The 144179-nt window shown below is 48.8% G+C and overlaps 1 protein-coding gene across 1 annotated transcript; it reads left to right on the top strand.

The window, feature by feature from the left end:
* Nucleotides 1-35528: 35528 nt before the first annotated feature.
* Nucleotides 35529-36504, top strand: LOC125535067 (E3 ubiquitin-protein ligase SINA-like 4). Its single transcript, XM_087520094.1, has 4 exons — nucleotides 35529-35612; nucleotides 35695-35826; nucleotides 35896-36351; nucleotides 36460-36504. The coding sequence occupies exons 1-4, from the start codon at nucleotides 35529-35531 to the stop codon at nucleotides 36502-36504; spliced, it is 717 nt and encodes a 238-aa protein (XP_087376220.1).
* Nucleotides 36505-144179: the final 107675 nt, after the last annotated feature.

Genomic DNA, 144179 nt, shown 5'->3' with positions numbered 1-144179 from the left:
GGGGGATATCATCCAGAACCGGGAAGCGACTGGCCGGATTGCCAAGTGGGCCATAGAGCTTGGGCCGCACGGTTTAAAGTATGTGCCTCGGACGGCGGTTCAGTCTCAAGCACTTGTTTATTTCATCAATGATTGGACGGAACTGCAAGCTCCTGAAGAAAAGCCGGATCACACATATTGGACCATCCATTTTGACGGATCCAGGCAATTGGAAGGCTCGGGGGCTGGAGTCGTATTAACTTCCCCACGAGGTGATAAGTTTTGTTACGTTCTCCGCTTAATGTTCCCTTGTACTAACAATGCAGCTGAGTATGAAGCCTTGCTCCATGGTCTCCGGGTGGCTAAGGAGATGAATCTAAGTCGAGTTAAGTGCTTCGGTGACTCGGACCTCGTGGCTCAACAAGTGTCTGGCACTTGGGACTCCAAGGACCCACTCATGGCAGCATATCGTCGTGAGGTGGATATTGTTGCAGGTCACTTTAAAGGCTATCAGGTGGACCACGTGGACCGACGGAAGAATGAAGCGGCGGATGCTTTAAGCCGGCTGGGCTCTCAACGCAAACCGGTCCCGCCCAACGTTTTTCTGGATGTGCTGCACAACCCGTCGGTCAAGCTCCCTGGTGAAGCGGATTTGGCTATTCCTGATCCGGAGGCTCAATTGGTGGCAACTCTTCATGTCATTCCGCATTGGACACTTCCTTACCTGGCGTATAAGAACCGGGGCGAGTTACCAAAGGATGAGACTCTGGCCCGACAGATAATCCGGCGATCCAAGTCCATGACTATTATCAATGGCGAGTTGCATCATTGCAGTGTGTCAGGGGTGTTTCAACACTGTGTGTCTCCTGAAGAAGGCCGTGAAATTTTGCGTGAGATCCACGAAGGAGATTGTGGTCACCATGCCGGTTCAAAATCTTTGGTGGCTAAAGTGTTTCGCCATGGCTTCCATTGGTTAACTGCTCATGCTGATGCGGAGGAGCTGGTCAGACGATGTGATGGTTGCCAAAAGTTTTCAAGACGTGCTCATGTACCGGCTCAAGAATTGAGAATGATTCAAATTACTTGGCCGTTTGCGACTTGGGGGCTAGATATGGTTGGGCCTTTCAAAAGATCCAAAGATAAGAAGACCCACCTCCTGGTAGCGGCTGACAAATTTACAAAGTGGGTGGAGGCAGAGCCTGTTAGCAAGTGTGATGCAGCCATGATGGTTCAGTTCATCAAAAAAGTGATTTTCCGGTTTGGCTTTCCACACAGTATTATCACAGATAATGGTAACAATTTGTCCAAAGGTGCCATGAAGGAGTTCTGCGAACGGGAGCACATCCGACTCGATGTTCCATCGGTGGCACACCCACAGTCCAATGGTCAAGCAGAAAGGGCTAATCAAGAGATCTTGAGAGGCATCAAGCCCCAGCTTATGGTTCCTTTGCAAAGAACACCGGGTTGTTGGGTAGAAGAGTTACCATCTGTGCTATGGAGCATCAATACTACACCCAACAGATCAACAGGATACACACCGTTCTTCATGGTCTATGGAGCGGAGGCGGTTCTCCCTAGTGATATCCGTCATGACTCACCTCGTGTGGTGGCTTATGTTGAAGCGGACAATGAGACAGCACGACAAGACGCTTTGGACCTGTTGGATGAAGAACGCGACATAGCAGTCGCCCGCTCGGCGATTTACCAACAGGATCTTCGTCATTATCACAGTCGCCGAGTCAGAACCAGAACCTTTCAGGAAGGAGATTTGGTGCTTTGGCTCATCCAAGATCACACTGATATGCATAAGCTATCCCCACCTTGGGAGGGACCTTTCGTGGTCAGCAAGAATCTGCACAACGGGTCATACTATCTGATCGATATTCGAGAGCATAAAGACTCACGTACATCAAAGGAGGAGACCAACAGGCCATAGAACATAGCTCATCTTCGGCCTTACTATACCTGAGCCATTGGCTCTACTTATGTACATATTACGACGATGTATATATTATGATTAAATATAATAAACTGGAACCTCAGCTAAAGCGGGGTATCTGTTCTTGTACATCATGTGTGGTTACACGGAGTTGTTCTAAAGCGGCCTCCGGTTTACCCCTTGAGTTAGCTTTTCAAAAGCATCATGTTATATCACTTGGGGGCTTGGTCGTGTCTGAACCAATGTAATACCTCTTGATAGGCGAGAGCCACCAGATCACTTGGGGACTTGGTCACGTCTGAACCAGTCATGCCTCTTGATCGGCCTAAGGCCACAGAATCACTTGGGGGCTTGGTCGAACCCGAACCATTGCCATGCCACTTGATCGGCATAAATGCCACGGTTTCATTTGGAGACCTGGCTGACTTGAACCATAGCTACACCTATCGGGAGCTTGGTCATGTCCGACCATGGTAACGCCATCTGATCAGCTCAAATAAGCCTCTTTTTGCAAATGATTTTTATCATTGCCTTTGGTTCACAATTTTCTTTGATAGATATTTTATTTCTTTTTTGTTGCGTTTTTTAAACCGACAAAATTTTAAAACCGGTTCACACTGTCAATTGACGGAACACGGTCCATTTTTAATTCGGAGACTATTTGCTCGGTTTGATTTTTTGTTAACATCCTATTACGGAGTAACACGGTGCTTTACAACCCGGCACGGTTTACATGGTAAGTCGGCATTTTATATATACAGGAGCTGCTATCTCCTCCAAACAGTGTGGGTTTATAAACCTCCACTTTAAGATTGGCTAAGCCAACTTCATGTCCAACGGTGGCAGGTATTATGTATCTCAAAGATTTGATCATATGCTTAAATTTCAGATATTTTGATTTTACATATGCAGATATCATGCTCCGCCTGACGGTACAACCGCGGTGGCACTTTAAGATTTTTTATGTTGCAGAAAATACTTTGGACAGTTCATCACCCAAAGGAAGCACAAGTTGCAGTGGTTATGCACGAAGGCATATTAAGATCAAGAGTATCAGCTAGCCTATTACAAGGCAACATGGTGCCCAAAATAAGGTCATTCTTTTTCAAAGGAAAAGCACTTTAAACCGACTTCCGGTTCAAGCTTGGCCACCAGCCTGGCCTGATGGTTGTGGGTCATCCCGCGCCGCTTCAGCTCCAGTTTCTCTACGCAGCGGCTGGAAATCAATAGTTGTCCATTCGATTCCCATTAATGCTCGAAAGACAGCTTCATCATGGATCAGCAACGACGGTTCAATATCGGGAGCATAAGTATGCTTACGGATTGGAGGGATAAGATTTTCCGCTTCATGAATTGGTGCAGCTACTCGCTTGTTTTGATTGTCATAATGGGCTTGATAGTGAGACAAGTCTGCTTCTTCAGCCAATTGACAAGCTAGCGGACGCACCACCCGGTTTATTGCTCGCAGATCCGCTTCACCAAACTCTGACCCGTCTTCCTTCAGGCTGGGATAGCCCTGAGCCGCTTCAATAGGATCAAAATCCGGCACCCAAGCTTTTGCCCGGATTAAGGCGTTGAGCACGCCGGTTCGAGCAGCAGATTTCTTCAGCTCTTCAACCCGGGCAGGAAGCACCGACAGTTTCTGCAGAGTGTCCTGAATCAAAGTGGGCGCCGGCTTGTTGTGGGATGCAGTACAGATGATCCGCTGTGCACCAGTATACAGTTGTTCGATCAACGTATAGGTGGCTTTCAATTTCTTCCGCACATCTGACCCCTGTCGGATTTCGGGTTCCGGCAGACCCTTGAGGTTCGAACACTGGGGTGCGCACGGAGATTTCGCCTCCTACCTACCTGCACCTCTCCGCCTTGCTAGGATCTAAACTATCGAAAGAACAACACAAGAGACACAGGGTTTATACTGGTTCGGGCCACCGTTGTGGTGTAATACCCTACTCCAGTGTGTGGTGTGTGGATTGCTTCTTGGGCTGATGATGATGAACAATACAAGGAAGAACAGCCTTGCGAGGGTCTGTTCTTGGCTGGGGCGATGAACTGCTGGATGCAGTTCAGTCACCTTTCTCTCTCTCTCTCTCTCTCTCTCTCTGTCTCTCTCTCTCTCTGCTTCCAACCAACCAACTGATCGAACCCCCTCTAAGGAGCCTCTTCCTTGCAACCTCCCAACCCCCTTGCTCTGTGGGTGGCTGGTCCTATTTATAGAGGCCCTGGTCCTCTTCCCAAATATCGAGTGGGAAGGGAGCCAACAATGGCGGGCTAATTTGAAGGGGGACAGCAAGTATCAGCTATCCTACCAAAAGTAGTCTTCACCTGCGCAAAGCTCTGGTGATGACGCCGTCTTGGGCTCCACGGTGACCTCCATCTCGTAGTCCTCCTGGTCTTGGTCTCATTGCACCGAAATGGCAACCTTTGCCCGATGCCTCGGTACTCCACGGCTGCGCTTGCCCCCTTTGCACCAAAGAGGAAAGGAGGACGCTGCATGGGCTGGCACCCGCCTGGCGCCCTGAGTCGTCATGGCTTGCGTCACGGGCACCTCGCGAGGTGCCCCGCCTTGATCTCTCCGCCTCCTCGTGAGCCAGCCTGACGAGGCCGTGCCTGAGGAAGCTCTGCATCGTCCGCCCCGCGAGGCTTGGCCCCTCGCGAGGGTCTTGAGTTTGTGTTGGTGAAGATGGGCCGTGCTGGGCCCCCCTTTTGAGCCACGCCGCAGGCCGCAGGCAGGCAAGTCTGGGGACCCCCGTTCCCAGAACGCCGACAATCCCAAATGACCAATGCGTGTCCCTGTAATATCACAAAGGGTTAGCAAACCGGCAGCTCTGTAAGACGGCCGAATCGATACAAAAATCAAACCGGCTTACCAAAGATAGCAATGGTCATGGCATGCACATGCCGCTTTATGCTGGCCAATTCGTCCACCACCGGTTTAAGTGCAGCCTCGGCATCTTCTGCTCGGTTGGCTAAAGCGGATTTTTTAGTGGCCCAATCCGCCCGCTCTTTCTTGAAGCCCTCCTTAAGCTGTTCCATGGCGCTTAAAGCGCTGGTTAATTCCTCTTTTGCTTTTGAGGTTTCAGCTTGTTGGGACTTCAGATTTTCTTGGAGATCGGCGACTTGGTTATCTTTAGTCTTCAGTTCAGCCTGCATAAAGACAGTTATATGATTCAGCAAGCAGTGCAAGAATTGAAGCAGCAACCACATAACAAGTTATGCACTTGGCACTTGGGGGCTATTGCCTATTTGATCTTCATATTTCACTTGATTATAAAGTCCCAAGCTCAATACAAGTATTCAACTTGGCACTTGGGGGCTAATGGCTATTTGTTCAAATAAGTTCTGATGCAGAGATATTAATTGCTTAAGTCCCGGTTTAACTGCACTAAGTTGAACCGGTCCTTGGGGGCTACATCAGCGAATTTGAAGGCTTTAAGATTTATATTAGTAAGTCCCGGTTTGAAAGAAGATTACAAACCGGTCCTTGGGGGCTAGGCGAGTCAGCAAGCATTGAAGCATACAAGCAGGAACGAGCATATGGAAGTTACCTCATATTTATCTTTCATCATGTTAACCAGATCGGCTTCATAGTCACGACTGGTATACAGCCGGTTCAGATAGCCGGAATGGATGTCTTGGGCGTTCAGAGAAGCGTAAGTCGCCATATCAACATTCCACTTGCCCTTACCAAAGGCAGCAAATTCTTCCTTGGTAGTATGTTTAGACAAAGCGACAGGATTGCTTGGCTCTGTATGGCCAATGCCAGTAATAACAACTTCATCATCCTTGGCGTCATCGGTTTGCACGGGGGCCGTTGGCTTATCAGTAGGCTTTGCTGGATTGGTGGATTTCTCAATCCGGATGGGGCTTGTGGGCTGGTTGACAGGACTTGAGGTATCAATAGGCCTCTCTTCAGCAATAGGATCGTCATCCCGCTGCGGTGGATCATTGGGTATATCTTCAGGAATAGCCGTTTCAAAATCTGGCATTTCGCCCGGTTCAGGGACAGCATCTTCTTCAGCCACTTTATCTAGGCGAGCCTTCTTGCTTGGCTTAGGCTTGGCCCTGAAAGGAGTTACAAAGGTCAGTACAGTATATGCTACAAAGTAATACACCAAAAGCTTTATGATAAGTATGGCTTACCCAAGCACCGTTTTGAGCGGCGGCAGCTGTGTAGCTGATGACTCACCAGATGATGAATGGGAAGTGACCTGATAATCAGAGTCAGAAGGATTAAGAGGTTGACGAAGACAGCCCATTTTAGGACAAGCACTGACAGGCAAATTAGAGACCTCTGAATGGCGTTTCCGAACCGGACTATTCGGTAAACCGGCGGAGGTAACTACCTGGCCACTATGCCAGGTTGTGCGGCGAGCTTCATGCTGTTGGGTCTTCATAAGAAATTTGGGATCCAAGTAACAAGAGGATGAGAAAATTTAACCTTCCGATTTGCCTGACGGATTTTTAGTGAAGGCAAAGGATCTGACGGAGGAAAGAATAATTACCTCTGCAATATCAGCATGACTGGCTTCGGCATCATCCTGACAAATATCATCATCAATAAGGCGCATGAAAAATAAGCCAAGTGAATCAAGTTCTACCTCAAGGTCCGGGTACCCACATCGTCACCAGCGGCCGGATCAGAGGATGCAGTGGTTCTTTTCCTGCGGGTAGTCTTCTTCACAGCTTTAGTCTTTTGCCGGGTTGATCGTTCCGGTTTATCTGCTTTTTCTGGCTTCTCCTGTGGAAGTTTCTTGCTCCAAAATGGATCATTACCCTGTTTAAACAGACGTTGGTGTTAAACAGTGACCAGATATACCAATAGCAGGTTCAATAAAAAGAAAGATCAAACTCTTACAGCTGGCGGTTTGTTGGTGGCACAGAAGGGAAGCAGGCCGGTTTGAGCACAGACGTATTCCCGTTCATTCAGCATTTTATTCACAGCCTCTGTGATTTCTTCATCAGTAAGTTGGATGTTAGCATGCCGCAGTGGGTCATCAACACTGCCAGTATATTCGCACATCAAACCGGAGCGCTGACTAAGGCGCAGTATGCTCCACGATATCCAACAGCGAGCGAGATCAACTCCTGTTAAACCATTGGCCATGAAGGCTCTGAGCTTGGACAGTTGAGGAGCGTATTTGCTTCTCTCCTTGGTAGTCAACCTTTGCGGAAAGCGGTGTGTATTGCTAAGCCGCTCCGGACGAAAGCCAGGCAAAGGATTTTCACCAGCAGGGGAGGTGTCTTTGCAATAGAACCATGTTTGATTCCACTCTTTGGGGTGGCTGTGCAGTTTGGCGTGAGGGTATGTCACCTCTTTTCTTTTCTGAATCGCCACACCACCCAATTCTGTGTTGGAACCGTCAGTAAACTCAGTGCGGCGATTTAGATGGAAGCAGTCTCTGAACAGTTCAACGGTGGGGTCCTCTTGAAAGTACGCCTCACAAAGTACTTGGAAATGACACATGTTTGTGACAAAGTTGGGGCCAATGTCTTGTGGGTGGAGTTGAAAATTGGCTAAAACATCCCGGTAAAATTTAGAACCGGGCGGCTTAAAGCCCCGGGCTAAGTGATCTACGAAAACGATGACCTCTCCTTCTTGAGGTGTGGGAGGGCATTCTTCGCCAGGGAACCTCCAATGGATGGCATTTTTGCTGCCTAAAGCACCGATCAGGACTAAGTTGTTCAGTTCAGTCTCTGTGACGCGAGAAGGAACCCAGTTGCACTCATATACTTGCTTGGCCATGATGAAATCTACAAAATAGGTGATTCGGGTTCAAGAATGCATTGATTAAAGTACACTGGCATGTCCAATATTAAAACCGGAAACAGTTCTATATAAACTGGAGTTTATGGAGCAACAGCGTCTCGCGGTTCAACAAGGGGACTAATGGTATATACCAGTTTGGCAATTTTTTCTACAAAGTTAAACCGCCTGGTCTAAACATTGAAGCAGATGAGTAAGTTTACAGAAACAGATTTCACAAGACTTCTCTACAGCGACGGATCTGAAGCAAGTTCAGAAAAGAAGGAAAATATTCAAGGTTCAAAAAAGAACAGTACTGAATCAATGGGTAGAGATACATATAGATCTATGGTCTTGAGGCATGAAACTGAAGGCAAATGCTAAAACCTACCGCTACACAGAGCAAGGATTCACAGATGCATCTAGGAGCTATCGTATGAACACGAGACAGGCGATGAACACTAGAAGAACATGAAACCCTAGAACAGATATGTGTTGAAAAGAACAGAAGACTTACTGGAGATGAGAAAGACGCGGAAGGTTGCCGCGGTGCTCTGGTGCGCCCAGGTTGATGCAGCAGCCAAGGTTGATGCAGAGGTTGACGGTGGCGGTGGAGCTCCGAAGCTGGGCGACGCGAGGAAGACGAAGCAGAAGGGCACGGAGGGAAAATGAAATGACCCTTCGGTCATATTTATAAGGCAAGGGACAAGAGTCAGGCGCGAAAATCAAGGGACCGTGGGCCTGGAAATGAAGATGTCGCCTTAATTGTTGCAGACCTATTAAGGTCCTTTATAATAGGTGACGTCACGCCGGTTTACAACGACCAGAGAAGATGACATCACGGCGGTCCAACAAACTACAAGAAGATATTGAAGATGAAGATTTTTGCTAAAGGATTGACATGAACATGTTCAAATCAATCTGGGGCCTAATGTTGGGGATATCACTACTAGGCGTAAACCGGCCTATCTGGGCCGAGTTAACTTCGTCAGTAGTTAAGTATGTTAAATCCCAAGAAGGCAGAGGAGGGCTCAAGGCCCATGGTCAGTTCAAGGCCTGTAGCCGTAAACCGACATTGGGATTTAACTTGTATTGTAAGTTAGGAATAAGTAGAGACCAAACTGGACACATCTATGAGCCGGTATTGGGACTCTGTGAACCGACGGGCGTCACCCGTGTATATAAGGGGACGACCCGGCGGCGGTTCAAGGACAAGAGACAACAACTCGAGACTTAGGCGAAGCTTGTTTGCTCCCCAGTCATCGAAACCCCATCAATTCCATCACAACTAGACGTAGGCTTTTACCTTCATTGAAGGGGCTGAACTAGTATAAACTCTCTTGCGTCCCTGTGTCCGTAATAACCCCTTCAAGCTAACCCGTCGCGATGGCTCCACGACTAAGTCCTTTCTCTAGGACATCTGCCGTGACAAAACCACGACAGACCCAGCTGTCAGCCTCTCCATGTACAGTACTCTTCCGATGGAAGTCGGTCGTTGACCACATTGACCACGCCGCGCCGAGAGCACCAAGGCGGTGGACGACGGCGAGGCCTAGGAAGGGGACGACACGGAGCCGGGGAAGACGCGGCAGTGGATGCCCACGCGGAGAGGAGTACGAGGGTTCACTGGTTCGGCTGCGGTGTGAGGCTGTCGTCGCCGCAGAACAACAGGGGGTGTGGGTGAGTAGAGGGATACCCTGGGCCAGCGGTGGGAGTAGTAGGGGCGGTGAGACCTCCGCGGCATCACAGCCGGCCACGAGAGGCAGGAGCATGCGGCACGACCGGCGCTGCTTTGGGCGGCTGGAGCAAGAAGATGAGAGATTGAAGAAGAATGCCGGCTGTTAGATGTAAATCCAACGCCTTCTTAGGCTTCGACCTACTGGCCCACATGTTAGCCAGTCCATTTGTTTTTTAGTCCATTTGGTGGGCTGGGTGAAACAATGATGTAGCATCTATGCAGCCCGTTTAAATCCGATTTGCATTTTTCTCGAAATCCGCAGACTTGCTGGGCTGGGTAAAAATATCATGTTGGGCTAGACGGAGAAATGTTATAAAAACATAAACACATGATTGCACGTCAGTAAAATCTTTGCAAGCTTATGTACGCAATCACTAGGAGTTAACGTGCCAAGTTATATATAAACAATTATTATTATTATTTTGTAAGAACTTTCAACTTATGAAATAAAATATCATTTTAATTTGATGAGTTAATAGTACATGGGGTATTATTATTTTTTAGGCTAGACGTGGGACACTTGAGTTGGTTCTAGGGGAAAGTACTGGGAGAAAACTCAGTTTACATCGAAAAAGAAAGTGGGAGAAAATTCAGAGACCTGCTGGGTCCACCTGAGGAGGGGAATATGTTGGGAAGAAGGAGATTCAAAGCACAGTAGCCGAGTGAACTAGTTTTTTTTATGGACAAGTGAACTAGTTTACATACATAAGCAAATAGCCACTAAAAAAGCAATCAGGTTAATGGTTTCTTAAAAGAAATATTTCAGACAAAACAGATAATTACGACACATAGGCTAATGCATGAAACACTTAGATGATAAAGGTGCTTATAAACAGATAAAGTACAACATCTAGACCTTCTTCGCACGCTTGATCATGACGCTGCAGCTGTCCGTGTACTCGTCAGCTACGGGAAGCAGACACGCCCTCATGTCCAAGATCTGCCTGTACATGTCGTAGCATGCGTATGCGTCCTTGGCCGCGTAGGTTATGTAGGCTAGATTCAGAGGTACCTCCCACATGTTCAGGTCGTCTTCTTTCATGTTGGCGTATCAGGGGTCGATGATGGTCTCAGCGAGGTCAACCACGGAGTCCTTCTCCTGCCCATTGCTCATGATCTTGTATTGCTTCTGGATGTCGACAAGCTTGTTGCACCAGATGGCCGAATCGTCGCTTTCTTCCTTCTCTCCACCGTAGCGAAGGTGCAGTCAGCGCTGCCGATGAAATGGGCGAATGCTCCAGAACCTGGTGCAGCCATAGGACTGAGGCGAGGCAGAGCTTCATCGAGTCTGTATCGTTGGCGTACATCACATTCAACTTGGTGCAGCCATAGGACTGAACGGCGAACTCAAAGGGGAACTCCTTGTTGAAGTCCATATCCAGCTGGCTCACCCCTCGGATCGCCATTGGAGTCTCTTCGAGTGAACGAGTGTGTAGGCGGCGGCAGCAGTTCGTTTTTCAGCTCTTGGGGAACTGGATTCAACAGTAAGCTGGGTGTGTACATGCGACAACAGTTACTACCCCTCCCTCGTCCGCTGCACGCCCGGCAGAAGATGCACCCTCGGCCACACGTCGGTTCACGAGCGGGTCTGTATTGGTACTGTAATAACAGGAGTTAGTGGTCACTTTACTTAAATTTAATTAGCTTTAATAGAAATTTATACTTAAAACTGTCGGCGTTCTAGGAACGGGGGTCCCCAGACTTGCCTGCCTGCGGCCTGCGGCGTGGCTCAAAGGGGGCCCAGCATGGCCCATCTTCATCAACACAAGACTCAAGACCCTCGCGAGGGGCCAAGCCTCGCGGGGCGGACGACGTGGAGCTTCCTCAGGCACGGCCTCGTCAGGCTGGCTCGCGAGGAGGCGGAGAGATCAAGGCGGGGTACCTCGCGAGGTGCCCGTGACACAAGCCATGACGACTCAGGGTGCCAGGCGGGTGCCAGCCCACGCAGTGTCCTCCTTTCCTCTTTGGTGTAAAGGGGGCAAGCGTAGCCGCAGAGTACCGAGGCGTCAGGCAAAGGTTGCCATTTCGGTGCAACGAGACCAAGACCAGGAGGACTACGAGACGGAGGTCACCGTGGAGCCCAAGACAGCGTCATCACCAGAGCTTTGCGCAGGCGAAGACTGCTTTTGTCAGGATAGCTGATACTTGTTGTCCCCCTTCAAATTAGCCCGCCATTGTTGGCTCCCTTCCCGCTTGATATTTGGGAAGAGGACCAGGGCCTCTATAAATAGGACCAGCCGCCCACAGAGCAAGGGGGTTGGAAGAAAGGGAGAGGATCAGATCGAAGGCAGAGAGAGAGAGAGAAGGGTGACTGAACTCCCACTAGCAGTTCATCGCCCTAGCCAAGAACAGACCCTCGCAAGGCTGTTCTTCCTTGTATTGTTCATCATCATCAGCCCCAAGAGGCAATCCACCCACCACACACTGGAGTAGGGTATTACACCACAACGGTGGCCCGAACCACTATAACTTTGTGTCCCTTGTGCAGTTCTTTCAGTAGTTTAGATCTTTGCGAGACGGTGTGGTAGAAGGCGTAATCTCCGCGTGCACCCCAGAGTACGAACCTTAAGGGTCTGCCGGAACCCAAAATCCGACATTTGGCACGCCAGGTAGGGGTGCGTCGGAATTCGTCTTCCACCGCTCCGTGCCCCGTCGCATCGTCATCACCATGCCAGGCGACCAGGAGGGCAACCCCGACCCGTGGGCTGCGTGGCCCGCCCCCGCAGAGCCGCTCGCATCGGGCGACCCCGTGCCCCAGGCAGCTCGCGGTCCGCAGGGCGCTGCTGGTCGCGGGCGACACGGACAGAGTTCAACAACTCTTACACCGCGGCAGGCACGGTCGGCAGCAAGGGCCTCCAATCACGCCGCGACCACGACGCCATACACCCGCCGGGAGCAGGCGAACTCGAGGGCCGCGCTCACGGTGGCCCGAGAGCTGCTGCGGTGCAGACTGCTGGAGGGCGGCCACGATGTGCTGCTGGAGCGAGTGGCGGAGCTCCTGGTCTTCGCCGCCTTGGGGGCTCACCCTTTCTCCACCCAGCTCCCATCTCAAGCCCAGGGCGACCCGCGCGGGGGCTCCGCGCGCGCCCGCGGGCTCCAAGGCTACTCCGACGCCAGCGAAGCTGTCAGCACCGGACTGGCGGCGGTGCTGCCCCCGCCCCCGGCCCGCGGAGAAGAAGGACTCAACACGACCCGCGGCACCAGTGGGTGGCCGCACTGCCACCACGCAGTGGGCGTGACAGGAAGGACCGCATGGCATGCGGGGCACCACGGCGTGGCATTCGGGATGATGGCGCCGGAGGAATATGTGCCCCTCATGATAGACCAAGGACACCCTCACGAGAATAGACAAGGCTCGCTCCTCAGCCCAAGCTGGGGGACGAGGCACTAGAAGATGAGCCTTTCCAAGAGCCCCGGAACGCTCCCACTGGCCACGCTGGAGGCAGCGATTATCGGGCACCGCTAATTCTTCAGGAGTAGGTATACGCTAACCATGGATCGCAGGAGGTGCAGGTCACCGCAGCAAACAGCTGCCCCGCTCCCACAGTCTCCTACCCCTCGGGAGGAGGGCGCAGGGGGCTGCAGGAGAGGGGCTGGGATCCGACATCACCACCGCGGCGTTCGGAGCAAGGTGTTCTCAGGAGGTAGGCCCTCTGCTGGGGAGGTGCCTCAGGGCCTGCCCCTGGCGGAGGACCCGTGGTCGTCGGGGGAACCGCTGGCGACCGCTCTACCCCATCGGGCGGCGTCCTAGTTTCCGGTCATTGCTGATGGCACTAGAGTGTGGCGCAAGGCGGGGCCCTCGTCTGGCGATATGAAGCAAGGCCAGTACCTGTGAAGAAGGCCCGGTGCCTGTGAAGCTCGCCGCCCCGTGACACTCTCACGTAATAATGAGTGGGGTTGTACATGCCCCGGAGTCTCAGGGGTGCCGGCCTCAGGCCCTGGGGCTCCCTCCCGCGCCCAGTGGACAGCACTTAGCTCCGCGCTGGTGAGAAGACGTCCAAGACTAGATTAGGTGCCGGACGCGGACTTATGTATGCTTTCATTGCCTTTCCCTTTGGTTGTATCTTTTCCCCCGCTGGATTTAAGTTGGATTCAAATTTGAGATTTGCGTGTGTTCGGGGAAGGGGTGCTTATTCTCGCTCGAGCCATTTCTCGCATTCTGGTTACCGCTTCGCCACAGCTGCCTCCCCTCGCGAGCCCCTCGCGAGTCGGGTCAGGCCTGGCTCATGCGCAGCCCAACTGCCGTTGTTGCTCCCTCTCGGGAGGATTTTTCGGGTGCCTGCGGAGGTTGCCCTGTCAGGAAAAGGCCCAGAGCCTGTGAAGCAAGGCGAGTGCCTGTGAAGCTCTCGCGTTCAGGAAAAGGCCCAGAGCCTGTGAGGCAAGGCGAGTGCCTGTGAAGCTCTCGCGTTCAGGAAAAGGCCCAGAGCCTGTGAAGCAAGGCGAGTGCCTGTGAAGCTCTCGCGTTCAGGAAAAGGCCCAGAGCCTGTGAGGCAAGGCGAGTGCCTGTGAAGCTCTCGCGTTCAGGACAAGGCCGTCGCATTTGGGAAAAGGCCCGGAGCCTGTGAAGAAGGCCAACGTTTGTGAAGCTCCCCGCCAGCGACACTATCATATCCAACGGATTCAACTAAAGAACACCAAAGGCGTCACGCCCTCCCATAGGCTGCTTTGGGGCTTGCGCGAAACAAAGGTAAACCGGCCAACCGCCCGGCGCGGGCGCTCGTGCAATATGACAACTACTAATACGATGAACACAGGTTCTACATGAGGGGCTTCCCCTCCCAAAATGCTCTCACAGCCATCAGGTTAAAAGCCAGAGTTCTATTCATGCAGGGTAAAAAAGACAGGAGCGATACACACTTAGTCGGACCAATCCCCCAATGCGTCCTCGGAAGCACCTCCCGAGCCTTCGCTGGCGTCGCGGAATTCGCCATCGTCGTCTGCGTCGCCGCCAGTGGCGTCAGGGCCGTTCACCGCGCCGCCCTCGTCAGCACTCACGATCGCGTCGTCGTTGTCCGAAGCGAAGGCCCTGACGAGGGCATCCACGTTGTCTTCCACCCAGTGCGCCAGGTCGCCTCGGATGGCCTTGGGAACTGGGGCGATGACAGCATCAAAATCGAAGTGGGAATCCATGTTCAGGAGATGGCTGAAGACACGGGAGAAGGCGCGCCCGAGCAGGGCGCGGCTCCTCTCTTCCACCAACCTGTCAGCCCTGGCCGACCGCGCCTCTAGCTGCGTCACCACGGCAGTGAAGAACTAAAGGTTGACATCATAGTTGGCTGTGTGCGGCTTGCTAACGGCCGCCTCGCAGATGTTGCCCAAGGCTGCGCTAGCTCTCTCCCGGAGCGTGGCGAGCATGGGGCCGTGCACGTGCTCCAGGACCTACCGCTGACATATCTCGTCCGTGTTCTGGCGCGCGACGCCCTCAGCCTCCTCCACCCGCTGGCAAAGACGGAGCATCTCGGCCTGGGAGGCGGCTAACTCCCCTTGCGCTACCTCAAGGGCAGCCCGGGAGGGGTCAGCCAGCCGCGTCGCCTGCTCCCGCTTGGCCCTCAAGGCTGCGGTCCTTCCTTCAGCTTCGGCCCGGATCAACTCTAGCCTCCCATCGAACTCGCGCTCGAGGTCTTGGCGCGCCATCGCCACCCGGCGTCCGACCTCCTCCAGGACACGAGCTTCCCGTGCGGCAACATTGTCCTCCGCCTGCGTCACCAAGCGCTCCCTCGTCTCCAGCCGCTCGTACTCGCGGGTGCGTTCGGCGGCCTCCAGCATCAACGCCTCGTCACGCTTCTGGAGCTCAGCTGGGTCGCCGGAGGCCACCCGCATCGACGCAAGGGCCCACTCGCGCAGCTCCACTTGCTCCTCCAGTGAGTGGCACCGGGCTAGGAGCTCATGAGCCCGCTCCTCCGCCGCCTCTCGCCGTCGGTCAGCTCCCCGGGCCTCCTCGGCAGCCTGGGATCGAGCCACCCGAGAGGCCTCCAGCGACGCCTTCGCCTCTTCATCGTCAAGATCACGCTGACGGCGCGCGAGGGCGATGGCGGCATCCAGCTCGCGCCTCCCTGCAGCCAGGCGCAAGCCCTCGGCCTCCAGGCACGCGTCTTCGTCAGCAAGCTCCTCCCCAAGCAGGTTCACCGCGTCAGTCGCCCTTTGAAGGAACCCTTGGTGGCGAGCGCGGCGCTCCCGGGCGCGCTCGAGCACGTCTTCCACACCATCATCCGCCCCAAGCTAGCGCCGGGGGCCACGAATCATCGTTCCCCCTCGGGGCAGGGGGCTGGGGGCTGGCACCCTCCCGACGGCCGGGCGCACCGCACCAGAAGCCCAGCCTGGAGCCAGCCCGTCTCCAGATGAAGGGCGCAGGGGGCGCTTCAACCAGTCACAGTCCACGACCAGACGAGAAGCCCACGGCAGGCTGGCTATGCCCCGAGAGGGCCCGCGAAGGAAAATCGGGGGGAATGAAGGGCCGCGGTGCACCTCGGGATGATCCACCCCTTCAATCGCCCTCACCACAAGGGCAGAGCTGCTCGGAGCACTTGCGGACGGTAGAGGGGGCGGAGCCAGAGGAGGCGGCACCTCAGCTACTTCCTCGAGCTCGACCGGAAGGGGCCTGCGGAGCAAGGATCAGTGAAGGAAACAAGAGGATCAGAAGCCAAGAAGGGGGAAGACTTACTCGTTAGTGGCGAAGTACTTCCTGCGCTTCAGCACGCGACAAGGGAAGTCATCACCCAGGGCCTCCCTTTTCCTCCGGAGGGCCTCAAAGTCCACGCGGAAGCGGCCCAAGAGAAGAGCGCAAGGGTCAACCTACGATGAAGAGGGAGCATCGGAGCGATCCGGATCAGGGGCGCCTGCCTGGCGCGTGCCGCCAATCAACTCGCCAGAAGACGCGGCTGGGGCTTCCGAGGCCTCAGCCCCGGGTGCTGGGAGCGGCTGCTTGCTGCCCTCAGCCTCAGCGGCATGGGTCTCAGGAGCTGTCCCCTCGAGAGCGTCGTCCGGCGTTGTCACCTCATCGGGAGCCCCTTCGGCCTCCGGCGCCTCCTGCCTCCCTGCTCCGCCACTTGAGGAGGAGTCGCCTTGGCCGATTGGAAGGGCAGTCACCACCACTGGATTCTCACGAGGTCCCTGGAGGCCGGTGGGGCGCGGCCCCCACTCATCAAAGACGGGCATCTGCTTCACGAAGTTGACCCTGCTCTGGCAGAGATACAACAAGGCCCCTCCCTGCCGGACGCTGCCGGGGTTGGGGTCCCCGGCCAAAGTCAAGAGCGCCGACTTCAGCACCTCAGGAGCCAGGTCCTCTTCCTGGAGCCTCATGCTATCCTCGGGCGCACGGAAGGCCCACATCCGGCGAGAGCGTCGTTGAAGGGGAGCAACACGGCACAACAGAAACTCCTTCACCACCTTGGGCGCTGTCACGCCGAGCTTCCTCAGGAGCGCGAAGCGGCTCCAGACGAAGACGAGCCGGGGGCTCTCGAGCGTCCCCTGGCCCCAACCCGAATTGGGGACAGCAGGCGAGGTCGGCTCCGATAGCAGGGGGCTGGGCACCCCTGCGTCCACATACAACCACCGCTCGCGGAACCCAACCGCGGGCAGGGGGAGCTTGAAGTCAATCCCAGAGGCCGCGGTCTCAGGCTCGGCAGCGAAGCTCACGCACGCCCAGCATTGGGTAGGGTCGAAAAGATGCAGCGAGAAGAAGTGGCGCAGCAAGGCAACCGAAGGAGGGATGCCCACCATGGCTTCGCAATGAAGGTGAAGACCGAAAGGAGGGTGATGGACTCAGGACTCAGATGCAGCATGTGGATCTGATAATGGGAGAGCACGGCATTGAAGAAATCAGAAAAGGGGGGAACCAAGCCCGCCCACAGGGCGTCGGTAAAATATGGGACCTCAGTAGCTATCCTGTCGATGGAGAAGTGGGACGCGGGCCAGGCCGTCGTCCTCCCGCACTCATTGAAGATGGTGGCCAGAGCCAAGCTGGCCTTGCCCAGGCACTCTTGATTGAGTATGGTCGACCGGCTGACGGCGGGGGCCACCGATGGCGACACACAAGATGGAGGCATGGGTTTCTTCCCTCTCTCCTCCTTCATCGGAGCCATGGCGACGGGAAGGAGGGGGGATTTGAGATTGGATCGAAGGCAGGAGCTGGCGTTCGAAGGGAGGAAGAACAGGGGACGCCCGGGCAACAGAAAGGGGAGCGGCTGTGTACAACTACAAGTCCGCCTAGCAGGGCGCAGAATAAGGGGGCATGGGGGAACAGTGCCGCCCACGTCCAATCAACCACCACGTGGCGCCCAAGGCCGCAGGCTGTTAGGGCCCGCGGCGCTTCACCCTTGCCCTTTCGCCTCTCAGCACGGCCCAGTCCGGGCGCGCCTTGGGTCCGGGGGCTACTGTCGGTGTTCTGGGAACGGGGGTCCCCAGACTTGCCTACCTGTGGCCTGCGGCGTGGCTCAAAGGGGGCCCAGCACGGCCCATCTTCATCAACACAAGAATCAAGACCCTCGCGAGGGGCCAAGCCTCGCAGAGCGGATGACGTGGAGCTTCCTCAGGCGCGGCCTCGTCAGGCTGGCTCGCAAGGAGGCGGAGAGATCAAGGCGGGGTACCTCGCGAGGTGCCCGTGACGCAAGCCATGACGACTCAGGGTGCCAGGCGGGTGCCAGCCCGCGCAGCGTCCTCCTTTCCTCTTTGGTGTAAAGGGGGCAAGCGCAGTCGCGGAGTACCGAGGCGTCAGGCAAAGGTTGCCATTTCGGTGCAACGAGACCAAGACCAGGAGGACTACGAGAAGGAGGTCACCGTGGAGCCCAAGACGGCGTCATCACCAGAGCTTTGCGCAGGCGAAGACTACTTTTGTCAGGATAGCTGATACTTGTTGTCCACTTCAAATTAGCCCGCCATTGTTGGCTCCCTTCCCGCTCGATATTTGGGAAGAGGCCAGGGCCTCTATAAATAGGACTAGCCGCCCACAGAGCAAGGGGGTTGGAAGAAAGGGAGAGGATCAGATCGAAGGCAGAGAGAGAGAGAGAAGGGTGACTGAACTCCCACTAGTAGTTCATCGCCCCAGCCAAGAACAGACCCTCGCGAGGCTGTTCTTCGTTGTATTGTTCATCATCATCAGCCCCAAGAGGCAATCCACCCACCACACACTGGAGTAGGGTATTACACCACAACGGTGGCCCGAACCAGTATAAACTTTGTGTCCCTTGTGCAGTTCTTTCAGTAGTTTAGATCTTTGCGAGACGGTGCGGTAGAAGGCGTAATCTCCGCGCGCACCCCAGAGTTCGAACCTTAAGGGTCTGCCGGAACCCAAAATCCGACAAAAACAAGCAATGCATTCTCTCGTTCTATCAGTGCCACAGGATCAACATGCACAACAATTAGGATTATTATTCTCAGGACGCACACGATCAGCACATTTGTTGCACTTTCACAAAGATAATACTACCAAGTTTTAACGGTTTGTTATGGTCATTGTCCTCTACATCATCATGTCGTGTTTCCCGGCTTGCAAGATTCAGAACCAACAAATAAGATCCAAATAATAAGTACAACAAAGATGCCTACACATCTCATTGATTCCCAGCTTGCAAGATTCAGAACCAACAAATAAGATCCAAATAATAAGTACAACAAAGATGCCTACACATCTCATTAATTCCCAGCTTGCAAGATTCAGAACCAACAAATAAGATTCAAATAATAAGTACAACAAATATGCCTACACATCTCACTGATTCCCAGCTTGCAAGATTCAGAACCAACCCATTAGAGCCTTTTGATAAAGTGAATATCGGGATTAAATCCATCTTGGCTAGCCATGTCATACAATCGAAGAACTTGGCGAATGCTCTTGACCATCACAACATCTGTAGTTGAGTATTCCTGTTTGCACAACATGTTTGCACAGCACAAACAAGGAGACACGAGAGCATGATTTCGCTTTAATAGCGGCCTCCTTGAACTCAACCTCCAACTCTACTTGGATGAGGTCTGCCTGGAATTCCATGATTCAATTCATGCGCCTTTTCTATAGTTCACCTGAAATGAAGCAAAGATTGCATCATTCAGCTAGCAAGAAGTACTTGGTCTTGTGAGCTGGCAGGTTCTTCTTTAGTAGTTGCACTAAAATTGAGGAACATTAAGATTGGCTGTCCAGCTCATGTAAGGTGCAACTATAATTTTCTTATCCTTTTGTGCAGTTCCACTAAAATAAAGTGCCATTGTGGTGACAGTGACGGCTCCATCTTGCAAAGGCTAATAAAATGTTGCACGAGATTACCAGCAGAACTTGACGGAGATTTTGGAAACTCCAATCACCATTTTGTGCAGTTCCACCAAAATTGAGAGATGTTGCCCACGTGACACTTTAGTTGAACTGCACAAGACACGCATTCCAAAAAAAGTGTTTTGTGCAGTTCACCAAAAGGTCACTGTCGGATTTCAGGTTCCGGCAGACCCTTGAGGTTCGAACACTGGGGTGCGCGCGGAGATTTCGCCTCCTACCAACCTGCACCCCTCCGCCTCGCTAAGATCTAAGCTATGGAAAGAATAACACGAGAGACACAGGGTTTATACTGGTTCGGGCCACCGTTGTGGTGTAATACCCTACTCCAGTGTATGGTGTGGTGGATTGCCTCTTGGGCTGATGATGATGAACAGTACAAGGAAGAACAGCCTCGCGAGGGTCTGTTCTTGGCTGGGGGGATGAACTGCTGGGAGGAGTTCAATCACCCTTCTCTCTCTCTTGGATCTCGATCGTCCCTTCTCTAAACCCTCTTCTAAAAGAACTCTCTTCCAAAACTCTTTTTTTCTCTCTGTGGGTGGCTGGTCCTATTTATAGAGGCCCTGGTCCTCTTCCCAAATATCGAGCGGGAAGGGAGCCAACAATGGCGGGCTAATTTGAAAGGGGACAACTAGTACCAGCTATCCTGACAAAAGTAGTCTTCGCCTGCACAAAGCTCTGGCGGTGACGCCGTCTTGGGCTCCATGATGAACTCCGTCTTGCAGTCCTCCTGGTCTTGGTCTTGTTGCACCGAAATGGCAACCTTTGCCTGATGCCTCGGTACTCCGCGGCTGCGTTTGCCCCCTTTGCACCAAAGAGGAAAGGAGGACGCTGCACGGGCTGGCACCCGCCTGGCACCCTGAGTCGTCATGGCTTACGTCACGGGCACCTCGTGAGGTACCCCGCCTTGATCTCTCCGCCTCCTCGTGAGCCAGCCTGATGAGGCCGTGCCTGAGGAAGCTCCGCGTCGTCCTCCCCGCGAGGCTTGGCCCCTCGCGAGGGTCTTGGGTCTGTGTTGGTGAAGATGGGCCGTGCTGGGCCCCCCTTTGAGCCATGCCGCAAGCCGCAGGCAGGCAAGTCTAGGGACCCCCGTTCCCAGAACGCCGACAGTAGCCCCCGGGCCCAAGGCGCGCCCGGGCTTTGCCGTGCAGGGAGGCGGAAGGGCAAGAGCAAAGCGCCGCGAGCCCTAACAGCCTGCGGCCTTGGGCGCCGTGTGGCGGTTGACTGGACGTGGGCGCCTTAGCAACCGCGCGAGTTGATAAAGGAGTGGCATCTGCCTAGGCCTTGCTTCTTGCTTTCCCTGGTTGCTGCTCAGATCCCCTTTCTTGTGCCTCTCCTTCCTTCCTCCGAAATTTCCAGATCTGCTCCGACCGTGTGACCCAGGAAGCCATGGCGCCTCGTCAGCCCCCGGCCGTAGCTTGGTACTCGTCTGCCCTGGACTCGCCGAACGTGTCGGAGGCGAGCCTTGCCCGGTTGCGCCGGATGGCGACGGCGCGGGGCATCGACGGGGCGAAGGTGTTCAAGGCCGGCTCCGCCACCCCCGAGGGTCAGGGGAGCACCTTCTATCCGTTCTTCGTAAGTGCCATTGCCGCTGGCCTGGTGCCTCCCTTCTCCGAGTTCTTCTTCTCTATCCTCCGCCATTACAAGCTACAGGCTCTGCATCTCCATCCCAACTCCGTCCTTCTCCTGGCAATATTTGCTTATTATTGCGAGGCTCACGTTGGGGTGCAGCCCTCAGTGGCCTTGCTGCACCACTACTTCTACCTCCGGACCTCTCGTGGTCCTGCTTCCGCGTGCGCGAGCTTCATCGCGTACGGTGGCGCCATTGCCATCTCGAACCCTGGGAAAAGGATTGAGGGCTTCAGGAGCAAGTGGGTCTTGGTGGATGCTGGGCGCATCCACCCTCGGTTGATCTTGCCCACGGAGCAGCCCATGAGCTCCAGCGATTGGGGTCGAGCGGAGCTCGCGGACCCCCGCGCGAAGATGGTGTTGGAGAAGATGGACGCGGATCTGAGGCCGGCCAACATGGCGGCGGCGAAGCTGGCCGGTGCGTCGCTGCTCAGAGAATTCCTGGAGCACCAGCTGGCTCCGCTTTGGCAGTACCCACTTCCGATGTGGAGGCCCCATCCGAGCCCCGCGGCCTTGGCCGACGGAGATCTGGCGGCGGTCCTCCAATCTCTGGTCAGGGGTGATGTGGCGAGGTTGGAGGGCGCTCCTATGCCCTTGTTCCTCCGCGACGACTGGGAGCGGGTAGTGAAGTCCATGCCCGTCTTCAACGGGGATGGGCCCGTGCCCACGGAAGCTCCCGAGGAACCGGTGGACGTGCCCTCCGACGACTCCAGCAAAGAGGAGGAAGGAGGGGAGCGGGAAAAAGGGCCTGACTCCGAGGCGACTGACGGGGAGTCGAGGGCTCCCCTCCCCCGGCGCAAGTCCCGCGTTCTCCGCCTTTCTCCGAGCGATGACGACGAGGATGACGACGAGCAGGACGGCGGGAGCTTGCCCCCGATCCCGAAGAGGGACAGGACCGGGCTGATCTCCCGCGGGCCTGCCCCGGCCCCGAGGCGGACCGCAGACGCACCTTCCACTTCCAAGCTTCCCGTGGTTGACCCTTCCAGCCGGCTTTCAGGCTTCAAATTTGGCCGGAGGCCGCTTGAGCTCACTGGCGACGACCCGTAAGCATTTGATCCTTGTCTTTATCTCTTGCTCTACTTCTAAGGCTTGACGTCCGCATCTCTTGGATAGGCTGGCGCCCGCAGCAAAGAAGTCAAAGGGAGCTCCTGAGGTTCCATCCGTGGCAGCGCCTCTGCCCACGAAGGAGGGCGACCGCGACGCACAGGCTTCTCCTGCCCGGTCATCCTCGCGAGGCCTGGCTGAGCCGGCTGGGGCGAGCTCAGCCCCCACGGCCCAAGTGACTTCCGAGGCGTCCTTGCCTGCCGCCGCCACTACAGCCGTTGAGGCGCGGCAGACTCCGTCTCAGGATGTTGTGGCCGCGCTGCCGCCTCCCCCTCCTACTCCACTAGCTGCTGTCTCTCCGGCTCCTTCTGCTGTTCTGGATCGTGTTGTTGCTGAGCTGGACCGGCTGCGGCAGGATCTTCTTGGCGCCGACCCTCGCTTGGTGGTCGGGCGCTTGGAGATGGCTTCCGGATGGGTTCGCTCCGACGCTTCGATTCGGGCGGCGTTGGTCCAGGCCTCGACGGCTTGCGATGAGGAGAAGCAGGCCGTCCTTGAGGCGAAGGCTGCTCGTGATGCAGCCCTGGGGAGGTGGTCGACACCCGTGGTCGCTGCAAGGCGCTGGAGGACGAGCTGCAAGGCTTGTGGGACCAGCTCGCGAAAGAGGTCCGCCTTCGCCAAGAGCAGGAATAAGGCGTGAAGGCTTGCGAGGCGGCTGTCGAGGGCCAGGAGGCCAAGCTCAGGAAGCGCCGCGACCGCCTAGGCGCGCTGGAGCAGGAGCTGGGGGCGAGGAAGGCCGAGCTGGACGACAAGGCCCTGGTTCTTGCCGAGGACCGCGTGGCCTTCATGGAGATGGAGGCGAAGGCTCGCTCCTCGCTGAGGACGCTTTACGACAGCGGCCTGGAGAGCCCGCTGGCTGGCGCCGAGGATGGCCCCGCCAAGCTGCTTCCCTTCCTGGTTCGTGCTCTTGAAGATGTCGCCCTTGGCCTTGGCCTCACGACCGAGGCCGAGGCGCGTGTCCTGTCTTCTGCAGCGCTGACGCGGGTCCTCACCCACATCTACCTTCGCGATCCCGGCATCGACCTCGACAGCCTGCTGGAGCTAGCAAGAGGCGAGCGTGCCACTGCTGCTGCCGAGGCCGTGAAGGGTCGCGCGGAGGCTCTGTTGGGGAAGTTCCGGGCCTTCAGCACCAAGCCGGAGCAAGGCATTGCCGACCCCGCTGCTCCGTGAGGCGAACCCACTCCGCGCTGCTCCACCGCCGACAAGTGACTCCGTCGTGGCTCCTGTCCTGCCTTTAATTCCTGCACATGTATCATGCCTCGGGCAGGTGTTTAAACTTGCGTTTGGTATTGGGATAATAGTGTGGACTATAATATTTGCTTTCGAATTTCTTTGAAATTTGCGCTTTTCCTTCCTACTTGCTTATGTTCTACGCCGGCAGAGCCCGGCCCCAGGCGTACCTCACCCAGCGTTAGTCCCGACCGGAAACCAGGACGGGACCAAGGAGTGAGGGGCTACGTGACAAGTTAGGCTCCTGAGTCGCGATGCTCAGGAGTCCCCCTTGGCGCACGAACAGCAAGTAGGGAGGTATGATGTGGGTGGATCTACCGTTCTACGTCTGCAGAGCCCGGCCCCATGCATACCTCACCCAGCATTAGTCCCGACCGAAAACCAGGACGGGTGTCGGCGTTTTGGGAATGGGGGTCCCCAGACTTGCCTGCCTGCGGCCTGCGGCGTGGCTCAAAGGGGGCCCAGCATGGCCCATCTTCATCAACACAAGACTCAAGACCCTTGTGAGGGGCCAAGCCTCATGGGGCGGACGATGCGGAGCTTCCTCAGGCGCGGCCTCATCAGGCTGGCTCACGAGGAGGCAGAGAGATCAAGGCGGGGTACCTCACGAGGAGCCGGTGACGCAAGCCATGACGACTCAGGGCACCAGGCGGGTGCCAGCCCGCGCAGCGTCCTCCTTTCCTCTTTGGTGCAAAGGGAGCAAGCACAGCCGCGGAGTACCGAGGCATCAGGCAAAGGTTGCCATTTCGGTGCAACGAGACCAAGACCAGGAGGACTACGAGACGGAGGTCACCGTGGAGCCCAAGACGGCGTCATCACCAGAGCTTTACGCAGGCGAAAACTGCTTTTGTCAGATAGCTGATACTTGTTGTCCCCCTTCAAATTAGCCCGCCATTGTTGGCTCCCTTCCCGCTCAATATTTGGGAAGAGGACCAGGGCCTCTATAAATAGGACCAGCCACCCACAGGGTAGGGGGGATCGGATCAAAATCAGAGAGGGGGAGAGAAGGGTGACTGAACTCCTCCTAATAGTTCATCACCCTAGCCAAGAGCAGACCCTCACGAGGCTGTTCTTCCTTGTATTGTTCATCTTCATCAGCCCCAAGAGGCAATCCACCCACCACACACTGGAGTAGGGTATTACACCACAACGGTGGCCCGAACCAGTATAAACCTTGTGTCTCTTGTGCAGTTCTTTCAGTAGTCTAGATCTTTGCGAGACAGAGAGGTAGAAGGCGTAATCTTCGCGCGCACCCCAGAGTTCGAACCTTAAGGGTCTGCCGGAACCCGAAATCCAACATTTGGCGCGCCAGGTAGGGGTGCGCCGGAATTCGTCTTCCACCGCTCCGTGCCCCGTCGCATCGTCATCACCATGCCCGGCGACCAGGAGGGCAACCCCGACCCATGGGCTGCGTGGCCCGCCCGCGCAGATCCGCTCGCCTCGGGCAACCCCGTGCCTCAGGCAGCTCGAGGTCCGTAGGGCGCTGCGGGCCGCGGGCGACGCGAACAGACTTCGACAACTCTTACACCGCGGCAGGCGCGGTCTGCAGCAAGGCCCTCCAATCACGCCGCGACCACGACACCGTACACCCGCCGGGAGCAGGCGAACTCGAGGGCTGCGCTCACGGTGGCCCGAGAGCTGCTGTAGTGCAGACTGCTGGAGGGCGGCCACGACGTGCTGCTGGAGCGAGTGGCGGAGCTCCTGGGCTTCGCCGCCTTGGGGGCTCACCCCTTCTCCACCCAGCTCCCATCTCAAGCCCAGGGCGACCCGCGCGGAGGCTCCGTGCGCGCCCGCGGGCTCCAAGGCTACTCCGACGCCAGCGAAGCTGTCAGCACCGGACCGGCGGCGGCGCTGCCCCTGCCCCCGGCCCGCGAAGAAGAAGGACTCAACGCGACCCGCGGCCTCAGTGGGCGGCCGCGCTGCCACCCCGCAGTAGGCGTGACAGGCAGGACCGCGTGGCATGCGGGGCATTACGGCGTGGCATTCGGGATGACGGCGCCGGAGGAATACGTGCCCCTCATGATAGAACAAGGACACCCTCACGAGAACGGACAAGGCTCGCACCTCAGCCAAGGCTGGGGGTACGAGGCACTAGAAGCTGAGCCTTTGCAGCAGCCCCGGAACGGTCCCACTGGCCATGCTGGAGGCAACGATTATCGGGCACCGCTAATTCTTCAGGAGCAGGTATACGCTAACCATGGATCGCAGGAGGTGCAGGTTGCCGTAGCAAGCAGCTGCCCCGCTCCCGCAGTCTCCTACCCCTCGGGAGGAGGGCGCAGGGGGCTGCAGGAGAGGGGCCGAGATCCGACATCACCACCGCGGCATTCGGAGCAAGGTGTTCTCAGGAGGTAGGCCCTCTGCTGGGGAGGTGCCTCAGGGCCTGCCCCTGGCGGAGGACCCGTGGTCGTCGGGGGAACCGCTGGCGACCGCTCTACCCCATCGGGCGGCGTCCTGGGTTCCGGTCGTTGCTGATGGCACTAGAGTGTGGCGCAAGGCGGGGCCCTCATCTGGCGATATGAAGCAAGGCCAGTACCTGTGAAGAAGGCCCGGTGCCTGTGAAGCTCGCCGCCCCGTTACACTCTCACGTAATAATGAGTGGGGTTGTACACGCCCCGGAGTCCCAGGGGTGCCGGCCTCAGGCCCTGGGGCTCCCTCCCACGCCCAGTGGACAGCACTTAGCTCCGCGCTGGTGAGAAGACGTCCAAGACTAGATTAGGTGCCGGACGCGGCCTTTTGTCTGCTTTCATTGCCTTTCCCTTTGGCTGTATCTTTTCCCCCGCTGGATTTAAGTTGGATTCGAATTTGAGATTTGCGTGTGTTCGGGGAAGGGGTGCTTATTCTTGTTCGAGCCATTTCTCGCGTTCTGGTTACCGCTTCGCCGTAGCTGCCTCCCCTCGCGAGCCCCTCGCGAGTCAGGTCAGGCCTGGCTCGTGCGCAACCCAAACTGCCGCTGTTGTTCCCTCTCCAGAGGATTTTCCGGTGCCTGCGGAGGTTGTCCTGTTGGGAAAAGGCCCAGATCCTGTGAAGAAGGCAAATGCCTGTGAAGCTGTCGCGTTTAGGAAAAGGCCCAGAGCCTGTGAAGAAGGCAAATGCCTGTGAAGCTGTCGCATTTAGGAAAAGGCCCAGAGCCTGTGAAGAAGGCAAATGCCTGTGAAGCTATCGCGTTTAGGAAAAGGCCCAGAGCCTATGAAGAAGGAAAATGCCTGTGAAGCTGTCGCGTTTAGGAAAAGGCCCAGAGCTTGTGAAGAAGGCAAATGCCTGTGAAGCTGTCGCATTCAGGAAAAGGCCCAGAGCCTGTGAAGAAGGCAAATGCCTGTGAAGCTGTCGCGTTCAGGAAAAGGCCCAGATCCTATGAAGAAGGCAAATGCCTGTGAAGCCGTCGCATTTGGGAAAAGGCCCGGAGCCTGTGAAAAAGGCCAACGCCAGTGAAGCTCCCCGCCAGCGACACTCTCATATCCTACGGATTCAACTAAAGAACACCCAAGACGTCACGCCCTCCCACGGGCTGCTTCGGGGCTAGCGCGAAACAAAGGTAAACCAGCCAACCACCAGGCGCGGGCGCTCGTGCAATATGACAACTGCTAATATGATGAACACAGGTTTTACATGAGGGGCTTCCCCTCCCAAAATGCTCTCATGACCATCAGGTCAAAAACCTGAGTTCTATTCATGCAGGGTAAAAAAAGACAGGAGCGATACACACTCAGTCGGACCAATCCCCCAATGCATCCTCGAAGCGCCTCCCGAGCCGTCGCTGGCGTCGCCGAACTCGCCATCGTTGTCTGCGTCGCCACCAGCGGCGTCAGGGCCGTTCACCGCACCGCCCTCGTCAGCAGCCACGATCACGTCATCATCGTCCGAAGCAAAGGCCCTGACAAGGGCATCCACGTTGTCTTCCACCCAGTGTGCCAGGTCGCCTCGGACGGCCTGGGGAACTGGGGCGATGACGGCGTTAAAATCGAAGTATGAATCCATGTTCAGGAGATGGCTGAAGACACGGGAAAAGGCGCGCTCGAGCAGGGCGCGGCTCCTCTCTTCCACCAACCTGTCGGCCCTGGCCGACTGCGCCTCCAGCTGCGTCACCACGGCGGTGAAGAACTGAAGGTTGCTGGCGTAGTTGACTATGTGCGGCTCGCCAACAGCCGCCTCACAGATGTTGCCCAAGGCTGTCCTAGATCTCTCCCGGAGCGTGGCGAGCATGGGGCCGTGCACATGCTCCAGGACCTGCCGCTGACATATCTCATCCGCGTTCTGGCGCGCGACGCCCTCAGCTTCCTCCACCCGCTGGCGAAGACGGAGCATCTCGGCCTGGGAGGCGGCTAACTCCCCTTGCGCTGCCTAAAGGGCGGCCCGGGAGGCGTCGGCCAGCCGTGTCGCCTCCTCCCGCTTGGCCCTGAAGGCTGCGGTCCTCCCTTCAGCTTCGGCCCGGATCAACTCCAGCCTCCCCTCGAACTCGCGCTCGAGGTCTTGGCGCGCCATCGCCACCCGGCGTCCGTCCCCCTCCAGGACACGAGCTTCCCGTGCGGCGACATCGTCCTCCGCCTGCGTCACCAAGCGCTCCCTCATCTCCAGCCACTCGTACTCGCGGGTGCGTTCGGCGGCCTCCAGCATCAACGCTTCCTCACGCTTCTGGAGCTCAGCTGGGTCGCTGGAGGCCACCCGCATCAACGCAAGGGCCAACTCGCGCAGCTCCACTTGCTCCTCCAATGAGTGGCACCGGGCCAGGAGCTCCCGAGCCTGCTCCTCCGCCGCCTCTAGCGACACCTTCGCCTCTTCATCGTCAAGATCACGCTGACAGCGCGCGAGGGTGATGGCGGCATCCAGCTCGCGCCTCCCTGTAGCCAGGCGCAGGCCCTCGGCCTCCAGGCGTGCGTCTTCGTCAGCAAGCTCCTCCCCAAGCAGGTTCACCGCGTCAGTCGCCCTTCGAAGGAACCCTTGGCGGCGAGCGCGGCGCTCCCGGGCGCGCTCAAGCACGTCTTCCACACCATCATCTGCCCCAAGCAAGCACCGGGGGCCACAAATCATCGTCCCCCCTCCGGGCAGGGGACTGGGGGCTGGCACCCTCGCGACGGCCGGGCGCGCCGCACCAGAAGCCCAGCCTGGAGCCAGCCCGTCTCCAGATGAAGGGCGCAGGGGGCGCCTCAACCAGTCGCAGTCCATGACCAGACGAGAAGCCCACGGCAGGCTGGCTATGCCCCGGGAGGGCCCGCGAAGGAAAATCGGGGGGAATGAAGGGCCGCGGTGCACCTCGGGATGGTCCACCCCTTCAATCGCCCTCACCACAAGGGCAGAGCTGCTCGGAGCACTTGAGGACGGTAGAGGGGGCGGAGCCAAAGGAGGCGGCACCTCAGCTACTCCCGCGAGCTCGGCCAGAAGGGGCCTGCGAAGCAAGGATCAGTGAAAGCAACAAGAGGATCAGTAGCCAGGAAGGGAGAAGACTTACTCGTCAGTGGCGAAGTACTTCCTGCGCTTCAGCACGCGACAAGGGAAGTCATCACCCAGGGCCTCCCTTTTCCTCCGGAGGGCCTCAAAGTCCACGCGGAAGCGGCCCAAGCGAAGAGCGTAAGGATCAACCTGCGATGAAGACGGAGCATCAAAGCGATCCGCGTCAGGGGCGCCTGCCTGGCGCGTGCCGCCAATCACCTCGCCAGAAGACGCGGCTGGGGCCTCTGAGACCTCAGCCCCGGGCGCTGGGAGCGGCTTCTTGCCACCCTCAACCTCAGTGGCACGGATCCCAGAAGCTGTCCCCTCGAGAACATCACCCGGCGCTGTCACCTCATCGGGAGCCCCCTCGGCCTCCGGCGCCTCCTGCCTCCCTGCTCCGCCACTTGAGGAGGAGTCGCCTTGGCTGATTGGAAGGGCAGTCACCACCACTGGATTCTCACGAGGTCCCTGGAGGCCGGCGGGGCGCAGCCCCCACTCATCAAAGACGGCATCTGCTTCACGAAGTCGACCCTGCTCTGGTAGAGATACAGCAAGGCCCCTCCCTGCCGGACGCTGCCAGGGTTGGGGTCCCCGACCAAGGTCAAGAGCGCCGTCCTCAGCACCTCAGGAGCCAGGTCCTCTTCCTGGAGCCTCATGCTATCCTCGCGCCCACGGAAGGCCCACATCCGGTGAGAGTGGCGTTGAAGGGGAGCAACACGGCATAACAGAAACTCCTTCACCGCCTTGGGCGCTGTCACGCCAAGCGACCTCAAGAGCGCGAAGCGGCGCCAGACGAAGACGAGCCGGGGGCTCTCGAGCGTCTCCTGGCCCCAACCCGAATTGGGGACAGCAGGCGAAGTCGACTCCGATAGCAGGGGGCTGGGCACCCCTGCATCCACATACAGCCACCGCTCGCGGAACCCAACCGCGGGCAGGGGGAGCTTGAAGTCAATCCCAGAGGCCGCAGTCTCAGGCTCGGCAGCGAAGCTCATGCACGCCCAGCATTGGGTAGGGTCGACAAGATGCAGCGAGAAGAAGTGGCGCGGCAAGGCAACCGAAGGAGGGATGCCCACCATGGCTTCGCAAACGAAGGCGAAGACCGAAAGGAGGGTGATGGACTCAGGACTTAGATGCATCATGTGGATCTGATAATGGGAGAGCACGGCATTGAAGAAATCAGAAAAGGGGGGAACCAAACCCGCCCACAGGGCGTCGGTAAAATATGGGACCTCGGTAGCTATCCTGTCGATGGAGAAGTGGGACGCGGGCCAGGCCGTCATCCTCCCGCACTCATTGAAGATGGTGGCCAGAGCCAAGCTGACCTTTCCCAGGCACTCTTGATTGAGTATGGTCGACCGGCCGACGGCGGGGGCCACCGATGGCGACACACAAGACGGAGGCATGGGTTTCTTCCCTCTCTCCTTCTTCGTCGGAGCCATGGCGATGGGAACGAGGGGGAAGATTCGAGATTGGATTGGAGGCAGGAGCTGGCGTTCGAAGGGAGGAAGAACAGGGGACGCTCGAGCAACAGGAAGGGGAGCGGCTGTGTACAACTACAAGTCCGCCTAGTAGGGCGCAGAATAAGGGGGCGTGGGGGAACAGTGCCGCCCACGTCCAATCAACTGCCACATGGCGCCCAAGGCCGCAAGCTGTTAGGGACCGTGGCGCTTCGCCCTTGCCCTTTCGCCTCTCAGCACGGCCAAGTCCGGGCGCGCCTTGGGCCCGGGGGCTACTGTCGGCATTCTGGGAACGGGGGTCCCCAGACTTGCCTGCCTGCGGCCTGCGGCGTGGCTCAAAGGGGGCCCAGCACGGCCCATCTTCATCAACACAAGACTCAAGACCCTCGCGAGGGGCCAAGCCTCGCGGGGCGGACGACGTGGAGCTTCCTCAGGCGCGGCCTCATCAGGCTGGCTCACGAGGAGGCGGAGAGATCAAGGTGGGGTACCTCACGAGGAGCCCGTGACGCAAGCCATAATGACTCAGGGCACCAGGCGGGTGCTAGCCCGCGCAGCGTCCTCCTTTCCTCTTTGGTGCAAAGGGGGCAAGCGCAGCCGCGGAGTACCGAGGCATCAAGCAAACGTTTCCATTTCGGTGCAACAAGACCAAGACCAGGAGGACTACGAGAAGGAGGTCACCATGGAGCCCAAGACGGCGTCATCACCAGAGCTTTGCGCAGGCGAAGACTGCTTTTGTTAGATAGCTGATACTTGTTGTCCCCCTTCAAATTAGCCGCCATTGTTGGCTCCCTTCCCGCTCGATATTTGGGAAGAGGACCAGGGCCTCTATAAATAGGACCAGCCACCCACAGGGTAGGGGGGATCGGATCGAAATCAGAGAGGGAGAGAGAAGGGTGACTGAACTCCTCCTAACAGTTCATCACCCCAGCCAAGATTAGACCCTCACGAGGCTGTTCTTCCTTGTATTGTTCATCTTCATCAGCCCCAAGAGGCAATCCACCCACCACACACTAGAGTAGGGTATTACACCACAACGGTGGCCCGAACCAGTATAAACCTTGTGTCTCTTGTGCAGTTCTTTCTGTAGTCTAGATCTTTGCGAGAAGGAGAGGTAGAAGGCGTAATCTTCGCGCGCACCCAGAGTTCAAACCTTAAGGGTCTGCCGGAACCCGAAATCCGACAACGGGACCAAGGAGTGAGGAGCCTAACTGGTCACATAGCCCCTCACTCCTTGGTCCCGTTGTCGGATTTCGGGTTCCGGCAGACCCTTAAGGTTCGAACTCTGGGGTGCGCGCGAAGATTACGCCTTCTACCTCTCCTTCTCGCAAAGATCTAGACTACTGAAAGAACTGCACAAGAGACACAAGGTTTATACTGGTTCAGGCCACCGTTGTGGTGTAATACCCTACTCCAGTGTGTGGTGGGTGGATTGCCTCTTGGGGCTGATGAAGATGAACAATACAAGGAAGAACAGCCTCGCGAGGGTCTTCTCTTGGCTGGGGTGATGAACTGTTAGGAGGAGTTCAGTCACCCTTCTCTCTCCCTCTCTGATTTCGATCCGATCCCCCTTACCCTGTGGGTGGCCGGTCCTATTTATAGAGGCCCTGGTCCTCTTCCCAAATATCGAGCGGGAAGGGAGCCAACAATGGCGGGCTAATTTGAAAGGGGACAGCTAGTACCAGCTATCCTGACAAAAGTAGTCTTCGCCTGCACAAAGCTCTGGCGGTGACGCCGTCTTGGGCTCCACGATGACCTCCGTCTTGCAGTCCTCCTGGTCTTGGTTTTGTTGCACCGAAATGGAAACCTTTGCCTGATGCCTCGGTACTCCACGGCTGTGCTTGCCCCCTTTGCACCAAAGAGGAAAGGAGGACGATGCGCGGGCTGGCACCCGCCTGGCGCCCTGAGTCGTCATGGCTTGCATCACGGGCACCTCGTGAGGTACCCCGCCTTGATCTCTCCGCCTCCTCGCGAGCCAGCCTGATGAGGCCGTGCCTGAGGAAGCTCCGCGTCGTCTGCCCTGCGAGGCTTGGCCCCTCACAAGGGTCTTGGATCTGTGTTGGTGAAGATGGGTCGTGCTGGGCCCCCCTTTGAGCCACGCCGCAGGCCGCAGGCAGGCAAGTCTGGGGACCCCCGTTCCCAGAACACCGACAATCACAATAGCAACAAGGTGAAATGGATATCCCTATCTGCACAAAAAGATAGAAACTAAACAGTTGCTGGTCAATAAGAATATACGAAACATATACAAAATGAAAAGAAGCATCTTAGTTATGTTCATGGCAATCACGCAAGGACAGTAGAAATTTTAACACATCAACAATTCTTCATGTTACCAGAAGCATTACGATCAACAATGAGATACCTCAAATATGGGATTACTTTAATGGTGGCATTGCTTGTTTACCAGACACAGTAAATCAACAGCAGCTAAAGAGTTGGTTTAAGGGCATGGGACCGTGGGGACACCAGGACACTCAGCAGCGTAAAGGAGCAACTTACTTATCATACTGGGGAAAACAGTAGGAGTGTCATTTGTAACACAGTTTAATTGCATCTTATCACTGGAGGCATTAGATTAACAATAACACTGGTTAGACATGTCCCTAAGGTAACAGTGTGATCGCTTCATTTTACATGCACCCTTACATTAACAACAGCAAAAGGTTGGTATAAGGACATGCGACAGTGGACGCATTAGCACAATGTACCTACAAGGAGGCATAAAGTGGTGATGCCGAGTTTGTTCATGCTATGTGAGGGCAGAAAACCTAATCCCGGAGACCTTGTACTATGTGAGGGCAGCAAATCTAATCCTGGAGACCTTTTACTATGTGACGGCAGCAAATCTAATACTGAGACCTTTTACTATGTGAGGGCAGCAAATCTAATCCTGAGACCTTTTACTATGTGAGGGCAGCAAATCTAATCCTGGAGACCTTTTACTATGTGATGGCAGCAAATCTAATCCTGGACATACTCTGTTGACTTTCCAGCCGCCACTTTCCATCTTTTTTTCAACCAATAATAGATTTGTTCCTTATCCAGTTTGTACTACATTTTCCCATTATTTCCCTTTTCAACCAAGAGACCGATTGGGTATCCGGTCTCTACTACTTTCACCATATTATTTCCTCTTTGAATCAAGTCCTAGATTCATGCTACAACTTTCCCCCCTTTCTTCATTGTTTCAACAAAGCCCTAGATTCGAATGCATGAAGTAGCTTTACCTCTAATAATACTAAAAAATTAGGTGGCTTTGGAAGACCTGATGGGAGTAGAAAAAGATGCACATGCAGACACGTGGGGAGCTGGGGCAGTAGAGCAAGGCCGCTTTCGAAGAACTTATACCTCAGGGTCGTCGGGATGTCGGCGGCGGCAGGTCGGATCTGTGGACAATACGGCAGGGAGGAAGAAGGGTCAGAGGACCTCCCGAGCCGGCGCTGTGTCGGAGAGAACGGCATGGGCAGAGGATCGGGCCCCTCCGGCAGCTGTGGGTTTCCTCCCTCGGCGGTGATGACCGCGTGAACGATGCCTGCGGTCGCCAGCACCGTCTGGAAACGCTGCACGGTGCGGGGCCGCAGGACGACGCCTTGGATGATTTGGCACAGCCGACTGCCGCTCACGTCCATCGCTTCCATAGGTGCTTGTGGCTTCTGGTCACTTGGTCTTGGATTGGAGTGAGCAGTGTTGCGCAGAGACTTGGGAGTAGATGGATTGGAGTGGTGGGGCTATACTAGCAAGTAGTTGTACGTACTAGTACAATAGTGGGCTCACATAGCAATTTTGTCTCATGCAAGAGCCTGGCTATATGCGTGCTCAAACATTCACAAATGCAACATTCGGTTTGCGCATGGCTCTTTGCCTCTTCGAGAAGACGAACAATGATGTTACTACTACTGCTTCTACAGTGTCGAATCCACTGCTGCATGTCTGCCCATCGCGAGCGGGACGGATAGCTTGTTGTAGAAGTACTACTAAGCAAAAGCATGTCCTCATTTGCAAGCAACCGCGCGCATGGGTGTGGGAGAAGGCGTGTAGTAAAATCAAGCTTCTCCTCGTTGTACGAGTTGACGCGACACATCATAGCACTCGCCCCACATGCTTGCCTCTAAACTTGGCTGAAAGACCCGCAGTGTACAATATATTTGCTGCAACCTCTAACATTTACCCACCACAAATTAAAATATATGTGGCCGTATGCATCGTTCTGATGCAGAGGCCGGGGAGTCCCCCCTTTTCAAAAAAAAATAAATTAACATATATATTCCTGTCTTGACCAGATGAGCGTGCAAACTACAATCACCAGGGTGTCAGGTAGGGCCAGAAGACTATTTTAATTTTTTTTAAACTTCGAGACGGCCATATAGCATGGAGCCGACCCCAATGATTTTAAGCTTACAGGCACGGTACATGCTATCCTAGACTACTCTACACATGAAACTGCCACACGAGCGTCTAGGCTGCGCTTGGCTCTTCGCCTCTTCGGGAAGTCGAACAATGATGGAGTACTACTGCACTGGAGGAGTACTACAGTACGCTTCTGGCCATCTGACACCGATTGAACTGCTGCATGTCCACCGCGTGCGGGAGGGAGAGCGTGTAGCGAAAGCTTCTCCTAGTCTTGCCATCCACCACGCTCATGGGCAAGGGAGGGACGCTTCTGGCTTTGCGTGTATGACAGGTGGGCCCGACAGGTGTGTGGCCAACCTGTCATACAGCCAAAGGCAGGTGCAGTTAAGTCCGCGAGGGAGAGGATAATAAAACTTCTTGTTGATGTACGAGTTGACGCAACACATCAAAGCACTGCACTCGATATATTTCAATAATTTGCGTTTAACGATGCATTAATTACAACGCATGCATGCATGCCGTGACTCTCCTTTTGATACTTGCATATGTTGATTTAATGCACCTTGAAGTAGTATAAAATATGTGATGGTAAAGCTTTGTAATACCCCGGCCCAAGTCGAGAGATGGTTGTGCACGAGGAGGGCGAGATCATGCAGACCGAATACGACCCGACGATGGAGCTCTCTAAGGTCTTGATGGACCTCACCGTGCTCCACTGCCCCTTGTGCCTCCGCCCCTTGACGCCTCCAGTGTATGAGGTTCGAATACACCTCGTCCGTTTGGCTGATTGAGCAAGGTGCAAGTTTCTTGATTGATGCGCTGTTCGATTGATTTCTGCAGTGCAAGGGAGGGCACCTGGCCTGCACGGACTGCAGCGTCGAGAGCCCCGGGAACCAGCGGCAGTGCCAGAAGTGCGAGCGCGGTGGTGGCTTTGACGTGCGGAACACAACGGTGGACTCCGTCCTTTCGTTGGTGAGGGTGGAGTGCCCGCACAAAGGCTATGGGCTCTACGTCACTTACCACAAGCTCACCGATCACTAGAGCGTGTGTCCGCTCGCGCCCTGCAAATGCCCCGTGCCCGTCTGCGCCTACGAAGGCCCGCCGCCGGCGCTCTACCACCACATCAGCACCGCGCATCCCATGCTCGTGCACAGGATCCAGTACGGCAAGGTGCTCCAGCTGCAAGTGCCACTGTCGGAGCCACGGCTCTTGCTGTTCGTGGAGGAGAACCGCCGCATGTTTTTCTTGGTCGGCGGCGTGCTCGACATCGGCGCGCCTATCGCCGTGTCGGTCGTCTGCATCAGAGCGGGGGCGTCCCCACTGCCACACTACGTGGCCAAGCTGTGGGCGAACGGCCCGCCGGAGGAGCCCAAAGGCACGACCTATGCCGTCAAGGTGGAAATGGAGGTGACAAGCAGCAAGGATCCCGGCGACATCGGCGTGCAGGAGCTGACCTTCCTGACAGTTCCGCCCAAGCTGATGGCCGGGGCTAAGATTGTGTCCCTCCACATTCAGATTGACAAGCTCACGTCCTAAATGTTTCTACAGTGCCTTCTGTTTATCTTAGTAATATGTTAATATAGGGATTACCTTGGTCTACTTTAGCTTAAGAAATGGTGGGTTTTGGTGGCGATGCAGCAATTACTTTGACATCAGATCAGTAATTTCCAACAGTCGAACGGATATTTTGTGTCTGTCGGATATAAAGTTCCTTTGGGTAAGAAGTACTACTTGTCATCAAAATGGATAAAAGGAGATGTATGTAGACGTATTTTAGTTCTAGATACGTCCCTTTTTTATCCATTTTGATGACAAGCACTCCCTCCGTTCGACAATACATGCCTTCCATTTGTCAAAATATAGATGTATCTAGACATGTTTTAGTATATAGGTACATCCATGATAGAGCCAATCGGATGGTTGAGAACACTACAATTCGTAGCTACAGATGTGTGTGTGACTCCCAGATGTAGAGGCCGGGGGTCATCATCCTCCTTTTCGAGAAAAAACAGATGCGTGTGTGAGAGGACGAGTGCGTGTGTGCACCTCTTCTCTTCCTATATAACGTACTACTAAACTCAGAGTACAGGTTTTTGTGGGTGGCACGATGGTGCGTGCGAGAAGTCCCGAGAGATAGGTTTAATGCGTCTGAAAAAAGACTAGCCTAGAGCTCACCACGTGGCTATTCCGGTCGAACGCCCCATTAACCATAAGATATGTATACGACGGTGCCAGTTATTGCACGTACACAGCAGTACTCCCTCCTTTCCGGTTTATAGGGCTTAATTCAAAAATCTCACCAACCAAGATGGTGAGTGGTGGAATATTTTTGTAGTTTGCAAAAGCACCTAATTAATGCTCTTGTTTTTCTCAAAAAATTGTGTTTATCAATGCATTAATTGCAATGCATGCATGCATAAAGTACATGCATTGGTCAATTTTCTCTTAATACTTGCATGCAATGATTTAATGCACCTTGGAATCTGAACATGTGTTGGGGAACAACCAAATTGATCCTTATAAAATGGAAAAACTAAAATTTTGAGATAAGCCCTATAAAACCGGAAAGGAGGGAGTAGAAAAAGAAGTACTCCACCGGGAATAGTGCCGCACTTCGAAACTAGAACCGCCAATAAATTTTGAGCTTGCGTCTCATCACATTCCAAATTACTCCATGCTATATTGAATTGCAAACCTGTTCTCACCGATCACAACCTAAATGGTTTCCCACTTAGGAGCGTATTAGTACTCGGTTATAAATACTAGTATGCCAAGATGACTGCACATTCCTCCTCAACTCCTCATCCACAAAAACAAACAAGTCATTCAGCATCCTTCCCTTGCGTCTGCCATGGCCAGCGTGAGTTCTGGGTCGAGAAATTGCCACCAGGGAGAGGCGAGCATGGAAGCGGAAGCACGAGACATGTCCCGCCTCGCTACGAGAGCAGCCGACATGTCCCGCCGCACGGAAGTAGCAGCACAGAGGTCCCGCCGCACCGTCGATGCAGCAGACTGGTCCGGCCGCGCCGCGGAAGCAGCAGAGATGTCCCGCCGCGCCACGAATGCAGCAGAGATGTCCCACCGCACCGCGGCGGCCTGGGAAAATTTCTCGCGGGCAGACAACGACTGTTACAGGCACATGCATGCGATCGTCCATAGCCAGATGGATCAGATCTCCGGCTGGGCGAGGTTGCAGGATGACATGAAAGCCTCGCTTGAACAGGCTACCGGCGTCATCTGGCAACTAAGGGAGGGCAATGAGAGGCTCCGGGCCGAGCGCGACCTTCTAAGGGAGAAGATCGTCCGAAGTGCAGACCAGCATGAGGAGACCAGTGCCTTGTTGAAGAGGACCGGCGTCATTGTCAAGAAACTTATGGACGATAATGACATGCTCCGCAACGAGCGCCAAAGGCTAGTGGAGGAATCCGTGGATGTTCTCAAGCAGCGTCTTGAGGACAGGAAAGAGCTCATCGCCGCTCGCTGCGGAGACTAGTTCCCGCGGCCTGCGGCAACGCATCAAGAAAGTAGAGATCAGCGAGCCAGATCCTTGTCGTCCTTCTTCTTTTTCCCTTGTGTATTTCGAGCGTAGCCGCATGTGGATTTTTTAATTATCTTTCTAATTATGTAAGACAATTAATCGTCCTTATCTTTCTGTGGAAGATCAATGTTGCGAGCCTGGAATGAAGAAAACTCTTGTTGTGGCAACCCTGGCGTTGATGTTCTTCTAGTTGCTGCTGGGCTTCCTTCAATTTCCTTGTTTCTTTTGATGTAATAATTGGTTTAGGATGTGGATTGTGTCATCGGTTGTGAAATGTTTGGTTCTCGCACGGATGTTTGGCCTTTGATGGCCTCTTGGGATGTTGCGATTTCAATCTGGTAGCTATTAGTCCTTCGTGTTAGGCTGGAGTTGTGCTGAACTTCTTGTGAATTGTGGTGGTTTTCAGTAATGAAAATCGGAAGGGGCAAGCCCTTCTTTTATCAAAAAAAATTAATCATCCTTATATATTCATCAGTCTTGCTATAAGTCGCAGTAGATGTTATATAGGTCCATCGGATCTTACATCAAGATCTGTGCTTTTAGATTTTCTTTTTTCTCTCTTAAATCTCAGTCGAGTGAGACATAGCCACGCCATTAAACAGAGGCTCGGGCGCCATTAATGGAGACCTTGGGAGAGAGGTGGATGGCAGATGGAGGTCAAAGGGCTCTCCTCCCAATAAGCACGCGTAGGGGTCTGATCGCATGCCTCTCGTACTCAAATAGCTACCCTGCATGGCGCCTCCTAGCTAATAAAAAATGGGGACGCGTGGTGGCACGTAAATGGTACTAGTAAGTAGAACGCCCATGGTTTCAATAATACTTGTGTTTCTGATTGTAACGTGACAACACTTGTTCCAAAATGACTTTGTTGATTGTTAATGTGTGCGCCTTCGCAAATCGGACTGCAAATTTACCACAGCATGTTGGTGCCATGTCCTGGCACCAAGCCAAGTTTCATTATTTTCATGCGTGTTTTGGATTTACAGGAATTAAAAAACTAAGTTTCTCAATGTTTCCAACCCAGCCATGACGCCCAGAATTTTGAATTGCATTCCCATTTCTTGCATGGAACCTAGAAATTTACCCGAGGACACACATGTGATTTTTCAACCAACTTTGGTGCACTAGAACATGTGCTTGTATTTCAAATTTGAATTATGCACACAAAGGTGACACGTTCCCTCCCAGAACCACGAGCCTTCTTGAGAGAAGCTCCGATTTGCAAGAAGCTTATACCAAAATTTGTTCCTATTCAGCCAATTTTTTTTACCATGGCATGGTACTACCATGACATGACACCATGCCAAGTTTCATAATTTTAAAACCAAGTTTCTCAATGTTCTCGACCGAGCCACGATGCCCAGATGTTTGAATTTTAATCTCAGTTTTTGCATGGGACCTACTCCCTCCTTCCGTCTATATAGGGCCTAATGTGTTTTTCAAGACAGCCTTTGACTATTGACAAGATTAATAGCACATGAGATGTATACTATGAAAATTATATTATTGGAAGATCCTTTGACAAACAAATTTGAAGGTATGCTTTGTGTAAGTTGCATGTCATATATTATTGCTCTAATGTTTGGTCAAAGTTAGCCTCGAAAAACGCATTAGGACCTATATAGATGGAAGGAGGGAGTAGAAATTCACCCGAGGACACAAATGTGATTTTTCAACCAACTTTGGTGCACGGGAGCATGTGCTTGTAGTTCAAATTTGAATTATGCACATTAAATGACCAAAAACTCAATTAATGTGTAAATAAGGCCAAACGAAGCCGGAATAGTTCCAAAATTTAACAGGGCACTCATGTAGTTCTATGTTGCCTTTGTAAATAAACTCATGGGGGACAACGTATATCGTTTCGCACTCAAAGGTGGCATGTTCCCTCTCAGAACCACGAGCCTTCTTGAGGGAAGCTTCGGTTTGCAAGAAGCTTATACCAAAATATGTTCCTATTCGGCCAATTTTTTTAACCCAACATGGTAGTACCATGACATGACATCCATGCCAAGTTTCATGATTTTCAGACGTGTTTTGGATTTACAAGAATTTTAAAACCAAGTTTCTCAATGTTCTCGGCCGAGCCACGATGCCCAGATGTTTTAATTTTATTCTCATTTCTTGCATGGGACCTAGAAATTCACCCGAGGACACAAATGTGAGTTTTCAACCAACTTTGGTGCACGAGAGCATGTGCTTGTAGTTCAAATTTGACTTATATATGCACATTAAATGACTAGAAACTCAATTAATGTATAAAAACAACAAACAAACCCGGAATAATTCCAAAATTTAACAGGGCACTAATGTAGTTCTATGTTGCCTTTGTTAAGAAACTCAAGGGGGGTAGCGTATATCGTTTCACACTCAAAGGTGGCACGTTCCCTCTTAGAACCACGAGCTTCCAAATCGGACCAATTTTTTACCACAACATGTTAGTGCCATGACATGACACCATGCCAAGTTTCATGATTTCCAGGCAAGTTTTGGATTTACATGAATTTAAAATCAAAGTTTCTCGATGTTCTCGGTCGAGTCATGACACCCAGATGTTTGAATTTCATTCTCATTTCTTCCATGGGACCTAGAAATTCAACCAAGGACACACATGTGATTTTTCAACCCACTTTGGTGCACCGGAGCATGTGCATGCAATTCATATTTAGATTATGCACACTAAAAGTCCAGAAACTCAATTAATGTATAGAAAGGCCAAATGAACCCGAAATAATTCCAAAATTTAACGGGGCACTCATATAGTTCTATGTTGCCTCTGTAAATAAAATCAGGGGGGAGGCAGCGTATATCGTTTCGCACACAAAAGTGACACGTTCCCTCTCGGAACCACAAGGCCTGTTGAGAGAATCTCTGGTTTTGCAAGAGGCTTATACCAAAACTTGTCCCAATTCAGCCAAAAATTATACGTATGAAAACAGGGTTTAGATTATCCCAAACATCTCGCTACCTAGACCAATAATGTACTATGATTTGAATTCAACATAAAATGGATACAAATATTTGAATTGGAGAGTGTATGGTACATGTAGTTCATAGTGAAATATGATTACTGCTATATGTATGTTTTTTGTTATCAAGATAATATTTAAATTATTGTATAACTTGACAACAATCGTATTCAAATAAGGAAAATTGATTCAAATTTAGTCCATATGGTAGATGACAATATATATGTCCACATGGTGGAGTAAAATGTTCATATAGGATGGAAGATCAAAATGTACGACTACATCAATTATAAACCGCAAGGTCACCTAACGATATATTCGAATTCAACATAACATGGATTCAAAAATTGAAATTTGAGATCATGGCATCTGTAATCATATAAAAAGGGACATTACTCTTTCTTTGGTGGGAATTGATTTGTTTTTTGTTGTTGTTGAGGGAAGTGCGAATCGATTTGGTACTGTGCAGGGTAATCTTGTTCTCCCGATTTTTTTTACATTTTTCTTGTAGTTTTTTCAATGGCATCTATAGCAATATAGTAAAAGGGGACATGACTCTCTTATGTCTTGTATGAATTGTTTTTTTACACGTTAAGTTTGTTCTGCCGAACAAGGAATCCGCACCTTGTTATCCCGAAATTTTCAAGCTCGAGTATCTTTTGTCTCACCTGCTTTGAAACTCCCGCTTCTTCAACCCGCGCCGCGCCTTGTTATCCCGAAATTTGGACGCGTGCGAGAACTCCCTCCTCATCCAAAATCGCTCCTACAGCCCAGACACACGAAATCCCCCTTCTACCCCTCAGCCAGAAATGAAGCTCCACGTCGCGGTGTCAAAACCGGTGGGGGTACGCTGGTAACTTACCCTACATTTCGGACAAGCGCGTCCCTAAGCTTGGCTCCCCCATCCCCCTTCGCCCCCATTCGTACACCAAGGCTGCCAAAACCCGCGAAACCCCACGCTCCTCCGTCGGCCTCCCGACCGCCGCCCAGCCGGAGACTCTTCCCCGACTATGTCATCCACCGCAACAGCTCGCCGTCCCTCATCCACCGCACCGGATGAGGATCCGTTGTCGATCTCGCCGTCCCGCCGGATCAGCCGCCCCGTCCTCCACCTCCAAGTAGCTGCCCCGACGTTCGCCTTGTCTATCGCGCCACCTCAATCCCCACAGCGCCATCTTGACCTGCCCCACCGGAACCGCAACACCCTCACCAATTCCTCCGATGAAGCCGAGGCCAACTCGGTGCCACCAAGGAGGTTCTGCACTCACTGTTGTATTTTATCTTTTATTCGATCTCACGGGGTTGCCGGTGCTCGATACCGAGCAGACATGGTGTGTCTCCATCGACAGCGCCGTCGCCGCCCACATCATCCATGGCGTCTCTCCCCCATGTCGTTGCTTCCTCGGCGGCGACTTCCACACGGCACTAGCTGCAGCTGCTCCGGCTCTCGCTCGCGCTGCGGCTCTGTTCTTGCTGTCGATCGCGCTGCTGCACTGCTCCTGCTTTCGTTCGTGCTGCTGCTTTGCTCTTGCTCTCGCTTGCGTTGCTGCTGCTGCACGACCTCTGGCAGCTACAGGAGTTGCTGCTTTAGCACTCGCTCGCGGTGCTACTGCATGACTTGCTCTCTGCTAGTGCGTTCCCTGCTCGAGCATCTGCTAATTTAGATCACTGCTTCTCTGCTACTAGTGCTCGAACGCCCTAAACATCTATTGCAATGCTCTGTTACTAGTTCAATCAGTTTTGACAGTAAAATTCAGTTTCGACTGTGAAGTTCATTTTATTCAGTTAAGTTCAGAGTGAACAGTACTTACAGCATATGTTGGAGCGGCCGTGGCACGGCTGATGCGTTTTACATCTAGCACTTTTTGGTGATGTATTTTACGTCATCTATTGCAGATGATATTAGGGTCCCACTTCAGATTAACATTGTCTGTCTTGTCATGCTTCAGCCTCGTTGCCGTACACCTTAGCGGAGCTGCTCCAACGATGGAACCGTCCATCACAGCGGAGCAGTACCCTCTGCGCCATTTCCAGAGGCCTCAGATCTTCTTCCCCGCCTCCGACAGTCACACCAGCATCATCACCATCCTCCACGTCCAACCCAATGATGCTGAGGTCCACAAGGCTATGCCAAAGAGGTTGTACACTCGTCGCATCACTTTGTTTCTCCATTCCTCTGTTCTTCCAATTCTTGTGAGCCAAACACCAAGGTTGACTGAAATCCTATGTTTCCAAATGCTCTGTTTTGCACGTGCATTCCTATCCTATTCCTGTGTTTTTCCTGTCCCTGCGTTTATAGAATCCTCCAATTCTAAGGAGCCCTTACAGATTTACTTCATTTTCAGATAGGCGTCAAAGAAAACTCTGTGTGTTATGCCCTGCTCCTACCGTGCCATCATCCAGCCCACCTGAGGTGCGCCATCGACAGAAGCGCTCACTTCAGCAGAGATCCCCCCTACAGACTTCCTTTCGCCGCCTTAGATCATCTTCCCTGTTGTCGGCAGCCACACCAACTGCATTACCATCATCGACTGAGCAGATGAACCTGAGGACTACACATTTCTGGAAGAGAGGTCGCAGTCTTTCATGTTTGCTTACGTTATACATCGGTTATTATTACCTGCTACTTTATCGTTCAATCTTGAGTTTTGAATTGCCCATGGGTCTCATATCAAGCCAGCAACGAATAGTATCTGTCTACTATCTGGTTCATCTGGGGTCTTCTATGTGGTTCATGTTGGGTGGGCAACAAACAATAGATGATCCATTGTCTATCTTTTTAAACTGAAGCTATAATCTACCTGCTATCATTAGTTTTGGATCCATCCACTCGTTTGCTACCATCAGTCTTGATTTTTGCATGCACCCCTTAGGCCTTACAAAATCTAACTATTTTTTATTATTATGCATGTCAGATATTGTACACAATCGTACTGAACATGTAGAGAAAAAGAGAAGACCGTTGCGTGTGAATATAATGTCATGCAGACGCCGCTCCATGGTGGGCAAAGTGCCCCCCCCCCTTGCATTTCCAGATTGTATTCCAGAGGAAGATAATTGTTCAGATGGAGATTCAGAAGGAGCCGACCACGCCTATTTACTACCTGAGGTGTTTTCTCTAACCTGGCATGCTGATGTTGGTCATATCATGCATATGGCGCCTTGCATTGCTTACATTATACATCTTATATGTCATCAGCTTAGTTTAGATTTGCTTTGTGTGAATGCCACATGTTTGGTTCCTATATCATACTCCCACCATTCCTAAATATTTGTCTTTTTAGAGATTTCAACAAGTGAATACATATGGAACAAAATGAGTGAATCTACACTCTAAAATATGTCTATATACATCTGTATGTGGTAGTCCATTTGAAATCTCTAAAAAGACAAATATTTAGGAACGGAGGGAGTATATGGGAATTATGCAATGCCATCTTCTTTAGCCAGGCATCATATACGTGAATCATGCAATGCCATCCTATTTAGCTAGTCATCATATATGTGAATTGTATCGTGCCATATTTTTTCCATAATGTATTCCATTTGTCAACAATGTTTATACATTCATCTACTCTTCCTGTGCATCAGCCATTTGAGTCGGTCATGGGAAAATCTGGAGTGAAAACAAGGTCTTCTGAGCAGTCAGTGCTACCTGTCGATGCATATTTCTTGCTGGTTACAGATAGCTCCTCACAGAGGTTTCAGAGAAAGATGACCAGTCGTATCCCCCCCCCCCCCCGAGGTGCATGCTCTAACTTGGCTGGGTTATATTGCTCATATCATGCATATGGTGTCTAGCATTGCCATGCCATCTGCTTAGATTAGACATGCTTTGTGTGAATGCCTCCTGAGGGAGTCCTGGATTAGGGGGTATCCGGACAGCCGGACTATAACCTTTGGCTGGACTGTTGAACTATGAAGATACAAGATTGAAGACTTCGTCCCGTGTCCGGATGGGACTCTCCTTGGTGTGGAAGGCAAGCTTGGCAATACAGATATGTAGATCTCCTTCCTTGTAACCGACTCTGTGTAACCCTAACCCTCTCCGGTGTCTATATAAACCGGAGGGTTTTAGTCTGTAGGACAACAACAATCATACCATAGGCTAGCTTCTAGGGTTTAGCCTCTCTGATCTCGTGGTAGATCTACTCTTGTACTACCCATATCATCAATATTAATCAAGCAGGACGTAGGGTTTTACCTCCATCAAGAGGGCCCAAACCTAGGTAAAACACCGTGTTCCCTGCCTCCTGTTACCATCCATCTTAGACGCACAGTTCGGGACCCCCTACCCGAGATCCGCCTGTTTTGACACCGGCATTGGTGCTTTCAATAAGAGTTCCTCTGTGTCGTCGTCGTTAGGCTTGATGGCTCCTTCTATCATCGATAGCGATGCAGTCCAAGGTGAGATTTTTCTCCCCGGACAGATCTTTGTGTTCGGCGGCTTCGCACTGCGGGCCAACTCGCTTGGCCATCTGATACATCTCCGTCGTATCTATAATTTTTTATTGTTCCATGCCAATATTATTCAACTTTCATATACTTTTTGGCAACTTTTTATATTATTTTTGGGACTAACATATTGATCCAGTGCCCAATGCCGGTTCCTGTCTGTTGCATGTTTTTGGTTTCGCAGAATATCCATATCAAACGGAGTCCAAACGGGATAAAAACGGACGGAGCTTATTTTTGGAAAATATGGAAAATTCGGAAGGAAAATCAACGCGAACCAGTGCCCGAGGTGGTCACGAGGCAGGGGGCGCCCCCCCCTTAGGGCGCGCCCCCTACCCTCATGAGCCCATCGTAAGGCGGTTGACGCTCTTCTTTTGCCGCAAGAAAGCTAATATTCGGAAAAAAAATCACGGTGAAGGTTTCAGGCCAATCGGAGTTACGGATCTCCATATATATACGAAACGGTGAAACAGAGCCAACACAGAACACAGAACCAGAGAGAAACAAAGAGATAGATCCAATCTCGGAGGGGCTCTCGCCCCTCCCATGCCATGGAGGCCAAGGACCAGAGGGGAAACCCTTCTCCCATCTAGGGAGGAGGTCAAGGAAGAAGAGGAAGAAGGGGGCCCCTCTCCCCCTCTCCTCCGGTGGCGCCGGAATGCCGCCGTGGCCATCATCATCACCACCGCGATCTTCACCAACACCTCCGCCATCTTCACCAACATCTCCATCACCTTCCCCCCTCTATCTACAGCGGTCCACTCTCCCGCAACCCGCTGTACCCTCTACTTGAACATGGTGCTTTATGCTTCATATTATTATCCAATGATGTGTTGCCATCCTATGATGTATCAGTAGATTTTCGTTGTCCTATTGGTGGTTGATGAATTGCTATGATTGATTTAATTTGCTTGTGGTTATGTTGTTGTCCTTTGGTGCCCATCATATGAGCGCGCACGTGGATCACCATAGGGTTAGTTGTATGTTGATAGGACTATGTATTGGAGGGCAAGAGTGACAAAAGCTTCAACCTAGCATAGAAATTGATGCATACGGGATTGAAGGGGGACCAATATATCTTAATGCTATGGTTGGGTTTTTACCTTAATGAACATTAGTAGTTGCGGATGCTTGTTAATAGTTCCAATCATAAGTGCATAGAATTCCAAGTAAGGGATGACATGCTAGCAGTGGCCTCTCCCACATAATACTTGCTATCGGTCTAGTAAAGTAGTCAATTGCTTAAGGGGAAATTTCACAACTCCTACCACCGCTATTTCACACTCACTGTATTTAATTTAGTTGCTTCTTTACCTTAACAGCCCCTAGTTTTGTTTTCGTGCTCTTTACTTTCTTGCAAGCCTTTCCGAAAACACCTACAAAGTACTTCTAGTTTCATACTTGTTCTAGGTAAAGCGAACGTCAAGCGTGCGTAGAGTTGTATCGGTGGTCAATAGAACTTGAGGGAATATTTGTTCTACCTTTAGCTCCTCGTTGGGTTCGACACTCTTACTTATCGAAAACTGTTGCGATCCCCTATACTTGTGGGTTATCAAGACCTTTTTCTGGCACCGTTGTCTGGGAGCAATAGCATGGGGTGAATATTCTCGTGTGTGCTTGTTTGCTTTATCACTAAGTAATTTTTATTTGCTGTTCTTAGTTGTTCTTTATCTTTAGTTTTGGATATGGAACACGAAATACAAAAAAATTAGGTGTACTTTCTGCTCATGGAGATGGGGAACCTCCTAAAACCCTCGATGCTCAATATGTGAAAAATATTATGTACCACTTTGATAATCCTGAGAAAACCTCGTTCAATTTGGTAATGGGAGTAACGTTGGATCAACGTGAATACTTTAGGGTTTATCGCTTGACACAAAAAGGGAAACTATTATGGGATCAGATTTATATATTGAAGTGGTATGCTAGACAACTATGCTCGGAATATGATTACACTTGTTGCTCTAGGATGAATTCTCCACACCTCCCCTTTACATGAAAATTTAATGATAATGAAACCTTGGCTTCTTATGCTAGAGGTATATATGATTACTATGATGTGGAACAAATAGAAGAATTTGTTGCTTTTATGGGTGCTTATGAAATTGAATCTATGTTTAAAGAGTTTGATGATATTGATGATGCTTGTTATAGATCTGAAAATTTAGCTATCCTCAAATATTTCTATGAGAATTATGAATACAATTATGAAATTAATGCACTTATTAAGAAAGTCTCCGCTGTCCAAGAAGAGACTAATATTTTGCAGGAATCTATGGAAGAAGAAGTTAATGACACTGTGAGCTCATTGGATGAAAAAGATGAGGAGGAGAGTGAAGAACAAAAGGAGGAAGAGCGGATTGATCACCCGTGCCCACCTTCTAATGAGAGTAACTCTTCAACTCATACATTGTTTAATTCCCCTTCGTGCTTACCGAAGGATGATTGCTATGATGACTGTTATGATCACTATGATTCTTTTGAAATATCCCTTTTTGATGATGCTTGCTATGCTTATGGCCAAGATGCCAATATGAATTATACTTATGGATATGAACTTGCTATAGTTCCTTATGTTAAACATGAAATTGTTGCTATTGCACCCACGCATGATAGTCCTATTATCTTTTTGAATTCTCCCGATTATACTATATCAGAGAAGTTTGCACTTATTAAGGATTATATTGATGGGTTGCCTTTTACCGTTGCACATGATGATTTCAATAAATATAATATGCATGTGCTTGCTGCTCCTACTTGCAATTCTTATGAGAGAGGAACTATATCTCCACCTCTCTATGTTTCCAACATGATAAAATTGCAAGAAATTGTTTATACTATGCATTGGCCTTTACTAGGTGTGCATGAATTGTTCTTTTATGACATGCCGATGCATAGTAAGAGAGTTAGACTTCGTCATTGCTTGATATATGTTGCTTTGTGCTCACTACTAAATTACAAATCATTGTTAATTAAAATTGGCTTTGATATACCTTGGGATCCGGGTGGATTCACTAGTTGAGCACTATATGCCTAGCTTAATGGCTTTAAAGAAAGCGCTGCCAGGGAGACAACCCGGAAGTTTTAGAGAGTCATTTATTTCTGTTGAGTGCTTTCATATAGTTTAAAAACAACAAAAATAAAGAGGGGAACCCAAAACTTTTCAAAAAGGAAAGTGAAAGTGAGAAAGACAAGCACTGTTGAAGTGGGAGAGCTCCTTGAACTTTGTTCATGCTCACGGCAACTTTGTGAATCTTGATTACAGAAACTTTTCAACAAAAATAATTATCCCCTTGTAAAATTCCATTGTATTATAAAAATAATGTGCCAAGGTTTGCCTTTAGGATGTTTACGATGCTTGTTGGTTTGTGCGGTGCAGGACAGAAACTTTGGCTGTAGTGCATGAATTTTAGTTTTTTACTGGAACACCAAATGGTTATGATTCTTTTTGCACTGTATTTCTGTACAAATTTTTTATTTTTACTAATTTTTTCATAATTTTTCAAGTATCAGAAGTATGGTGAATGTTCAGATTGCTACAGACTGTTCTGTTTTAGATAGATTCTGTTTTTGATGCATAGTTTGCTTGTTTTGATGAAACTATTAATTTATATCAGTGGACTAAGCCATACTACAGTAGACACAATGCAAAAACAAAATATGAATTGGTTTGCAACAGTACTTATAGTGGTGATTTGCTTTATTATACTAACGGATCTTACCGAGTTTTCTGTTGAAGTTTTGCGTGGATGAAGTGTTCGATGATCGAGAAGGTCTCGATGTGAGAAGAAGGAAGAGAGGCAAGAGCTCAAGATTGGGGATGCCCGAGGCACCCCAAGTAAATATTCAAGGAGACTCAAGCGTCTAAGCTTGGGGATGTTGGGGAGGCATCCCCTCTTTCTTCAACAAGTATCGGTATGTTTTCGGATTCGTTTCATTCATGCGATATGTGCAATCTTGGAGCGTCTTTGCTTTAGTTTTCATGTTTCTTTTTTGCACCATGCTGGTATGAGATAGTCCTTGGTTGATTTATAGAATGCTCTTTGCACTTCACTTATATTCTTTGAGTATGGCTTTATAGAATGCTTCATGTGCTTCACTTATATCATTTGAAGTTTGGATTGCCTGTTTCTCTTCACTTAGACAACCGCCATTTGTAGAATTCTCTTTTGATTCACCTATATTTGTTAGAGTGTGGGCACATCTTTTGTATAAAGAATTAAACTCTCTTGCTTCACTTATATCTATTTAGAGAGATGACAGGAACTGGTAATTCACATGGTTAGTCATAAAATCCTACATAAACTTGTAGATCGCTGAATATGATATGTTTGATTCCTTGTAATAGTTTTGCGATATAAAGGTGGTGATATTAGAGTCGTGCTAGTTGAGTAATTGTGAAATTGAGAAATACTTGTGTTGAGGTTTGCAAGTCCCGTATCATGCACGTATGGTGAACCGTTATGTAACAAAGTCGGAGCATGAGGTGTTTATTGATTGTCTTCCTTATGAGTGGCGGTCGGGGACGAGCGATGGTCTTTTCCTACCAATCTATCCCCCTAGGAGCATGCGCGTAGTACTTTATTTCGATGACTAATAGATTTTTGCAATAAGTATGTGAGTTCTTTATGACTAATGTTGAGTCCATGGATTATACGCACTCTCACCCTTCCATCATTGCTAGCCTCTTCGGTACCACGCATTGCCCTTTCTCACCTCGAGAGTTGGTGCAATTTCGCTGGTGCATCCAAACCCCGTGATACGATACGCTCTGTCACACATAAGCCTCATTATATCTTCTTCAAAACAGCCACCATACCTACCTATTATGGCATTTCCATAGCCATTCCAAGATATATTGCCATGCAACTTCCATCATCATCATATACATGACTTGAGCATTTATTGTCATATTGCTTTGCATGATCGTAAGATAGCTAGCATGATGTTTTCATGGCTTGTCCATTTTTTGATGTCATTGCTACGCTAGATCATTGCACATCCCGGTACACCGCCGGAGGCATTCATATATAGTCATATCTTTGTTCTAGATATCGAGTTGTAATATTGAGTTGTAAGTAAATAAAAGTGTGATGATCATCATTATTAGAGCATTGCCCCAGTGAGGAAAGGATGATGGAGACTATGATTCCCCCATAGAGTCGGGATGAGACTCCGGACTTTACAAAAAAATAAAAGAGGCCAAAGAAGCCCAAATAAAAAAAAGAGGCCAAAGAAGCCCACCAAAAAAATAAATAAATAAATAAATAAAGAGAAAAAATGAGAGAAAAAGAGAGAACGGGCAATGTTACTATCCTTTTACCACACTTGTGCTTCAGAGTAGCACCATGTTCTTCATAGAGAGAGTACCCTATGCTTTCACTTTCATATATTAGTGGGAATTTTCATTATAGAACTTGGCTTGTATATTCCGATGATGGGCTTCCTCAAACGCCCGAGGTCTTCATGAGCAAGCAAGTTGGATGCACACCCACTTAGTTTCCAGTTTGAGCTTTCATACACTTATAGCTCTTAGTGCATCCGTTGCATGGCAATCCCTACTCCTCACATTGATATCTATTAATGGGCATCTCCATAGCCCGTTGATACGCCTAGTTGATGTGAGACTTTCTCCTTTTTTGTCTTCTCCACATAACCCCCACCATCATATTCTATTCCACCTAAAGTGCTATGTCCATGGCTCACGCTCATGTATTGCGTGAAAGTTGAAAAGGTTTGAGAACGCAAAAGTATGAAACAATTGCTTGGCTTCTCATCGGGGTTGTGCATGATGTAAATATTTTGTGTGGTGAAGATGGAGCATAGCCAGACTATATGATTTTGTAGGGATAGCTTTCTTTGGCTATGTTATTTCAATAAGACATAATTGCTTGGTTGGTATGCTTGAAATATTATTGTCTTTATGTCAAAAGATAGATTATTGCTTTGAATCACTCGTGTCTTAATATTCATGCCATGATTAGACATATGATCAAGATTATGCTAGGTAGCATTCCACATCAAAAATTATCTTTTTTATCATTTACCTACTCGAGGATGAGCAGGAATTAAGCTTGGGGATGCTGATACGTCTCCGTCGTATCTATAATTTTTGATTGTTCCATGCCAATATTATTCAACTTTCATATACTTTTTGGCAACTTTTTATATTATTTTTGGGACTAACATATTGATCCAGTGCCCAGTGCCAGTTCCTGTCTGTTGCATGTTTTTGGTTTCGCAGAATATCCATATCAAACGGAGTCCAAACGGGATAAAAATGGACGGAGCTTATTTTTGGAAAATATGGAAAATTCGGAAGGAAAATCAACGCGAACCAGTGCCCGAGGTGGTCACGAGGCAGGGGGCGCCCCCCCCCTAGGGCGCGCCCCCTACCCTCGTCAGCCCACCGTAAGGCGGTTGACGCTCTTCTTTTGCCGCAAGAAAGCTAATATTCGGAAAAAATCACGGCGAAGGTTTCAGGCCAATCGGAGTTACGGATCTCCATATATATACGAAATGGTGAAACAGAGCCAACGCAGAACCAGAGAGAAATAGAGAGATAGATCCAATATCGGAGGGGCTCTCGACCCTCCCATGCCATGGAGGCCAAGGACCAGAGGGGAAACCCTTCTCCCATCTAGGGAGGAGGTCAAGGAAGAAGAGGAAGAAGGGGGCCCCTCTCCCCCTCTCCTCCGGTGGCGCCGGAACGCCGTCGTGGCCATCATCATCATCACTGCGATCTTCACCAACACCTCCGCCATCTTCACCAACATCTCCATCACCTTCCCCCCTCTATCTACAGTGGTCCACTCTCCCGCAACCCGCTGTACCCTCTACTTGAACATGGTGCTTTATGCTTCATATTATTATCCAATGATGTCTTGCCATCCTATGATGTCTGAGTAGATTTTCGTTGTCCTATCGGTGGTTGATGAATTGCTATGATTGATTTAATTTGCTTGTGGTTATGTTGCTGTCCTTTGGTGCCCATCATATGAGCGCGCGCGTGGATCACACCATAGGGTTAGTTGTATGTTGATAGGACTATGTATTGGAGGGCAAGAGTGACAGAAGCTTCAACCTAGCATAGAAATTGATGCATACGGGATTGAAGGGGGGCCAATATATCTTAATGTTATGGTTGGGTTTTACCTTAATGAACATTAGTAGTTGCGGATCCTTGCTAATAGTTCCAATCATAAGTGCATAGAATTCCAAGTAAGGGATGACATGCTAGCAGTGGCCTCTCCCACATAATACTTGCTATCGGTCCAGTAAAGTAGTCAATTGCTTAAGGGACAATTTCGCAACTCCTACCACCACTTTTCCACACTCGCTGTATTTACTTTAGTTGCTTCTTTACCTTAACAGCCCCTAGTTTTATTTTCGTGCTCTTTACTTTCTTGCAAGCCTTTCCGAAAACACCTACAAAGTACTTCTAGTTTCATACTTGTTCTAGGTAAAGCGAACGTCAAGCGTGCGTAGAGTTGTATCGGTGGTCGATAGAACTTGAGGGAATATTTTTTCTACCATTAGCTACTCGTTGGGTTTGACACTCTTACTTACCGAAAACTGTTGCGATCCCCTATACTTGTGGGTTATCACCATCTGGAGCAGATCGAAAGCTACGCCCCTGGCCATCAGGTCAGGTTTGGAAGCTTAAATTACACGGCCGATATCCGCGGAGACTTGATCGTAGACGGATTCGAGCCCGTGCCTTGTGCGCCACGCGGTCACGATGAGTACGATTTAGCTCTACCATCGGACCGTATTCAGGAGATCGCACCGGCAGCCGCTCCGAGCCTCAATTTAGAGCCAGTTGTGCCATCCATGGACGGGTGGATAGACCCCGTCACGGAGGCCGTATCTCAGCGGCGATCGAGCCGAATATCGACCTTACCCTTCACGAGAGCCGTGTTGCCAAACTGCCGGATCCTTCCCCGGCCACGAACTCCGAACCGCCTGCGCCCGTGCCTATCAAATCCGACTGGGCGCCAATCATGGAGTTCACCTCCGCGGATATCTTTCAGCACTCGCCCTTCGGCGACATACTGAATTCATTAAAGTCTCTATCCTTGTCAGGAGAGTCCTGGACGAACTATGTCCGGCAGGATTGGGATGCGGATGACGAAGAAATTCGCCGCCCACCCACCACCCACTTAGTAGCCACTGTCGATGACTTAACCGACATGCTCGACTTCGACTCCGAAGACATCGACGGTATGGACGACGATGCAGGAGACGAACAGGAACCACTGCCCACAGGGCACTGGACGCCCACTTCATCACATGACGTATACATGGTGGACACACCAAAAGAAAACGACAACGAGGAACGGAAGGACGCAACGAAGGGTTGTCCCCTCGAGAAGCAGTCAAAGCAGCGGCATAAGCGCCGCTCCAAATCCTGCCTCGGCAGAAACAACGACCATATAGACCCAGCGTTACAGCAGGGTGAACCATCGCCGGACCACGGCAACACAGAGAATCAAACAGAACAACCCGACTCTGTCAAAGATAATAGTCCGGACAACATCACACCGGACAGACACCCAGAGCAACAGAATGCCCGTAAAAGGCTTGTTGCCACCGCGAGGAGTCTAAAAAAGCAGAAGCAAAGGCTCAAGGCTGCGCAAGACACACTCAGAATCAGATGGAGTAAAGTACTCAACACAGCAGCGAAGTACGGCGGTAATCGCCCCACCAAGAGCTACCCGAAGCGGAAGTTGCTACCTGAATTCGATGAGGAGGCCTTAGATCCCCCGCAACCAAAAATTAAAACGGCCATTTGGCCGGATAGACGACCTCACGGCCAACATAGAGCGGCAAACAACGCCGCACATAAGCCAATACGCGATCCACGCGAGGGCTCGCATCAAAAGGACGGCGCAACCAGATCCATCTATGGACCACGCAAGCGCGCTCCAGCATACGATGCAACACAACAAACATCCGAACAACGCGGTACACCCAGATACCGGGGTGCCGCACACCCCCTATGTTTCACCGACGAAATGCTGGACCACGAATTTCCAGAGGGATTCAAACCCGTAAACATAGAGGCATACGACGGAACAACAGACCCTGGGTCTGGATTGAGGACTATATCCTCCATATCCATATGGCTCGAGGAGATGATCTCCATGCCATCAAGTACTTACCCCTCAAGCTCAAAGGGCCAGCTCGGCACTGGCTTAAAAGCCTCCCCGAAAGCGCCATTGGAAGCTGGGAAGAGCTCGAAGACACTTTTCGAGCAAATTTTCAAGGGACTTATGTCCGACCTCCGGATGCGGACGATTTGAGTCATATAACTCAACAGCCCGGAGAGTCAGCCCGAAAGCTTTGGAACAGGTTTCTTACTAAAAAGAACCAAATAGTCGACTGTCCAGACACCGAAGCCTTGGCAGCTTTTAAGCACAGCGTCCGAGACGAATGGCTTGCCAGACACCTCGGCCAAGAAAAGCCGAGAACAATGGCAGCATTAACAAGCCTCGTGACCCGCTTTTGCGCGGGCGAGGACAGCTGGCTAGCCCGATGCAGCACTAGCGACCCAAGTACATCCGAAGTTAGAGATGGAAACGGGAAATCACGACGCAGCAAAAATAATAAGTGCCGGAATAAAGAAGACAGCCCGAAGAGCACGGCGGTAAACGCCGGATTCAGAAGCTCTCGGCCAGGTCAGCAAAAGCCGCCCTCTAAAGGCGCCAGAGATGAACTGTCCAGCCTAAACAAAATTCTGGACCAAATATATCAGATCCATAGCACCCCCGATAAACCTGCAGATCATACCCACAGAGAATGTTGGGTCTTCAAGCAGTCCGGCAAGCTCAACGCCGAACATAAGGGGCAGGATACAGCAAGCGAAGACGAGGATGAGCCTCGCAAGCAAAGCACTTGGGAACAGAAGAAATTTCCACCGGAAGTCAAAATAGTAAACGTGTTACACATGATAAAGGGGAGAAACAAAGCGGCACTCCCAGATAAATATGCCCAAGGGCCTATCACCGCGGAGTTCTGCCACTGGCCGTCTCAACCGATCACCTTCGACCATCAGGATTACTCGGCAAGTATCCGGCGCGCAGGATGGGCTGCCTTGGTATTAGATCCAATAATTGACGGATACCACTTCACACGAGTCTTGATGGACGGTGGCAGCAGTCTAAACCTGATATACCAGGACACAATCCGCAAAATGGGGATAGACCCAACGAAAATTTGCCACAGCAATACTACCTTTAAAGGACTAACGCCAGGCCCAGGGGCTCATTGCATGGGCTCCCTGCTACTAGAGGTTATATTCGGCTTCCCCGATAACTTCCGTAGCGAAAATTTAACCTTCCACATTGCTCCGTTCCAAATTGGCTATCAAGCACTACTTGGACGCGAAGCTTTCACTCGCTTTAATGCAATACCGTATTACGCTTCCCTCATGCTTAAGATGCCCGGTCCACGTGGCATCATTACAGTAAATGGAAATATTGAGCGATCCCTGCACGCCGAAGAGAGTGCGGCTGCCTTGGCAGCCGCACACTAAAACGGCCTCACCAAATAAAAGCATTCGACGGGTCGTTAAGACCACGGACACGGTTAGACGAGTCCGGCGCAGCTATATGTAATTCATACAGGTTTGATGACCACACCCCTATTACAAATACAAGGGGCTCAACGCGCGCAGACAAGTGGCAATTTTTACTCATCTTGATCTATACATGGTTTCTTTAAAACCTATCTTTTTGCACGACAACTTTTCACCTAAGTTCCTCTCTTTTACAGATGACCATCGTGCTACACCCGTCCAGGATACGGCACAACGGAGACACAGGCGCAGACGTGCAGCAGGGACCCGTTCAAAGGATTCTTTTTAGATTAAGACACTACATCAACCTTTTTTACTGTCTCTTGTTGATACACTTCCCTCGGATTCTCAGTACCATTGAGAAGGATGCTGACGTCTTGGCATGTGGCCACGTCAGAACAATGCACATACATGGACACCAGGGGCTTCTTACAAAGGGCACTGTTTAGGCCCGGTTTACACCATAAAGACCGAATACCTTAGGGAGTGTTCGGCGTCGCGAGTTTGGCCTTATATGCATCAGCTCTGAATCATGTCTTTGGTCAAATGTTGGGTTTGCCCGGCTCCTGTTTTTTGCTGCCTTACATTCCGCTCTATCGGCTAAGGCGGCACCGGGAGAACTACTGCGATTGTGCCCTGGTTCATCCGGACGAGCACCTCAGTAGAGAAAGCCAAAAACTGACTGTCATGATATAGCGCGAGACTGGTCAACCACTCAATGACCCATTGGAATCTTAGAATTCCTCCGCCTTAACGAAGGGCCGTTTCCCGGCCGGGCAAGTACGCACCCCGAATTCGGATGAGTGCGAAGCCACCAGGGGCTATATAGTAGCCCCACTGTCAAACTCCTATGGCTAAGTGAAAGTGTTAAAGCATTATAGTCCGGTTGCCTAGTTCACTGCGCTATCACCTCCTTATTAGGACCAAGACGTTGGATTAAGTATGAATACGTGTCTTCTGTGAACACCCCCGCATTATATGCGTGGGGGCTGAAGCCGATGACTGCAATCTTTCAGGTTATACACAAGTATACATAAACGGCCGCACAGGAGGCATCACAATACTTTCGGGCACAAGTATAAATACAGCCTTGATAAATTCAATAAAAACATTGTTTTTACAATGGGAATACATGTCATTCAAACATAATATTCTTCGAGCACTGGGCCTCTATCAAACGAGCACCCTCAAGAACTTCTTCAGAATAGTGCTCGGCAGCCACTCGGCCTATGGCCGAACCCTGCGCCGCGACAGTAGTAGCATCCATCTCCACCCAGTATGCTTTGACTCGGGCAAGGGCCATCCGCGAGCCTTCTATGCACGCCGACCTCTTCATCGCATTTATGCGCGGCACCGCACCAAGGAACTGCTGCACTAAGCTGAAATAGCTGTTCGGCTTCGGCTTTTCCGGCCACAGATGATCTACGACGGACCTCATGGCAAGTCTGGACAACCTATTGAGTTCGGCCCATTCAGCTAGCTGATCGGTCAATGGAAGCGGATGCTCTGGCACGTTGAACTGCGACCAGAACAGCTTGTCCACTTCCCGATCTGTTTGATCTCGTAAGTATTCGGCCGCATCGACAGCACTCGCCGCCAAGTCTAGATATGCGTCCGCCGAACTCCACAGCCGATCCAGAGGGGCATACCGCAGATCTCCGAACTTCCTCCGCAGCAAAAAGGGCTTCCCAGCCACAATATCACAGGCTTCACGCAGTTCCTCCTTCTTCGCTCTCATGGCAGAACGGGTGTCTTTGGTCACCATCGTGGCCTTTTCAAGGTCCGTCGCCTTGGCTCGGTTTTCTTCTTCAAGGAACTGGCAACGCTCGGCGGTGTCTTTTAACTTTACAGCCATCTTGGCCATTTTCTCTTTGCTCTCGCAATGCGCGGCCTTCTCGGCTTTCAACTCTTCGGCCGCCTTCAAAGCTGCCGCATTACTACTCCTTGCTTGTTCTTTGGCTCGGGCAAGTTCCTCCCGAAGGGTTTCCACGATGGCAGCTCCATCTGCAGTCACAAAATATTAAAGATACTAGCATCACGCTGCTCTTACTATGTGACATTCACCAGAAAATATCACTTACCCTGTGCCTCGTCAAGCCTCTTGTTAACAAGCTCGATGTCGGCATCCGCCGCATCCAGTTGCCGCTTCAGTTCGGCAAACTCATGAGTCCGGCTAGCCACCGGAGCTTCCACTACCTACACATTAAAGCGGTATGGTTATTAACTGGGACTACGATCCTCTCCTTGCCGCCGTTCTCGGTGACAACCAGAGTCTCAGGGGCTACTATCTACACAGGGCACACCTAAAAATGTGCGGTGCTATCACAAATGTATATCATTTCACGTACCTCAAAACCTGTCAGTAGACTCATAAAGGCTTCATGCAACCCACTTTCGGCGGACGAAATCCTTTCAATCACCGTACCCATCAATGTACGGTGTTCTTCTGAGATAGTTGCTCGCTCTAGCGGATCCCTCAGTGCGTCCGACCGCATACCAGACGGTGCCGGATTCTTTTGGTTGCTCTCTTCAAGAGGCGGATACTGGGGACTTCGGGCGACCATAGGATTATCTTCTGGCCTCACCTGATCCGGCGAGGCCCTCCGTGACGACACTTCAAGGTCGCCCACTTCTTGAGCGGGGGAGTCCGTGGGAGGCGTTTCACTCTCCATCATCTCTGGAAGAAGATCCCCCGAAGACGAGCTCTGCTGAGAAGGGCTAAGTTCCGAACTGCAAGATAAATGCTTCAGTTATTTTCCTCAGAGGTAAGGTAGTATAACTTCACTATTAAAGTACTTTTTGATTACTTACAGCTCGTTAGAGGGCTGATCCCCGCGCAGACTTTGTGCGGCAAGAGCACCCTCCAAGGTAGGACCCTCTGGTGGAGATTTCTTCTCCCGTTTGGAAACCTTGGTTTCCGGATCTTCAGAGGTAGTCCTCTTCCTTCCCCGGGGTGAGAGAATGTCAGATTCCTCCCCTTGGTTATCCTCCCTCACGGAGGCGCTCGTTCCCTCGGTCGGAATAGGTAGCGGTGGAGGCCCGCTTTCGCCCTCTTTATTCCCCCCCCCCCTTCATCTTCCTTTGAGGGCACCGGGCAAGGTGCTGGCTCGAGCATCTTCTCCAGCACCAGATTGTCCAAGCCTTCAGGAAGGGGGGCCGAACACCGGATCATCTTCACCTTTGTTATCCAGTCCTGGTCAAAGAACGATTCTTCAGAATGATGTTATGATAAATAAAAGACAGTGTGTTCGGCCAGAGGATTACTTACTTGGGCCGCGGTGCGGTTGCTGCTCAGGCCCACGTCCTCGGTGGTGTCCGGACACTCTATTTGGGGTCCTAAGAATGATTTATACATCTCCTCGTGCGTCAGGCCGAGGAAATTCTGAATAGTGCGCGGTCCTTCTGGGTTGAACTCCCACATGCGGAGGGGCCAGCGTTTGCAAGGCTGGACTCAACGAACCAGCATGACTTGCACCACCGTAACAAGACTGAAATCTCCTTCGAAGAGATCTTGAATGCGGCTCTGCAGTATAGGCACGTCCTTGGCTGGACCCCAGCTCAGCCCTCTGCTAATCCATGACATCAGTTGTGGTGGAGGGCCCGAGCGGAAAGCAGGGGCAGCCAGCCACTTGGCACTTCTGGGAGCTGTGATGTAAAACCACTCCCGTTGCCATAATCCGGACACCTCTGGAAAGGAACCCTTTGGCCATGGAGCTCCAGCGATCTTGCTTATTAATGCGCCTCCGCACGCTACATGCTGCCCCTCAACCATCTTTGTCTTCACGTCAAAGGTCTTGAGCCACAGGCCGAAGTGAGGGGTAATGCGGAGGAAGGCCTCACATACAACAATAAATGCCGGGATGTGGAGAAACGAGTCTGGGGATAGATAGTGGAAATCTAGCCCATAATAGAACATCAAACCCCTAGCGAAGGGATCCAGAGTGAGGCCTAGACCTCGAAGGAAGTGGGAGATGAACACAACGTTCTCATTGGGTTCGAGAGTAGGGACGACCTGCCCTCGGGCAGGCAGCCGATGCGAAACCTCGGCGGTCAGGTATCTGGCCTCCCTCAACTTCTTGATATCCTCTGCCGTAATGGAGGAGGGCATCCACCGGCCTTGAAGGCTAGATCCGGACATGATTGAAGGTCCGAAGCACCTGACCTGGGCTTTGGATGTTAGAACTTGAGGCGGGCGAAGGATTCCATTGAGCATGGGAGGAAAAAAGTAAAAGCTTTGTCCCTTTATAAAGAGGGTGAATATCAAGCGTCCTCCCCGTAGCCGTTTGGGACTTGCCTAAAATCTAGGAGTCCTAGGCACGGTCGGGTTACCCACGCCCGTATTGATGAGAATCCCGTAATAAGGGGAACACGATCTCTGCTTTGACAAGACGTGTCAAGAAACTGCCTCGCGTTGTGTGCGGGGCTAGTTAAAGAAAAATGGTTCGAATAATCGCCGAGCCATGGCATGATGTCATGTTGCCTAAACGTGTCAGCAGATTAGATTTGTGGAAATATTATTCTCTCTATGGTGGTATGTGCAACTTATTTTGCAGGTTCGGACACTATCCTTGTATTCAAATTCTTCCGTGGTATATTCGGAGGAGGAACCCGCCTTGCAATGCTGAAGACAACACTGCGTGCTGGACTCATCATCATTGAAGCCTGGTTCAGGGGCTATTGAGGGAGTCCTGGATTAGGGGGTATCCGGACAGCCTGTCGGCGTCCTGGGAACGGGGGTCCCCAGACTTGCCTGCCTGCGGCCTGCGGCGTGGCTCAAATGGGGGCCTAGCGCGGCCCATCTTCATCAACACAAGGCTCAAGACCCTCGCGGGGCGGACGACACGGCGCATCCTCAGGCGCAGCCTCATTAGGCTGGCTCGCGAGGAGGCGGAGATATCAAGGCAGGGTACCTCGCGAGGTGCCCATGACGTAAGCCATGACGACTCAGGGTGCCAGGGGGGCGCCAGCGCGCGCAGCGTCCTTCTTTCCTCTTTGGTGCAAAGGGGGCAAGCGCAGCCGCGGAGTACCGAGGCATCAGGCAAAGGTTGCCATTTCGGTGCAACGAGACCGAGACCAGGAGGACTACGAGATGGAGGTCACCATGGAGCCCAGCACGGCGTCATCACCAGAGCCCTTGGCAGGCGAAGACTGCTTTTGTCAGGATAAGTGTACCAGATGTCCCCCTTCAAATTAGCCCGCCATTGTTGGCTCCCTTCCCGCTCAATATTTGGGAAGAGGACCAGGGCCCCTATAAATAGGACTAGCCACTCCCAAGGAAGGGAGAGATCATCTGGATCATAGCAAGGGGGTTGGTTCGTCGGGGTTCAAGACGGTCGACAAGTGAGAGAAAAGTAGAGAGAGTGAGTGAGAAAGAGAGAGAAAGGTGACTGAACTCCTCCTAGCAGTTCATCACCCCAGCCAAGAACAGACCCTCGCGAGGCTGTCCTTCCTTGTATTGTTCATCATCACCAGCCCCAAGAGGCAATCCACCAACCACACACTGGAGTAGGGTATTACACCTCAATGGTGGCCCGAACCAGTATAAATCTTGTGTTCCTTGTGCAGTTCTTTTAGTAGTTTAGATCCTTGCGAGACGGAGAGGCTGAAGGCGTGATCTCCGCGCGCACCCCAGTGTTCGAACCTTAAGGGTCTGCCGGAACCCGTGAATCCGACACAGCCGGACTATAACCTTTGGCCGGACTGTTGGACTATGAAGATACAAGATTGAAGACTTCGTCCTGTGTCCGTATGGGACTCTCCTTGGCGTGGAAGGCAAGCTTGGCAATACGGATATGTAGATCTCCTTCCTTGTAACCGATTCTGTGTAACCCTAACCCTCTCCAGTGTCGTTTTAAACCGGAGGGTTTTAGTCCGTAGGACAACAACAATCATACCATAGGCTAGCTTCTAGGGTTTAGCCTCCCTGATCTCGTGGTAGATCTACTCTTATACTACCCATATCATCAATATTAATCAAGCAGGACGTAGGGTTTTACCTCCATCAAGAGGGCCCGAACCTGGGTAAAACACCATGTTCCCTGCCTCTTGTTACCATCCGCCTCAGACGCACAGTTCGGGACCCCCTACCCAAGATGCGCCGGTTTTGACACCGACACCTCCTGTTTGCTTTCTATATCAGATATGTGAATTATGTAATGCCATGTTTTTCAGCCAGTTATCATATATGTGAATTATGCACCGCCATGGAGCCAGGAATCATATATGTGAATTATCTCATGCCATCTTTTTTTCATTACGTATTCCATTTGTCGACAATTTGTGTATATTGAACTACTCTTCATGTGTATCAGCCATTTGAGCCGGTTATGAAAAAATCTGGAGTGAAAACAAGGTCTTTAGAGCAGGCAATGGTACCTGTTGAAGCATATATCTCGATGGTTACAGGGAGATCCTCAGAGGAGGATTCAGAGACAGATGACCAGTCCTATATCCCACCCGAGGTGTATGCTCTAAGTTGCAATGTTTATATTCCTCATATGATGCATATGGTGTCTTGCATTTCTTAGTTTAGACGTCATATGCACAATATTGAATTCTGTCTGCTTAGTTTAGAGATCATACATGCGAGTGCCAGCTGCTTAGTATATGAATCAATTATGTCAATTATATCATGCCATCTTGTATACTTAGACAACATGTATGTGAATTATTTCATCCCAACCTATTTTAGAAAGACATCTATAGTTTTTTCATGTCATTATGTTTAGGTACTCATCATATGTTGAATTATGCCATTATATCCTGTTAAGTTATCCATCATATATCTGAAACTGTGTCATGCTATCCTGTTTAGTTAGGCATCATATATGTGAAATTGTGTCATGTTGTCATGTTTGGTTAGACAACATATATGTGAATTACCAAATCTGTCTATCATACAATGTCTGTACGTTCAATTTCTTTTCTTGTTTATCAGCCATTTGAATTGGAGGGGGTGATGGCAGTATCTAAGGGAGCAAAAACCCGTTCTTCACAAAAGACAGTGCTACCCATCGATGCAGATAGAACCATGGTTGTACTGGCCCACAAACTAGCCCCACCACACATAATCGAGACTCTTCCAGATTGCACACTTACACCGTTGGGCAGAGACCAAGCTACAACCCATCTAACCGCAACCCCAGCGGATAGTAACCCACTTATAGTTGACAAAGCACCATGTCCACCACAGAGTACCCCCACACGAGCAGTTTGTAAAGCTACTACAGTGCCCAAAGCACGAACACCACCACAGCTAACCCAAACTCCACGTTTAAAGCAGAAGAGCAACTGTTCTCAGGTCAGATTCTGTAGCTATGGTCCATACTCCTTTGTTGTTGCATCACTGTATTTACTCATACCAACTACTTTCGAATTTGAAGGATCCAATTGAAACTCCAATGGCGCAACAGGTATGTTTTAAACCTATTTCTTTAATTGGATTGCTATTCTAACTTCTTGCTCTATGTTGATTTTAGTTTAAGTTGTATAAATAGTTATGTTCTCATGTGATGCACATTACAAGTGCGGCCAATGCTGTGTAGTTTCTCACACTTATATTCTGTCTATGCTATTGTGTCTTAAAAATATATGAGTTGAACTGTGTCTCTATCTTGATTAGGGAACATAAACTAGAATGATATGGACAATACAGTGACCATAGTACATAGATATATGTTTGTTTCATGTTGTAATCCTGTCCACCTTACTACTGAACCAGTTTACCAAAATGAGTTTCGTATACTACAAGCTAAACATGTGATGTGTCTGCTTGTTTCTCTTGTAGTATGCAAATAGAATATTGGAGAAGAGCACCCCACTATGCAATGGTAGAGAAAGTAATGCAGATAAGGTTCAAGATAGTGAGACAACCCTGTTGGTCTCCAAGAAAGGTGATAAAAACGATCTTGTAGACAGTGAGAAAACCCCACAGTCCTGCGTTGATGTAGTGTTCGAGTTACTGGCCAGTACCTCTGGCACAAGCTCTTCGAACTCGCTGCTTGAATCACTTCGGATTCTTTAGTCTCAGCTACAAGCTGAAAGGCATCAATCAGCTGTGCTGCGGCAAGAAGCCGAAGGACTGAGGAAGTCCCTACAGAATTCAGATGCGTACTTTCTTGTGCAACAGCAAGCGCTGGAGGATTTAAGCGCCAAACAAGAGAAAGTTAATAAGCTTGCTAAGCATCTTGCCAGCATTATGAGTACCCAGGATATTGTTTCTTGAACTCTTCTAAAGTGGTTTCAGTTCTGGACTTGTTTTGCGGCGGCGTTTATATGCTGCTTTGTTCCCTATATTTGCACTAGTGGCGAACTTTGATGCCCAGTGGATGTAATATGTGTAATAGCTGTGATAGCCTAGCATAAGTTGCTTGCTTAATTATTTCCTTGTTGTCTTGTTTATTTGTTTGCTTGTAGTCAGTGCAGCTCCTTTTCCGCGGTTTGCTAGTGGCTGCAATAACCTATTTTTTAAAACTAGGCCACAATAACCATGGGCTAATATTTACTGTAGTGACACTGGGCCTCCTACGGGCCGTAGAAACAATGGGCCTTCTACAGGCTATAGAAACAATAGGCCTTCTACGGGCCGTAGAAACAATGGGCCTTCTATGGGTCGTATCATCAATGGGCCTTATACGGGCCGTATGATCGATTGGCCAAACATGGGCCAATAATAGGCCGCATTATGGCCGTAAACGGGCTAGAGTTGGAATCGTCCGTTCATGGGCCAACCATAACGGGTCATCGTTAATAGGCCGTATTTGATGAAGCTATGAAAATGGACCAACGTATTAACGGACCACAGACGGGGCGACTGTAACCACGGGCTGAATTTGGCCCACAAGCAGAAAATGATAGTAACGGGTCGTAAGTAAACGAATGCTGAAAATGAGCCCAAGAATAAATGGGCTCTGAGAAGGCCGAAAGATAACATGGGCTGGAAACGGCCCAACGGAATAACAGGCCGTTAATGGGTATAAAGTGATACACTGTTCATTACGGGCCAGTTTCACCATGGGCCGTTAATGGGTGTAAAGTGATACATTGTTCATTACGGGCCAGTTTCACCACGGGCCGTTAATAGGCCAAGAGTTACATAGGGCCTCATATGGGCCGAAAGACGTCATGGGCCATACATGGGCCAGAAGTGAAAATGGGCTGGAATCATATTGGATGGCCCAGATGACGCTACTGGGCCTAATTCGGATAGGGCGTAACGGGCCTTGGGTTAGTGGGCTATAAATGGGCTATATGCGAACAAGCCGTTAACAGGCTTTCCATGGGCTGGCCCGCCACCTTTTGACCAAGTCAAACGGGTCGTCCTTTTCACAGGAATGGGCCTCTGTTGGGCTGTGCCACGTGTCGACATATCATACGCGCCTTCTGTCCAATGAGTGGATGACATCTGTCCCAACGATGAGCAGACACGTGTTTCCTCCAGCCAATGATGATTTTACACGTGGAAAATCCCCATTGGTCGGGGCTGTTAACGGGTTATCGGATCCAAAACCCGACCCGATAGCTTAACGGCGTTCCGTTACGGTGGATGCCACGTGTCGGTCACCCTTGACGAAAGCACTTTTGTGATGCGCGATTTATCGTCATGGAAGTGCACACTTCCGTGATGATAATTTTGGTAATGTCATGGAACACTTCTAAGACAGCACAGGTATGACTATCTTGATTCTGTCATAAAATCGTCATGGATGTACATGCATGACAAAAAACGTGACCTACTGTGACAAACACGTATCATCACGGAAGTGTATTTTTTTTGTAGTGTATATAGGAAACCCTAAGATCCAACCGTTACTGCAGTTTTTACACTGCAGCGGTACAACCGCTCACTACAAAAAATACACTTCCGTGATGATACGTGTTTGTCACGGTAGGTCACATTTTCGCATGTACATCCATGACAAATTTATGACAGAATGAAGATAGTCATACCTGTGCTGTCGTAGAAGTGTTCCATGACATTACCAAAATTATCATCACGGAAGTGTCCACTTCCATGACGATAAATTGCGCATCATAGAAGTGCTTTCATCAAGGGTGACTGACACGTGGCATCCACCGTAACGGGAGGCCGTTAAGCTATCGGGTCCGGTTTTGGATCCGATAACACGCTAACAGCCACGACCAATGCCGATTTTCCACATGTAAAATTCTCATTGGCCGACGGAACCACGCGTCAGCTCCGCGTTGGCACATGTGTCACTCATCCAACGATCAAGATGGGCCTATGATATGTTGACACGTGGACGGGCCCAAAAGTGTCCCATAAAGTTTAAATGGGTCGGCCCAACTAAAGGCCCACAAGATTTAGCAGACCATAATGGGCCAGCCCAACTAAAGGCCCACAAGCTTTTGCAGACCATAATGAGCTGGCCCAGCTAAAGGCCCACAAGATTTAGGGGACCATAATGGGCCAGCCCAGCTAAAGGCCCACAAGATTTTGCAAACCATAATGGGCCGGCCCAGCTAAAGGCCCAACATTCTCAGTTAAGGCCCGTACGGCTAGTGTCAAATCGGCCCGTCAATGGCCTGTCCTAAACTTGTCATCATCGCGGCCCATGGTCACTTCTGGCCCGTTAACAGTCCGCTAAGTATATGAGCCGAATTACGGCCCGGTGTATTTCCGGCCTGTTAAAGGTCCTACTTCATTTCGGCCCATTTACAGGCCATTGAAACTTTGGCCCATAAACGACCGTGAAGGATTTGGGTCATATTCGGCCATGTCTGACATTCGGCCTGTTAGAGGCCCACTATAGATTTGGGCCACTTTCGGCCTATTGTGATTTTCGGCCTATTAACGTTGGACGAAATCCATGGGCCATATGTGGCCCAATGTCACATCGGGCCCATTAACGGCCCATATAAAAATGACGATAATCTAGCCCGACCGAACTTCCGGCCTGTTAAAGGCCCGTGTATTAGGTCAGCGCATTTACGGCCCGTCCGAATTTCGGCCTGTGAAAGATCCGCATCGTAAATGGGCCACCATTTCGGCCTGCTAAGACCAGTGGGTTATTTGGCACAATCAGGGCCCAATCTCACTTTCGGTCTATTAAAGGCCCATGTTTTTATGGGGTCGAGATATTTACACCTGTAAACGGCCTATTGTTACTAAGGGCCCAAATTATGTTTGGGCCTGTTAAAGGCCCACTATGGGCACAGGCCTGCCAGAAAAATATGAAAGCTTATGCTGATTGAGGACAAGATATTTTTAGTGGGCTACATGCAAATTTCAGCCCATAATCATTTTTAGCCCAATTGGAATGGGCCCGACGAATGTTGGCATGTTGGGCTCCTACGAAGGTTTCGGCCAATACATTACTAAGATAAACCTACACTATACAAAAATAGCGTCGTAATTACTGCAGCCTTTGGCAGCATCATAAATGTTGTATCACAACAAAATAAATTCCAACCATACAACAAAAGGCCTGTTGGCATAAAGTTTACAGTCCTTGTAGATAAAAGCACATCATATGTATAGAAGCACAGATCATTTGACCTGAGTGCTCATGTTTCAGGCTGTAGAATCTGATGGAGCAGCACGATCTTCACCTTTTTTCCGCCATTGCTCTTGAACAACGAAACGAATGTCTGATAGTCTGGATTCAAAACCATTCATATCTTGACAACATTTGTCAACCACTATTCTTGTTTCCAAAACGACGTTGATACGTCTCCAACGTATCTATAATTTTTTATTGTTCCATGCTATTATATATTCTGTTTTGGATGTTTAATGGGCTTATTTATACACTTCTATATTATTTTTGGGACTAACCTATTAACCGGAGGCCCAACCCAAATTGTTGTTTTTGCCTATTTCAGTGTTTCACAGAAAAATAATATCAAACGGAGTCCAAACGGAATGAAACCTTCGGGAGCGAGATTTTTGGAACAAACGTGATCCAGAGGACTTAGAGTGGACGTCAAGCAATCAACGAGGAGGCCACGAGGCAGGGGGCGCGCCTACCCCCCTGGGCGCGCCCTCCACCCTCGTGGGCCCCTCGTGGCTCCACTGACCTACTTCTTCCTCCTATATATACCTACGTACCCTGAAAACATCAGAGGGTACCACGAAAACCTAATTCCACCGCCGCAACCTTCTGTACCCGTGAGATCCCATCTTGGGCCCTTTACCGGCACCCCGCCAGAGGGGGCATTGATCACGGAGGGCTTCTACATCAACACCATAGCCTCTCCGATGATGTGTGAGTAGTTTACCTCAGACCTTCGGGTCCATAGTTATTAGCTAGATGGCTTCTTCTTTCTCTTTGGATCTCAATACAAAGTTCTCCTCGATTCTCTTGGAGATCTATTCGATGTAATCTTCTTTTGTGGTGTGTTTGTCGAGATCCGATGAATTGTGGGTTTATGATCAAGATTATCTATGAACAATATTTGAATCTTCTTTGAATTCTTTTATGTATGATTGGTTATCTTTGCAAGTCTCTTCAAATTATCGGTTTGGTTTGGCCTACTAGATTGATCTTTCTTGCTTTGGAAGAAGTGCTTAGCTTTGGGTTCAATCTTGCGGTGCTCGATCCTAGTGACAGTAGGGGAAACGACACATATTGTATTGTTGCCATCGAGGATACGAAGATGGGGTTTATATCATATTGCGTGAGTTTATCCCTCTACATCATGTCATCTTGCTTAAAGCGTTACTCTGTTCTTATGAACTTAATACTCTAGATGCATGCTGGATAGCGGTCGATGTGTGGAGTAATAGTAGTAGATGCAGGCAGGAGTCAGTCTACTTGTCACGGACGTGATGCCTATATACATGATCATACCTAGATATTCTCATAATTATTCGCTTTTCTATCAATTGCTCGGCAGTAATTTTTCACCCACCATAATACTTATGCTATCTTGAGAGAAGCCACTAGTGAAACCTATGGCCCCCAGGTCTATTCTCCATCCTATAAGTTTCCATTCTATTTTATTTTGCAATCTTTACTTTCAACCTATATCATAAAAATACCAAAAATATTTATCTTATTATTATTGTCTCTATCAGATCTCACTCTTGCAAGTGGCCGTGAAGGGGTTGACAACCCCTTTATCGCGTTGGTTGCGAGGTTCTTATTTGTTTGTGTAGGTATGAGGGGACTCGCGTGTGGTCTCCTACTGGATTGATACCTTGGTTCTCAAAAACTGAGGCAAATACTTACGCTGCTTTGCTGCATCACCCTTTCCTCTTCAAGGGAAAACCAACACATGCTCAAGAGGTAGCTGACGTCCATTAGGGATTGGACTTGTGTCTGGAGCATAGATATATCAATCTGTCTAGCAGGAAGATTTTGTTCAGTAGGCGATTTGGACGAGGTTACCTTGACAACCAACCTAGAATTACGCAGGAAGGTGCTTTTTGCACTGTTAGTGGAGAGATACTGACGCACTGCAGCAAGAGGTGACATTGTGCCTGTGGTAGCCTCGTCACCTTCAGGTGGTTGTGGTTGTTCAATCATTTGTTCCATAGCTTCCTGAAAGTTTGAACTTGTAGATTAGTGTACCAAATAAGTTACTAATGAGACAAAAACAAACAAAGTAGGTTACACGTTTATACATAACTTATTTTGGTGAACTACTGTAATACATTAGCATGTATTGTAGTGCCAACTACATAATATAATCACTTTCGGAACATATGTCCATGTAGCATGCCTACCGTATTGTCTATTTCCTCACATTCGTTGACATCTAATGATAAAGAGACATGGTTTAAAGTAGAATGAACATAGTATGACATCATTCATATCATGGGCAAATAGATATAAAACAAACAGGCTATTTTATCATTGTGTGCGCACGTGAACATAACAACTAGATTACAGATCAAGACCAAAATAATATCCTTCATCTCTTTTAAACCATGTAAGGTGAAATGATACGTAGAGACAACTATGTATAAAAGTGAACAAAGTAACTAACACTGGCTGCAAACCAAGTAGTTAAATGAACACATCATAATACCAATCAGTTGAAAGGTAGGAGGTCTAAGGACTTAGAACAGCGGCTTGATCTGGTGTGCTCATGCCCTTCATCTTGCTGGTGTGGCAATCCTTGAAGATTTGCACTGCATTCGGTTCAGGTTCTTTTTGGTCCGCACAGGCTATCCTCTGTATTTGGAACAAGTCAATATAAATATGATAATATGGCACAGAAAAAAGAAGGAAGTAGAAGCTATTTACAAGAGCCTCGCAGTGTGCAATATAGCTACAAGATCCTGTTATCTGTTGGAATTTCACTTTAGAACGGTTGGTCTTGTTCTTCAAATAGCTAGCCTAGAAGAAGATACACTTGTAAGGCACATACATAAATACAAGTTCAATATGTGGTCTGATCAAATACATATAGCCTACCTGATACTTTGGATCAGACCAATGTTTAACGAGGGTTGTCCAGTCTTCATCTGTAATATATTCCACTGGAGATGTTTGGGCGATTTCATTGTTAGCCATGCCTTCAAAGTGAGGTTTTCTAAGGTGGTACCGATACTGTCGCAGAGTAGACTGAAAAACATGAGTGCATGCTTGTTAGTTGCATCATCTTTCAGATCAAACTTGAACCTCATCTGTTGAAAAAAGAATGTGAGTCTTATTAAGAGGAAGCTAGAAAGTATGGGACAGAGCAAGACAATATTACTAATTGTGATGAATAACATTACTTATGGATAAATGGTCAAGGAAGATGTTAAACTGGGTATTGTCTTTCTCATTCATGTACTGGATCCACGTTGGGAGGATACGTGCATGACACCTAACGGCAACGGCTGCCTCTGATACTAACTTGGCTGACTCTGTAGCATCAGGTGGCCTTTTTAAACCTGACTCAAAATGGATCTCCATTCTTCCTCCTTTAGATTTTGTTAATCTGTCAAGCATTATCCCTGATGTCTGTTTCCGCTTGCACCGTGGTGCTAGTTCAACAACGAATATGGAAAGTGTTAGTGTACATCAAACTGCGAGAGTACATATAAAGGAGCATGCAACTGCAACTTGACTCGGTCAGGTACCGTCTTGGTGTTGATGCTCATGAGGTCCATCTGATCTTGCCAAGTCATGTTGTGTCAGCAGTGCTTCGGAAGTAGTGTTAGGTGTGAAGGCAGCTTGGGAACTGGCCAGTTCCGGAGCAAACGAATGAGTAACTTGTTGAGATGCTGGTACAGTTGAAGCGGATGCTGCAGCTGGTGGAGCAGGTGATACTATGTTTGTAGATTTAGCCGGTGGACTTGGACCTTCTACTGCACTGTAAGTACTAGCAGAATCTGGACGACAAATCATTTTCTGTTTCTCCCGACGAGTAACACCACTCCCTACTATATTATTTTCCTTGCTCTTTTTTGACTTTGCCATGTCAACCCGTACCCACAACACAAAAGAATAAAATCACTCTTTAGAACTCATTGATGCATGATACAGACAAGCAATACTTTGATGTAAGACAACCGTATGAGGATGGAATATGTAAGAAAAACAAGACGACATGAAATATTCAAAGCTACGATGTGTAAACTAAGTAGAAGGATTTTCAAGAAAATAGAAGTAATGCAAGCTAGACACCATATGAAAGATGCAACCAGTATTACTCTGCCAAGTTAAAAGTGTCTTGTCATAAGTGGCAATTTGAAAAATTAGAAGCAGTACAACGTAGAAATCAATGCAAGATGCAACCACTATCAAACTGCCATGTTAAAAGGTCCAATCATGAGTGACTGATGCGGGATACACAACAACAGTACTTTGATGTAAGAACATGGTATGATAGATTGATGCAGTGTATTCTAGACACAGAACGTCATGCCATATGCACATGTATAACGTATAAACTCAACAGGTGCAATTTAATCAAAATAGAAGAAATACAGGCTAGCCAACATATGCAACATGAAACCAATTATCACACTGTCAAATTAGAGCAAGCACCTGCGATGGTGGAGTACGGGATATGAACTCATCATGTAGACTTGGGACTTCAACTTCATTAGCAGTAGAAGTGGAAAATCTAGAGAGTCTCTGTTTGCGTCGGTGCGGAGGACCACCAACATCCCCTAACTTACTCTTTTCCTTCCTATTTTCTGATATTGCCTTATGAAGTCAAAACCACAAGAAGATGAATAAAATTAGCTCTGCATAACTGGTTGATGCATGATACAGATGAACACTACTTTGATGTAGGGCAAGCGCAGGATAGGAGGATGAAATATATACAAAAAAGACAGCGTTTCATATTCACACATACGATAGGAGGATGGAATATGTATGAAAAAACAGTAAGCGGAAGGCATTTCAACAAAATTAGAAGAAAGGAAAGCTAGGCACCATATGAACATGCAACCAATATCACTCTATCAGGTAAAAAGTGTCTCGTCGTAAGTGCCATTTCAAGAAATTAGAAGCAGTACAAGCTTGAACACAATGCAAGATGCAACCTACATCACAGTCCAAAGTTAAATGTGTCTTATGGGTAAGTGATCGTTGTAGGTATAAGTTGTAAGCTACGCAGATGCAATTCAACATAATCAGAAGCAATACAAACTAGACATCATACAGAAAACGCAACCACATATAACAGTTCCAAGTTAGAGCAAGCACCTGTGATGGTGGAGTAGGGGAGATGTGTTCATCATGTACACGTATGTTCTAGAAACAGGAACACGTGTCATATTCACATGCATTATGTGTAAAGAAGCAGAGGCAATTCAACAAAGTTAGAAGCAATACAAGCTAGACATCATACGCAACATGCAACCACATATAATAGTGCCAAGTTAGAGCAAGCACATGTGATGGTGGAGTAGGGGAGATGTGCTCATCATCTACATAGCTACGTTAAATGTCCAACCTTGTGTTGTATTGCGAATCTTGTTGGGAGGATGGCGGAGTAGAATCTATAGAGACCCCTTGTTTGAGTTGCTCCGAAGGACCACCATCATCCACTGCCGGACTAATTTCCTTCAGTTGTAATGATTTTGCATTGTGAAGTCAAACCGATAAGAAAAAGGAATAAAATTCGCTCTTCAGAACTCATTCATGCATGATACTGACGAACACTACTCGGATGAAAGGCAAACACATGATGCGAGGATGGAATATGTATGAAAAACATGATGGCATGACATATTCACACCTATGATGTGGTAACTAAGCAGAAGGCATTTCAACAAATTAGAAGCACTGCCAGCTAGACACCATATGAAAGATGCAACCAATATCACTCTGCCAAGTTCAAACTGTATGGCGTTTCAACAAATTAGAAGCAGTACATGCTAGAAATCATATGCAAGACACAACCAATATCATAGTGGCGACTTAAAGGTGCCTTATCATAAGTGACTGATGCGGGATATGCAAGAACAATATTCTGATGTAAGAACATCGTGTGATCACATATAGTATGTTCTAGAAACAGGAACATATGTCATATTCACAAGCATTATGTGTAAAGTAAGCAGATGCAATTCAACAAAGTTAGAAGCAATAGTACAAGCTAGACATCATACGCAACATGCAGCCACATATAATAGTGCCAAGTTAGAGCAAGCACCTGTGATGGTGTAGTAGGGGAGATGTTCTCATCATCTACACAGCTACGTTGACTGTCTAGCCTTGCGTTGTCTTGCGAATCTTGTTGGGAGGATGGCGGAGTAGAATCTATAGAGAACCTCCGTTTCAGTTGCTTGGAAGGACCACCATCATCCAATGCCTTGCCAATTTCCTTCAGCTTTATTGATTTTGCATTGTGGGGTCAAACCGACAAGAAAAAGGAATATAATTCGCTCTTCAGAACTCATTCATGCATGATACTGACGAACACTACTCTGATGAAAGGCAAAGTCATGATACGAGGATGGAATATGTACGAAAAAATGGACGGCTTAACATATTCACACCTATGATGTGGTAACTAAGCAGAAGGCACTTCAACAAATTAGAAGCACTTCAAACTAGACACCATATGAAAGGTGCAATCAATATCACTCTGCCAAGTTAAAATTGTCTCGTCATAGGTGGCGTTCATCAAACTAGAAGCAATACATGCTAGAAATCATATTCAATATGCAAACCAATATCACACTGCAAACTTAAAGGTGTCCCATCATAAGTGACTGATGCAGGATACACAAGAAGAGTAGTTTCATGTAAGAACATGGTGTGATAGACAGATATAGTGTGTACCAAAAACAGGAAAGCATGTCGTATTCACACGTATCATGTGTAAGCTAAGCAGATGCAGTTTACACTAATTAGGAGCAATACAACCTAGACACCATATGCAACATGCAACCAGATATCACACTGCCAAGTTAGAGCAAACACCTTGGGTGGTGGAGTAGGGGAGTGGAGACTTGGACCTTGTAATGCACTATCAGTACAAGGAGAATCGGTACAGATGCTCCGTTTACGTTGCTGCAGAGGACCACCATCATCGCCTTCCTTACTCTTTTCCTTCCTCTTTCTTGATTTTGCCTTGTCAATTCAAACCCACAAGAAAAAGGAATAAAATTTGCTCTTCAGAACTCATTGATGCATGATACTGGCGAACACTACTTTCATGTAAGGCAGCCACATGATAGGAGGATGGAATATGTATGAAAAACAGGACGGCGTGACATATTGACATGTATGATGTATAAAGTGTAAACTAAGCACAAGGTGCTTGAACTTGTTAGAATCAATGCAAGCTAGAAACCATATGAAAGATGAAACCAATATCACTCTGCCAAATTAAAAGGGTGCCCTAACAAATGTATTTGACCAAATTAGAAGCAATACATGGCAACAGGCTAGAAATAATATGCAATATGCAACGAATAAAGGTGACTCATCGTAAGTGATTGATGCAGGATACAGAAGAGAGGTAGTTTCATGTAAGAACAAGGTTAACACATAGATGTAGTGTGTACCAAAAATAGGAAGGCATGTCATATTCACAGGTATAATGTGTAAACTAAGCAGATGCAATTTACCCTAATTAGAAGCATTACAAGCTAGACACCGTATGTAACATGCAACCACATATCACACTGCGAAGTTAGAGCAAGCACCTGTGATGGTGGTGTGGGGGAATTGCAGTCATCAACTAGAGAGCTACATTGACTATCTTCATTTAGCCTTGTTGTTTCTTGAGAATCATGTGGGGAGGATGACACTGCATTCTTTAAACGAGTATGGCGTCTCACAGTAACCCACTGGGGTGACTGTCTCATCATAAGTGATTGACGAGGGATACAAAAGAGCATTAGTTTGATGTACAAACATGGTTATTAGACATATGTAGTATGTACCAAAAACAGGAAGGCATGTCATTATCAAAGGTATAATGTGTAAAGTAAGTAGATGCAATTTAACCAAATTGGAAGCAATACAAGCTAGACACCATATGCAACATGCAACCACATTTGACAGTGTGAAGTTAAAGTAAGCACCTGGGATGGTTGTGTGTGGCAATTGAGATCATCAACTGTAGAGCTACGTTTACTGTCTCCAACTGCTGACACTGCACCCTTTAGAGCGCTGAAACGCTTAGTGCTTATCTTCGAATTACACTAGAACGACTTCTGTCTTTTCTTTTCTGCATTCATCAACACTGCATCAGAGTCTGAAATACCCATGCATAAAAACAATAGTGTGAGTATGGGTGAAGTGTGTGCACAAATAGTACAGTGTAAAGGTAGCAGATAGCAGGTCGGTGAGAAATAAATGAGGGAGACATATGATAGCTCTACAACATGCATGGCACACTAAATTACTACATGATTCTATGAAAATAACAGTCGACTGAAAACAAATAGGTCAGTCCATTTTTTCTACACCGTCCGATGTACAAAGAATGGGCAGATCGCCTTCATCTACCTCCAGCTAGTCAGTGTTGACGATCTTCCTCGAAACGCCAGCGACCACCGGCCCAGTCCCATGCCTGCACCCTCCCCTCGACCTCACCGCACCGCCGTGCTTGGCACCGCCCCTAGCCATCCATTCAAGCCCCGCCGACCTCCAGATCGGGCGCAAGCAGCTCCTACTCCCCACACCCCTATGATAGACACCAATGCGCTGCTTCCCCGGCGAACAGGCGGACTAGGTGCTCCGTGCGCCTAAGCGGGTGCTGCTTCTTTTAATTGTGGTTCGACTGACCCTGAATTGAAATATTAAAGGGGGGAAACCTTGTGCATTTAGTATCATGAAGAAGATGCAGTAAGAAGCGCTCAACTAGTTTCTATCGTGGAATGAATACGGTGTGAGCAAAGACGTAAGGTTTGCATGAATAAGGGAAGAGGAGTACCTCTTTCTGCTGGCAGTGTTGTGTCCTCCCTCTATTTTTCCAACGATCTTCTTGTGGTTTGCTGGAAACGAGAAGTCGTGGAGGACGGTGGAGCCTTGGACAAACCCATGGCCAAGTTTTTGAGTGTGGTGCGGTGGCCGTCTGTCGGCGGCGGGGAACCAGATCCAAGGCGGCGAACAACGGCATAGCGGGAACAGCTCCGGTGCGGTGGACGGTTGCGACAGTGGAGCGGCAGCAGTGAGGCACAGGACGGTGTGGTCGGAGTGGTTCTGGTATGGCGCACGTCAGCGTCGGTGTCGTGGAGGCAGCTCTACCTCGGCTTCGGCTGCTAAGTCCTTGAGGGCGTTGCGGTTGCGGTTCCGTTGGACGACGACGTCGGGGTACCGGCTCCGGTGTGATGGAGGAGGGCAGCGGTGGGTTGGGCGTTATGGGGTGGAGGACGGAGGAGGCTGGGGTTTCATGGCTGGTGGAGAGGGCGTTTTGGCGCCCACGGAGTATGAATGGGGAAATGGAGGGAGGCGGGGAACTAAGGGGGAACAATGTTTCGGTTTGGGACGTGTGCTTGCTTGAAATTTGGGGAAAGTTACAAACTTTGCCCCCATCTAAAATTTCAGACATATTGCGGGTTGGGGGTAGGACAGTAATCTCGAGTGTCCCAAATGTGGGCGGGATAGATTTCGGTCGAGCACATGGGTGTTTATACGCCCACGGCGTATGAATGCTTCTCGGAGGCGGTTGAGACTGGCGTCATGGTGAAGTTACAAACCTACCCCGGTTTAGACCTTTGGACATCGGGCCGATAGGCTACATGGGCCAGAGTCAGGACAGTAATTTCCTACCACCAAACATTAGTCTCGCGCGGTTTCGGTGACCAGAGGCCTATTTGGTGCTTTGTTCAATATTTGGGAGCAGAAGCATTACCGTTTTCGGTTCTCTTGAATTGAACTTTCAGGATTTGTCAAACTTCACAAATCTTTACTCTTGAAAATCCTAATGCTACGATTATTTTGGAATGGAGGGGGTACATTTGAATATACATTGTACACAAGTATATATTAAAAAATATGCAACTTACCTCAGTTCATGCATGGTTCCAGATATAATCTCCTTGGTTGCAAAAAAAAGTTAGACATGCGTATGAATATATATAGCATGTTCAAATGCACAACAAAGATTGATGATGTGATAGCCTGGCTTATTAGGCATGGTAGACTACTCATATCAATAAGGAATTCCTTCTTTTCCGGGAGCCCATTCGGAAAGAACTCCAAAGTTAAGCATGCTCAGCTTGGAGTAGTTTCAGGATGGGTGACCGACCGGGAAGTTGCTCCCGGGTGCGCACGAGTGAGGACAAAGTGCGCAAAAAAGACTAGTATTGATCTGTGGGGCCAGTCTAGATCCCGCCAGGAGTAACGACCACCGGCGGGTGTGTCCGGGGCGTTACAAGTTGGTATCAGAGCCGATCCTCGCGGTTACACGGATGTTTGCGGACAGGTGCGCGGTCATGTTGTTTATGACGTTTGTGACCTGTCGTGGCACACGGCATGGCACATGTACCGGACTGGATGCACAGACATATGTGCCAAGAGGGAACGTTCCTGTGGCCCGACGAGGACGTCGGTTCCTCTGAGTGGGGGTGTATGTGATAGCCTGGCTTATTAGGGATGGTAGACTACTCATATCAATAAGGAATTCCTTCTTTTCCGGGATCCCATTCGGAAAGAACTCCAGAGTTAAGCGTGCTCAGCTTGGAGTAGTTTCAGGATGGGTGACCGACCGGGAAGTTGCTCCCGGGTGCGCACGAGTGAGGACAAAGTGCGCAGAAAAGACTAGTATTGATCTGTGAGGCCAGTCTAGATCCCGCCAGGAGTAACGACCACCGGCGGGTGTGTCCGGGGTGTTACAGATGCCCCCTTTTACATCCGATTTACAAATGCCATTATCTCGGGTTCAAATAGATGAATGCACTTCCTATGAATTCGAATCTTCGAAACCCCCTTTATGTTGAATTCGACATGTATTCTATTTCGTAGCTAGCAATTTGGAATGTATCCATGCAAGTGACAAATGTATAAAGTGCTTCACACTAACAACATGGAGTGCACTAATTAATGTTTATATATGAATTGCAAAAGCATCCATTGCCTGTATTTCAAATCGCTCTCACTCTATGGATCGATAATATGAAATAAACACATGCACATGCTAGAATTCAATAGAGTATGGGTGTCTAATAGACCGATTTTCGTTCATACGCAATTTGCAAAATTCATGATCTCATCCAAAAATAATAATGCCATTTATATTTTAATTTAATGCGTAGAACCGCTTTTTATACGTAGATGCACTATGCCTCGGCCCGTTCTCACAAACGCGCTATATATCTCTCTATCTACCGCATAAGTGCACACACTTTATATGCATCAGCATTTCTCTTTCACACATGCTCACAATCTCTCTCGGGGTGTCGGGGAGTCTCACGCACATGCTCTCTCTATATATCTCTCTCTCTCTCTCTCTCTTTCTGACTACTATGTACCACTCTTTTCACTAATCTCAGTTGGAAAACACTATTTCTTTCACATGCATATATACATACGCACGGTCTCTACTAGCCCTCTATACGCACATATATGTGCCTACGTGTCTCCCGCATGCACATTATCTTTAGGCCTCTCTCGCACACATTGCCCCCCCCCCCCCCACAGACACACCTCTCTCTTGATAGTTGGCAGATATGATTCCATCATATCATTCGGTAGGATATTCCTGATTGTTAGGCTGGATGGTAATATGAGGCAAAGTTTTATCCTAGTTCGGACCCTTGCAGTTGAGGAAAAAGCCTACTCCTAGTACTGTATATTGGTGATAGGGGTGTGTACAAAGTACACATGAATACCAGGCATTGTGCGTGTGTGTATACTATCCACGAACTAGCCCCCAAGCTTCTATAACATACTGGGGGCCTAGGGTTACAAATCATATATAGTCGGCTTAGCACCAGTGGGGATAGAGTCCTTCGCGACTCTGGTAGCTAGCTTCGTGTTGTACCCTGAGTCCTCCACATGGGTCTTCGTATAACGCGTCTCGGTCCAACCTATGTGGCGCAGGATGGAACCGACCCATGAGTCCTCATGTTGACCCACCACAACTAGAAATGATGTGCCCACCACACCACACACGCAATCGGCTACTAAGAAAATAAGCATATACAATAGTACAATGTTATACATGAAAGTTAATTGCATGGTGCATCCAAAAATATTTGTTCTGCATTGTGAATGTTTATATATTCTCCTAAAATATTAGTCACGGGAAAGAGAAACGAAGGGCATATCTCTCCTTGTCTCCACCGGACACCCCCTCTTTCTACACCACTTTCACATACGCCCACAAACTATCTCTCGGCCCTCTAAAAATATGCATGCCCACGACACATTCACGCGTGACGGTCACTGTATTTCAAGCTAAGGCACTATACGGTCACTGGACTTCAGAATATGCTCATTATGGTCACTGTATACATTCTCGTGGTGATCATGCGGTATCTAGCTCACGATACATCTCCATATTTTCTTGATGACACTGACGGACTTTGCATTTGATGCGTGCTCCGTATTTTGTTGACGACACTTACGGTCATTGTATTTGAAGCGAAATCGCGATATGGTCACTGGACTTCAGAATAAGCTCATCACGGTCACCACATACATTTTGTTGTGCTAACCAATATGTGGTTGGATGGTTAGGAGGACAGTGGTTTCTCGAGCCCACCAGGGTTAAAGTCTCGGTGCTCGCATTTATCCTGGGCTAATTTTAGTATTTTCTGCCGATGTGCGTTCAATGGAAGGAGACATTCCACTCGACTACGAGGCACCTATGGTGACTTCGTAAAATCTCAATATCATATGCTGGCTCACTCTCTCGAAGGTGCTCAGGGGTAGGGTCTGCGTGTGTGCGCTTATAGCGGTGAGTGCTTGCGCGTATATATGAGCCCTTGCGTCTGTACCGTGTTAAAAAAATACATGTCATGATTATACGGTCACTAGCTCACCCGTACAACTCTGTATTTTGTTGATGACACAATCAATTGACCAGTCAAACGTTCCATGTGGCGCAACTAGTGTTGCATCATCGGGGCGCATAACCGTGGGGCCCACCTGTCAGCCCATATATGAAAGAAAGAAATGGTAGTTTGAGTTTGTACTGTGTTAATAAAATACATTTTAGGGTGATCATACGGTCACCGGCTCACCATACAGCTCCATAATTTGTTGATGACATGATCAATTGACCAGTCAAACAGTCCACATTCAGCAGCGCACATTACCATAGGGCCCACCCGTCAGCGCGTATATGAAGGACAGAAATGGTAATAAATTAGTGGTCAGTGGGTACTCGAAGTCGTGAGACCTCTGGTTGGCAGTCGTCGGCGTTGGGGGCGCGTTGATTGGGCGGTCGGGTGGGGATCGCCGGAGAAAAACCTCGGCGCGGGGGGGCTAGAGGGATGGCTGGTGCGGCGACGGACCGGCGGTGGGGAGTGGTTTCGGGGCGGCGTGGTGGACCGGGCCGGCCGCGGGCGGCGGGGGGTGGCGGTTCGGCCGGTGGTGGCTGGCGGCTCAGGGGGGTGGAGTTTGATGATAAAGTGCAGCCCTTGATTTCGTATCCAACGGCTGGAAAATCTAATGACCAGAGATGAAAAAGTCAATCGACTGACGTGTAGCCTCACCCCGCACGTACACATGCACGCACGCAAGACACGCACGCATGCAGGCGTGCAACACTGACACATACACATAACGAACACACGCACGCATGCAGGCGTGCAACACTGACACGTACACATGCACCACTACAAGAAATATGTCAACTTATGACCTTCTATCAGTGACCCTCGAAGAATTTGTCATAAATTTATGACCATTTTAGACCAATTGGTCAAAAGCTGTTCAGGGGGCTCCAAACCCTAAACCATTGCGACCATTTTGGTCAGAAAGGTCGTAATTTCCTTACACGAAATGGTCACAAAGCAAACAGTGCTAGTCCACTGCCTTATTTCTAGTTGTTAATGACCAATATAGATGGTCATAGCCTTGTAGATTGTGGTGGGTTGTGATGACTAGGCGCCATCTCATCAGTTTTGCCTATGTGTCATGTCCATGTGGCAGTTTTTGCCCTAGGTTGTGAAGCAACCTATATTTCTATCATTCCCAAAATTCCCAAAAAAATATCATAAATTCTTTGGGGCATATCTTCATCAAATATGTAAAAATCCTTCCTTGCATAGTTCAAAACTAATTCAACAATATTCATTTTCCTATTCTGTTCACAACAACACTTTATGAAGGAAATGCTATTTATATATTCTTGATTGCCCTCGGAATTTTTGGGCACTCTTTCCTATCCAAATTATTACCGCATGACAAAATTCAGCTCCATTTGCCTAGCAAATATTCCTCGGCAACTTTCCAAAGTTTTTGTCCACCTAGAAGCATTGTGAAGGAAGTACCTTTTTTATATCTCTAAATGACATGAAATTTATACAGTTCCTTCATGTGTCCAAATTATCAACCTCCTCCAAATTGCAGCTCAGTCAAATCATCTATGTGAGCCCAGGTTCAATTTATATTTTATGGCCAAATTGGCACATTGCAAAGCAAGTGTTATATAGACCCCTCCTATTACCCTCAAACTTTTCGGGCACTCTTCCATACCCAAATCATTGCCACATGATAATATTCAGCTCAATTTTCCTAGTAAATCTTTCTCGGGAAATTTTCAAAGTTTCTACCTCGAGAGAAGCTTTGTGAAGTAAGTACTAGCTAGGCTTACCAAATGATCTGAAAATTTACCAGATCATGACCATACCTAACTTACCTACACCAATTTTGAGCTCATTTCATTCATCCAATCTCTCTCACTAGTTTTCCCAAGTTTCTGTCCATAGAAGAGCATTGTGAAGGAAGTACTACTTTCGCATGTCCAAATGGTATCAATTTTCTACAATGCTTTCTTATGCCCAAATAACCATCCTCCACAAAATTTCAGCTCACTCCATTCATTATTTTGAGCCCAGCTTCAACATTCATATTTTTGTCCAACATGGTACTTTGCAAAGAAAGTACCACCTAGGATCCTCCTTTTGAGCTAAAAATTTGTGAAGACATTCTCCTTAGTAGATGATCATCCTCAGCCAAAACTCACGCCCATTGGCCATGTGCATTTCCCGTACCGCTAATCAAACACTTGGCTGCTAATTCATGTTTGAGCATCGATCGGTCTCCTCGTGAGAATCTTATGTTGTAATTTTCTTCCTAGCACCAACCTGGGGAGTGCCCAACCCACTAGACATGCCTAGGCCGCCCAGAACACATGGCAACATTACGGTCATGCGGTGACCACGCGACGAGCATGCAAGTTTACGCGCTCTAGAGTTGGGGCCCTCGGCCACCGCCCAAACCTCGACGTATCGCCAACAAACCATGTATTTATGATTAAATAGGTCCTTATGTAACTAGAAATGATTTTTGGAAAAAAAAATAGCAAACTATGAGGCAGCTGCAGTTCAAATTTGACCCGCTTCCAGCTGAATCGGCGGAAATTTGTCTTTTTCATGAGAGGTGGATCAAAACTTTTTACACCCAACCATTTTGTCAATTGTGCATTAAATATGGCCTAGTAATTTATAAAAATGATTTGGTCCAATTTTGCAACAATTATTTGGTAGTTCCTTCACAAAAAAACCTCCTTTCGGGCACTCGAAAAATGGAAAATGGTTTTTTCGTCCAACGAAAATGAAAACTTCCTTGGGCAACATTGTTTGCCATTCCAATATGCACCCTTGTGCACAATATGAGATCATTTGAACAAACTATGCCATGGATGTGGCCATAAGATTGATCATTTGGCTTGAAAGCCATTGATCTCCACACGTGATAGCTCGTTTTTGAGAACACTTTTTTAAAATAATTGCCGTATTACAAGTTTATTATTTTTCCTAGGAACTTGGCCACATATAATGACACAATGCGAAGGTTTCCCAATTTTTTGATTTTTTTTGAATTTTTTATGCCCGTTTCAAAATGCGGTCAAAACGGCGGGAATGACCATTCCTAGCTAGTGGTTGAATCTTGGAATTTTTTTGGTGTTTCTATGATTAAATAGATACTTATGTACCTAGAAATGATTTTTGAAAAAAATAAAGAGCAAACTACAAGGTAGCTACAGTTCAAATTTGACCCGCTTCTAACTGAATCGGCGGAAATTTGTCTTTTTCATGAGAGGTGGATCAAAACTTTTTACACCCAACCATTTTGTCAATTGTGCATTAAATATGGCCTAGTATTTTAGAAAAATGATTTGGTCCAATTTTGCAACAATTATTTGGTAGTTCCTTCACAAAAAAACCTCCTTTGGGGCACTCGAAAAATGGAAAATGGTTTTTTCGTCCAAAGAAAGTGACAACTTTTAGGCAACATTGTTTGCCATTCCAATATGCACCCTTGTGCACAATATGAGATCATTTGAACAAACTATGCCATGGATGTGGCCATAAGATTGATCATTTGGCTTGAAAGCCATTGATCTCCACACGTGATAGCTCGTTTCTGAGAACACTTTTTTAAAATAATTGCCGTATTATAACTTTATTATTTTTCCTGGAAACTTGGTCACATATAATGACACAATGCGAAGGTTTTCCATTTTTTGATTTTTTTTAATTTTTTATGCCCGTTTCAAAATGCGGTCAAAACGGCGGGCTTGACCGTTCCTAGCTAGTGGTTGAATCTTGGAAAATTTTTGATGTTTCTCTAATTAAATAGATACTTATGTACCTACAAATGATTTTTGGAAAAAATAAAGAGCAAACTATAAGGCAGCTGTAGTTCAAATTTGATCCGCTTCCAGCTGGATCAGCGGAAATTTATCTTTTTTACCAGAGGTGGATAAAATCTTTTGACACCCAAATATTTGGTCATTTGTGCATTAAATATGTCCTAATAGTTTATAAAATTGATTTCATCCAATTTTGCAATAAATATATTGTAGGTCCTTCACAAAAAAACTCATTTTGGGCACTCGAAAAAGAGAAACTGTTTTTTTTGCAAAAAACTCATTTCCGACGACACCTTTTTAAAGATATTTATCTTATTCCATGTTGTTATTTTTTCTGAAAACTTGTTCACATTTTGGTGACACAATGAGAAGGTTTTCCATTTTTTTAGAATTTCTCAGATCACAAAGTAGCTTAAATGATTTTAACATATTATTTTAAGTCAACTACGACCAATTAGAATGGTCATAACATCGTACTGCATTCTGATTGGTCCGTGGACATATCATGCGGATCGTGCATCCAACACCGTCAGATGCTCGGGGATCCAACGGCTGTCCTCGACCCATCCACACCAACCCCGAAACCCTAGCTATGTCCTCTGGGTCAATTTCCATCCACCCCCCCCGCCGCCTCCTTTCTTTTCCTCGCTCCCCGTTCCCCTCCCTTCCTCACCCGTGCAAACCCTAGCTCCTCTCGATCCCGTCCCCTTCCTCCCCGCCAGCTCCACCGATCCTCCCCTCGATCTCGTCGGAGCGGGCGGACATCGGGCCGCGGCGATTCCCCAACCACAACGCAATGCCCAAATCAAGCCTCCCCCCTCCTCCGCCGCACCCATCCCCATCCCCACTCCAATCGCGCCGCCTGCCCCCGTCGACCGCTCCTCCGCCCCACTGAGTCGCCGCACACTCGTGAGTGAGCTTGTTTCTCGTATCACCCAAAGCCGCGGATGGCCCTAATTAATTCCCCCCAATTCTGTCCCCTCGCAGGCCGCGGCGCCGTCGCCGTGGACGGGATGTGTGGCGGCCGTCCCCCAGCGACCAACTCTTGCAGATGGAGACGTCCTGCGGCGCCCTCATGCGCGAGCTCCAGGTGCGCCCGTGGTTTGCCAGCGACCAGGACGACGCCGACGGCCTCCACAGTTGCTCCTTCTCCACATTCGCGCGCCATGGATGTCCTCTTCTGGTCCTGGCAACAGTAGTGCTATTACCTTAACTATCCTTGGTGCAATTGCTGAATCCGGTACAAATGGCAACCAGCAACACTGGCTACCAGGTAGCTGCTGATGTTCCCTTGCTCTACTAGTGCTGTGTTTTCCACCCAACATGGAGGTATGTGTTGCACTGTCGCTTATCAGCAGCCTTTTCCTTGTGCAGCGCTCTACCGACGGCAGGAAAGAGGAACCAAGGCCCCCTCAGATACTACCAGGCTTGGGCGATAATGATAATGTGAAGCCTGACGTGTCGTCGATGGTACCATTTAGATTTAGGGCCTTATAACAGACAAACATTCATATCTTTGAGATGCTTTGCGTTGCTTTCTTTTCCATGTAATTGTTGATAGGGTTTTTATATATGGTTTAGTTTCAGCCTAAATCCACCACCGGTGATGGTTCATTTTACTCTAGTCTTTTGAGTGGAACCGACAGTTTGGGCATAAGCGGTTTGCTACCAAATAGCTTGGATGCATTGCCGAAGTTGTCTGCTTTGTAAGGCTTGGAAGTTTTATATGCAAAGACCTGAAGTAGTTATAGATCCTGTAAAGATAGATCATCATGCTGCTTCAGTTGGAATTGATTACTTTGGGCTTACTGGTCGCCACTTGCAATTTTCAAAATTGTCCATAATCTGCTTTGGTTACTCACCATTTTCTCTGCGTCCTGTGTTACTATCCGCCGAATGAGATATGAGAACCCCATCAGCATGCTTGATATATGTCTAGTTGAGATGGTGACTTAACTAGACCACATTTTGGTAGGCCAGGGCATGTGCTTGTATTCAGGCTCAAAATGCGCCCCATTTACTTCACCTCTAGAATATCTCTTTGCTGTTTTTGTGGAATGGTAACATATGAATTGTCATACCTGCTTAAATCTTAGTCGCTACATGCTAGTAGGATATTATTTACCAATTCTATGTTCTGCGATTAAAACAAATCCATGACAGAGTTGCAGCAAACAGATTTTACCAGTTCTATCTTCTGTATCAAAACAAATCCACAACAGTTTTCCAATGACAGTAGCAGCAAACTAATTTTTATCAATTATATGTTCTGCGATTAAAACCAATTCTATCGAGGTAAACTGCAGATGCAGATGCGATTTTTATTAATTAGATCTTCTACGATTAAAACCATATTGGGTAACAACTTGCTTCAACTGCAGATGCCTGTGATTAAAAATAAAGTTTCATTCATCTTATGGTATCTTGTTCTCTCTGATAACTCTTGACTTGCAAGATACAATGTTGATTTATTATATATACCCGCACAGCCAGTATATGGTGTTGTCTTATTCGGTCTGAACTTTGCATATGTTTATTCAGTTTACAACTAGGATTAGTTTCATGTGTTTATAAGAATTATTGATGCAAACCACTATGTTTGTGCATAGCAGGGATGACTCAAATCTGACTTTTTTGGTGTCTTGCTGGTTTTCAGGGCGCGGGTGGTGCAGTGGCCGCATGAACATGCTCAGGGGCATCATCGGCGGGGCGCTCAGGAGACGGGCGAGGTGGATGCTGCCCACCCAGACGGCACACAACATGGGGGAGTCCATCTCCGACCGTCCCAAGCACGACCATGATAGACCTACAACGACAGGTAGCATTTCCATCTCCATCTCCCTCCCCCTCTTCCTCGAAGTAGTAGCACATCATCAGGTAGTAGGACGGTGAATACATGTGTGCGGTAGCTTGTTCTGTAACTTGTTCAAATGATAAGAGAGGTTCCCATACAGCATTAGGTAGTAGTATCACATCATCAGCATCAGGTAGTAGCTTGTTCTGTAACTTGTGTCTCAGGTTGTTCAAATGATAAGAGAGGTTCCCATTGTGGTTACAACTGCAATGTGTGATCCTAGCTATAAAATATAAGGGGCAGTCTGAACGTTCATTTATAACTCTAATCTAGCTTGAACAAGCAATCAAGGGAGAACTGCCAGTTTCTTTTGTATGGCGTACATGTTGAATGTCGTTGGATGATGATCTAACCATTTTTCTCATCACAAAGTATGCATCGGCAATATAATTTGCAGCATTAGTTAGGTACTGTTGTAGTCTTTTTTAGACTTGTATGAGTAAAATGCTATGAGCAAGAATAATGCTATGAGTAAATTTAGATTTCCTTACTTTAGGCATAAGAATAAGCTGATAAGAATAGAATATTGATACTTTGCATGCTATGAGTAAAATGTTGGTACTTTGCTTGCCATGTCTGGCTCTTGTTTTGGTAGTAGTTTGCTTTGCTTATCCAGTAGTATCAGTCAACTGGCCAGCCTGGAGCAGCTTGGTGTTGTACATGATGGTGTTAACTGTGAAATTGCCAAGTGTGAGAAAATTAGACCACCTGACCATTTCTTGCCTGAATGCATTCTTTAAACAAGATGATGTGCTAGAGACATGCTACTATATTGCCTTGCTATAAACAAGTTGCTGTTTACTGTATTGCCTACTTGACAGTCACAAAGTTGCATTATTTGGCCACTGGTAGGGTAGGATATGCCCAAATGTGGTCAGTATAGGAACCATGGTCCCCTAATTTCTAGCAAAACTTGTGTAATGAGCTCTTGTTACCTTCTACTGATTTTTAGTCTTGTTTTTTTAGTACTTCTGTATTGGTATTCAGAAATAAAATTCATATGTTTCTGTATATGTTCTTTTAGATAAGTATGTCAATACATAACTAGTAATGTAAATGGTGTGACACAGTTCTTAATAGAAATGAAAATAACTTGTGAATGTCAATCTCATGTATCAGGGTCCTGTTCTTGTAAACCTTATGTAAAGCTAAAATTCTAGTGTGCAGGGCGACTAGTGATGCGGCACAACAAGCAGTAGCAGGCACGCGAAGCAGCAGGGGGAGGGGGTCTCTCGAACGTCGCTACTGTCACTGATTGATGATGGATGATCTCTCTCCCTCTCTTGCAAGCGTCTACAAATGCTGGTAGAAATAGAAATGGCAGCTCTAGTCCCATGTTGTTGTAGTCCCATGTAGTTCCTTTTCTCAGACTGCCCTTTGTTGCTTCATTTCTATGTTAATTCAGTCTCTGTCGAATGTATGTACTATCTATTATCGTGGCTGTGTAATGAATCCTTTTGTGTTGAAAGAAATAAAATGGTTTGGATACATTTGTACATGTTGAGATGTCAAGCTTCTAAATGTATGTTGTGGAGGCCCAAAATAGATTGGATTGTAAAAGGGCCGAGGCCCAAAAAAGAAATGAATTATAGAAGGCAACATCCTAGAAAATAAAATGGGCCAGGCCCATGTAGCTAGTGAAAATTAACAGAAATAAATATATATTGAAAAGGCCGAATTGTTGGGCTAGGCCCATGTAGAAAATCGAATTGGACCGGGCTGAATCTTGTGCCACGTCAGATTGCCACGCTGGATGCCTACGTGGCCTGGGGAGGTTGCTAGTGACCAAAACAAAACAATAGGCTTATTTTGGTCATAAACGTTTGCGACCATTCCAGAAGAAAGGTCACTATAGTCAGTTTACGACGGCCAGCTTTTGACCTTATGTTTTTGGTCACAAAAAGGTCACAAATGGAAATTTGTGACCATTCAGTGACCAATAGTGGTGGTCACAAGTTGACATATTTCTTGTAGTGCACTCACAAACACATGCACGTACGCACACATGCATGCAACACTAAAACGTACCCTTGCACGCACGCAACATTCGCACGCCTGAATGCACACAACACACGACGCAAGACACACACTCAACCTATACGTGCATGCACCCTTTGTTAAGGACATGGATTGTTACAGGTATTAATCAATCTTATCTGTGATAAGCAGAACATTGATGTTTGCAGCGGTTTTTATGAATCACAACGTATCGAACGGGCTATCAACATAGTAGGCTTATCTACATGAAAAGGATGATGTCACACTCAATGAACAATCATCGGTTTATGAAATGCCCGCTTCTGACTGCCCTGGCCCACCAAAGGTTCCTCTGCTGTGCGCTGCCTGCGTTGGGTCACTGACATGCAGGCCATGTACCCAAAGAGCCCACATGTTAGTGGAAGAACGGCGCGGTGTCCTACGTCAGAGTCGAGGGCACCACTCGCTGCACGCCCAGCTGAACGCGCCTCCTTGCCGCATTCAAACGCCTCCATGAAACCCGCCCATGTGGAAGCCGAGAAACCCATTCTGGACACACGTCCAGCATTAAACGCAACGCCGGCCGAGCTCCTCCCGTCCGCCGTCTATTTAATCTCCTATTTAAACGAGGCCAAACGCCGGCCAAGAATCGCACACGTCCGCCGCTCCCCTATCTCCTCCTTCACAATTTTGTCCACTCTTACAATGGCTTATGAAGAGTAGTTATTCTGCACAAGCCATTTGTCTAGGTTTGTATCTCTCACACACACCCATGTAGGTGGGGGACGTGCATGAAGAGAACAGGTGCACGCACGGCGCACGTACTCCCATCTCTTTCCCAACCACACCCGCACGGGTACACGGTGGAGCTCATTTCTATACGAAAAGGCAGCCCACGTGGTAATTTGACCGTGTACTGGTTGTCCACTTGGTGGAGGGAGGATCGTCTACCACAGGTGAACAAACAAATTGTGACTTGACGCGTTATGTTAAAAAAGAGGCAAACCATGTGGGGCCTACCTTAGAGGCAAGTCTCTATACACTGGAGTACTTTTGATGTGTCCCGTCAACTCGCAGAACGAGGAGAAGCTTGCTTAGTACGCCCTCTCCCCCACCCACGGGCGCGGTGGCTCGCATGATGAGGTGAAGCTTGCTTACTAGTAGTAGTACTGTACGCCTTACGCCCAGTCCCCTCGCCCACGCGCGTGGTGGCTCGCAGGACGAGCAGAAAATTTTACTACTTCCTCCGTTTACTCCTCGTCCCTACTACCTTGGTTAGAGAGATTACATATTGTTTGGAATATATATGTCCTTTAGTGCTCCCTCCATTTACTTATACAAGGCCACTATAAAAAAATACATTTTGCATCTATACAAGGCCACAAATAGTAATCGAGACAAAAGTTACTACTCCCTCCTTTCCAGTTTATGGCTCAACTTCAAAATCTCTCCAACCAAGGTAGACGGTGAGTGGTCGAATTAATTTCGTACTCCTAGTTTGCACACGTAATTAGTATGCTCATTTTTCTCAAGAAGTTGTGTTTACCGAGGCATTAATTAGAACGAATGCATGAATGACCACTAAATTTCCATGAACTTTGATAACCCACAAGTATAGGGGATCGCAACAGCTTTCGAGGGTAGAGTATTCAACCCAAATTTATTGATTCGACACAAGGGGGGCCAAAGAATATTCTCAAGTATTAGCAGCTGAGTTGTCAATTCAACCACACCTGGAAACTTAGTATCTGCAGCAAAGTGTTTAGTAGCAAAGTAATATGATAGTGGTGGTAGCGGCAACAAAAGTAAAGACAGCAACAGTAATGTTTTTGGTATTTCGTAGTGATTGTAACAGTAGCAGCGGGAAAGTAAATAAGCGAGAACCAGTATATGGAAAAATCGTAGGCATCGGATCAGTGATGGATAATTATGCCGGATGCGGTTCATCATGTAGCAGTCATAACATAGGGTGACACAGAACTAGCTCCAATTCATCAATATAATGTAGGCATGTATTCCGTATATAGTCATACGTGCTTATGGAAAAGAACTTGCATGACATCTTTTGTCCTACCCTCCCGTGGCAGTGGGGTCCTATTGGAAACTAAGGGATATTAAGGCCTCCTTTTAATAGAGAACCGGAACAAAGCATTAGCACATAGTGAATACATGAACTCCTCAAACTATGGTCATCACCGGGCGCGGTCCCGATTATTGTCACTTCGGGGTTGCCGGATCATAACACATAGTAGGTGACTATAGACTTGCAAGATAGGATCAAGAACTCACATATATTCATGAAAACATAATAGGTTCAGATCTAAAATCATGGCACTCGGGCCCTAGTGACAAGCATTAAGCATAGCAAAGTCATAGCAACATCAATCTCAGAACATAGTGGATACTAGGGATCAAACCTTAACAAAACTAACTCGATTACATGATAAATCTCATCCAACCCATCACCGTCCAACAAGCCTACGATGGAATTACTCACGCACGGCGGTGAGCATCATGAAATTGGTGATGGAGGATGGTTGATGATGACGACGGCGACGAATTCCCCTCTCCGGAGCCCCGAATGGACTCCAGATCAGCCCTCCTGAGAGGTTTTAGGGCTTGGCGGCGGCTCCGTATCGTAAAACGCAATGATTTCTTCTCTCTGATTTTTTCTTTATATAGAGTTGGAGTTGGCGTCAGAGGGCATCCAGGGGGCCCACGAGGTAGGGGGCACGCCCTAGGGGGGGCACCCTCGTGAGAAGGGTGTGGGCCCCCTGGTCTTCATCTTTGGCGAGGATTTTTTATATTTTTTTTCTAAGATGTTCCGTGGAGTTTCAGGTCATTCCGAGAATATTTGTTTTCTGCACATAAAACAACACCATGGCAATTCTGCTGAAAACAGCGTCAGTCCGGGTTAGTTCCATTCAAATCATACAAGTTAGAGTCCAAAACAAGGGCAAAAGTGTTTGGAAAAGTAGATACGACGGAGACGTATCAACTCCCCCAAGCTAAAACCCTTGCTTGTCCTCAAGCAATTCAGTTGATAAACTGAAAGAAAGAAAGAAAAACTTTTACAAACTCTGTTTGCTCTTGTTGTTGTAACTATGTCAAGCCAGCATTCAAGTTTTCAGCATAGATCATAACTAACCATATTTGCAATAATTCTCAGGTCTCATAATTACTCATATCAATAGCATAATCAACTAGCAAGTCATAATAATAAATCTCGGATGACAACACTTTCTCAAAACAATCATAATATGATATAACAAGATGGTATCTCGCTAGCCCTTTCTGAGACCGCAAAACATAAATGCAGAGCACCTTTAAAGATCAAGGACTGACTAGACATTGTAATTCATGGTAAAAGAGATCCAATCATAGTCATGCCCAACATAGATTAATAGTGATGAATGCAAATGACAGCTGTGCTCTCCAGCTAGTGATTTTTAATAAGAGGATGATGATTCAACATAAAAGTAAATGGATAGGCCCTTCGCAGAGGAAAGCAGGGATTTGTAGAGGTGCTAGAGCTCGGTTTTGAAATAGAGATAAATTGCATTTTGAGTGATATACTTTCATTGTCAACGTAACAACTAAGAGATGGCGATATCTTCCATGCTAAACACATTATAGGCGGTTCCCAAACAGAATAGTAAAGTTTATACTCCCCCTCCACCAACAAGCATCAATCCATGGCTTGCTCGAAACAACGAGTGCCTCCAACATACATCAGGTCCCAAGGGGAGTTTTGTTTGCAATTAATTTTGATTTAGTTTGCATAAAGCATGGGACTGGGCATCCCGGTGACCAGCCATTTTCTCGTGAGTGAGGAGCGGAGTCCACTCCTCTTGAGAATAACCCGCCTAACATGGAAGATAAGGACAACCTTGGTTGATACATGAGCTATTCGAGCATACAAAACAGAATGTTTATTTGAAGGTTTAGAGTTTGGCACATACAAATTTACTTGGAACGGCAGGTAGATACCGCATATAGGTAGGTATGGTGGACTCATCTGGAATAACTTTGGGGTTTAAGGGATTGGATGCACAAGCAGTATTCCCGCTTAGTACAAGTGAAGGCTAGCAAAAGACTGGGAAGCGACCAACTAGAGAGCGACAACAGCCATGTACATGCATTAAAATTAATAAACATTGGATGCAAGCATGAGTAGGATATAATCCACCATGAACATAAATACCGTGAAGGCTATGTTGATTTTGTTTCAACTACATGCGTGAACATGTGCCAAGTCAAGTCACTTAAATCATTCAAAGGAGGATACCACCCCATCATACCACATCATAATCATCTCAATAGCATGTTGGCACGCAAGGTAAATCATTATAACTCATAGCTAATCAAGCATGGCACAAGCAACTATGATCTCTAATTGTCATTACAAACATGTTCATTCATAATAAGCTGAATCAAGAACGAGGGACTCATCATATTTACAAAAACAAAATAGGTCGAGTTCATACTAGCTTTTCTCATCTCAGTCAGTCCATCATATATCATCATAATTGCCTTTCACTTGCACGACCGAACGGTGTGAATAATAATAGGAGTGCACGTGCTTTGGACTAAGCTGGAATCTGTGAGCATTCAATAAACAGGAGAAGACAAGACAATATGGGCTCTTGGTTAAATCAATACTAATGCATATAAGTGCCACTTCAACAATTTAATTATGGTCTTCTCCTACTGACCCCCAAATAAAAGAAAAGAAATAAAACTATTTACACGGGAAAGCTCCCAACAAGCAAAAAGAAGAACGGGAAATATTTTTGGGTTTTCTTTTTAATTATTACTACTACAGCAGAAAAATAAACTACTACTATATTTTTGGTTTTTCTTAAGGTTTAACAAACACACAAGAAGAAAGCAGGAAAAAGAAAATAAACTAGCATGGATATTATAGTGAAAAAGTATGAGCACCGACATCTAGCAATGAGTGTGTGTGAACATAAATGTAATGTCGGTGAGAAATACGTACTCCCCCAAGCTTAGGCTTTTGGCATAAGTTGGTCTATGGCCATGGCTGGCCTGGCGGATATCCATAATAATAGTTGTTGGGGTCGTACTGTGATGAGGAAGAATAGTTGGGATCATACTGTGATGAAGAAGAAGACTCTGACTGCCACTGGTTGACAGTCATCTCTAGATCCCAAGAATAAACAGATTGTCGTGGAGGCTCATCTTGTCGTTCCTGTTCCGGGGCTGGTGCAGGATTCTTGTAAGCTTGGACAGCAGCCCACGTAACGAGGTAGGTTCCTACAAAATTAAACAAAGAAGGAGCAGGTATGATAATAGTCTCAGGATGATGTTTGTTAAAGAACAATTGATATTTAAGCTCTCCTGCCCTATTCTTAACAATAAAATCGTGTGCCACCATACTTTTATGATCTAGATAAACACGGGGCAGCACCTTTTCTTCCTTCTCAGCATGCCTAATAGGTATGTTAAAATGTGCAACTAGGCGTGTGGCATAGACGCCTCCAAAGATGGGGCCTTTGGTATGGTTCATACTTAACCGTCTAGCAATAATACCGCCCATACTAAAAGTGTTATCACTGTATAAACCATGGTGCAGAATAATTATATCAGGGATGCTAAGGTTTCCATAGTTTCCGCGTCCAGTTAAACAACGACTAGCAAATAATGCAAAGTAACGTAAAACAGGAAAATGTATGCTAGTGATTCGTGCATCGAAAACCTTCCTAGTTTCTCCTACAGTGATAGTATCAATAAACCCAGCCACATCATCATAATGTGGTTCTTCTGTCTTGCCCTCAAAAGGGACTAAACAAATCCGACAGAAATCATAAAGTGACATCTCCTTATGCTCAACATATAAATGAAAGTCCACCGTAGGTGGTGAGTTCCTAGAATGAAAATGAAAGTTTTGCACAAAAGTATTTGTGAGTAAGAGATACTGGTCGCATTGGTCATGGAGGAAGGCGGTGAGGCCTGCAATGTGAGCCAATTCATGAAAATCTTCATAGATACCTGTTGCTCTCAAGAAATCTTCAGAAGGCCATTCACACGCCCGAATCTCCGCGGTGTGCGGCAAATTATACTTAGCCTTCGGTGCCTTTTCCTTCGAGCTTTGGCTCGATGAGCCCCTCAAAAATCTCCTCATTATTTTTCTGAAATAATCTGAAATTTTTAGTAACTTCAAATAAAAATGAACCAACTTCAATAATATTGATAGCAACTACTCCTACAAGTGCCTAGAGCCTATATCAAGCATTAGAACTACTTGGAACCATATAAATTTGACATGCAAGCTCAAGAACATGGTCACCTATGCAGCACAAATTTGCAAAGAATAAAGCACTAGAACAAAAACTAACTGGACCAATGGAGAAGTCACATACCAAGGAACAATCTCCCCAAGAAGTTTTGCGAGAGGTGCTTTGAGCAAGGAGATCGAAAATCACAGCAAAAGTAGCTGGAACTCGTGCTTGAGTTGGTTTTTCGGGTTTGTGTGAGACAGAGGAAGAAGATGGGTGCTGGGATAAGTGGAGGAGGGCCACCGTGGGCCCACGAGGCAGGGGTCGCGCCCTAGGGGGGCGCACCCACCACCCTCGTGGCCAGGTGGCAGCTCCTCCCGCGGTAATTTTTTGCACAGTAAATCCTCAAATATTCCCAAAAAAATCATATTAAATTGGCATGTCATTCTGAGGACTTTTATTTTCGGGATATTTTTATATTGCACGGATAAGTCAGGAAACAGACAGAAAAATACTATTTTACTTTATTTAATATAAATAACAAAAAGTAAAAGTGGTGTACAGAAGTTTGTGCTTCTAGTTTCATCCATCTCATGCTCATCAAAAAGAATCCACTAACAAGGTTGATTGGGTCTTGTTAACAAACTCATTCCGATAATCATGAAACCGGAGAAATTTCGAATAACACTAAGTTACCTCAACGGGGATATGCACATCCCCAATAATAAGAATATCATATTTCTTCTTGACAGTAGGAAGAGGAAATTCAAAACCTCCAAATATAATCGATGGAATTTTTCCAATAGAGTTGATACTATGAACTTGAGGTTGTTTCCTCGGAAAGTGTACTGTATGCTCATTACCATTAACATGAAAAGTGACATTGCCTTTGTTGCAATCAATAACAGCCCCTGCAGTATTAAGAAAAGGTCTTCCAAGAATAATATGTTGGGGAACGTAGTAATTTCAAAATTTTCCTACGCACACGCAAGATCATGGTGATGCATAGCAACGAGAGAGGAGAGTGTGGTCTACGTACCCTCGTAGACCGAAAGCGGAAGCGTTAGCACAACGTGGTTGACGTAGTCGTATGTCTTCACGGCCCGACCAATCAAGTACCGAAACTACGGCACCTCCGAGTTCTAGCACACGTTCAGCTCGATGACGATCCCCGGACTCCGATCCAGCAGAATGTCGGGGAAGAGTTCCGTCAGCACGACGGCGTGGTGACGATCTTGATGTTCTACTGTCGCAGGGCTTCGCCTAAGCACCGCTACTATATTATCGAGGATTGTGGTGGAAGGGGGCACCGCACACGGCTAAGAGATCAATGATTAATTGTTGTGTATTTGGGGTGCCCCCCTGCACCCGTATATAAAGGAGCAAGGGAGGAGGTGGCCGGTCCTAGGAGGGGGCGCGCCAAGTGTGGAGTCCTACTAGGACTCCCTAGTCCTAGTAGGATTCCACCTCCCATATGGAATAGGAAAAGAGGAAGGGAAAGGAGAAGGAAGGAAGGGGGCGCCCCCCTTCCCTAGTCCAATTCGGATCAGACCAAGGGGAGGGGTGCGGCCACCCTTGAGGCCCTTTTCCTTCTTTCCCATATGGCCCAATAAGGTCCAATACGTATTCCCGTAACTCTCCGGTACTCCGAAAAATACCCGAATCACTCGGAACCTTTCCGATGTCCGAATATAGTTGTCCAATATATCGATCTTTACGTCTCGACCATTTCGAGACTCCTCGTCATGTCCCCGATCTCATCCGGGACTCCGAACTCCTTCGGTACATCAAAACTCATAAACTCATAATATAACTGTCATCGAAACCTTAAGCGTGCGGACCCTACAGGTTCGAGAACAATGTAGACATGACCGAGACACGTCTCCGCTCAATAACCAATAGCGGAACCTGGATGCTCATATTGGCTCCCACATATTCTACGAAGATATTTATCGGTCAGACCGCATAACAACATACGTTGTTCCCTTTGTCATCGGTATGTTACTTGCCCGAGGTTCGATCGTCGGTATCTCAATGCCTAGTTCAATCTCGTTACTGGCAAGTCTCTTTACTCGTTCCATAATACATCATCCTGCAACTAACTCATTAGTTGCAATGCTTTCAAGGCTTAAGTGATGTGCATTACCAAGAGGGCCTAGAGATACCTCTCCGACAATCGGAGTGACAAATCCTAATCTCAAAATACGCCAACCCAACAAGTACCTTCGGAGACACCTGTAGAGCACCTTTATAATCACCCAGTTACGTTGTGACGTTTGGTGGCACACAAAGTGTTCCTCCGGTAAACGGGAGTTGCATAATCTCATAGTCATAGGAACATGTATAAGTCATGAAGAAAGCAATAGCAACAAACTAAACGATCAAGTGCTATGCTAACGGAATGGGTCAAGTCAATCACATCATTCTCCTAATGATGTCATCCCGTTAATCAAATGACAACTCATGTCTATGGTTAGGAAACATAACCATCTTTGATCAACGAGCTAGTCAAGTAGAGGCATACTAGTGACACTCTATTTGTCTATGTATTCACACATGTATTATGTTTCCGGTTAATACAATTCTAGCATGAATAATAAACATTTATCATGATATAAGGAAATAAATAATAGCTTTATTATTGCCTCTAGGGCATATTTCCTTCAGTCTCCCACTTGCACTAGAGTCAATAATCTAGTTCACATCGCCATGTGATTTAACATCAATAGTTCACATCACCATGTGATTAACACCCATAGTTCACATCGACATGTGACCAACATCCAAAGGGTTTACTAGAGTCAATAATCTAGTTCACATCGCTATGTGATTAACACCCAAAGAGTACTGAGGTGTGATCATGTTTTGCTTGTGAGAGAAGTTTAGTCAACGGGTCTGCTACATTTAGATCCGTATGTATTTTGCAAATTTCTATGTCAACAATGCTTTGCACGGAGCTACTCTAGCTAATTGCTCCCACTTTAAATATGTATCCAGATTGAGACTTTGAGTCATCTGGATCAGTGTCAAAACTTGCATCGACGTAACCCTTTACGACGAACCTTTTGTCACCTCCATAATCGAGAAACATATCCTTATTCCACTAAGGATAATTTTGACCAATGTCTAGTGATATACTCCTAGATCACTATTGTACTCCCTTGCCAAACTCAGGGCAGGGTATACAATAGGTCTGGTACACAGCATGGCATACTTTATAGAACCTATGGCTGAGGCATAGGGAATGACTTTCATTCTCTCTCTATCTTCTGCCGTGGTCGGGTTTTGAGTCTTACTCAACTTCACACCTTGTAACACAGGCAAGAACTCCTTTTCGACTGTTCCATTTTGAACTACTTCAAAATCTTGTCAAGGTATGTACTCATTGAAAAACTTATCAAGCGTCTTGATCTATCTCTATAGATCTTGATGCTCAATATGTAAGCAGCTTCACCGAGGTCTTTCTTTGAAAAACTCCTTTCAAACATTCCTTTATGCTTTGCAGAATAATTCTACATTATCTCTGATCAACAATATGTCATTCACATATACTTATCAAAAATGCTGTAGTGCTCCCACTCACTTTCTTGTAAATACAGGCTTCACCGCAAGTCTGTATAAAACTATATGCTTTGATCAACTTATCAAAGCGTATATTCCAACTCCGAGATGCTTGCATCAGTCCATGGATGGATTGCTAGAGCTTGCATATTTTGTTAGTGCCCTTAGGATTGACAAAACCTTCTAGTCGCATCATATACAACTCTTCTTTAATAAATCCATTAAAGAATGCAGTTTTGTTTATCCATTTGCCAGATTTCATAAAATGCGGCAATTGCTAACATGATTCGGACAGACTTAAGCATAGATACGAGTGAGAAACTCTCATCGTAGTCAACACCTTGAACTTGTCGAAAACCTTTTTGCGACAATTCTAGCTTTGTAGATAGTAACACTACTATCAGCGTCCGTCTTCCTCTTGAAGATCCATTTAATCTCAATGGCTCGCCGATCATTGGGCAAGTCAATCAAAGTCCATACTTTGTTATCATACATGGATCTCATCTCAGATTTCATGGCCTCAAGCCATTTCGCGGAATCTGGGCTCATCATCGCTTCCTCATAGTTCGTAGGCTCGTCATGGTCAAGTAACATGACCTCCAGAACAGGATTACCGTACCACTCTGGTGCGAATCTCACTTTGGTTTACCTACGAGGTTCAGTAGTAACTTGATCTGAAGTTACATGATCATCATCAGTAGCTTCCTCACTAATCGGTGTAGTAGTCACAGGAACAGATTTCTGTGATGAACTACTTTCCAATAAGGGAGCAGGTACAGTTACCTCATCAAGTTCTACTTTCCTCCCACTCACTTCTTTCGAGAGAAACTCCTTTTCTAGAAAGGATCCATTCAAAGCAACGAATATATTGCCTTCGGATCTGTGATAGAAGGTGTACCCAACATTTTCTTTGGGGTATCCTATGAAGACGCACTTCTCCGATTTGGGTAAGAGCTTATCAGGTTGAAAATTTTTCACATAAGCATTGCAACCTCAAACTTTAAGAAACGACAGCTTAGGTTTCTTGCCAAACCATAGTTCATATGGTGTCGTCTCAACAGATTTAGATGGTGCCCTATTTAACGTGAATGCAGCTGTCTCTAATGCATAACCCCAAAACGATAGCGGTAGATCGGTAAGAGACATCTTATATCGCACCATATCTAATAAAGTATGGTTATGACGTTCGGACACACCATTACACTATGGTGTTCCAGGTGGCGTGAGTAGTGAAACTATTTCACATTTGTTATTAACTGAAGGCCAAACTCGTAACTCAAATATTTTACTTCTGCGATCATATCGTAGAAACTTTTTATTTTGTTACGATGATTCTCCACTTCACTCTGAAATTCTTTGAACTTTTCAAATGTTTCAGACTTGTGTTTCATCAAGTGGGTATACTCATATCTGCTCAAATCATCTGTGAAGATCAGAAAATAATGATACCTCCCACGAGCCTCAATATTCATCGGACCAGATACATCAGTATGTATGATTTCCAACAAATCTGTTGCTCGCTCCATTGTTCCGGAGAACGGAGTCTTAGTCATCTTGCCCATGAGGCATGGTTCGCAAGCATCAACTGATTCATAATCAAGTGATTCCAAAAGCCCATCAGCATGGATTTTCTTCATGCGCTTCACACCAATATGACCTAAACGGCAGTGCCACAAATAAGTTGCACCATCATTATTAACTTTGCATCTTTTGGTTTCAATATTATGAATATGTGTATCACTACGATAGAGATCCAACGAACCATTTTCATTGGGTGTGTAACCATATAAGGTTTTATTCATGTAAACAGAACAACAATTTATTCTCTTACTTAAATGAATAACCGTTTTGCAACAAACATGATCAAATCATATTCATGCTCAACGCAAACACCAAATAACATTTATTTAGGTTCAACACTAATCCCGAAAGTATAGGGAGTGTGCGATGATGATCATATCAATCTTGGAACCACTTCCAACACACATCATCACTTCACCCTTAACTAGTCTCTGTTCATTCTGCAACTCCCGTTTCGAGTTACTAATCTTAGCAACTGAACTAGTATCAAATACTGAGGGGTTGCTATAAACACTAGTAAAGTATACATCAATAAAATGCATATCAAATATACCTTTGTTCACTTTGCCATCCTTCTTATCCGCCAAATACTTGGGGCAGTTCTGCTTCCAGTGACCAGTCCCTTTGCAGTAGAAGCACTTAGTCTCAGGCTTAGGTCCAGACTTGGGCATCTTCACTTGAGCAGCAACTTGCTTACCGTTCTTTTTGAAGTTCCCCTTCTTCTCTTTGCCCTTTTCTTGAAACTAGTGGTCTTGTCAACCATCAACACTTGATGTTTTTCTTGATTTCTACCTTCGCCGATTTTAGCATCGCGAAGAGCTTGGGAATTGTTTTCATCATCCCTTGCATATTATAGTTCATCACGAAGTTCTACTAACTTGGTGATGGTGACTAGAGAATTCTGTCAATCACTATCTTATCTGAAAGATTAACTCCCACTTGATTCAAGCGATTGTAGTACCCAGACAATCTGAGCACATGCTCACTGCTTGACCTATTCTCCTCCATCTTTTAGCTATAGAACTTGTTGGAGACTTCATATCTCTCAACTCGGGTATTTGCTTGAAATATTAACTTCAACTCCTGGAACATCTCATATGGTCCATGACGTTCAAAACGTCTTTGAAGTCCCGATTCTAAGCCGTTTAAGCATGGTGCACTAAACTATCAAGTAGTCATCATATTGAGCTAGCCAAATGTTCATAACATCTGCATCTGCTCCTGCAATAGGTTTGTCACCTAGCGGTGCATCAAAGACATAATTCTTCTGTGCAGCAATGAGGATAAACCTCAGATCACGGATCCAATCCGCATCATTGCTACTAACATCTTTCAACTTAGTTTTCTCTAGGAACATATCAAAAATAAAACAGGGGAGCTAAACGCGAGCTATTGATCTACAACATAGATATGCTAATACTACCAGGACTAAGTTCATGATAAATTAAAGTTCAATTAATCATATTACTTAAGAACTCCCACTTAGATAGACATCCCTCTAATCCTCTAAGTGATCACGTGATCCAAATCAACTAAACCATGTCCGATCATCATGTGAGATGGAGTAGTTTCAATGGTGAACATCACTATGTTGATCATATCTACTATATGATTCATGCTCGACCTTTCGGTCTCCGTGTTCCGAGGCCATATCTGTTATATGCTAGGCTCGTCAAGTTTAACCTGAGTATTCCGCGTGTGCAACTGTTTTGCACCCGTTGTATTTGAATGTAGAGCCTATGACACCCGATCATCACGTGGTGTCTCAGCACGAAGAACTTTTGCAATGGTGCATACTTAGGGAGAACACTTATACTTTGATAATTTAGTGAGGGATCATCTTATAATGCTACCGTCAATCAAAGCAAGATAAGATGCATAAAAGATAAACATCACATGCAATCAATATAAGTGATATGATATGGCCATCATCATCTTGTACTTGTGATCTCCATCTCCGAAGTACCGTCATGATCACCATCGTCACCGGCGCGACAGGTTGATCTCCATCGTAGCATCGTTGTCGTCTCGCCAATCTTATGCTTCCACGACTATCGCTACCGCTTAGTGATAAAGCAAAGCATTACAGCGCGATTGCATTGCATACAATAAAGCAACAACCATATGGCTCCTGCCAGTTGCCGATAACTCGGTTACAAAACATGATAATCTCATACAATAAAATTTAGCATCATGTCTTCACCATATCACATCACAACATGCCCTGCAAAAACAAGTTAGACGCCTCTACTTTGTTGTTGCAAGTTTTACGTGGCTGCTACGGGCTTAGCAAGAATCGTTCTTACCTACGCATCAAAACCACAATGATAGTTTTTCAAGTTGGTGTTGTTTTAACCTTCGCAAGGACCGGGCGTAGCCACACTCGGTTCAACTAAAGTTGGAGAAACTGACACCCGCTAGTCACCTGTGTGCATAGCACGGCGGTAAAACCAGTCTCGCGTAACCGTACGCGTAATGTCAGTCCAGGCCGCTTCATCCAACAATACCGCCAAACCAAAGTGTGACATGCTGGTAAGCAGTATGACTTATATCGCCCACAACTCACTTGTGTTCTACTCGTGCATATTACATCAACACATAAAACCTAGCTCGGATGCCACTGTCGGGGAACGTAGTAATTTCAAAATTTTCCTACGCACACGCAAGATCATGGTGATGCATAGCAACGAGAGAGGAGAGTGTTGTCTACGTACCCTCATAGACTGAAAGCGGAAGCGTTAGCACAACGCGGTTGATGTAGTCATACGTCTTCACGGCCCGACCGATCAAGCACCGAAACTATGGCACCTCCGAGTTCTAGCACACGTTCAGCTCGATGATGATCCCCGGACTCCGATCCAGCAGAATGTCGGGGAAGAGTTCCGTCAGCACGACGGCATGGTGACGATCTTGATGTTCTACTGTCGTAGGGCTTCGCCTAAGCACCGCTACAATATTATCGAGGATTATGGTGGAAGGGGGCACCGCACACGGCTAAGAGATCAATGATCAATTGTTGTGTCTTTGGGGTGCCCCCTACACCCGTATATAAAGGAGCAAGGGAGGAGGAGGCCGGCCCTAGGAGGGGGCGCGCCAAGTGTGGAGTCCTACTAGGACTCCCTAGTCCTAGTAGGAATCCACCTCCCATATGGAATAGGAAAAGAGGAAGGGAAAAGGAGAAGGAAGGAAGGGGCGCCCCCCTTCCCTAGTCCAATTCGGACCAGGCCAAGGGGAGGGGTGCGGCCACCCTTGAGGCCCTTTTCCTTCTTTCCCGTATGGCCCAATAAGGCCCAATACGTATTCCCGTAACTCTCCGGTACTCCGAAAAATACCCGAATCACTCGGAACCTTTCCGATGTCCGAATATAGTCGTCCAATATATCGATCTTTATGTCTCGACCATTTCGAGACTCCTCGTCATGTCCCCGATCTCATCCGGGACTCCGAACTCCTTCGGTACATCAAAACTCATAAACTCATAATATAACTGTCATCGAAACCTTAAGCGTGCGGACCCTACGGGTTCGAGAACAATGTAGACATGACCGAGACACATCTCCGGTCAATAACCAATAGCGGAACCTGGATGCTCATATTGGCTCCCACATATCCTACGAAGATCTTTATCGGTCAGACCGCATAACAACATACGATGTTCCCTGTGTCATCGGTATGTTACTTGCCCGAGATTCGATAGTTAGTATCTCAATACCTAGTTCAATCTCGTTACCGGCAAGTCTCTTTACGCGTTCCATAATACATCATCCTGCAACTAACTCATTAGTTGCAATGCTTGCAAGGCTTAAGTGATGTGCATTACCGAGAGGGCCCAAAGATACCTCTCCGACAATCGGAGTGACAAATCCTAATCTCGAAATACGCCAACCCAACAAGTACCTTAGGAAACACATGTAGAGCACCTTTATAATCACCCAGTTACATTGTGACGTTTGGTGGCACACAAAGTGTTCCTCTGGTAAACGGGAGTTGCATAATCTCATAGTCATAGGAACATGTATAAGTCATGAAGAAAGCAATAGCAACAAACTAAACGATCAAGTGCTATGCTAACGGAATGGGTCAAGTCAATCACATCATTCTCCTAATGATGTCATCCCGTTAATCAAATGACAACTCATGTCTATGGTTAGGAAACATAACCATCTTTGATCAACGAGCTAGTCAAGTAGAGGCATACTAGTGACACTCTGTTTGTCTATGTATTCACACATGTATTATGTTTCTGGTTAATACAATTCTAGCATGAATAATAAACATTTATCATGATATAAGGAAATAAATAATAGCTTTATTATTGCCTCTAGGGCATATTTCCTTCATAATAGACATACTATCATCCTCGGGAATATCAAGTATAACAAAGTCCGTTAAAATAGTAACGTTTGCAACCACAACAGGCACATCCTCACAGATACCGACGGGTATAGCAATTGATTTATCAGCCATTTGCAAAGATATTTCGGTAGGTGTCAACTTATTCAAGTCAAGTCTACGATATAAAGAGAGAGGCATAACGCTAACACCGGCTCCAAGATCACATAAAGCAGTTTTAATATAATTTCTTTTAATGGAGCAAGGTATAGTACGTACTATGGGGTCTCCAAGATTCTCTGGTATTCCACCCTTAAAAGTATAATTGGCAAGCATGGTGGAAATCTCAGCTTCCGTATCTTTCTTTTATTAGTAATGATATCCTTCATATATTTAGCATAAGGATTTGTTTTGAGCACATCAGTTAATCGCATACGCAAAAAGATAGGCCTAATCATTTCAGCAAAGCGCTCAAAATCCCCGTCATCCTTTTTCTTGGATGGTTTCGGAGGAAAAGGCATGGGTTTCTGAACCCAAGGTTCCCTTTCTTTACCATGTTTCCTAGCAACAAAGTCTCTTTTATCATAACGTTGATTCTTTGATTGTGGGTTATCAAGATCAACAGCAGGTTCAACTTCTACATCATTGTCATTACTAGGTTGAGCATCATCATGAACATCATCATTAATATTTTAATTAGGTTCATGTTCATTACCAGATTGTGTTTCAGCATCAGACATAGAAATATCATTTGGATTATCAGGTGGTTCAACAATAGGTTCACTAGAAGTTTGCACAGTTCTATCATTTTTCTTCTTCTTCTTTTTAGAAGAACTAGGAACATCAATATTATTTCTTTGAGAATCTTGCTCGATTCTCTTAGGGTGGCCTTCAGGATACAAAGGTTCCTGAGTCATTCTACCAGTTCTAGTAGCCACTCTAACAGCATAATCATTTTTCTTACTATTCATTTCATCGAGCACTTCTTTTTGAGCTTTAAGTACTTGTTCTACTTGAGTGGTAACCATAGAAGCATGTTTGCTAACAAGTTTAAGTTCACCTTTAATATTAGCCATATAATCACCCAAGCGTCTAATCATATAAGCATTTTCTTTTAATTGTCTACCAAAATAAGCATTGAAGTCGTCTTGCTTAAACATAAAGTTATCAAACTCATCCAAGCACTGACTAGCAATTTTAGTATGAGGGACTTCAGCTTTATCATATCTATAGAGAGAATTTACCTTTACTACCTGTATCGGGATATCGGGATCAGGAGGTTCTTAAATAAATAAAGAATTGAGATCATATGTTTCTTCAACAGGCAGTGAATTAAGACCATGTATTTCTTCAATAGGAGGTAAATTCTTAACGTCTTCAGCTTTAATACCTTTTTCTTTCATAGATTTCTTTGCCTCTTACATATCTTCGGGACTGAGAAATAGAACACCTCTCTTCTTCGGAGTTGGTTTAGGAATAGGCTCAGTAATTGGAGCAGGAGTTGGCTCAGGAGCTGGCTCAGGAGGTGCCCAATTATTTTCATTTGTCAACATATTATTCAATAGGATTTTAGCTTCATCCGGTGTTCTTTCCCTGAAAAGAGAACCAGCACAACTATCCAGGTAATCTCTGGAAGCATCGGTTAGTCCATTATAAAAGATATCAAGTATTTCAGGTTTCTTAAGAAGGTGATCAGGCAAAGCATTAAGTAACTTGAGAAGCCTCCCCCAAGCTTGTGGGAGACTCTCTTCTTTAATTTGCACGAAGTTGTATATTTCCCTCAAAGCAGCTTGTTTCTTATGAGCAGGGAAATATTTAACAGAGAAGTAATAAATCATCATTAGTAAACCATTTCTTAGCATCACCCTTTAATGAGAATGGAAATATTTTGAGTATATAAAAGTAACACGATCTCTCGTCGTTAGTAAACAGGGCAGCTATATCATTTAACTTAGTAAGATGTGCCACAACAGTTTCAGATTCATATCCATAAAACGGATCAGATTCAACCAAAGTAATTATATCAGGATCAACAGAGAATTCATAATCCTTATCAGGAACACATATAGGTGAAGTAGCAAAAGCAGGGTCGGTTTTCATTTTATCTCTAAGTGATTCTTTGTTCCATTTAACTAATAACCTCTTAAGCTCATATCTATCTTTGCAAGCTAAAATAGCGGCAGAAGATTCCATATCAAAAAGATAACCCTCGGGAATAACAGGCATATTTTCATCATCACTTTCATCATCGTATTCAGGTTCAATAGTTTCTTTTTCTCTAGCCCTAGCAATTTGTTCATCAAGAAATTCACCAAGGGGCACAGTAGTATCAGGCATAGAAGCAGTTTCATCATAAGTATCATGCATAGCAGAAGTGGCATCATCAATAACATGCGACATATCAGAACGAATAGCAGAAGCAGGTGTAGGTGTCGCAAACTTACTCATAACAGAAGGTGAATCAAGTGCAGAGCTAGATGGCAGTTCCTTACCTTCCCTCATAGTTGAGGGATAGATCTTGGTTTTTGGATCTCTCAAGTTCTTCATAGTGTCCAGTAGATATAAATCCCAAGTGACTCAAAGAATAGAGCTATGCTCCCCGGCAACGGCGCCAGAAATTAGTCTTGATAACCCACAAGTATAGGGGATCGCAATAGCTTTCGAGGGTAGAGTATTCAACCCAAATTTGTTGATTCGACACAAGGGGAGCCAAAGAATATTCTCAAGTATTAGCAGCTGAGTTGTCAATTCAACCACACCTGGAAACTTAGTATCTGCAGCAAAGTGTTTAGTAGCAAAGTAATATGATAGTGGTGGTAGCGGCAACAAAAGTAAAGACAGCAACAGTAATATTTTTGGTATTTTGTAGTGATTGTAACAGTAGCAACGGGAAAGTAAATAAGCGAGAACCAGTATATGGAAAACTCGTAGGCACCGGATCAGTGATGGATAATTATGCCGGATGCAGTTCATCATGTAACAGTCATAACATAGGGTGACACAGAACTAGCTCCAATTCATCAATATAATGTACGCATGTATTCCGTATATAGTCATACGTGCTTATGGAAAAGAACTTGCATGACATCTTTTGTCCTACCCTCCCGTGGCAGCGGGCTCCTATTGGAAACTAAGGGATATTAAGGCCTCCTTTTAATAGAGAACCGGAACAAAGCATTACACATAGTGAATACATGAACTCCTCAAACTATGGTCATCACCGGGAGTGGTCCCGATTATTGTCACTTCGGGGTTGCCGGATCATAACACATAGTAGGTGACTATAGACTTGCAAGATAGGATCAAGAACTCACATATATTCATGAAAACATAATAGGTTCAGATCTGAAATCATGGCACTCGGGCCCTAGTGACAAGCATTAAGCATACCAAAGTCATAGCAACATCAATCTCAGAACATAGTGGATACTAGGGATCAAACCCTAACAAAACTAACTCGATTACATGATAAATCTCATCCAACCCATTACCGTCCAGCAAGCCTACGATGGAATTACTCACGCACGGCGGTAAGCATCATGAAATTGGTGATGGAGGATGGTTGATGATGACGATGATGACGAATCCCCCTCTCCGGAGCCCCGAATGGACTCCAGATCAGCCCTCCCGAGAGGTTTTAGGGCTTGGCGGCGGCTCCGTATCGTAAAACGCGATGATTTCTTCTCTCTGATTTTTTCTCTCCGAAAGCAAATATATAGAGTTGGAGTTGGCGTCAGAGGGCATCCAGGGGGCCCACGAGGTAGGGGGCGCGCCCTAGGGGGGCGCCCCCCACCCTCGTGAGAAGGGTGTGGGCCCCCTGGTCTTCCTCTTTGGCGAGGATTTTTTATTATTTTTTCTAAGATGTTCCGTGGAGTTTCATGTCATTCCAAGAATATTTGTTTTCTGCACATAAAACAACACCATGGCAATTCTGCTGAAAACAGCGTCAGTCTGGGTTAGTTCCATTCAAATCATACAAGTTAGAGTCCAAAACAAGGGCAAAAGTGTTTGGAAAAGTAGATACGACGGAGACGTATCAAACTTCTACATGCATTGGTGAGTTTTCCCTTGACACTGCTTGCATCGGGTGATCTAACGCACCTCGAAATCCAACATGTGATGGTACCTATAAACCCTAGTGGGTACGTACTCCATAAAATCAGATTTTCCCAAAACTAAGTCGCTCAACCTTTATTTGCTTGTTTCCCTTCCCGCCTCCTTGCCTCGAACAGACCATGCCAAACTCCCCTGCCTGCCGCGCGGGAAAAGACCCGCTCTCTCCTTTTTTACTCCGGGTTTGTATCGATGGATCGCGCGAAGCAGCAAAAACCCAAGCCTAGTCTTGTACTCATCCATCGACACTCGCTTTCATGAATTCTGTACTTCCTGTCGCCGACATGTGGGACATATAGCAACCGGGTCAATGTGTCAAGCACCAAATAACAGTGCAGAACAGCAGGGGGACGCACCCCAGTCGTACCGCCCCAGTAGTAGTAGTAATGAGCAATGAGACGTCAAATCACAATGCCGCACCTTCCCAGATGGACGAAGCAACCATTTTTTCACACTTCGGTTCGTCATCATCTCAAACCACGTAGTATTGCTTCTGCCTCAATAGGGACACGCACATCACCTTGGTACATCATGAAACGTGGGACCGCATGACAGGCCATGCTCCCCCGCCGATCGCTCGGTAAAATCACCTCATTTTACTACTATACTTCCTCTGTATCGGTTTACATGGCATGCACGTCGTTCTAGGTTGAGAATTTAACTGGCTATATATGTGATGAACAGTATATGTTTAGAAACTACATTCGCTTAATAATCCAAAGATATACTTTTTGTGACATAGTAACACATATTTAGTTAGTCAAATGCATGACCTAGAACTACGTGCACGCCCTATAAACCGAGACGCCTAAAAAAATGAGACGGAGAGGGTAGTTCAGTAAGTATCTTTTTAGATCAATATAGTCAGGATTCACCAAGGAGCAAAACCAAGTGGTAGGTTGCACCTGTCATGTTGGCGTAGCAACTCAAGCAGGGTTAGTCCGCACACGAAATGGCGACACACTTAACAGGACCCCTTTGGCCGACATGTGGCTCATCCACCGTCTTGTTCCACGTGCGATGCACCAAATTACAGTTCGGAGCAGCGGTTGGAATTGGAGGCACCCCGATCATAGCGCCGCAGTAGTAGAAAATGAGCGATGAGGGGTCAAATCACAAAGCCCTACCTTTCCTGCATTAAGCTAGACGGACGAAGCAACCATCATTTCACTCTAGGGCGTAAGAGCATAAAGAAAAGAGAAAACCAATGATGCGTGCGGCAGCTACCTAGGGCACCCTAGGGTAGGGGTCTCTAGTACAGATCATTTTTTTGAAAGCGCCTCCACTACAAATCGGCTTCTCCCTCGTCCTCTTGAAGAAAACTGATGATGCGTGCGGCGGTAGGGTTTGTAGGAGTACTACTACGACATGCGGGGCCACGTCGTAGTAAACGGGAGAGGGATTGAGTTCGAGTCGACGCCTTAAATATGTTTGGGCTGCTTGGTTTTAGGGGAACGAGGTAGCATTTTGGGTTCGGGGACCAGTGGAGATATAGTGCGTACAAAAAATTGTGGACGTAGGTTCGACCGAAAGGCAATGATGCATGGGCCCTGCATTTTGATATACCCGGGGCCACTTGAAATTTGCTACTCTACTCCAAACTAGTAAGGTACACATGCATTGAATGCATGAGATTTCGAAACCAAATTATGAATAAATACACACTGTAGCATGTAAAGCTTTGAGTCATATATGCATGATGTAGATGTTCGTTTATTTCTTATAGTTTATCTAATTCAAAATCAATTAGTTTTATAAAAATGTTAAGATTCATGGGGTTGTGCATTGTAAAGCACAAAGTAAAAAACAAATAATGACAATTCATTTAGAAAAAAATCAATTATGATATGGAAGATTCTAGAACAAAGGAGAAGTGCTTGTGTTTTGAGGTTTGTGCATTATGCTTAAGTTCAACCATGGAGTCTTCTAAATTGTACATGTGGCAGATCTGGTGGAATGTTGATGATATCCAATGGCCAGTAGTGCTTGGATTTGCCATCTCTGCACTGTCAGATTAGCTTCATCCAGCGACCATCTTTCAAATTTATTCGCACACTATATAGTTCTTGTGCCATAGTTGCATGTCTTGGAAAAAGGCTACTAGTGGGTTGTACTAGCTATTTAGGAATAGAAGATGTATACATGGAAGTTGTAGGGAAAGAGATGACATGGAGTATCTCAATTCCTATGAGTAGGGATTGGAAAAGAGATGTCATTTGGTTCACATCATAGGAACTTTTCTATTGAATCTAGAGATGACATGTATCTCAATTCTTATGAGGAGGGATTAGAAAAGAGATGTAATTTGGTTCATATCATAGGAACTTTTCTATTGAATATACGCTAATGTTTATTTTCCTTTGAAATCATGGGAGTATAGGAATCCATTTATATGAACCAAGTGGCTCTAAAGCTATAGAAATGATATCATGTTTATTTCCTTTTGAAATGTGGAGTATATGAATCTATTCCTATGAACCAATTGGCTCTAAAGGAAAAAAAATCCTATAAAAATCATATCATAGAGTTCCTATGATATTCCTCCACACCAAAGGATGGTTGAAATTGCTGCAGGTGATACGATGGTCTTTCTTTGTAGACTCCTCCCCCATCTTTATAGTTACCTCTCGAATATGAATGAAATGATATATACAAGGTATTCTACATGTGCAATTTGGTACACGAAAACTCGGTAAAAAGTTTGCGAGGTTCGAATTTTCAATAAAGCTATATGCACTGCATTTTGGAACGGAGGGAGCATACGACAGTTGCTAACACTCACATGGAAGATTTGTGTGTAGGAGGAGTGGCTCTTCTGTTAAATGACATGGCAAAACTAACACTGTCGGATGCCAATCTAACGGTTCTTACGGCGTTCGTCGGGAAAAGGCTTGTGGCGAACGTTTGTCGGATAATGATTTATGGACACATGCATTGCATTGATACGTGCCCCCTCTCTCTCACACACACGCACCCTCACGAGTCACGACTCTCCCGAGTCCTCTCGCACCCACCGTCTATATGCAGGTAGACGTCACACACATATGTGCTCTTCACACCCTACCCTCAGAACTTCTAAAAAACAAAAGACGACCCACACATTTTATTTCAGCTCACACGTCACACACTTATACTATTACTCTTGTGGTGAACGTTCTTTGGGCATAGTATATTGTACTCTCACGAAGAGAAGCGGTGCACGGAACGCACTAGTTCTCTCACACCACTCGTGGGTACACGTAGGAGCGCATTTTTTTGAAGCTGGTACAACAAAATCACTCCACTATATATATAAGTAGGAGCCTTAGCGCTTGCTTTACTAGGGTTCCTCTCGTTCACTCTCTCATGCTCTCCAGATCTAAGCAAGACATAGGTGGCCACACTCTCTCTCAGCTCATGGCTGGTCACAAATCCGGCCGGACAACCTTGACTAGGGCAGGGGTGTAGGTGCATCGTTCACGCTGTCGTCAGCGGCGAGGGAGGAGACCAACGGCTGCCCGCGCGTCCCGATCGGCGGCCGTGCCGTTCTCTCTGAGAGAACACCAGCTCGGGAGGGCCTCCGACCCCTTCTTCCTCCCTGCGGTATTGTGGCCAAGATGCGACCGCCCGACGCTGTCTTTGCCACATGCCGACGACCCTCAGGTATATATTCCTTCAAAACCTGCCTTGCTCTACTACCCCAGCTCCCCACTTGGCTTCGTGTGGATCTTTTCCTACTTCCGTCCGCTGTTCCAAAGCCACCTAGACTTTTACTATTATTAGAGGTAAAGCTAGTTCATACAGTCGACTCTAAGAGTTGGTTCAAACAGGGAAGAAAGTGAGAAAGCTTTAGCATGAATCTAGGACTTGGTTCTAAGAGGAAATGGGGGAAAGTAGTAGATACTGGCTACCCAACCGGTCTCTTGGTTGAAAAGACAAAGAAAGCATGGTGGATGGCGAAGGGTGGGGGAAGTGGACCTATCTCTTGGTTGAAAAAGGAAAGAAAGTGACGGGTGTTGGGGGACAAATGAGAATGAGTAGGTCTAGATTTCCTGTGCTCACATAGGAAAATGTCGCAGAGGAGATAAAAATGGGACAAATGCAGACATGCTGCCTGAGTGTTTGCCGCTCTCGGCAACCACATCTGCCTCACCACTTTATGCCCGTGCTGTCCCTATGCCCATATCGCTATCGTTAATGTAAAATCACATGAAGCATTAAGCAATGCCACCTAATGTCACTACTATAAGTAATGGTCTAGTGCCGTCGATAAATTGAAGCAATGCCACCACCATTTTATGAAGTGCTTCCGTCTTGCTTTATTTCCCATGAATTGTGTTTTTGCAGTTACACTTAAATCTCACACCGCTAATATTGCTTCATCCCAGTGGAACTGCATAAATTTGATTGCACATTTACTGACCATGTGCTACTCTCATGACAGTAATACTAATGATATTGTTCTGCATGTTAATCTAGTGGCAGTGTTGATGTGATGTGATGCTACTTACTTAAGGACACTTTCATACTGTCAATCTAGTGCCAATTATAACACAATAGATGCTGCTGTTAATCATACGCCACTGCAAATATCTGTCACTGTTTAAATAATCATATTTCGTATTTGCGCAAACAGGGATGTCTGTCTCCATATCGTTTCGGGATGTCTTTCTCCGTATCGTTTCTATCCGCGCAAACAAAAGCACACACCTCAGTTTTAGTAGAACTGCACAAAATGAGATGGCTATCCCTCGTTGTTGTCGTCTAACCACCCGTCTTCCAAGTATTCCTACATTGGTAGTTACTAGGTAGAATGACCAATGCAATATAAAAGAAGTTTATTCGTATGTTTTACTTCCTGATTGCAGTGTAGGGACGAGCGAAAACAACTGCATCCTAGTCCGGAATGCACTGTCTACCAGTTCATCCATGGACCGAGGACTAGCTGGCACGGCTGCACGGCGGTTTTTTGGACAGGTGCGCGGACAAGAGGCATTGTGATCTCCTTATTTCTACAAATAGCGGTGCTTAAATTTAGTGGAATGCACAAGAATTTCACCTGGTCAGTAGACTACATGGTTCAGTTCAGCATTCCAGCTGAGAACACAATTATAATTGGTTATTTTGGAATGAGAGAATCTAACCCTGGATGGTGGCAACAAGAAAAAACTAGAGTGAACTCCAGGAAATTTAAGCCTGCCGGGAGGCCCTTTGCTCAAAGAAGCCTTGCTTGTTTTTTTCCTGATTTGTAAACCTTCTCACAACTTTGTCTTTTGCTAGTATATGTTTGTTATGTTCTATGAATCATTGAGATGTATAAAATTGCTTAACTTATGCTTTTAAAGTTTTTTATGAAGCCGAGTTTAATGTGAGTGTTCCACATGAACGTTGGACTAGCGTGTGAATATTTGGAATTTACATTGTGGCCTCAGTTAACTGCATGAACCACTATAACAAGATACATAGTTGCTTATATGTCAGACAACAGATTGTTGATTGTTAGCTGGTCGATAGCCTAGTGTTGAAGCGAGCTGAGCCAATGTGCCGTGTTTTGCACAACTGCTTACAAGTGGGGTAGCACCAACAGTGTTTACAAGTACTTATGTATACGTCGGCGCACAATTCTCGAACGAGTACTCTATTTCATCAAAACACACACTGCTCGTATGATAAACCGTGACAACTTATGTCTTACCATGCCATATTCATGAAAAAACTAGTGAGGACGCATCTGTTTCGGCAACAATTACGATGGTTCTCACATGATTCACGGGCACACAAAAGTAGCAGCAGTTCCCATAGACGGATTCAAACAGAGTACTAGCCCTAGAGGGCTCGATAACAGGCAAGGTTCGGATAATTAGACACAATCCAAACTACTATTAAACACTAGCTGGGGCAACTATTTCATGCCTTGATCTAATTTGGGCTGGACACAAGATGGACCTTGCCATGAACATCATCGAGGACGTCCGGCAGCAGCTCAATCCTATGAACCTTCATGAAGACAACCTTGTGGCCTTGCCACTCATAAACTTGTTTGTGGAGGCATGCCACGTCATCTTCCTGCGTAAGCTTGACAAGAACAGTATGCCTCACAAACGAAGGAGTAGCTTTGAACTTCTTGTGCTTCAGTACACCCTGAACAACACGCCTGACAACAGTGAGGCTGGAATACAACTCTTCATTGGTATAAGCGCAAATGGCTTCCAGGATCCAACAACCTAAAAACTCTGTTTTCCTAGTGCGTATATTCAGGTCATCCGCCTCATAGCGAGTGACATGTACAACCACACAATCCTTGTCTGCATCAGGGCTCTAATTAAAATAGAAACAAATTCTAAATTACTTTCTAGTATCAGAAACACAAGTTATTTAAACCACTATGTATAGCATGGCATCGAAGCTAATAAAATTTTGCATTATTCATCACCACATACTTAGATGAAAAACCACAATCGAGATCGGCAAAGAAGAAAATCACCTTGGGTAGCTTAGCGGGGGGGACACATCCTCGAAGGAGAAAACTGCTCCTGCAGTGCCACGGGGGCTGTAACCTCAAACGGGGCGTTGACCATCTCGGTAGTGGCCGTGAGCATATCTGGGGTCGGCTCGGTGGCTGCCTCCATCTTCTTGGAGCTCTCTGTCTCGTGGGGATCAGCCTCCCGTGTCTGCTCCAATATCGGCAGATCTTTACCTGGTTCTCCTTGGTCCATCATGAAACTGACGAATACTAGGAGACCACTGAAAGGAAAACACAATCGCAATGACAATGAAACAAAAAAGAGAGTGATGATCGGTTACTGCTTTGCAAAAGTTCTTTTTTTCTCTGAACGAAAATATACCAACATCACGGATCCTCTTACCTTCCCTTCGTTGGGAGAGAAGAATAGTGGCAGATGCGAGTGTTGCCTTTCTTGAAGACGGTGAGGGAGAAGGGGATTCGGCGAAGAGTGATACGACGGCTTGTTACTTCCACGCTATGACCGGGGTGACTCTCCGCCTGCATACTGCCTTCTAATTTGGTGGATGGCATTTAGGCTCGCGCGCTACATGGCCCGCATGTCGGTGAACAAAAGTATAACAACATTCAGTAGAGGGAGACGTTTTGATGACCTAGGAGGAGCCAGAAGCGGTATTGTATCCACTGTACTAGTAGTAATTGTTTTTGTGGGTAGCTGTAGAGTGTCTCCACTATACTAGTACTAGTAGTAATTGTTTCTCTGGGCCCAAGACAAAACAGCCCATCCACCCTAGTAAATAGTAAAATCAATTCAAAAGTTCATATATTTACTGAATGAGAGGCGCTACCCACACCCAGCACACCGCCCCCCAGAAAAACTTGGGTGTTCTTCTTCCTCCTCACTCCCACCCACCTCACGTCATCTCGTTCCACTCGTACCCTCAAATTCCTCAACTCACTCCTACAGAAAACCCCAGCTCCCCTTCTTCCTCACTACTACAGAAAAACCCCAGCTCCCCTTCTTCTTCACTCCCACTACAACTAGGCTCATCATTCGTTACTCTTCTCAAATCCGTCAACGTGACGCCCTCGAGGAAAATGGAGTCGGTTGACCCCAGCGCCAAGAAGATGAGGCTCCCGCTAGCGGCGACGCCTGTTGTAGATCCCGCAGCCGGCAGCGCGGGGAGAAGTGGCGACCCTGCCCCCACCAGATCACAGGAACCCGTAGAATCTTGGGTGGACCGCAGCAGCGATCTCCCGGACGCCGTCCTTGGGGAGATCATCTCGCTTCTCCCCACCAAGGATTGTTGCCGCACCCAGGTCCTCTCAATTCGGTGGTGCCCTCTATGGCCCGCCGTGTCCCTTATTCTCGACTGTCGTCAGCTATCTCTCTTCAATGATTTTGAAATCCCCAGATCCATCATCTCCTCCCACCAGGGCTCCGTTCAAAGCCTCTGCATCCCCTCATGCTACCTGAGCAAGCATACCATGCCTTGCACGGTGGACGCCTGGCTGAAATCCCCTGAATTCATAGAACTACAGCTGCTTGAGTTCTACTATTCCCCTGGAAATCACCTACCAGATACCGAACGCCATCTACCTGTGCCCTCAACACCGATGTCCATCTCACGGTTTCCTCCTCTCTCCACACCGCCACCTTTGCGATGTGTGACCTACCAGACATTCTGGTACTAAACCTTTGACTCCCATTTCTCAAGAAACTTTCACTTGTGCGGGTTTGTATATTGGAGGCCTCATTGCACAGCATCATCCACTCCAGTTGCCCTGCCCTGGAGTGCTTGGTGCTTGTTTTCATAGTTAGAATCGGTTGTCTCCAAATAAAGTCGCCTAACCTTGTAAGAATTGGAATATATTTTGATGGAAGGTAGCTCATCATCCAAGATGCCCCTTCACTTCAAAGGTTGATCCTTGATTCTAGTTATTCACCGTTGCAAATAACCGTCCTCTCTGCGCCTAAACTGGAGACCTTGGGTGTAATACATGATCTCTGTGCTCATTTCAATATGGTGTTTGGCTCCATAGTTCTTCATGTACTTTATATTATCATCTACACTTTTAACCATAAGCTGCATTTTAAATTTCTGCGCATAAGTTATATGTCATCTTGGAGTACACATCTTGTACTAATATTATGTTCTATGCTCAATGAAGAGTTTCTCCATGGATGGCCTATCAATGGTGCTGGATTCTATCAAGATCTTATATATCCAAATGAATAGTTTTGATCTGAACAAGATTATTGGCTTGCTGCAATGCTTTCCATGTCTGGAGAAGTTGTATATAAAGGTGATAATTTCACGCACATTGGAAGCCTGCATATAGTGTACTAGAATTAACCGTTCAGCTATTGCTCTTTCAACACTCTTTTTTTAGACCTTAACTGTTTTCAATCTTCATGTCTATTTAGGCAACAAGACGGGGTAAGAAAGTTATAACCAACCAGTGGATTCGTAAGCATCAGGATTTTCTCACTTCTCATGAGATTGGATTGAAGACAATAACGCTAGAACGATATGTAGCCAACCGTGCAAACACTAGATTTGTCACATTCTTCCTGCTGAATGCGAGGTTACTATTGTCCATCAGGCTTAAGTTTATCAGCAACATGGTTTGACGGATGGGTATGTGGAAGAGCAAAAAAAGGAGTTTCAGGTGGGTAAAAGAGCTTCTGAACGTGCCAGGCTTCTATTTACAACATATTTTGGTCATAATCTAGTAAATTTTATGACCCAGGATGTTCATTCTATGGACCTGAGACCTGACCGATCCATTTGACTGTGACTGCCAAAAACAGTGCTGGAGTTAGATGTTGTTGCCCTTTTCAACCTGGGCTTTTTTGAAAACCTGATGAACAATTAACCCTCGTGCTTTTGTACAGTTTGTAAGCTGGAGTTAGATGTTCTTGCCCTTTTCAACTCGGCTGTGGTTGTCATATTTTCTTTGAAGCAAGGCAAATGGCTTGCCAGTCGTTTAATTTAGAGTGAAATATTGTAACAACTAAAAAATCCCAACCAGGGTGCCGGGGTACTAATCCACGGGCACCTATGGGACCGGCGGACCGGGTCCCTTTCGGTTCGGCGGGGGCGGAGATCGTGCAAAGAGCAAATCGAGGCGGTGCACGCGAGCGATTTACCCAGGTTCGGGCCGCACGGATGCGTAAAACCCTACTCCTGCTTTGTGGTTTGTATTGATTTCTTGCTCGGGAGCGCGGGGTGCTACAGTACACACCAGCAGCTAGCAAGACCGAGCGTGAGTGTTTGAAACCCCCCTCTACGTTGCACACGGGCCTCCTTTTATATGCTCAAGGGGTCACCGACAGGTGGCAACGGAGGTAAAGGGCAAAAATGGAAAGGTGCCGTGGTAGGCACAGCTACCTGCTACAGTGTATCATACCTAACCCTAACGGCAGGGGACAAGGGCCTTAAATGCCCGTCTGTGTCACCTAAACAGTGCAAAAAGGGACCGCCAGGGACGCCACCATTCGCCACGATGGCGATCTTGTCAGCGCCGCTTGCCACCGCACGCCGCTGGCTGCACAGCCTCCCGCCACGTACGCCTGGAAGGGCCCCAGAGCGACACGTTGGTGGATGTGCTGGAGCGCGGGCCCAGGGAGGTGGCTTGCCGCGGCAAGTGCCTTGCCACGGTCGTTGTCTTGTCGCGTCCGGGAGCTTGTCGCTCACCGGGCCTTGCCGGGACGCGTGGTGCGCCGCGGCAAGTTCCTTGAACTGCCTTGGGTGGCCTTCCCGGCAAGCTCCTCTTGCCGGGGTCTTGGGATGCTTTTGTTAGCCTTCCCGGCAAGCTCCTCTTGCCGGGGTCTTGTCGTCTTAGCTTAGACACTTTGTTCTTGAATGGCTCCAAAGGAACCACGGAGGACCTTGGCGGTCACCCGGCAAGCCTTGCCGCGGGATGCTGCGACTGCCCGTGCACAAGTTCGGGATACTAGGGTACCCCTACTCTAGTACACCGACAGGAGCCCCCGGGCCTGGGCCATACACGGTGCCGAGCGCTGTTGGGCCAGGCCCAAAACAGGGCACGGGCACGCGCGGCCTAGGTTACGCCGTATCTCACTCCGTATCCACCGCGCCCTCCCCGAACGGCACGCGTCAAATGCGGCGTCGTGGGAGAGATTGTGGGGGTTTCTTTATTCGGAAATGCGGAATGTCCGCCCCCTCCCCCTTTATAAGCAGGGAAAAAAGGGCAGTTTTCCCACTTGCCCATTGCTGTTTCCAATCTCAGAAATCTCCGCCGCTCCCTCGTCTTCCCAAAGTAGAGAGAGAGCAGCGCTCCACCCCCCATCGCCACCAGCAGCATCACCAACGCTGTCGACCTCCTCCACTGCTTCCGCCATGGCTCCAAAAGCCGACAAGGGGAAGGCCGTGAAGTCGACTGAGGCGCAGCGGCTCGCGGCGCTGCGGAAGGAGCGGTCCGTCTTCCCCCCCAAGCTTGGCGCGAAGGAGCTGAGGGAGAACTATTACCTGTTCTGGTCGGCGGAGACGCGCGCGCATCCGCGCACAAAGGTACTCCCCGCCGCCGCTTGGAAGAAGGCTCCGAATGGATACCCCTTTTTTGCTCTGTTCTTCTACTGCGGGCTCTGCCCGCCTTTCTCTGATTTCTTCTGCGACATCATGAATACCTACGGATTCCACCTCCTCGACTTCACCCCCAATGCCGTCCTGACAATGGCAGTTTTCGCACATCTCTGCGAAAACTTTGTCGGAGTCCTTCCCAACGTAGCCCTCTTCCGCCACTTCTTCATACCCCGAGTAGAGAGAGGAGAGGCTCTATCCGGCGGAATCGCCTGGATCTCAAGGGCCGGCAAGAAGGAAACCTATCTGGAGGGAGAATTCCGCGGCAAGTGGGAGGAGTGGAGAGCTGATTGGTGCTGGATTGACGAGGAGAGCCCGCAGCCATTCACCACCCGGCGCAGAACCCCAGTAGCCCGCGGCAGCGATTGGAGTGACGTGGCCCCGGAGGACGACAAGCTGAAGATTGCTGTCACCAGGATCCTGCGCCTGAGGCTTGCCGGGCTTACTGTTGGCGCTGTTGGCGCAGACTTCCTTCACCGCCGCATCGCCCCCCTGCAGGAACGGGGGAGGCCCACTTGGGAGTTCAAGAACGCGGCAGATATCATGAGGCTGCGGCCGGGCCTCAACTACAACTTCACAGTCCTGGAGCTCAACGCGATGCTGCAGGAACTGTTCAAGTATGACCCCCAACATCCCGAGGTGTTTAGGTTGCCGGGGGGCGTCGTGCCGTTGTGCAACAATTCCGTGCTCGACCGCATCCGTGCAATGATGCCGGAGTGCGACTCACACGGGATTGTGCCAACTTGGCAGGAGCCTGCAGACGAGGTCGTGCAGCAGTTCTTCGACGACTTGGTGGAAGTGGCAATCTGCCCCGACGAGAAGGACGGCCTCACCCACGACACCACGGATGCGGAGATGGCGCTTATCGCCACTAGGTTGGAGGAGGCAGCGGCGGCCGCAGCCGCGGGCGAGTTTGGGTTCACTATGGAGGAAGCAGATGCAGCGGAGGCGGCAAGCCGTGCCGAGCGAGGGGAGCCTGCCGGCAAGAAGGAGCTTGTCGGGCGTGACGCCGAGCTGAGCGAGCCCGCCAAGGACACAAGCGGCTCGTTGGAAATCAACTCCTCCTCCTCCTCGTCTTCAGGCAGCTCGCCGCAAGCAGAGCCTCCATCCCCGCCAAGAAGGCGTCTCCGCAAGGCCGGTGATGTGGCGGAGCGGCAAGCGGGTCAACAGTCGCCATGCCGCGTGACATGCTCTACTGTGGCAAGCACCGTTGCCGCGGGAGCGCCTCATGCCGCGACGGCAACTGGAGCAGAGTCTAGCCGGACCACCGCTTCAGTCCCTGCCGCTACTCACGCCGCGCCGACAGCCGGAGCGGGGTCGTCTCAGACCACCGCCACCGCTCCCGCCAAGCGGCCAAGGGAAGCTTCTCCTCCGCCTCCTCGCGCCGGGCGCGCGCCGGACTTCGACTTCTCCGCGTTTAGCTCCGACGAGGAAGAAGAAGAAGAGTAAGCTTCTCTTGGTGTACTTGTAGTTCTTCAATTCTTGCTGTTTGTCTTGTTCCTCACTTGCTTTTCCCTGAACCTGTTCCTCTTCAGGACTCTGGCCCAGAGAGCGGCAAAGAGAGCTAAGGTCCCGGTGATCGTCATCGAGGACGAGCCCACTGCGACAGCAGGTGGCGCGCCCGAGACAACCTTGCCGGACCCGACGACTTTCCTCCAGGGCAGCCCCCAGCGTAAGTGTGTGATTTACTTTCTGCTGCGAGGCGCGCTTGGCTACTTGTCTTTGCTGATATCTGCTTGTTGACTTGTGTAGGAGCCGAGCAGACCCACCAGGAGCCAAGGGAGAATCCCCCGACAAGGGAGAACTCTCCGGCAAGGGATGGCTTCCCGGTAAGGGAGAAGTCTCCGGCAAGGGAGGGTTCTCCGGCGAGGGACAGCACCAGCGGCCCCCCGGCAGCGGAGACCACGACTGCAGAGCCTGGTGCAGGTACTCCTCTTGCCTCAAAACTTCTCTCGGGTTCTTCTTCTTTTGATCTTCTTGAGTTTATGCTGGATTTTGCTTGACTCTTTCCCCTTTTCCGGCCGTCAGATCCATCCGTTGCGGAGCAGATGGAGACCGAGGTCGCCGTCGACGAAGCAGCCGGTGCTGGAGGTGCCGCCGGCGCAGAGGCCGCCAAGGCTGATGCCGCAGCAACCGGCGAGGGGTCCGGCGATCGTACTGACGGCCCAGAGGCCGCAGGAGCGCCGGGCGCTACGCCGACCGCCGACCCGTCCGCCGAAGCCGCAGTGCCAAGCTCCAAGGAGCCCCAGCCGGGCGTCTATTTGAAGGCCGGCGACGATGTCTTCATCAATCTTCCCTGGGCATCAAGCTCGAGAGCGCCGGTCGAGGGGGAGATCTTCGACGGAGAAGTGCTTGCCTCCGCGGGGCTGACGCTGGTCGACGCGCCAAGCAGCAGCAACGAGCCCGAAGAAGAGCGGCTGCTGCGCAGGTTGATGTCGCTCTACCGCGCGCGGCAAGCCAAGCTGGAGTCCCGCGAGGCACTTGTCGCGAAGGCGGGAGCTGACATCGAAAAGCGCGCGGAAGAGCTCGGGGGTTTCCACTGGGAAGCCCTCCGGTCCCTGGCGGAGGAGCGGGAGCAGCTTGGTGAAGCGCAGAAGGCCTTCCTCCTTGAGAAGGCCGAAGTTGAAGAGCGGCAACGACTTGCCGCTGTGAAGCTAGCCGCGGAGGAGGGCGAGCTGGCGCAGCGGAAGGTCAATCTCGACTCCCACGAGGAGGAGCTTGCCGCGCGCGAGGGAAAGCTCGGTGAAGCCCTCAAACAAGCAGAGAACGCCGCCGCCGCCGCCGAGGCCGCCAAGGAGGAGTTGAAGACGAAGGTGGCGCAGCTAGAAGCCGATCTCGTCGAGAAGGGCAGAGAGCTCAGCGCCGCCAAGGTCTCCAACGTGGATCTTGAGTTGAAGCTAACCACTTTGACCAAGACTCTGGACAGCGCCAAGAAGCGGGAGGCGGCCTTGAAGGAGGAAATCAAGGCCGACAAGGCGCTGTTGGAGAGCGCTGCCGCCGCCCAGAACACTTTCAGGGAGACTGTGACGCACTGGACGGAGAGTCTGGTGAACGCTGCCACAGATATCGACAAGGAGCTGGCGCAGCTGGGGATGGAAGATCTTGGGTATCCCTCCGACGACAACCTCCAACCCAGCGCCAAGCTCGTCATGTTCTTCAAGGGCGTGGCGACGGCACTCCAGCAACTCCGGGAGAGTATTCCCAAGCAACTGGCTGACGAGTCGCGCAAGATCTGCGCAGGGGCCCTCCAGAAGGTGTTGATGAAGCTGGCCTTCCGCAATCCGGGCCTCCGCCTCACCAATATCCTCAGGACCTTGCCGCCGGAGGCTGATCTGGAGGAGCTCAAGGCCCTTGTCGCACCCATTGTGGACAAGGTGAGCGGGATCAAGAGGGTCGAAGGTGATCGCGTAGATTAGGCCGCCCATTTCTTCTTTCCTTGTCGCTGTTTATCATGTCATGAAAGCAAGCTATTAGAGACGCGACAAGCTATCTTTGTAATATAACTTTTATTCTGGGCAATGGCCGCAACATTATTTCCTTTACTTGACTCCCCCCTTTGTATGTCTTTTTACCCTACGCTTTTAGGGAACTTGCCGGTGCAGGCACCTGAGCCGCGAGCGCTGAGTGCGGGACGTCAGCAGCCTGCTGGCAGTGCCGCAGCCGACAAGAAACCTTGTCGCAACCAGTTGTAGCTCACTTAAGTTGTTGAGCGGACTCGAAACAAAGTAAGGGTGCAACTAGCTACGAGTAGGTTCCTCCGCGCACAGGTTTTTCATACAAAGTGCGGTCGTTCAAGGAAGATAACTTAGAATTTAAAAAATTTGATTGCTCAAACTTTGGCAACTTAGCTTTTCTGTTGTTTGCTTCCCGGCAAGGCGAAACTTTCTTGAACAACGCCTGGTCCATACCATCGTCTCCTCCTCCCCCCCCCCCCCGGCAAACTTGTGGGCGAGGGGAACCTTGCTTTCGAAAGGAAGAAGAGATAATACAGATATGGAGCTTTATGGCTCGTTATTACTTACCGGGGTTTAGGTGCTGCACAAAGTGTCAGATAACACATGCATAAAATAGAAAGCATGAAATTGACAAAATGTGCGGAGCACATGAGCTTTACTTATGCACGGGGTCTGCGCCCGGCTTTGTACAAAGGATTACATGCAACAGCGGCAAGACTTGTACAAAAGGTGGTTGCCGGAACAGGTTCCGACAACCGCGCCTTACGGGTAAAACTTGCGAAGATGCTCAATGTTCTAGGAGTTGCTCACCGGAACGCCATCTTTGGTCTCAAGGCGGACAGCGCCAGGCCTTGTGACTCGTTTCACCCGGTAAGGGCCTTCCCACTTCGGCGTCAACTTGTTGGAATTCTTGGCGGACTGAACGCGCCGAAGAACAAGGTTGCCTTCCTCGAGACTTCTGGCGTTAACTTTGAGGCTATGGTAGCGGCGCAAAGCTTGCTGGTAGCGAGCAGCTCGCACAGCAGCCTGAAGACGGTCTTCCTCAAGGAGCAGCGCGTCATCTTGTCGCAGCTGCTCTTGCTCAAGCTCATCATAAGCGAGCACTCGAGGTGACCCGTATACGAGTTCCGTGGGGATAACTGCCTCTGCTCCATAGACTAGAGCAAAAGGTGTCTGGCCAGTGGCTCGATTTGGCGTCGTCCTGATCGACCAAAGAACCACCGGCAGCTCCTCGATCCAGTTTCTTCCGCACTTGTGCAGCCTGTCGAAAGTTCTGGTCTTGAGCCCGCGCAGCACTTCAGCATTTGCCCTCTCTGCTTGATCGTTGCTTCTCGGGTGAGCAACAGAAGCGAAGCAGACCTTGGCGCCAAGATCTTTGACGTACTGCATGAAGGTGCGGCTCGTAAATTGTGTACCGTTGTTGGTGATTATCCTGTTAGGGATCCTGAAGCGGCAAACAATCGACCTGAAGAACTTGACTGCTGACTGTGCTGTCACCTTCCTCACTGGTTCCACTTCCGGCCACTTTGTGAACTTGTCGATTGCAACGTACAAGTACTCAAAGCCCCCGACAGCTCGGGGAAAGGGGCCGAGGATGTCGAGCCCCCAGACCGAAAATGGCCAGGATAAAGGGATCGTCTGGAGAGCTTGAGCTGGCTGGTGTATCTGCTTGGAATGGAACTGGCACGCTTCACACTTGGTTACTTGTGCAGTTGCATCCTGGAGGGCTGTTGGCCAGAAGAAACCTTACCGGAATGCTTTGCCGACAAGTGCTCTTGCGCCAATGTGGTGTCCACATATGCCTCCATGTATCTCTGCCAACAGCTTTTGTCCATCTTCCCGGTGAATACACTTCAATTTCACGCCGTTCAGTCTTCTTCTGTACAGTGTCTTATCGACAAACCGGTACATACTTGACTGCCGGGCTACTCTTTCCGCTTCTTCTTGCTCCTCGGGAAGTTCTCCTGTCTGAAGGAAACGGACAATCTGCTGCGCCCATGTTGGAGCTTGTGGCTCGACAACAAGGACTAAAGGCAAATCTGCGGCTGCGGGAACGTCCGCTTCTACGGCGAGAACCTGGGGCTCTGCCGGAGCTTGACGTTCCCCGGCAAGCTTGCCGGAGCAAAACTTGTCGGGAGCTTCTGCTACGACGGAATAAACCCTTGGGCTTGCCGGAGCAGACTGCTCCTCAGCGCTCTTGGCGTTGATCTTTGGGACTTTCTTGGCGGCGGCTTCGGGAAGCTCTGCCGGCAAATAGTCACCAGAAACCAACTTCCTCTTCTTGCTCTGTCCAGTTGATGGCGTTACGGACGGCTGAGTCAGCTTGAGCACAAAGATCCCTGGTTCCACAGGTAACTTAAGTGCGGCGCACTTTGACAGGCCATCTGCAATGGTGTTCTGAGCTCTTGGAACATGCTCCATCTGCAGGCCCTCAAAGTGTTCTTCTAGCTTTCTCACTTCGTCAACGTAAGCTTCCATCAACGGACTCTGACAACTCTTGTTTACTTGGCGGACGACAAGCTGTGAGTCACCCCTGACAATGAGCTTCTTGATCCCAAGGTCTGCCGCGATCCTGAGACCGGCAAGCAAGCCTTCATACTCTGCAGTATTGTTCGTTGCTTGCTCCTTGGGAAAGTGCATCTGGACTATGTACTTGAGGTGCTCTCCGGTGGGTGCGACAAGCAGCACGCCAGCACCGGCGCCTTGCAGCGAAAAGGCACCATCAAAGTACATCAGCCACTCTTTGCTTACTTCCTTGTCGGGGATGCTCGTTTCTGGAATTTCTTCATCTGGTGTTGGCGTCCATTCTGCTATAAATTCTGCCAATGCTCTGCTCTGGATAGTTGAAGTACTTTCAAACTTGAGGCCAAAGCTTGACAGTTCCAGTGCCCACTCAACAATCCTGCCTGTCGCTTCTGGATTCTGCAGTATCCTCTTCAGCGGAAAGCGAGTGACGACTGTGATCTCATGTGCTTGGAAGTAATGGCGCAGCTTTCTCGAGGCCATGAGAAGGCCGAAAAGCAACTTCTGCACGCCAGAGTACCTTGACCTAGCCCCCTGCAGAAGGGAACTGACAAAGTAAACTGGGCGCTGCACCATCTTCTTCTGTGTCTCCTCGTGCATCTGCGCAGATCTATCTTTGTCGGGACCAGAGCTTGCCGGGGAAGCCCCTTGCTTGTCGCTGGATGCGCTTGCCGTGGTTACTGGCTCATCATCTGCCTCCCTCTCTGCTACTAACGCAGCACTAACCACTTGATTGGTTGCCGCTATATACAGCAGCAACTTCTCTTGTGGCTTAGGTGCGACAAGTATTGGAGGGGAGGACAGGTATCTCTTCAAGTCTTGCAGCGCAGCCTCCGCTTCCGGAGTCCATCTCATTGGACCTGGCTTTTTCAATAATTTGAAAAATGGCAGGGCGCGCTCAGCAGACCTAGAGATAAACCTGCTGAGAGCAACCACGCAACCGGCAAGTCTTTGTACATCCTTGACGCGCTTTGGTGCTTCAATCTGCTCAATTGCCTTGATCTTGTCGGGATTGGCTTCAATTCCCCGCTGAGACACAAAGAACCCGAGAAGCTTGCCGGAGGGAACTCCAAACACACACTTCTCTGGGTTGAGCTTGAGGCTGATCTTGCGCAGATTTGCAAAGGTCTTGTCTAGATCTTGGATCAAAGTTGCTCTGTCCTTGCTCTTGACCACTATATCATCCATGTAGGCTTCCACATTTCTATGTATTTGTGGCTCAAGAGCGACATGGACTACTCTTGCAAATGTTGAACCAGCATTTTTTAATCCGAAAGGCATCCGTACAAAACAGTACGTGCCACATGGAGTAATAAATGCGGTCTTCTCCTCATCCTCTTCTGCCATGAAGATCTGATGGTATCCTGAGTATGCGTCAAGAAATGAAAGCAAATCACATCCGGCTGTGGAGTCAACAATCTGATCAATGCGCGGCAAAGGAAATGGGTCTTTGGGACAAGCTTTGTTAACATCAGTAAAATTGATACAAAGTCTCCATTTCCCATTTGCCTTGCGCACGACTACAGGATTGGCCAACCACGTGGGATGGAGCACTCCTCTGACAAGGCCTGCTGCTTCCAGCTTCTTGATCTCTTCTGCAATGAACTCTTGGCGCTCCACTGCTTGTTTCCTGACTTTCTTCTTGACAGGCCGCGCATGAGGACAAACGGCAAGGTGGTGCTCAATCACTTTCCTGGGAACACCGGGGATGTCAGACGGTTGCCACGCAAACACGTCGACATTCGCCCGCAGGAAAGCAACGAGCGCGCTTTCCTATTTAGGGTCGAGAGTGGCACTGATGGTGAAGGTACCACCAGTGCCGTCCTCCTTGGCGGACACCTTTTTCGTCTCTGGCGGAGCTGCCATCGTCTTCTTACACTTGCCGGTGGAGCTCGATGGCGCGTCCTCGACGGCAGCGCAGCACTCCGAAGAGGTGCGCTTGCCGGAGTGGGCATCAGAACTCTTGCCGGACTTGGTCTTCTTCCCCCCGGGAGCTTCAGCGGCAAGTGGCTTGCGATCTGCTGCAGCTGCCGCTTCCCGGTAGATCTTGTCAGCACAGATAAGAGCATCCTTCTTGTCGCCGGGGACAGAAATGACGCTTATCGGGCCTGGCATCTTCAGCATGTTATATGCGTAATGAGAGGCTGCCATGAACTTGGCGAGTGATGGACGGCCAAGTATCCCATTGTAAGGCAATGGAATATCGGCAACGTCAAATGTGACCCCCTCAGTCCTAAAGTTGAGCTCGCTGCCAAATGTCACCGGCAGCGTGACTTTCCCCTTCGGCTTGCTCCTTCCCGGGTTGATTCCTTGGAATGTTCCGGTCTCTTCAAGCTCGCTGTCAGGGATCTAGAGTTTTTGGAGTACAGCGGAGGAGATCAGGTTCAAGCCGGCCCCGCCGTCAACTAGCATCTTGGTGACCTTGAGGTTGCGGATAGTTGGTGAAACCAACATCGGCAAACACCCGACCGCAGTTGTGCGATCAGGGTGGTCCTCAATGTCGAAGATGATAGGCGTGCTGGACCATTTCAGAAGTTTGCGCGATTCGACAGGTGGTTCCGCTGCATTGACTTCCCGCACCCACTGCTTGAGTTGGCAGTGCGAAGTATGCAGAGAAGCACCGCCGTCAACGCACAAGACCTCTGTGGCTTTCTGAAACTCCTGCTCACTGGTCTCAACATCATCCATGTCTTCGTCGTCGTCGTCGTCTTCATCGTTGTCGCGGCCGCGGGGAGGTCTATCTCCTTGCCGCTGCTTGGCCTTGCCGCGGCGTCCTCCCCGGCCGGCGCGCTTCTTGCCGGATTCTCCAGCACCTCCTTGGGCCCTCTCCTTGTCGTGTCGCTCGTACTCAGCCTTCTGCTGCTGGACAAGCTGCTCGACCTTCTTGCAGCTTTGGAGGTCATGGCCCTTGGTGCGGTGAATCTTGCAATATTGCTTGTCGGTGCCGTCCTGCTTGTCGGCGACTGCCACAGCCTGACAGTTGGTGCATGCGGCAACCTCCTTGCCGGAGCTACCAACTTTAGCCTTCTTGGCGCCTCCTTCGTTGCCGGACTGCTCAACGACTAGCACCTCTTTGCCTTTCTTCTTCCTGTTCCGCCGCCGGTTCTTCTTTGCTGGGGCAGCATCCTCACTGTCAGATCCTTCTGCTCCGGTCTTCTCTCCGGGGAGTTTCCTCCCTTCCTCAGCACGTGCACACTTGTCAGCCAGGGCGTACAGCTCGCTGACGTCTCTGATCCTGCACATCGCCATCTCCTCCCGCATCCTACGGTTACGCATGTTCTGATGGAACGCGCTGATGACCGCGGCGGGGTGGACGTCTGGGATGTTATACTGTACACGGCTGAACCTCTGAATGTACTTGCACAGGGGCTCTCCTTCCTTCTGGGCGAGCAGATGAAGGTCACTCTCTTGGCCATGAGGTTTGTGGCCGCCTATAAAGGCGCCAACAAACTGATGGCACAGGTCTGCCCAGGAGGATATGGAGTTGTCCGGCAAGTGCATGAGCCAGGACCTGACGTTGGGCTTGAGCACCAACGGGAAGTAGTTGGCAAGGATCTTGTCGTCTCGCCCCCCGGCAGCCTGCACCGCGATGGTGTAGATGCTAAGGAACTCCGACGGATGCGTCTTGCCGTCGTACTTCTCTGGTACATCTGGTTTGAAATTCTTTGTGCTGGGCCACTGGACTTGCCGCAGCTCACGAGTGAACGCAGGGCAACCTACCGCGTACGGCAAGTCGCCTGGTTCCCCTGGCGCATGCATGTCAACAGAGGGCCCAGCGCGCTGGTCTGACTGACGTCGCGCTTCTCTCCGGCGCTCGATGCGAGTACGAGCGTCTTCTTGTTGTCATTCTTGAAGAACTTGGCACTGATCGCGACGAGCTCGCGGATCTGACGACGCGGTGGAGTCGCTGTCGAGGTGGATCCGGTGAGTCGGCGATCTTGGCCTTCGGGGCGGAGAGTGCACAGTAGTTGCACCCCCACCAGTCTTGCCGTCTCCGGCCCGTGCCTGGCTGGCTTGCCGCGGCTGCGACGTGCTCGGTTGCCGTGGAGTGTCGCCGTTGGCGAAGCCGATGAGACTCTGGATGGTGGCCCTCCAATCGTCGATCTTGTCCGCCGTTGGAGGGTAGTCTAGGAGCAGCTGAGCTCGCACCAAAGCTTCTGCTGCAGTGGCGGGTGGCGGTGGCGAACGGTGCGAGGAAAGGGATATGCTCGGACTTCTAACCACGTTAGAAGGAGCAGTATCCCGTCCAGGCGACCGTGTCTCGCTCGCGCCAGCAGGTTGACGTGCATGGTGGTCCTGAGCGCTCCGGGATCCACCAGCTCGATCTTGGTCTAGCGAACGCGTGGTACCGTGAGTACCATGACGCTGCCGGTCCCGCGCCTCCTGAGACGGGCGCGGTGCATGTACGGACACCGAGGTCTTGGAGTGCGCCCAGTCGTTGTGGGAACCGGCTACGCCGCCGATGGGCAGCGCAGCCCTGTCCTTGGACCTGGCAGCACCGCGAGCTCCCTCGTCGACGCCCGTTCTTCCGCCGGCGTCTGCCCCACCAACCGTTTGCTCCGGCGGTGGTTGGCTCGGCGCGGACGGAGCAGCTGCCTCCGAAACCTTCTTCTTCGGCGGCATGTTGATGAAGATGATGAAGATCTAGCTCGCGAGAACGCCGGATCTGGTTCACACAACTTCGACGCCCCCTACCTGGTGCGCCAAAGATGCCGGGGTACTAATCCACGGGCACCTATGGGACCGGCGGACCGGGTCCCTTTCGGTTCGGCGGGGGCAGAGATCGTGCAAAGAGCAAATCGAGGTGGTGCACGCGAGCGATTTACCCAGGTTCGGGCCGCACGGATGCGTAAAACCCTACTCCTGCTTTGTGGTTTGTATTGATTTCTTGCTCGGGAGCGCGGGGTGCTACAGTACACACCAGCAGCTAGCAAGACCGAGCGTGAGTGTTTGAACCCCCCTCTACGTTGCACACGGGCCTCCTTTTATATGCTCAAGGGGTCACCGACAGGTGGCAACGGAGGTAAAGGGCAAAAATGGAAAGGTGTCGTGGTAGGCATAGCTACCTGCTACAGTGTATCATACCTAACCCTGACGGCAGGGGACAAGGGCCTTAAATGCCCGTCTGTGTCGCCTAAACAGTGCGAAAAGGGACCGCCAGGGACGCCACCGTTCGCCACGATGGTGATCTTGTCAGCGCCGCTTGCCGCCGCACGCCGCTGGCTGCACAGCCTCCCGCCACATACGCCTGGAAGGGCCCCAGAGCGACACGTTGGTGGATGTGCTGGAGCGCGGGCCCAAGGAGGTGGCTTGCCGCGGCAAGTGCCTTGCCGCGGTCGTTGTCTTGTCGCGTCCGGGAGCTTGTCGCTCACCGGGCCTTGCCGGGACGCGTGGTGCGCCGCGGCAAGTTCCTTGAACTGCCTTGGGTGGCCTTCCCGACAAGCTCCTCTTGTCGGGGTCTTGGGATGCTTTTGTTAGCCTTCCCGGCAAGCTCCTCTTGCCGGGGTCTTGTCTTCTTAGCTTAGACAATTTGTTCTTGAATGGCTCCAAAGGAACCACGGAGGACCTTGGCGGTCACCCGGCAAGCCTTGCCGCGGGATGCTGCGACTGCCCGTGCACAAGTTCGGGATACTAGGGTACCCCTACTCTAGTACACCGACACATGGGAAATAACATCACTCTCGCCGGCTGCTTGAGCTCACTGTGCATTACAGAAGCCAAGTGATTAGCCCCCACCAGCACCCATAAACTTATTTCGAACTAGCACATCAAATGGGTTGTAAATTTTCATAGGAAAGGCTGCATGACCGTGACAGATTTGGATTCTGACATTTGGGACCCACGAGGAAATAGCCTATCCAAGGTGGTGTCGACTTACTAGCCAGTCAAAAAACGATTCTGCCTACCAACCGTTGGATTGACATCCAACATCTGTCGTGTATCTTCTATCTCTTGTCTTCTTCTTCCTCCAGCCACCCAAACCAAACCACCCCGTCGGCTCCGCCTACTCCCGCCTCCCATGGCTGGCTGCGCCTCCGCCGCCCTACCGTACGTACCCTCCAACGTTGGACAGTCCCTCCCTCTATTCCCCCACATGTCCTATTATTCTCTGGCGACGTCATCCCCAACATGCACCCGCACCCGAACCAGTCAACCCGCGTACTCCCCTCCGCATGCGACTGGACCGACGCATCTTCCACGGCTCATGTTCGTTCCGTCAGAGGCCTTGCCGTCGTCCTCCGCCTTGCGGCCTTGGTTCGCTCGCTGTGCACGGTGCGCCGCCCTCTTGCGTTGTCAACATCGTCAACAATTGAGAGGAACAAGGAGATGATTGTACGTGGAGAGGATGGCAGTAGGGACCCACCAACGTCATGGAAGTACGCAAGCAAGTGCCTCTATATTACAAGCCCAAAAATATGGTTCCTCCTAATGGTTGGACATCTGGGGCTCACGCCATTGTCAACGTAGTCAATAAACGAGAGAATTACACTACGAGCGGCTGACACCAGGGACCCAGCAGGTCGCGCAGTTTTTTTTTTGAGGAACAAGCAGTTGTTATTTATACTAGTTATAGCGACGGATCAGGGTAACAACGGGGTTGTGCGGGGGCTGTGGCCCGTCTAGCTGGGGTTTTATTTATGTTTACCACATCATGAGCCCAGTTGTGTTTTTTCTTGTTGAAAATGGCTAGCCAAGTTCTATTTTTTAAAAGAAATACTCAAACGAGGCCTACTTGCTTTATCAGCCCTGCTGGGCTGCAAATCTTTCAAGACGAGGAGAGTTTCATTCGGTTTGCCCAGAAATGGGCTGTACATTTTTAAAACACATCAAACCGGGAATTAGTTTCAATTTTTTTCATTACAAGATTTTAAATTCCATTGATTTTTATGCGTGGACAATTATTTGGATTTTATATTTATCTTTTTTTCAAAATAGTTTGAATGTGAATCGATATTTCGGGATTAAAAACAGTTGACCGCACCGAAATATGCAAAATTTCATATACTTTTTAACCGTGGCCACAATATGGGGTGTAATGCTAACAAAAAGAAGATGGGGTCCAATTTTTTTAAGAATTAGCAAATGGGTTGTACATTATTAGAAATAATGCACACGAAAGCAGTGACTGTTGGATGTCCATCCAACGGTTGTCGTGCTTCTTCAATCTCTGCTCTTCCTGCTCCAGCCACTCAAACAAGCGCCGACGGGACTGTCTGCTCCCTCCTCCCGCGGCCGGCTATGCTTCCGCGCAGGCCTTACCGCCCCACCGTACTCCCATCGCTGGCCTAGCCATCCCTCTACTCACCCACACGTGTTGTTATTCTCCGGGGACGGTAGACGAACCAGTAAACCCTCGTACGCCTCCGCGTGGGAAACAACTGCCAAGTCTTCCCTGGCTCCGTGTCATTCCCTTCCTAGGCCTCTCCGTCCTCCACCGCCCTGGTGCTCTTGGCGCGGCCTGGTCAACGTGGTTAAAGACCGACATGCATCTGAAATGGACTGTACGTGGAGAGCCTGACAACTGGGTCCACGACCGCACGCAAGGGAATGCCTCCTTATTACGCGCAAAATAATGATTCCTCCACCTGACATCTGGGACCCACCGAAAGGGCCTCTGTATTTCACGAAAAAACGTTACCGCCACTGACAGCTCGGACCCACCAGCTATATCTTCGCACGCAAGGAAGTGCCTCCTTATTACACACACAAAAATGAAGACCCCCTGCTAGCTGGGACCCACCATAGTGGGTGGCTGACTTGTGGGCCTACTAAGTTGACGGGGACGAAGGGCTTTGTCAACTTAGTCAATATGAACGATTCTAGCGCCAGTGACCGTACGATGTCCATCCAATGGCCATAGTGCTTCTTCAACCTCTGGTCTTCTTGCTCCAGCCGCCCAAAGCAACGTCGGTCGTGCCGCCTGCTCCTGCCTCCCGTAGCCGGTTGTGCTGCCGCGGAGGCCTCACCGCCCCATACTACTCCCACCACTAGCCAGGCCATCCGTCCACTCACCCACACCCCCTGTTATTTTGCGGCAACGGCAGCCTCACACCGCAGCCGAACCAGTGAACCCTCGTACTCCTCTCCGCATGGGCATCCACTCCCGCGTCTTCCCCGGCTTCGCGTCGTCCCCTTCCTAGGCCTCGCCGTCGTCCACCGCCTTGGTGCTCTCGGCACGGCGTGGTCAATGTGGTCAACGACCGACTTTCATCAAAAAAGTACTGTACGTGGAGAGGCTGACAGCTGGGTCCACGGCCACATCCTAGTTTTTTTGTGATTTGCCAAGTAAGTCACTTTGTCAGGCCTGTTGGGCTGCAAATCTTTCAAGACGAGGAGAGCTTTATTCGGCTGGCCGAGAAAATGGCCTATCAGTAATGAAAAATGGGATGTACATTTTTAAAACACATCAAACCGGCAATTAGTTTCAAATTTCTTTTTTTCATTTTGAGATTTTAAATTGCATTGATTTTTATGCATGGACAATTTGTTGGATTTTATATTGATATACATTTATTTTTAAAATCAGTTTGAATGTGACTCGAAATTTCGGGATTAAAAATAGTTCGGACCGCAGCGAAATATGCAAAATTTTGTATAATTTTTTAACCGTGGCCACAATATGGGCTGTAATGCTAACAAAAATAATATGGGCTCAAAAAAACCTTAAGAATTAGCAAATGGGCTGTAAATTATTAGAAATAATGGCAGATGGGTTGTATGTTGTTTTCCACATATTTGAGGCTTTCCTAAAAAAAGGTTGACGCACAAGCAGTGACTGTTGGATGTCCATCCAACGGCCGTCGTGCTTCTTCAATCTCTGCTCTTCCTGCTCCCTCCTCCCCGCGGCCGGCTGTGCTGCCGCGCAGGCCTCACCGCCCCATCGTACTCCCATCGCTGGCCTAGTCATCCCTCTACTCACCCACACCTGATGTTATTCTCCGGCGACGACAGACAAACTAGTAAACCCTCGTACAGTCGTACTCCCCTCCGCGTGGGAAACAATTGTCGAGTCTTCCCTGGCTCTATGTCATTCCCTTCCTAGCCTCGCCGTCGTCCACCGCCCTGGTGCTCTCGGCGTGGCCTGGTCAACGTGGTCAACAACCGGCATGCATCTGAAGTGGACTGTACATGGAGAGGCTGACAACTGGGTCCACGGCCGCACGCAAGGAAATGCCTCCTTATTATGCGCAAAATAATGATTCCTCCACCTGACATCTCGGACCCTCCGAAAGGGCCTCTGTATTTCGCGAAAAAAATGTTACCGCCACTGACAGCTCGGACCCACCAGTTATATCTTCGCACGCAAGGAAGTGCCTCCTTATTACGCACAAAAAAATGAATACTCCCCCTGCTAGCTGGGACGCAGTATAGTGGCAGGCTGACTTGTGGGCCTACTAAGTTGACGGGGACGGAGGGCTTTGTCAACTTAGTCAATATGCACGATTCTAGCTCTAGTGACCGTACGATGTCCATCCAACGGTCGTAGTGCTTCTTCAACCTCTGGTCTTCTTGCTCCAGCCACCCAAACCATCGCCGGTCGTGCCTCGTGCTCCTGCCTCCCGTGGCTGGCTGCGATGCGGCAGAGGTCTCACCGCCCCTACTACTCTCACTGATGGCCAGGCCATCCCTCTACTCACCCACACCCCCTGTTGTTCTGCGGCGACGGCAGCCTCACACCGCAGCGAACCAGTGAACCCTCATACTCCTCTACGCGTGGGCATCCACTGCCGCGTCTTCCCTGGCTCCACGTCATCCCCTTCCTAGGCCTCGCTGTCGTCCACCGCCCTGGTGCTCTCGGCGTGGCCTGGTCAACGTGGTCAACAACCAGCATGCATCTGAAGTGGACTGTACATGGAGAGGCTGACAACTGGGTCCACGGCCGCAGCAAGGAAGTGCCTCCTTATTACGTGGAAAATAATGATTCCTCCACCTGACAATAGGGACCCACCGGACGGGCCACCGTATTTTTCAAAAAAAACGTTTCCCCCCTGACTGTTGGGACCCACCGGACGGGCCATCGTATTTCGTGAAAAAAGGGTTCCCCCGCTGTCAACTCGGACCCACCGGAAGTGCCTCCTTATTACGCAGAAAAAAATTAATACTCCCCCTGCTAGCTGGGACCCACCTTGGTGGGAGGCTGACTTGTGGGCCTACTAAGTTGACGGGGACGGAGGGCTTTGTCAACTTAGTCAATATGAACGATTCTAGCTCCAATGACCGTACGATGTCCATCCAAAGGTCGTAGTGCTTCTTCAACCTCTGGTCTTCTTGCTCCAGCCGCCCAAACTAGCGCTGGTCGTGCCGCGTACTCCTGCCTCCCGTGGCCGGCTGTGATGCCGCGGAGGCCTCACTGCCCCTACTACTCCCACCGCTGGCCAGGCCATCCCTCTACTCACCCACACCCCCTGTTATTCTGCGGCGACGGTAGCCTCACACCGCAGCCAAACCAGTGAACCCTCATACTCCTCTACGCGTGGTCATCCACTGCCACGTCTTCCCTAGCTCCGCGTCGTCCCCTTCCTAGGCCTCGCCGTCGTCCATCGCCCTGGTGCTCTTGGCACGGCGTGGTCAACGTGGTCAAGGAACGGCTTCCATCGGACGTGGACTGTACGTGGAGAGGCTGACAACTGGGTCCACGGCCGCGGCAAGGAAGTGCCTCCTTGTTACGCGGAAAATAATGATTCCTCCACCTGACAGCAGGGACCCACCGGACGGGCAACCGTATTTCACAAAAAAAACGTACCCCCTGACTGTTGGGACCTACCAACTACATCTTCGCACGCAAGGAAGTGCGTTCGGGCAAAAACAAAAACGATTCACCCCCTGACTGCTAGGACCCACCAGCTACATCTTCGCACGCAAGGAAGTGCCTGACAGTCGGCACCCACCTGGTCAAAGTGTATGTAGCGTTGTCATTCTGGTCGTGAACGTGTACGTACATACTGGTCGATGTAGAGGCGCGCACGTGTCGTAGTAGAGGCGCGCATGTAGCATGTACACGTACGTACATTGGCCAGTGTGCAAGAAAGGAAATACAGCCACGTACGTACATACGGGCGGGGTCTCGAACGCCTACTCGCGCATACGTATGGCCAGGGCTTGTGTACATGGCTGGGTCGGAACGGAGAAACTGCGTCATCGTCGTGTTCATGGGGAGGCAACGGAATGCGTCGTGTTCATCAGGAGGCAACGGAACGCGTGGGAGCCAACCAGCTTGGACGGAACAACCGATGGAAACGAGGCCTGGCGTACCGCACAACGGAGGAAACGGCCTTGTGTTCGATTGGCCACGTTCAAAACGGGATCCTGTTCATCGGGAGGGTCTGGCGTACCGCAAAACGGAGGAAACGGACCTCCTATGGTTGAAACGGGGGTCCTGTTCATCGGGAGGGGTGTGGCGTACCGCAAAACGGAGGAAACAGACTTGTGTTGGAGCGCTACGGTCGAAACGGTGGTCCTATTCATCGGGAGGGGTGTGGCATACCGCAAAACGGGACTCCGCGGGATATTGTTCATCTCCACCGTCGACCCCCTCCAGCCTCCACGGGCTACTGTTCATCCACCGTCGACCTCCTCCAGCCTCCACCTGCGACTGTTCATCCACGGGCTCCTGTTCATCCAACCTCCACCGCGCGCTACTCCACCGGCTACTATTCAACCAGCCCTCTCCACGGGATCCTGTTCAACCACCCCTCCACGGGCTACTGTTCATCTACCCCTCCACCGTCTACTGCTCATCCAGCCCTCCACGGGGTGGTCCTATTCATCCAGCCCTCCACGGGGTCCTGTTCATCCAGCCCCAACTGGCTCGATCGATCGGGGTCCTGTTCATCCACCCCCACCGGGAACTGTTCATCCAAACCCCCCAGCAACGCTCACTATTCATCTAGAGGTAGCATCGATCGGCTTCAGTTAGCAACAGTAGCGAAGGAATCGCTCGATCGGGTTCAGTTAACAGCCATCCATCGATCGCTCGGGTTCAGTAACGCGTAGCCTGCAGTGCAATCGCTCGGGTTCAGTAGACGAACGCCTCCCTCGGGTTCAGTTAGAGCCCAATGCCTCGCACCCACGCGCATACGTGTACGAGAGAAACGCACAAACCTCCGTGCATCGCTCGGCCCCGACCACCCACCGTAACCGGGAACACCCCGATATTTTCCTCGCCCTCGCTTCTACCATGGTTTTTTCCATCATGGACGGCCCAAAGAATGTCATGCAGCCGCGTCTCCGGCCCGCCCAGGACGAAAAGCCCATTTTCTGTCATGATATTTTGTCATAGAAGTAGGAGCCCACCACATCTATGATGATACCGGGTTTTGTCACAATTATCGTCATAGAAGTGTCATAAGTATGACAGAATTTTTTTTCGTTCGGCCCAAAATGTCACGGATGTGTCTTTTTTTGTAGTGGCTCCTCTCCCGGTACAACTGGGAATCATGGGTAAGCAGCTGAAACCCTAACAGGCGGTACAACCGGACGCTAGAGTGGTAGTACCGGTTATTAGGAATAACCGAACCAACCGCTTCTCTACCGCTCAACAACCGCCTGGAACCAGAAGGGAGTCACCCCTATGGGCAGTGGTTGAGCGGTAGTGCTCCGGAACAACCGCCTGCTCCTGGTGATGGGGGTGGCTAAGTCCCAAGCGGTACAACCACTCAGGACATCCGGTAGTACCGGTATGCAGAGCACAACCGGGCCACCACCGTCCAAGTACTGCCCTATCATAGAAGCGAGTCTGGTGGTCGGGCGGTACCCGGCCGGTACAACCGCCCAAAGCAACACCATAGTTCCTCCAGCGGGAGGGCGGTACCACCGCCCTGGAGCGGCGGTACAACCGCTTGGCAAGAACCTGGGAGGTGCAACCCCAGGGTATCACCCTGGGGCGTGATGTCGCTTGAAGCTACGTCGGTATTTCCCCAAAGAGGAAGGGATGATGCAGTACAATGGCGGTAGGTATTTCCCTCAGATGTGAAACCAAGGTTATCGAACCAGTAGGAGAACCAAGCAACACAACGTAAACATCACCTGCACACAAATAACAATTTCTCGCAACCCGACGTGTTAAAGGGGTTGTCAATCCCTTCCGGGGTACGGCGCCTCAAGATAGGCAAACGGACGTGAGGTAAATTTATAGTAGATTGATAGATCGAACGCCAAAAATAAATAAGAATAAATTACAGCAAGGTATTTTTGTATTTTTGGTTTAATAGATCTGAAAATAAAAGCAAGAGAAAAGTAGATCGCAAAGTCAAATATATGAGAAAGAGACCCGGGTGTCGTAGCTTTCACTAGTGGCTTCTCTCGAGAAAAATAGCAAACGGTGGGTGGACAAATTACTGTTGGGAAATTGATAGAACTTCAAATACTCATGAAGATATCCAGGCAATGATCATTACATAGGCATCACCTCCAAGATTAGTAGACCGACTCCTGCCTGCATCTACTACTATTACTCCACACATTGACCGCTATCCAGCATGCATCTAGTGTATTAAGTTCATGGAGAAACAGAGTAATGCAATAAGAATGATGACATGATGTAGAAAAGATCTATCTATGTAGAGATAGACCCCACCGTTTTATCCTTAGTAGCAATGATACATACGTGTTGGTTCCCCTTCTTTCACTGGGATCAAGCACCGTAAGATCAAACCCACTACAAAGCACATCTTCCCATTGCAAGATAAATAGATCAATTTGGCCAAACAAAACCCAAATACCGGATAAGAAATACGAGGCTATAAGCAATCATGCACAAAAGAGATCAAAGAAACTCAAATACGTTGGAGTCGTATCAGGGCGGTGGTTGAGCCGGTACAACCGCCCTAGTGGGCGGTACAACCACTGAGGAGAAACCACTGCACCAGAAGGAACTAAAGGAACCTCTCTCTACATGGAACGGAAGGTAAAGGTGGGTGACGAGAAGAGTGTACGTGCAATGATTCATCCCATGCCTTCTGATTTGGATTCCCTCTTGATAGTACGGGTTTCCTATGACCAAGGAAATAAACACGCAGAAAACTCCGTCTTCGATCTTTTCCTTCCAGAGAGAATGTCTAATCGATGCGTACCTAAGCATAGAGAACCTGAAGAACTTAACACATGATTAGACCACAAGGAGAGTTGTCATCATCACCCAAAACACAAAGACGGGAAATGTCCTAACACCCATGCTCGCGGTCACCACATTTTAAGGCAACTCCAACGCTAGATCCCAAATCGTCCACAGATGTCCGTTTGGGGTAAAACATGGCCCAAACGGACAAAGTTATCGGCATATTTTTGTTATAATCTGGCCCGATCCCAAACTTGGAGCAAAGTTGGGCCACAAATGCGTCTGTACATACACAAAAAGGATGCCCTCGCTGGTTGCTCCTGTCTGCTATGTCCGCTCACTGGCCCACAAATTAGTGACTACCTCCAACCCCACCCGACGCGAAAGCTGCCACACTCACGCCGCCGCAACCCCCGCTTTGGTCCCGCGTCGCTGCCCGCCAGCTTCGCTCCCACGCCGCCGCCCGCCTGCCCCGCGCTCGCGCCATCGCAGCCCCCTTCCGCCGGCGCGCTCCGCCCAATGCGTGCGCGCCCTTCTCGCCGAGGACGGGTCTTGGAGCGGGACTGCGCCGGTGGGAACTCGGAGGGCGAGCAGCTGGGCGACGGCAGGGCGAGCTGCATCACCAGGAGTGTTGGGGAACGTAGTAATTTCAAAAAAATTCCTACGCACACGCAAGATCATGGTGATGCACAGCAACAAGAGGGGAGAGTGTTGTCTACGTACCCTCGTAGACCGAAGCGGAAGCGTTGACGCAACTTAGAGGAAGTAGTCGTACATCTTCCCGGTTCAACCGATCCAAGCACCGTTACTCCGGCACCTCCGAGTTCTTGACACACGTACAGCTCGATGACGCACCCCGGGCTCCGATCCAGCAAAGCATCGGGGAGGAGTTTCGTCAGCACGACGGCGTGGTGACGATCTTGATGTTTAACCGTCGCAGGGCTTTGCCTAAGCACCGCTACAATATGATCGAGGTGTAATATCGTGGAGGGGGGCACCGCACACGGCTAAGGAATGATCACGAAGATCAACTTGTGTGTTCTAGGGTGCCCCCCTGCCCCCGTATATAAAGGAGCAAGGGGGAGGCCGGCCGGCCCTTGGGTGCGCCAAGGAGAGGGGGGGAGTCCTTCTCCTAGTGGGAGTAGGACTCCCCTTTCCTAGTCCAACTAGGAATAGGGAGGGGGAAGGAAAGAGAGGGAGAGGGAGAGGGAAAGGGGGCCGCCCCCCCCCCCCCTCCTAGTCCTATTCGGACTCCCCATGAGGGGGGCGCGCCACCTCCTGGGCTGCTGCCCTCTCTCTCCCCTCAGGCCCAATAAGGCCCATTACTTCCCCGGGGGGTTCCGGTAACCCCTCCGGCACTCCGGTTTTATCCGAAATCACCCGGAACAATTCCGGTGTCCGAATATAGTCGTCCAATATATCGATCTTTATGTCTCGACCATTCCGAGACTCCTCGTCATGTCCATGATCATATCCGGGACTCCGAACAACCTTCGGTACATCAAAATACATAAACTCATAATAACTGTCATCGTAACGTTAAGCGTGCGGACCCTACGGTTCGAGAACAATGTAGACATGACCGAGATACGTCTCCGGTCAATAACCAATAGCGGGACCTGGATGCCCATATTGGCTCCTACATATTCTACGAAGATCTTTATCGGTCAGACCGCATAACAACATACGTTGTTCCCTTTGTCATCGGTATGTTACTTGCCCGAGATTTGATCGTCGGTATCCAATACCTAGTTCAATCTCGTTATCGGCAAGTCTCTTTACTCGTTCCGTAATACATCATCTCACAACTAACACATTAGTTGTAATGCTTGCAAGGCTTATGTGATGTGCATTACCGAGAGGGCCCAGAGATACCTCTCCGACATTCGGAGTGACAAATCCTAATCTCGAAATACGCCAGCCCAACAAGTACCTTTGGAGACACCTGTAGAGCACCTTTATAATCACCTAGTTACGTTGTGACGTTTGGTAGCACACAAAGTGTTCCTCCGGTAAACGGGAGTTGCATAATCTCAGTCATAGGAACATGTATAAGTCATGAAGAAAGCAATAGCAACATACTAAACGATCGGGTGCTAAGCTAATGGAATGGGTCATGTCAATCAGATCATTCAACTAATGATGTGACCTTGTTAATCAAATAACAACTCTTTGTTCATGGTTAGGAAACATAACCATCTTTGATTAACAAGCTAGTCAAGTAGAGGCATACTAGTGACACTCTGTCTGTTTATATATTCACACATGTATTATGTTTCCGGTTAATACAATTCTAGCATGAATAATAAACATTTATCATGATATATGAGGAAATAAATAATAACTTTATTATTGCCTCTAGGGCATATTTCCTTCAGTCTCCCACTTGCACTAGAGTCAATAATCTAGATTACACAGTAATGATTCTAACACCCATGGAGTCTTGGTGCTGATCATGTTTTGCTCGTGGAAGAGGCTTAGTCAACGGGTCTGCTACATTCAGATCCGTATGTATCTTGCAAATCTCTATGTCTCCCACCTGGACTAGATCCCGGATGGAATTGAAGCGTCTCTTGATGTGCTTGGTTCTTTTGTGAAATCTGGATTCCTTTGCCAAGGCAATTGCACCAGTATTGTCACAAAAGATTTTCATTGGACCCGATGCACTAGGTATGACACCTAGATTGGATATGAACTCCTTCATCCAGACTCCTTCGTTTGCTGCTTCCGAAGCAGCTATGTACTCCGCTTCACATGTAGATCCCGCCACGACGCTTTATTTAGAACTGCATCAACTGACAGCTCCACCGTTTAATGTAAACACGTATCTGGTTTGCGATTTAGAATCGTCCGGATCAGTGTCAAAGCTTGCATCAACGTAACCGTTTAAATGAGCTCTTTGTCACCTCCATATACGAGAAACATATCCTTAGTCCTTTTCAGGTACTTCAGGATGTTCTTGACCGTTGTCCAGTGATCCACTCCTGGATTACTTTGGTACCTCCCTGCTAAACTTATAGCAAGGCACACATCAGGTCTGGTACATAGCATTGCATACATGATAGAGCCTATGGCTAAAGCATAGGGAACATCTTTCATTTTCTCTCTATCTTTTGCAGTGGTCGGGCATTGAGTCTGACTCAACTTCACACCTTGTAACACAGGCAAGAACCCTTTTTTTGCTTGATCCATTTTGAACTTCTTCAAAATCTTGTCAAGGTATGTGCTTTGTGAAAGTCCAATTAAGCGTCTTGATCTATCTCTATAGATCTTTATGCCTAATATGTAAGCAGCTTCACCGAGGTCTTTCATTGAAAAACTCTTATTCAAGTATCCCTTTATGCTATCCAGAAATTCTATATCATTTCCAATCAGTAATATGTCATCCACATATAATATCAGAAATGCTACAGAGCTCCCACTCACTTTCTTGTAAATACAGGCTTCTCCGAAAGTCTGTATAAAACCAAATTCTTTGATCACACTATCAAAGCGTTTATTCCAACTCCGAGAGGCTTGCACCAGTCCATAAATGGATCGCTGGAGCTTGCACACTTTGTTAGCTCCCTTTGGATCGACAAAACCTTCTGGTTGCATCATATACAACTCTTCTTCCAGAAATCCATTCAGGAATGCAGTTTTGACATCCATCTGCCAAATTTCATAATCGTAAAATGCGGCAATTGCTAACATGATTCAGACAGACTTAAGCATCGCTACGGGTGAGAAGGTCTCATCGTAGTCAACCCCTTGAACTTGTCGAAAACCTTTTGTGACAAGTCGAGCTTTGTAGACAGTAATATTACCGTCAGCATCAGTCTTCTTCTTGAAGATCCATTTATTCTCAATTGCTTGCCGATCATCGGGCAAGTCAACCAAAGTCCATACTTTGTTCTCATAC

The sequence above is a fragment of the Triticum urartu genome, chromosome 4A (genome assembly GCF_056163025.1).
Source record: "Triticum urartu cultivar PI428250 chromosome 4A, HENAU_Tu73, whole genome shotgun sequence".
In the NCBI taxonomy this organism is placed as follows: domain Eukaryota; kingdom Viridiplantae; phylum Streptophyta; class Magnoliopsida; order Poales; family Poaceae; genus Triticum; species Triticum urartu.
Note: the sequence above shows the minus strand (reverse complement) of the source record. Positions and strands in the feature narration are given on the sequence as shown.

What these genes read in the sequence shown, in the direction of transcription:
- LOC125535067 (XM_087520094.1), top strand. Translation starts at nt 35,529, where the DNA reads ATGGAGCTCTCTAAGGTCTTGATGGACCTCACCGTGCTCCACTGCCCC. An exon ending in TGGACTCCGTCCTTTCGTTG is followed by an intron (nt 35,827 to 35,895) that starts GTGAGGGTGGAG and finishes ACCGATCACTAG; the next exon opens with AGCGTGTGTCCGCTCGCGCC. An exon ending in TGATGGCCGGGGCTAAGATT is followed by an intron (nt 36,352 to 36,459) that starts GTGTCCCTCCAC and finishes GGTCTACTTTAG; the next exon opens with CTTAAGAAATGGTGGGTTTT.